This window comes from Adiantum capillus-veneris, chromosome 19 (genome assembly GCF_014529385.1).
Source record: "Adiantum capillus-veneris isolate H3 chromosome 19, ASM1452938v2, whole genome shotgun sequence".
Taxonomy (NCBI): Eukaryota; Viridiplantae; Streptophyta; class Polypodiopsida; order Polypodiales; family Pteridaceae; genus Adiantum; species Adiantum capillus-veneris.
The window spans coordinates 85,309,164-85,453,342 of NC_140949.1; the positions used below are offsets into that span (position 1 = coordinate 85,309,164).

The following is a 144,179-nucleotide window of genomic DNA, read 5'->3' on the forward strand; positions in this document are numbered from 1 at the left end:
CATAATGCATCAAACTTGACAACTTCTGGATTTCCTTGGGTCATAAGTCTCCAAGTACTAGCAAAAGTCTGGTAAGAATCTGGTAAGGCATCAAGAACAGTCTGCACAAGGGAACTGTCTGAAATAACTTCACCTGCAGAAATAAGTTGCTCATTGATATCCTTGATACTAGCAAGGAAAGTGTCCATACCATCTTCCTCATGCATAATCTTAGGATCCAGCTCTTTACGCAGCAAAGCAATTTTAGCCTCATTGCGGCTTGCATAAAGGCCTGCTAGAATATCCCAAGCCTGTTTTGCAAATTTTGCTGAACCGATGTGAGGAACAATGGTGCGCTTCACAGACAACGCAATCAATGCATGAGTCTGCGCATCCTTAACATCCCAACGAGCTTGTTCTGTCGTAGGCAAAACAACTCTAACAGCTGCAATCCTTGTAGTAAGACCTGCAACATCCTCAACATCGCCTACATCCTCAGAACCAGGACGTACATCAATGCCCTTCACAATGTTCCAGACACTCTTTGACACAAGAACATGTTGCATCATATAAGCCCACATAGGGTAGTTGTCCCCATCCAACCTGTCCTCGGCAACAAACATCTTGAACACATATGTGTTGTTGTTGTCAGCCATGGTAAATGTTGCACCTGATGTGAAAACTGCCCGAAAATAAGAGAAACGAAGCGGGAACAACCTGTGCTATATAGCACAAACCTTAGAAGCCTATAAGGCACCTGTTATGCAGACGACACTGACAGAAATTCTGCACAAAATGACGAAATAGCCTGTGCAGTACTGCCTGTAGTGGAAACGGATGCTGAAATGAGCTTTCCCAAAATATTTGTCGACCTACGAACGCTTGCCAAAGCTCACTGAAATCGGAGAAAGTGAGCAGGCGTGTGCTGGAGCAGCTGGCAACTAAGCCCGGGAGGACGTGACCTGCTCTGATACCAATTGTTGGAATTAGGGTTGCAGAGAAACACACACAGCTTGGAGAAGACGGAGGAAGCTCAAGGCACACAATAATGAGTGTGTTACTTAGTGTGCAATGGAAAGATAGATAGCCCTAGAGTGATGGACGTATATACAATGCACGGGGGAAAAAACCTCCTAAAGAGGAAAAAAATGCCCCGGCGGTCCTAGTGTGTTCACACACATCACTACCACATGTATATGGTAACACTTTTCATTGCGAAATTTAAAAAAAAAACACATGTCAGTCACAAGAGACCCTAAGCAAAATAAGTTTTCAGAATGGTATAGACAAAATACTAAAGGGCACACTAGGTATGGGAACACTAATTAAAGGTATAACAACTGCACAATAACACTTGCTTGCTTACAATACATAATTTGGGCAGAATAGGAAAGGTTTAACATAGTTTTTTGCAAGCTCTTGAGCGGTGGCTTTCTTTTCACCTTTGGTGCTATCGGCTTTGTCATCGATCTTCTTTCGGGAGCCACAAATGTTGCTTGCAGTTTCTTCAGGTATCTCTTTAGGGCAACCTCTTCTCTTTAGCTTAGATTTTCAACAAAAAAAAAAAACTACTATCACCAACTTCCTGTGTGCCCTCTATGCTCTCAGTCTCTTCAGCGTTTCCCTTGAGGCACAAGTCACTGTCTGTTGAGAAGTTTTTATTGTTTCATTTAGAGTAGGTATCGAAAAAAACTCATCATCCTCTACCATTTTGCTGCTCGCATCACCACCTTCCTCTATTTTCATGCTTATGCACCAAAAACATTTTGCACTTGATGGGAGCCCACATCCACTCCTTCATTCACTGTATCCAGCTGACCACCCTTCTTAGCTGAAGAGTTCTCATTTTTAGCTTTTCCCTTTCCTTTGGTGTCATGCATGCTGCCCACATCATGACAAAGCTTTGAGAGGTCTGCAACAAAAAACTTGATTACAACCTATGTAATGCCAAACAGCTTCAAAAAACAACGAACCTCGTTATTCAATATGCCACAACATTCGATGATGGTGTCAAAAAGATTTTATTGTACTTTTCGCTTTAGCGGAATATAAATATAATTGCTACAATAGTGATTGACATGCCAAAACTTATGTTAACAAGATATGCTTGTTGGCACGTGTGAACTAGCATAAAACGTATATAGCACGTTAACATGCTTCTACCCTTAGGTTCCTATTTGAATTATGAAGCATTGCCATAGTTGTTACCATGGTATGGTAGTAGGTGTGTGTGAACACACTGAGGACAATTAGGGTACTTTTTTTCCTCTTTTGGAGGTTTTTCCTCTTAGCTTCTATATATGCCCATCACTCTAGGGAAAGCCTTTTGTATCAGCATAGTTAGTAATATTGCTTCCTATGTTGTGTGCTCTTGAACGTCTCCTTCATCTTCTCCATCTTCCATGCATTCATGCGGTTATATTTCCATCAATTGGTATCAAAGCGGGCTTTGACATCTAAGGCAACATTGCAAACAACCATCCAGCTCACATTCTAAGATTGAGGTGATTTTTGGTCAGCATTCACAAGGTGACATAACCTTCAGAATAATATATGATCCTAGGGCTATTAGAATTTTGACTCGGGCTCATTTTGACCTTTGTTTTCACTATTGGCAATACTTCACATGCAATTTCTATCCTTTTGTGCAATTCAATAATGCATATTTATGTAAAATAGGCACTTTGTAGTCTATTGTGGGTTGTGTTATATAGCACAAATTGGTTTTTGGTGGTTTTTCTTTGATATAGGTAGTTCTTGCATCAGGTGCAATCACCAACCATGGTTGATAAGAATGATTTTTTCCACATGTTTTTTGCTAAGGGAAAACTAGATGAGGACAACCCCACTTTGGAACATTGTGCAGGGTTATGATGTAAGACTTTTTTGTGCATACATGTTCCGCAGATGATGGTGTGTGTTCTCCTCATGCTACCCCTCTTCCCTTTATCTCTCTCTCTCCCTCGTGATCGCCCCCCCTCCCTCTCGCTATCACTCAGTTCATGGTATTTTAGGCATTACTTTCCAGGGAAAGTTAACAAAACCAAGGGGATGAGGATGACAAACTTGCAGTAGTGTTATATTCAACATGCCAAAATCTTATAACATTCAAGGAGCAAAAGAGTGACAAGCTCTAGCTCTTTTGCACATTGCCTTCTACAAAACCTAGTTTTCTAGGGTAATATTGCATCCTCCACATGTTTTTCTAGGAGCCTTTTTTCGTTGAAAATACCCTATTAGCAATTACCTTATGACTTATAGCTAAAGGATGTACCTAGTTTGCTTCGTCTTATTTTTTGTTAAGCCACAATCTTCTAATAGGAATGGACACCTCCTACTGCTATTTCATACCATTATTTGAAGTGCCTTAACATCTACTCTTGGCTTGGCGATATCGCTTTAAACAAGGTGAACATTCACAATGGCCCACATAAGAGGATGCCAAAGAGATAGGAAATGAATGTCAACTTTCTCTCTCATTGACCTGGTCTCATATACATATAAGACGATGCTTAGTTAATGTCCCTCTTAGAAGAGAGAGGAACAAAAAGGGTTTTCCATTGTTGACTTGCCATGTAGCACTAATCGACATGCTTTATCCAACGGTCCATAAAAGTTCCATGCTTTACTAAGGCCTTATGTAGGCCAAAAACTATTGACTCTGTTCTTATTATAAGATCAACCAATGCCTGTCAAGGGGAGTTGGCCTAGCGGTAAAGGCGAGAAATGCGCCCGCTATGGTTCAAACCCTGCGACATGCGGGTGTGGGTGCAATACCGTAAAACTGCATCAAATTGTAGTAGGAAGGGGGGGATTCAAGCAATGCTTGACAATAATTACTATTTGAAAATACTCTATTAATCATAATATATTGTAGTTTTCTTTGTACATGTTTACAAGGATGATTGTGGAAAATGAAGGGCAACAAAGCCTTCACCAGAATTGATTCAATTCAATCAAGACTCATTGTAAAAATGTTTTAAATTCCATGATTGATCTTTGTGCATCGGCCCAAAATGAGCTGAGGCTGGATAGAAGAAAATGTATAAGAGTTCAAGTCTCATGAGACTCAGATGCTGCCTCTCATGTGTGGTGAACCTGTAGGTCCTCACCTCCACTCGCAACGCATTTCCTCAGGCCTTGAGACGAAGTTTTGCATTGTGCCAAGCCAATTTAATGATTGCTTTTCATCTCTGCACTTTTTGTCAGTTATTGGCAGAAGCTACTATGAGATCCTTCTCACCAGGCATATTGCCTACATTACGATTTGCATAAGAGTCGGGTGAGGATGCCATCTCCAGTAAGGACTCCTTTACTTGCTCTGCTTGCATAAGATCCTTGTCCCTTGTCTACAAAGCCCATAAATAAAGGTGGTCACTGCTTGCTTTTTTCCTTTATATTCAGACCGTAAAAACGCACCTTAAGTGCCCCAAATGAAATTACAGAAAGAAATAAAAGCAATGACATGGGTTGTTATATACAGAAGTGTCTCACTTAACAAATTGGAGCCTTACATAAGGAGCTTTATGCAAAAATGGACATTGGATATTAATAATTGACTAGCTAGGGTAGAGTTTTCTGATGGCCAAATATTGGAAGAATTCATGTTCTTGGTCCAAAACTTGGGATCTGGAGAGCTAGATGCCTTATTTCCAATGTCAGTTTTGTCCTCCTGTATTACAGGGATAACCCAGGAAAGGTCCACCCCGAAGAGGAAGAGAGCCTGAGCCCACTAAGACCCAGAATAGCCTCTGGGTCTCTTCTTTCCCAAAGGGGCTTTGGGATTGAAGCACCAGAGTTTTCACTACCAAAAATGTTAACCTCGAAAAGAAGCCTGCAACATCTTCGTTTCAGATGACTTCCACTATGGAGGGCACACTAGTAAGTACTTGTGGAAGGGAAAAACAATTTTTGCCCATTCCCTTCTTTACAAACTGATAATACGATATCAGTACTATCTCAAAGTCCTTCAAGTTTGATCAGCGGATTGTCGAGGCACAGGCATCATCACCATGGGAGGAGGCAGGCCTCATGTGTAGTTGTTGCAAGGCACCTCCATGTTTGAAACTGCAACACACCTAATTCTGAGTTGGGAGAGGATTACCAAACATACGGGTTTAATCTTCCACAGATCTTTAATGGACAAATGAGAATTATAATATGCAAAAGACTCTTGCCTCGCCACTTAAAGAAAGAGATGTAGTCTTCCCGCACTGTGCCATAGCTGCTATCTACATCACATTGTTGTTGATTTTTGTAGGATAGCTGCCTGCATTACGTTATTGCTGACCCTTGTGGGATACCAAGACTTGGAGGACAGATTTTGAGGCACTTAGTAAAGCCTTGAGGAGTAACCCAGTTTCAGAGTACTTTAATTAACATGCCTGATGGGCTATTCTTATATTTGTGGTTGTTTACCTGGAGGGATGATAAGACAGTTCTCTCTTTCAAGAATATCAGGCTTTGGGAGATATGCTACTAGATGGCTCTACTGGTTCACTTATTTTTATTTTGTATTGTGGACGTTTGGACCATACGACGGTGATGTAATCTCTTGTCTCATAGGGCTTTTGGGCTTTTTGCAGATGTAAATAAGCATTCCATTTCTTTTTCAGCAGTCATAGTGTGAGACTTTTCCCAAACTTGAACTACCCATGTTGTTTAAGAAGCCTGACAACTTGTTCATGCATCGGTGAGTTATGTTTATTGTAAACAAGTTTTCTAATACTCCAAGTTCCTATGTACGTCCGAGTTCTAGAAACTGTGATTCATGATGATTGAAGGACTTTCTTTATTGGTTTTATAGTGAATACTTAACATCACTTTGAGCTTAAACAAGCTTAATGGAAACATTACCTCCGCATTAAAGACGTTCAAGACAAGGCCTCGAAAAGTGGTTATGTTGGCATGCAGGACATCCAGGCCAAGAACATCAAGAGCCTGCATCAGCTTTACAAAAACTCCAGGCCTCTTCTCACAAAATATTCTCAGGCTAAACAGCTGTCCATCAAGTTTACTTACTTCTACCTGGAAAAAGGAAAACCATGTGTTCAGTCAACCAAATCTACAATTTCCTTGGGACAGGATCAAGAAATGAAACATTTCATCGATGATGGTGGCTTAAATGTGATGTTAATTCTTCGATTAGAGAAAAAAATTGCTTGATTGAAACTCCGTTGGTTTGAAGGAAAACTCAGCTTTGTACATCCATAGATGCTTGATGGTAACTATTAGCGAGAGTTCAGGTACCTGCATAGGCTGGCTTAAATCCTCAAGCCTCTTCTCATTGCTATCACTTGGGATTTTGATGTGATCTGTTTTCAATGAGTATTGACCCTCATCAGGTCTAATATCATTTCCATTTTCGTCAATAAGGTGACCACCTTCTGGTTGTATGAAGGAGGCAGGATTATGCTCAATATCCTCCTCCTTTGTTTCCAGCAACTCTTCTTGTAGCACTTTGACTTGGTTTTGAAGTTCTTTCACATACTCAATCGCATCTCCAAGAATAGATGCCCTGTCCATCTGCTCAAACGTCCACAAGTAAACACAAGCAATAACTGTGCTTGGGCCAACAATAGAGATGATAGTAACGCAAAAATGCATTCATAATGTTCCAATGCAATTCAGCACAGAGTTTCTTTGTAAGCCCACTAACATAATGTTTTCTATATACAGACAGAACAACATTTTTAAAACGCAGGTTCGCTAGGCAAATTTGAAGATAGTATTATGGTTCTTCTTTTTCCTTGCATGACTTATCGTGTATAAACAAAGCATGTTCATCTCTGCAAGGATGATTGGAATGGACTCAATAGCTATATCTTCATAAGGCCAGATTGATATGAACTTACAGGACATAACAACAAATGTTTGTATGATATATCTTCAATTTTTTCTCATCAATGAAGATTGACACCACCATATACACAGTAATCATTTAGTGTGCGCCCTTGAGTTGAATTCAAAGCACTTGACTGACATTTCTGTAGCGTGTGGAGTTACCTCATGGATTTAGCACAATGCTTTTTAAATAAAAAAACTTGCCTTTGTGATTTTAGGCACCAGTGCACGCAAAGAATAAAGACGCTCATTCAGTTTTTTCCTCCGTTTGCGTTCTGCAACTAGGTTCTTAGACAAATGTCTTCTTCCTGATCTTGTCACTCCCTTTTCTTCATCATCCTCCATCTGATCACTACAATCAGACGACTCTGCACGCATCTCTGGCTTGGCATCCTTGTCAGAAACCTCTTTTGACAAGCCACTTGCACGTGGAGAGTCACTCAAAGGGGCCTTCTGATGCGGATAGTGTGTCATGGGAGGTAAAATTACATCAGAAAAATTGTGATCTGCTGGAAGCATGGATCTGTCCTGATGGGGGGAGTCCCCAATTCTTTCAAAAAGGTCACCTCGTTGCTTTCGGCTTGTGAAGGACAAGGTCTGACCTGCCTCTGGCGGATAATGAAGTTGTGATCCCAATGGAAAAGAGAGATGGGTTTCATTCAACTGAACCTCATGACCCCATCCACCCAAGTCTGCTGATGGTGTCCAAGGAAGCTGAAGCTGACTATTGGCCGCAGCATACATACTGTGGTGATACCCTCTTGGATCTCCAGTCTCACCACACACAGTCAAGTTTGTCTGGTATTTTTTCATAAGATTGTCGTCAATCATTCCTTGTAGACTCTGCATCTCTCTTGCAAATCCATTGGTTAGAGGGGGATCTGGCATGTTAACTACCATTGACGCTGTGTTTGTTTGGAATTGCTGCCCTTGTAAAGCAACTCTTTCAGTTTCAGTGAACATACCTGTGCTGCTTCCCATCCATATCTCGCCACACTTATCCATCACTGACTGTAAAAGTGAAGGATTCTCTATAGCCTGTCATTATTACTTGATTGATTTCAGACTCACAAATGAGTGATTGTCACTTTGGTTTAAAAAGTTGATGTAAAAATCCATTGGTCACACATACTTAAAACTTTCCTTCTTTTACAAGAATATTGATGAATAGACACATGAACCATGATTAGAAAACATGAGAAAATAGAAACTTTAGAGTCATTTGAAGCTCAAATTTGTTCCGCAAATAGCTGTAATCCTAATGTAAATCTCAAACGCATCCGATTATGTGAACCAGGTAGCCCTCAGGAGAAGGAGAAATGAAATGAAATCTAATAATTAATTAATGTCTTCAAAAGGCCAAAATGACCTATGAGACCAATCCGTTACAAACTTGTGAATCTGGTATCGTGTCTCTGTAACAAGCTGCTGAAGTGTCGACCTACTGAAGAACGGAGCTACCGGCCGAGAGGCCTAAACCCTAGAAGAAGCAGAAGCAGCAACAGATTTCCGAAAATTGCGTAGCTGCTGATGACGTGGCAGATTTCCAAAAATTGCGATGGCATGATGATGTGGCAGGCTGTACGGATTTCCACGTTTTGCACTGGCTGATGATGTGGCAGCTGTACAGATTTCCGTAAATTACGTTAATAGCTTTTTGGCATTGCTGTATGGGGAGCGTTTGGTTGTACAGTCCTCTGAGCTCATGGCCCGAACCTTTTTAGGTTATTTGCACGTTGAGTAGCTTCATACCGCAGACCGTTTGTCTCAAGGGAGTGCTCAGCGGCACTGTTTGTTCTGTCATGTACCATGCATATGTAAGCATTTGTGTTGCATTGTGATGTGCCAACTATTGAATATTCCTAATTGGATGAGATTGCCTGGATATGTAATTTTAGTGCATCAAGACACCCATGGCAGATCAGTACGGTCTGGGTGTGATGGCTAATTTTACTATGCCGGAATATCAAGAGTTCCGATCTAGACAAAAGGAGAAGCTAACTCCTTGATCAAAAGAGCCGAAAGGAGAAGCTAACTCCTTAACAAAAAGAGCAAATTGATTGTCCCTCGGAATGACCCTTGGAAATTTTTGAGCTGACTTTAGTTGTTTTGCAGATATGTTGTAATCGCGGACGATTACTCTCTTTCAAGAAGGGGAGATGTAACAAACTACAGACGTGTCGACCTACTGAAGAACGGAGCTACCGGCCAAGGGGCCTAAACCTAGAAGAAGCAAAAGAAGCAACAGATTTTCGAAAATTGCGTAGCTGCTGATGACGTGGCAGATTTTCGAAAATTGCGTTGGTATGATGACGTGGCAGGCTGTACGGATTTCTACGTTTTGCGTTGGCTGATGACGTGGCAGCTGTACAGATTTCCATAAATTACGCTGACAGCTTTTTGGCATTGCTTTTGGACCAGGAGCTTTTGAGTTTGAAGGCTTTTCATGTAAACTGCTTTTCATAGGCCAAGGGCTTTTAAATATGTGCTAAGGGCTGATTCTCTATCATGCTTCCTGAAGATGCAGAAATTGGAGTACCGGTTTTTATTGTGTTGATGGAATATAAAGAAATACCGAAAGAGGGCACCAAGGTTTGGGGCCAATACTCTCTGGGGTGGAATTCCGCCACTCCGTGCCGCGTGTCGTCTCTCTCTCTCTCTCTCTCTCTCTCTCTCTCTCTCAGTTCAATTGTTATTGAAGTGCTAAAAGTCTGTTCAGTCTGTTCTTTTCTATTGGCACGTGGTGTCCGTCTTGTGACAGTCCAAAAAAAAAAAAAACTCAAATGAATATAGAAGTGCTACTAGCTCAAACTGTGTGGGGTATGTGCTATTCCTGATACAATGGGTGCCAAATACAAGAGAAAGATACAATGGGTGATGGATCCATCCTCATCTATACTCTGGATATTGAGATAGTATGGCTCGAATCCTCTGTTGTAGTCTTCGTCGATGTTGTGAAGCTCCTCTGCTAGCAGTTGATATCCCTCTGAATCTACCAATCTCAATCTCAAGCTGGTGTGAAGATGTCCTTATCTGACCAATGGCACACCGTAACCCATGAGATAGATGTGTATCCATATAGCTGGGACGAATCACAAACCCATCCCCTGTGAGTTGAAGAAGATGCTTTCTATAGAAAACCATCTTCATGCGCAACTCCTGTGTCGGCTCTATCCATGTCCTCTTGGTGTCCAACTGGGTCAGGTCCTTGCGAATGAATCTAGTAATCTCCACCCGTGTAAGAGACAACGATGGTGCATCAAGGGAGTACTGGAAGGGAGGCAAGTTGTCCATACTAAAGCCATGTATGTGGAACCATGATGACATCTGTGCATACCAGCATGATGTGTCCCCCTGTAAAGCTAATTGTCTGGAAGACTCAAGGGCCAATCTGGCATATCTGTCTCTGGTAGTATCAGTTTTTCATAAAGGAGACTAATCTGGTAAGCGCCTCTATCTCCATAGGGGGGCCGCTAACTCCGCTCTAATGATCTCATGTGGAACGGAGGCCTTGGCTCTAATCAGCCAAGAGATCATAGATACCAAGGCCTCTCCATACCTCTCCACCCATCCTCGCCCATAGAGGGTCCCCAAACCTGAACCCCATCGAGCATAGCTAAAGCGACCAAGGTATCAAAGAGCCAGACCTTTATTCGGGGTTCCTAGAATTGAGAAGCTGGGGAGGGGGTCTCCGGGCAAGGCTTTATGGTTTGAGCATCAGATAAGTGAACACCAAATGGCTAAGTACCAAAGTGGAAGAAAAAAAAAGGCTTTTTTGAAAGTTTTTGGTAGAGTTTGGGTACCCCAAAGGTTTGCCAATGACAAGTGTAATGGATATGTCCCTTCCGGGTGCCGCTAGAACTGCCTCTGCTTGTGGTCCCATCCGATTGGGTGTAATCTCAAGCTGCGCCGCCAATTCAAGTGAAATGAAGTTGGCCTTGGCTCCTCCATCAAAGAAAATCAGGGCTTCTTGATCTTTCACTTTGCCCCAAGCTCGGCAAAGTTTTGTACTTTCATCAATCGTGCTTGGGTCAGTATCCATGCAGTCTGGAACCATTCCTTTCATCTTGCCTTTTCTGCCACGTTCCTCTGCTGCCTCAAACTCTCTGTCCTGTCTTCATTATGTTCTTGTTGTGCCTTTTTAGGGCACTTCGCGGACACGTGCCCATGTTCCCCGCATCCAAAACACTTCCCCTCTTTGATGTAGTTGGCCCTCTCTTGAAGAGTGAGCCGGGGTCATGAATCCTTGTCTTTCTTTTCTTGGGAACTCTTTCTCTTTCTACTTTCATTGTTAGAAGTCTGTTGGGTTCTCTGAGTCAAGATCTCATCAGTGAGGTCAGTCAAATTTCCCGAACGTATCACGAAACCCTGTTTCGCATGACCCATCAATTCTTGAATAGAATTTGACTTTTCTTCCAAGCAGTAGTCTCGGATCTCTGTAGGAAGTCCGCAGCAAAACCGCTCAACCTGTTCTTTAAAAGTGACCTTCTTTAAATGAAGAGGCTGGTAGAAAAGAGTTCCAAAATCTCTAGCAATAAGCGTCCAGAGAATCTCCCTTGGTCATCCGAAGATGATTCCAATTTCCAAGCACTCCCGAGTCGGCCAAGAAGAAATAAAAAGCCTTTTGAATTTCAACGATTTAAATGGAGCTTCCTTTCTCAGAAGAAGGGTGGACCACCACGTTCGAGCATTTCCCTTGAAGAAAGATGTAGCCCTCCTAATCTTGGAGAGCTCTAAATAATGCCCTCTAGAGAAAGCTATGTCAAACTGCTATATAAAGGCCAAAGCCCTCGCAGCATCTCGAAATCCAGAAAAAGAGTCAAACTTAATAGATTGTCCACCTTAAAGCTTTAAATTCTTTTTCTTTCTTGCTTTTATCTTCGAGGAAGTCATATTGGTTGACTTTGTAAAAATGCTTCTTCTTTGCATGAAACTTGTGATCGTCGGAGTCCGAATTGTCTGAGGATGACACCTCTATAGAACTGTCAGAAACCGGGCGAAATTTAGGCGGCTTTGCCTTTTTCTTGCCCTTTCCGAAGCTTTGCTTTTTGCTTCGCTTTTTTCCTTTTCTGTCTTCTTCGCTCAAGTCAAAAGAGCTAGAAGGACTGTCAGAAGAAAAAGAAGAAGAACTGGGTAGTCCTTCAAATCGTACACGCTTCTTCTTTCTTGCCGATGCAAAAGAAGATTGACGACCCAAATAACCCGGGAAGTAAGTTTCTGTCACAAGGGGGGCACCACGTGCCAATAGAAAAAGAACAGACTGAACAGCTTTAAGCACTTCAAATAACAACTGAACTGAAATAGAGAGAGACGACACGCAAGACGGAGTGGCGGAATTCCACCCCAGAGAGTATTGGCCCTAAACCTTGGCGCCCCTTTCGGTATTTCTTTATATTACTGCTGATTCGCAAAGTACAACAGCCGGGTAGCACCTCCTCTGCAATCTGCGCTAAAGAATGCCAGAGAGGGCCCCCAAGAGAGGGCCCCCAAGGCTCATATTTAAAGGCCCAAAGCCTAAAAGCATCAAATATGAAAAGCTGACCCCAAAAAGTCACTTTCCTAAAATTTCAGGATTTTTCTAAAAATCCACCACGAATTGCGAAACATCCGTACAGGTGCCACGTCATCATATTTTGATGTGCAAAGTCCTTTGAGTGTATTCTGCTTTATTTTTAATGCCTTTATGTCACTTGGGCCCCATCCGACGGGGTCCCGTAAGTTGGTGGGAACTCTTCTTTAAAAATAGGCCACTCGTCAAAACTTTGTAAGTCTGTAAAACTTCTTCTTCTTCTTCTGTTGCTTCTTCTTAGGGTTTGGGTTAGGGGTTTTGCAATTTTAGGGTTAAGGGTTCCAAAATTAGGGTTTGCAATTTTAGGGTTAGGGCTCCCAGAATTAGGGTTTGCAGGTTTTAGGGTTAGGATTTCAGCAGTTAGGGTTTTTGGTAGAAATTAGGGTTAGGGTTTTTGCTCTCGGGCAGCCATGTCATCACTTTGTGACAGTTTAGGCACCTCGGCCATATCTGTAAGTTGGCTCCATTCTTTAGGCTTTGACACGTCAGCAGTTTGTTACATCTCCCCTTCTTGAAAGAGAGTAATCGTCCGCGATTACAGCATGTCTGCAACACAACTCAAGTTAGCTCAAAAATTTCCGAGGGTCATTCCGAGGGACAATCAATTTGCTCTTTTTATTAAGGAGTTAGCTTCTCCTTTCTGCTCTTTTGATCAAGGAGTTCGCTTCTCCTTTCGGCTGTTTTAATCAAGGAGGTGGCTTCTCCTTTTTGCTCTTTTGATCAAGGAGTTCGCTTCTCCTTTCGGCTGTTTTAATCACGGAGGTGTCTTCTCCTTTCTGCTCTTTTGATCAAGGAGTTAGCTTCTCCTTTCTACTGTTTTGATCAAGGAGTTAGCTTCTCCTTTTTGCTCTTTTGATCAAGGAGTTAGCTTCTCCTTTCGTCCAGATCGGAACTCTTGATATTCCGGTGTAGTAAAATTAGCCATCACACCCAGACCGTACTGATCTTCCACGAGTGTCTTGATGCACTAAAATTACATACCAATGCAATCTCATCCAATTAGGAATATTCAGTAATTGGCACATCACAATGCAACACAAATGCTTACATATGCATGTTACAAGCCACAACAAACAGCGCCGCTGAGCACTCCCCCGAGACAAACGGTCTGCAATATGAAGCTACTCAACGACTACCTTGTCACTCCCCCCGCAAATAACCTAAAAAGGTCGGGGCCATGAGCTCAGAAGACTGTACAACCAAACGCTCCCCGGACCGCAGTCTGCGTCACTTGGAGGTTCAAGCATACAACCAAACGCTCCCCAAGCATCACCCTCCGTCGTTCGGAGGTTTTCAAACATACAATGAAACGCTCCTCAGGCATCGGCGTGCGTCGTTCCGAGGTTCAAACAATACCAAAACAGTATTTCTCACTTCTCCACATGGGAGTAAAATCACCAATCATTGAAACCGGTATCAAACCAGAGTCAAACAATTCAAAACGGCACCAAAACAGGTTCAAAACAGATGCCATCCATTTCAAACAAATTCCAAACAGGATCACAAAACAAGATCAAACAGAACTCAAACGTAAAAAGAAATCTCGACATCAGTCGAGCTCGAAAAGCCGACTGACTCTCCATCTTGAAACCTGCACCAAAAATTAGGGTTAGGTTCCTTCCATAAGGTTGTAGACAACCAAAGCATGGTCCATCAACTCCTGGATAGACAGTGTTCGTCCGGCGGCGATGGTAGTCCTAAGACATAACAATTGTACCGGACCTCCAAGGTCGTCTGCTCGTGAAGAGACATCTACTGAGAGATGTGGAGAAATTTCAAGTTATAATCTACTAGGGTTTCCATGGCAAGCATTTCAGGATACCCCACTCTGCCAAAAGTTGCACTCCGAAGAAAGATGTCAGAAACCATTAACTTCGGGCAAAAAAAAAATTCCTGAAAGCTTGCGAAGTACTTGGAGTATACTGCTTGGTAGCTATAGACATCAACATCTGCATGGCACTGCTTCTGAGAAAAACAGTGACTTGAAACAAATCTGGATCCTTCTCTTGCAAGTGATCTTAATTGGCTTATGCCTTGTAAGACATGAGCGGTGAAGACGGGAGCGCGCCCGATGCACGATGAAGTAAGGGTGGGAGTCGGTAATAGGTCCAGGTTGGAGGGCGAAGATCTCTCAAATAAAATTCCATCAATAGCTCTGTCTGCTCTTTTGTAGGATCCGTATGCTTTCGGAAAAGCACACGGCTGATGCTCTGATACCACTGTCACAAGGCAGGCACCAAGTGCCAATAGAAAAGAACAGACTGAACAACTTTAAGCACTTCAAATAACAACTGAACTGAAATAGAGAGAGAGAGACAACACGCGACACGGAGTGGCGGAATTCCACCCCAGAGAGTATTGGCCCCAAACCTTGGCGCCCCTTTCGGTATTTCTTTATATTACTGCTACCTCCTCTGCAATCTGCGCGCTAAAGAGTGCCAGAGAGGGCCCCCAAGGCTCAGATTTAAAGGCCCAAAGCCTAAAAGCATCAAATATGAAAAGCTGATCCCATAAGTCACTTTCCTAAAATTTCGGGATTTTTCTAAAAATCCGCCGCGAATTTGGAACGTCCGTACAGGTGTCACGTCATCATATATTGATGTGCAAAGTCCTTTGAGTGTATTCTGCTTTATTTTTTATGCCTTTATGTCACTTAGGGCCCCATCTGACGAGGTCTCGTAAGTTGGTGGGAACTCTTCTTTAAAAATAGACCACTCGTCAAGACTTTGTAAGTCTGTAAAACTTCTTCTTCTTCTTCTGCTGCTTCTTCTTAGGGTTTGGGTCAGGGTTTTTGCAATTTTAGGGTTAGGGTTTTCAGAATTAGGGTTTGCAGGTTTTAGGGTGAGGGTTTCTAGAATAATGGTTTCAACAGTTAGGGTTTCTGGCAAAAATTAAGGTTAGGGTTTCTGCTCTCGGGCAGCCACGTCATCACTTTGTGACAGTTTAGGCACCTCGGCCATATCTGTAAGTTGGCTCCGTTCTTTAGGCTTTGACACGTCAACAGTTTGTTACATCTCCCCTTCTTGAAAGAGAGTAATCGTCCGCGATTACAGCATGTCTGCAAAACAACTCAAGTTAGCTCAAAAATTTCCGAGGGACATTCTGAGGGACAATCAATTTGCTCTTTTTATTAAGCAGTTAGCTTCTCCTTTCTGCTCTTTTGATCAAGGAGTTCGCTTCTCCTTTCGGCTATTTTGATCAAGGAGGTGGCTTCTCCTTTCTGCTCTTTTGATCAAGGAGTTAGCTTCTCCTTTCGTCCAGATCGGAACTCTTGATATTCCGGTGTAGTAAAATTAGCCATCACACCCAGACCGTACTGATCTTCCACGAGTGTCTTGATGCACTAAAATTACATACCAATGCAATCTCATCCAATTAGGAATATTCAGTAATTGGCACATCACAATGCAACACAAATGCTTACATATGCATGTTACAAGACACAACAAACAGCGCCGCTAAGCACTCCCCCCGACAAACGGTCTGCGGTATGAAGCTACTCAACGACTACCTTGTCAGTCTCCCCGCAAATAACCTAAAAAGGTCCGGGCCATGAGTTCAGAAGACTGTACAACCAAACGTTCCCAGACCACAGTCTGCGTCGTTTGGAGGTTCAAGCATTCAACCAAACGCTCCCCAGGCATCAGCCTACGTCGTTCGGAGGTTTTCAAACATACAACGAAACGCTCCCGAGGCATCGGCCTGCGTCGTTCCGAGGTTCAAACAATACCAAAACAGTATTTCTCACTTCTCCACCTGGGAGTAAAATCACCAATCATTGAAACCGGTATCAAACCAGAGTCAAACAATTCAAAACGGCACCAAAACAGGTTCAAAACAGATACCATCCATTTCAAACAAATTCCAAACAGGATCACCAAACAAGATCAAATAGAACTCAAACTTAAAAAGAAATCTCCACATTAGTCGAGCTCGAAAAGTCGACCGACTTTCCATCTTGAAACCTACACCAAAAATTCGGGTTAGGTTTCCTTCCATAAGGTCGTAGACAACAACAGCATGGTCCATCAACTCTTGGACAGACACTGTTCGTCTGGCGGCGATGGTAGTCTCAAGACGTAACAATCGTACCGGACCTCCAAGGTCGTCTGCTCGTGAAGAGACATATACTGAGAGATGTCGAGAAATTTCAAGTTATAATCTACTAGGGTTTCCATGGCAAGCATTTCAAGATACCCCACTCTCCCATATAACTTCGGGCAAAACAAAACAAATTTCTTGAAAGCTTGCCAAGTACTTGGAGTATGCTGCTTGGTAGTTGTAGACATCAACATCTGCATGGCACTGCTTCTGAGAAAAACACTGACTTGAAACAAATCTGGATCCTTCTCTTGCAAGTGATCTTAATTGGCTTATGCCTTGTAAGACATGAGCGGTGAAGACAGGAGTGCGCCCGACGTGCGATGAAGGGTGGGAGTCGGTAATAGGTCCGGGTTGGAGGGCGAAGATCTCTCAAATAAAATTCCATCAATAGCTCTGTCTGCTCTTTTGTAGGACCGGTATGCTTTCGGAAAAGCAAACGGCTGATGCTCTGATACCACTACCACAAGGCGGACACCACGTGCCAATAGAAAAGAACAGATTGAACAGCTTTAAGCACTTCAAATAACAATTGAACTGAAATAGAGAGAGACGACACGCGACCAGAGTGGCGGAATTGCACCCCAGAGAGTATTGGCCCCAAACCTTAGCGCCCCTTTCGGTATTTCTTTATATTACTGCTTGTTCGCAAAGTACAACAGCCGGGGAGCACCTCCTCTGCAATCTCTGCGCTAAAGAGTGCCAGAGAGGGCCCCCAAGGCTCATATTTAAAGGCCCAAAGCCTAAAAGCATCAAATATGAAAAGCTGACCCCAAAAAGTCACTTTCCTAAAATTTCGGGATTTTTCTAAAAATCCGCCACGAATTTCGGTACGTCCGTACAAGTGCCATGTCATCATATATTGATGTGCAAAGTCCTTTGAGTGTATTCTGCTTTATTTTTAATGCCTTTATGTCACTTGGGCCCCATCTGACGAGGTCCCATAAGTTGGTGGGAACTCTTCTTTAAAAATAGGCCACTCGTCAAGACTTTGTAAGTCTGTAAAACTTCTTCTTCTTCTTCTATTGCTTCTTCTTAGGGTTTGGGTTAGGGTTTCTGCAGTTTTAGGGTTAGGGTTTCCAAAATTAGGGTTTACAAGTTTTAGGGTTAGGGTTCCCAAAATTAGGGTTTTCAGGTTTTAGGGTAAGGGTTTCCAGAATTAGGGTTTGCAGGTTTTAGGGTTAGGGTTTCTAGAATTAGGGTTCAACAGTTAGGGTTTCTGGTAGAAATTAGGGTTGGGGTTTCTGCTCTCGGGCAGCCACGTCATCACTTTGTGACAGTTTAGGCACCTCGGCTATATCTGTAAGTTGGCTCCATTCTTTAGGCTTTGACACGTCAACAGTTTGTTACAGTTTCTTTCGTGTGCTTTTTCTCATGCTTTTTGGATTAGTTGTTTGCATCGAAAAGCCGGCTGATCTGTGTCTGAACCACCTCTTCTAATTTTTGTTCTGTAAACATCCTCGGAGAAGGAGGTTTCTTGATTGCCAGTTTGATGGGTGGTTCTGTGGCCTTCTGCCACTGGGTGTGTACTTCTGCGAGGGATTGCTGAGACAAAAAAATTGCAAATTTTGGATCCTTCACAATTTTAATCATGTGCTTTGTTGCCTCGTCAACCAATTGTCGGTGTTCCATCTCTTCAATCTCGAACTGAGTAGGCCGAGGTGGGCCGTACTCTTCCTCTGATTGCTCATGAGAATCTTCTTCCTGATCTCCTCCCGCATTCGCAGATGCAGAAGAAGTCGACTATTTCTTGTTGGATTCCATAAGTGTCGCGAGAAAAGGATCGGATTTTTCGGTAGAAGAGAAATCGGCCGCGCTCTTATACCACTATAACAAACTTGGACACCCCAAGTCAAGATTCTACCGGGACACAACAGAGATTCACTTCAAAACAGTTCACAAAATTGACAGGGCCCGAGTTCCATGCCCAGAGGTATTGGCCCCAAAGACTGGCGCCCCTTTCGGTATTTCTTTTTGTATTAATCTGTGTTCAAAGTACGAGAGAGAGAAGGCAAGTGCTCACTCTCAGACTCTCCGTCCAGATGCTCTAAGAAGTGAAGCTTTATCCACTTATTTATAAGTACAAGGGATGCCCAAAAAGCAGAGCCCCAAAATCTCTAAATTCAAAAGCTTATAATCTCAAAAGCAACTGTCCCAAAAGTTGCCCACTAAATCAGCCTGCACAATTTACGGAAATCTGTATGGAATGCCACGTCAGCACATCAGTGTAGAAAGCAGGTCCGTATAGCTGCCATGTGTCAAGTTGTCAGCGCAAATCGCGGCACAATTTTTGGGACTGTCCGTACAATGCCACATGTCAGCCTGTTGGCGCATAATCCGAGCAGTGTCTGTGTGTGTCCGAGGTTAGCCACGTCACTAGTTTGTGACAAAGAGTCAAATTCTATTCAAGAATTAATGGGTCATGCGAAACGGGGTTTCTCGATACATTCGGAAAATTTGACTTACCCCACTGATGAGATCTTGACTTAGAGAACCCAACAAACCTCCAATAATGAAAGTAGAAAGAGAAAATTCCCAAGAAAAGAAGGATAAGGATACACGACCCCGGCTCACTCTTCGAGAGAGGGCCAACTATATCAGAGAGGGGAAGTGTTTTGGTTGTAGGGAACATGTGCACATCTCCGCAAAGTGCCCCAAAAAGGAACAGCAAGAACAGACTGAAGACAAGCTAGAGAGTTCAAGAGCAGCAGAGGAACGTGGCAAAAAAGACAAGATGAAAGCAGGACTGGTACCAGATTGCATGGGTACTGACCCAAGCCTGATTGATGAAAGTACAGAACTTTGCCGAGCCTAGGGCAACTTCATTTCACCTGAATTGGGGGCGCGGCTCGAGACTACACCCGACAGGATGGGACCAACAGACGGGACATAGCCATTACACCTGTCATTGGCAAACTTCGGTTGCATTGTCAGGGGTATTTAGGGCATGAGGACTTCTACATCATGCCTTTGGCAGGCTGCGACGTCCTCCTAGGAGTCCCTTGGTACCATAAGAACAACGCTGTGGTCGATTATCGGGCGAAGAAAGCAACCTTGACGAATGAAAAGGGCCGAAAAATTGTACTTGATATAAAATTGAAGGGCAAGTCTGTCCCTATTGTATCGGCTTCGGATATTTCCAAATTAATGAATCCAATCTCTTTAATTACTCGATCTACTTGAAAGAGTTAAATGATGAACACAGAATGAACATGTCTGAACTTGATAGAGAACGCCAAGATTAAAGAAAGACGGATCTTGGAGAATGTGCATTGATTACAAAGCTCTCAATAAAATCACCATCAAGAACAGATTTCCGATTCCAAGAATCGATGATATTCTTGACAGACTTCAGAGATCCTCTTGTTTCAGCAGGAGTAATTTGAAAAGCGGATATCATCATATCGGAATTGCTCCGGGAGATGTCTACAAGACAGCCTTTCGGACAAGCTTTGGTTTGTATGAATTTTTGGTGATGCCTTTTGGCCTTACCAATGCTCCAGCGACTTTCAACCGAATGATTGAAAAGATTTTCCGAGAGCTTAAATCATTTGTCGGCACTTTCTTTGATTACATTATAGTCTTCTCCAAGGATGAAGCAGAACATCGACACCATCTGCTACTGCGTGATCACAAATTAGTTATCAATGCCAAAAAGAGTGAACTTTTCTTGCCGGAGATACACTTTTTGGGACACATCATCTCAGCAGAGCAAGAGTACAGATGGACCCGGCCAAGATTGACACTATACGTGATTGGCCAGATTTGAAGAACGTTCATGAAGTTAGAAGTTTCTTGGGCTTGTGTTCTTACTACCGGCGGTTCATTCGAAAGTTTGGAAAGATAGCTTCCCCTTTGCACATTTTGACACACAAAGGGATTTCATTTTTTATCTTCCGAAGACATAGAGTGGGCATAATGGCATTTGGATTGTCATCGACAGATTTAGCAAGCAAGCTTACTTCATTCCAATGAAGAAAATAGTCAAGCCGGATCATTTAGCGAGATTGTTCATTGCATAGATTTTCAGACTACATGGCATGCCTGAGACAATAGTCTCTAACAAAGATCCCCAATTCACCAGTTTGTTTTGGAAGTCTATTTGGGAGAACATTGGCACACAGTTGCAGTTCTTGTCATCTTTCCACCCGCAGATAGATGGGCAATCTGAGATTGCAAATTCAGTTGTACTGGATTTATTGAAGTCTTACATTTCTGATCAGAAGACTCAATGGGAAAAACATTTGCCCTTGGTGAAATTTGCCTACAATAACACGATCCACTTTTCGACGGGGAAGGCGCCATTTGAGATCATTGAAGGTGCTCCAAAGGTTCCACCCTTCCTTAGCATGAAAGATAAGATTTTTGATGCCGACCAGTACACGAGGGACTTGGACACTGCATTTGCCAAGGTCCAGGAGGCTTTAGCGAAATCTCAAGAATGACACAAGAAGGAAGCAGATCGACACCATCGCGATTTGTAATTAAAGGAAGACGATTGGGTGCTCTTACATTTTGAGAAGGCAGGCCTAAGAAAACGAAAAGGAAAGGAGCGGCTTTTTCCAAAGCTTAGCATGAGGTATTATGGCCCTTTCCAGCTAAAATAAAAGATAAACGATGTCTCCTTTAGACTGAAGCTGCCCGATACTTGGAAGATTCACAATGCTTTTCATGTGAGTCTATTGAAGCCTTTTAAGGCGATGTGCTCGATGACGGGGAGCCTGATGAGCAACCCGAAGTGGAGGAAAATGAGGAGATACTCATTCCAGAACAGATTTTGGCACACAAGGACAAAAAGATAAAAGGTAAAGCGATTAGGCGGTTCTTTGTTAAATTCAAGAACTATCCTGCATTGGATGCGAAGTGGATGGAGGAGGAGGACCTAGCAAATACTGGAACTTTACCTTGAATCATTTGGTTTAGCATAGTCTACTCCGATAGAACCCCGACTTCAACGAGGGTGAATCTAGTGCAGCGGGTTTGCACAAGAGGGGAGTCACTCCGCTCCTTTGTCAACAGATTACCCCGATTTTGAATAGAGTCATTGATGTCCCCTTTGGGTTTCAAGGATACTAAAGGGCTGAGTAGTATTCTGTTGTATGACTTTATAGCTGGAATTCCCAAAAATGAATATGATTGATTTGTACTCGACTTGTTTGAGTGCAGGAACTGAAAGACGAAATGACTACAGCATTTCGGTCTCATAAACCTCTATAGACATGATTGCAATAAGGACTAGTTAATCACGCATCCGTGACGTCCGGAATGGATCTAGATGCGATTACTAAATACGTTGCCGATTAGTCATGGTCTGAGATTTGGAATGAATATGTATGTGATTTGTCATGTGATGTCCTGTGATGTCAAGCGATGTCTTGTGATGTCCGGTGATGTGACTGTCGTTTTAGACAAAGTGCTAGATATGTTGTGTCTAGTGCGTCCGTACTAACAGTCAGTGTCTACTAAGACAGTTTATGGCCTCTGTCTATTTTCCAAGCGTAATCGAGGGCGATTACAATTCTTTCAAGAGGAAAGTATGTCACCAATTGGTGATGTGGCAGGCTCCCGGACACACACACACTGCTGTCCGTACAGATTCCCGTAAAATGTGCTAACAGGCTAACGTGGCAGACCTCCGCGATTTGCACTGACTGCTGACGTGAACATTTTTTGCAAACGCGCTGATTTGCTGATGTGGCAGTACGTACAGATTTTCAAAAATTACGCTGGCTGCTTTAGCAGCTTTTGGAAGATCAGTTGCTTTTGGGAACTTTACTTTTGAGTTTAACTTTTGGGGCTCTGCTATTGGGCATCCCTTGTAAGAATAAATAAGTCCTTAGGGACTCACTCCTCGGAGCATCTGGACGCAGATTCTGAGAGTGAGTACCCACGGACTCTCTTGTACTTTGCACACAAATTAATATAAAAAGAAATACCAAAAGGGGCGTAGTTCCGTGCCAAGAGGTATTGGCCCCAAAATACCAAAAGAGGTCTTTGGGGCCAATACCTCTTGGCACGGAACTACGCCGGGCCGTGACGTCTTTGTGAACTATTTTGAAGTGAATCTCTGCTTTGTCGCGGTAGAATCTTCACTTCGGGTGTCCAAGTTTGTTACAACGGAGGTATGGGGTCAGTATGCATCATCTCTCTACATCGTCTCGAGGCAGCCACCTCTTCCAAATCCGCCAGAGCCATCCCCACACACATATGCTTTCTTTACCTCCAAGATGGTAAAGAAAGCCATTGACAGGATGAAGACTAAGAGAGCATAAAATCACGATGGCCTGGTAGCAAAGCATTTTACACATGCCAAGGATTTGAGCTTCTAGCAGTGATGTTCAACCGTGCCATGTGCGAGGGCCTACCTGATACTTGGAGTTTGTCCACGATTGTACCTATCTTCAAGTCAGGGGACCCTATGGAGCCTTGGAACTACTGCACTATCATGATTGGACACACATTAGCACCGTTGTACGCATCCATCCTTGAGCAACAGTTGAGTAGATGGGCAAAGAGAGAGGGTGTACACGCACCAGGACAGGCGGAGAGGTTTCTCCACTCTTGAGCATATTCTAGGCCATTATTGAGGAGGGGAGATCACGTGGGAGACGGCTCTATTGTTGATTTGTGGACTTCCGCAAAGCCTTCGATACAGAGCCCAACGCTAGATTGACGCGCAGACTGCAAGAGATAGGGGGTTCCCAAAAGAGTTTATTTGGGGGATCATGGCTCTATACAAGTCAGTAATGGGGCATGTACGCACTCTCGAGGGGATTTCTGATTTGGTTCACTCCACTATTGGGCTGAAACAAGGTTGCCCGCTATCTCCTACACTATTTGGAATGTATGTGGATGAGGTTGCTAACTACATTGAGAGGGATGGTGATAGAGGAGCACAGTTGGCAGGGACATGGATCTCACTACTGTTATATGCTGATGATATTGTGCTGATTTCTGAATCCCCGGAGGGGATGCAACGTCATTTAGATGCTTTGTACACATTTGCCCACGATAGTGGATTGTCGGTTAACCTGAAGAAAACCAAGGTTATGGCGTTTAACACCACACCACAGTGGGTCACGTGGTCAACACCTACTTTTACATATGGCCAGGAGACGGTGGAGTATACAGATGCATACACCTATCTTGTGGTAGTCTTCAATGGAACGATGTTTTCATTGAGGAGAGCAGCAGAGATTAGATTGACGAGAGCTTATGCAGTTTGGGAGGTTTGGAGAAGATGTGTTCGCAGGTTCGGTTTCAAGAACCTCTAACAAAGCTGTAGCTTTTTGACACTCTAGTGGCTTCAGCTATGCTTTATGGGGTTCAGATTTGGGGACCCTCAGTGGAGCACCATGGTAGAGCTGGTAGCACTGATGGATGGAGATGTATGGAGAGGCCTCTAGTCTCTATGATCTCTCAGCTGATTGGGGCTAAGGCCTCAGTTCCACATGAGATTATTCGAGCTGAGCTAGTTGCGCCCCCCCCCCCCCCCCCCCCCCCCCCCCCCACATCATAGTTGAGGCCCTTACCAGACTAATTTCCTTCATGCATAATTTATGGGCCCTCCCCTAAGACAGATATGCTCGGCTAGCCCTTGAGTCATCCCGACAACTAGCACTACAGGGAGACACATCATGCTGGTATGGGCAGATGACATCATGGTTCAGTCACATGGCTTCAGCATGGATAGACTGCCTCCATTCCAGTCCTCCTTGGATGCACCCTCCCTTTCTCTCACACGGGCAGAGACCACTAGACTTATACGTCAGGATTTGATTCAACTACATACCAGAAGCACATGGATACAGCCGGTACAAGAGTTGGGCATGAAAATGGCTTTCTATAGAGAGAATCTCCTCCAACTAACAGAGGATGGATATGTGATCAGATCGGCCTATATGGACACTCATTTATCCTATGGGATACGATGTGCTATTGGTCAGATGCACACATCATGTCATCATCGCATCAGCTAGACGTTGAGACCGGCAGATTTAAAAGAGTACCAGCAGAAGCCAGGTTATGCCAATTATGACATACAGAGCCAGAGACAGAGTTACATCACATTTATCATTGTCGGGTATACTGTGAGATACGAGACCGCTTCCATTGTCTATTCAGAGAGGGCTTTAACTAGAGTTATGAGATATCAGGATCAGAGATGCCTCAGGTTGTTTTTGCCAGAGTTGCACAAACAGAGGGAAAGTCTCTTGAGGAGACCAGGTACTGGTAGACATTCACAGAGGGAGATCACTGACTTCTTTAGAGTAGGGACTCAATAGTAGTCGGATGAGCATGCTTCACAGCAGACTTCAGAGCCCACCTCTACCAGAGGTATATTAGTGGACAGAGCCACTGAGCTCGGGAGAGCTAGACGCCCACGTCTACGGGAGCGACCACGACATCGACGGAGGCATTTCATTTCAAGTACAGATGAGGATGAATCTCTACCATATCGCCCCCCCCCCTTTCTCTCATTGTACTACACATTGTACTGGGAACCTTTTGTATTAGCTGGCACATCCATACAGTCCCAGCTTGTAGTAGTTGTATTTTTGTTTCAATTCTTTTTGATTCCAGACATGGTATCAGATTCACTATGTTGTAACAGATTGGTCTCATAGGTCATTTTGGCCTTTTGAAGACGTTAATATATCATTTCATTTCATTTCTCTCTCTTTTTTGTGATGTCAGATTGAATTGCAAAGGGGAAACCTCAAGGCGAGGAAAACCCATAGAAAGTATTACAAACTGTAACTCAGAAACAGTCAAAGTAGAGCTGGTAATGGGTAAAAGGGAGCTCGTCCAAGTCATGGGCAACTTGAAGGGACTGTCTAAGAGATATCTTGAAGAAAGAAACATAGTCCACTTGAATCTGCTGAAACATGAGAAAATTCCGTGCTCTCCACACTGTCCATAGCACCCAGAATCTAACCCAGCCGAAAAAGTATGCATACGACCGAAGCAAAGGTGGAAGCACTCCAAAGATCCACTCACACACACACACACACACACAAATCGTAAGATCACTGGTGTGTACATGCTATCTTGTTTTGTTGCTAGGCTACTGCCATTATCACACACTACACAAAGTTGTAATAGCAGCCTCAAGAGTCAAGGCAATGTCAACATAATATCTATTCAGCATGAGTAGCTTATTTAAATGATGAGAAACAATGCAATTACCTGATTTGACAGGCCAAGCTCGAGTAGTCCAGTCGGAATTGGGACATATACTTTAGCCTGCGACACTTCCTGAAATCCCAGCTCGCTAAAATTCATGTGTGCTATTGAACAAATTAGAACTTCTTTTGTCTAAACAAGAAAGCACAAGGGAAAAGAAAAAAACGTACATTTAAACCACATGCAGCATCGGAATCGGTCATATTGATCCATTGTGGCTGTCCTGTGCACAACACCTGACCATGCAATCTGCAAAGTTGATGTTTAGACATAAATTACAGCCTTTTCACTTAACCCACCTATACATGCCCGCAGATATAAACATAAACACACACAATTACAAGTGTGTATTTCATGGAGAGCATAAATTGCACTATCTTTTAATAAAGCTATACCCAAATTCCAAGGGGACCGATAATGGCATTTGTATTAAATATTCACAGACTTTTGTCTTCAAATGTTGTATTGCAATGTCTGGGCATTTAGGTCCTTCCATAAAAGGAGCAGAAGAATTGAAGTTGGTTCCAAGGGCATTTTGAGCAATTGTGCCGCTGCAGCAACACCCTGTTACCTCAATAGATCTGAGACATACGATGCATTTGTGAGAATGTATGTACAACGTCTTACTACGTGTTTTTTGAGATAATACAAAGACTTTTTGAAAATTCTTTAAAGAACACACACAAGTTTTGGGCCATCATGATTTGAAGGAGCATATCACAAATCCTTGCTGCAATGAAGGTAACATATTGTTTCGAGAAATTGGAACCTGTATAAAGATCATTATTTTACCTTTGATCTTCAGTAAGTCTCCAGTAGAGAACATAATCTACACCCTTCCCCCCAACCAGGTATCGCAGCTGCTCATGCGGACCCATACTGTTGGCATGCTTTTAGAAACACCTGATAAAGGAATAAATTTCGGTTACCCACAAGCAATGCATTGGTGAGAATATACATTGTGGCAAGCAGCTTTTTCTTTCATCAAAATATGACTTTAACATTGAGAAACTATTTTGCTATTTTTCATAATCTCTTACACAATTGCAGTTTTAACGTGCACTATTCAACCTTCATTACTTCAAGGCGGCTCATCCTTATATTGTTGTATGGATACCACCGGAGTCTAGGATATGTCAACTATGCGGTAGAGAACCGGAGACAGAGCTACACTACATATGCCATTGCACTGTGTATTATGAGATACGAGGGCGCTTCCATTGCTTATTCAGGGAGGGTTTTGGACCCCTAGATAGAGTCATGAGGTATCAGGACCAGAGATGCCTTGGCTTATATCTGCTTGAGCTACACCGACATAGAGATATTCTGTTGGGGAGACATGGAGTACGACACTCGCAGAGACAGATCACAGACTTCTTTGGATCGAGGGAGCCAAGAGACCAATCAACAACACAGGGTTGTACCCGCATTCATACCAGAGGCACCCTCATTGACAGGGCGACTGAGCTCGGGAGATTGAGACGACCACGACAGAGACACAGGAGCACACTACATCGACGGAGACTCCAGCAGAGGATCAGAGGCATTCTAGCACGACACCCAGATTGTCATTGAGGGCCTATTCTACAGTTTCACATTACACATTTCACATTTCACACTTCATTTTCAGTTTTCATTTTTTGTACTCAGTACTTTTTGTACTTGAATTTCAGACATTGTACTAGATTCACCACTTTGTATCTGATGGTCTCATAGGTCATTTTGGCCTTTTGAAGACGTTAATATATCATTTCATTTCATTTCTCTCTCTCTCTCTCTCTCTCTCTCTCTCTCTCTCTCTCTCTCTCTCTCTCTCTCTCTCTCTCTCTTTGTATCTGATGGTCTCATAGGTCATTTTGGCCTTTTGAAGACGTTAATATATCATTTCATTTCATTTCTCTCTCTCTCTCTCTCTCTCTCTCTCTCTCTCTCTCTCTCTCTCTCTCTCTCTCTCTCTCTCTCTCTCTCTCTCAAGGGTTGCCGAATTTCGGCGCCACCATAGCTGCAGAATGGCACTGCCTTTGCCGAAGATTCCATAGGTAGCAGGGGTCGCCACATTTGTGGCTCGGGTTCGATACATTTGTGGCTCGGGTTCGATGGATCCGCCTACCGAAGGGGAAGGGCCGGGTGTAGATAGCTACACCACCCCAGAAAAAACAACAGCTACATTTAAACGGAGAAACAGAGATACTGTACTATCACCAGGATCCTTACGAGTTAGGAAAACCTCCAGGATATATGATGAGCTAATGATGGAGAAGGTCCAGGTGATGCTCAAATCAGAGCTAAACTATATGAGGGATGACATCAGGAAGAAAATGCACGCGAGCGCTGAGAGCTACAGGAACTCCATGTATGGAGACATGATGAGAGAACTAGGGAGAGAGATCCGGGGGATACAGAATGAGGAAATTCAAATCTTGAAAACGGAATTACAAAACCTAATCAAGGCCAAAGTAAATGTAACAGAATGCGTTATGCAAAAGAAACTCGATGAGGCAGTAGCAAGTTTTGAAGCATGGAGAACAAATATGGAAAAGCGCATGGGGGAAAAAGATGCAATAATCGAGGAGCTAAAAGGAGAACTTGCGGCTTGCAAATCGGCAACTAAGGAGAAGGGAGACGACCAACCTTCGGTGCTGAAGGAGCTCGAGGACATGAAGGATCAGATGAAAGCTCTACGGGAAGGAGATGAACAGAAATCAAAAACAGCATCTTCATGGGCGGAACGTCTTTTTAAGACGCAAGAAAAGGTTGATGAAGCAGAGAAATGGATTGAGGATGCGAAGAAAGGGAAGGCACAGATGCCCGAGACCACACCTACCTCCACCATTATTAATATGACCATTGATGAAGAGCAGAAAAGGAAGAATCGGGCTCTGCATGTGCGGGTCACAGGAGTCAAAGACAAAGAGAATGTAGATGAAGAAGTGAAGGAACTGCTACAACGCATGGGCATCACAGAGCCTACTCACACAAGTGCATGGAGAGTGGGCAAGAAAGGAATCAATGAGAAGGGAAACGTAAAGGATTAGGGCACTTATTCTCCGCTTCCCGAATATAGAAATAAGGAAAGAATTTCTAAAGAAGAGGCCAACTCTTAAGAAAACCGGTATTATTTTCCTGGGAGATGACCTTACATTGGCACAAGTGGCACACATGCAAGAGTTGATGCCAGAGATCAGGGCAGCAAGAGAAAAGGGGAAAATCGCCTTTTATAGAGGAGGGAAAGTAGTGGTTCTGGAAAAGCACTCATCATGACGGTGCGAGACCTATGGGGCGACGCTCCAGATAGCGGTGTGGAATTGTAATGGATCATATAGGCTAGATGTAGGTGCCTTTGAAGACAGCTTTAGGGACAGAGAAATAATTTTCTACTCAGAGACACACCAGATACCGGGATAGCTTATGCCACATGTGAAGGGTTATTTATGGGAAACAGCTGGTCGACCAGACAAGGGATCTCTACGGGGTAGCCGGGTTCAGGAGGAGTAGCAGTCTTATTTAAAGAGGAGCTGAAACCACTACTACAGATTATCAGGAAAGATGAGCAAGCAAGGTATATGTGGGTGAGAATGAGAGCCGAGACAGGTAGATTTCTATATATCTCTATATGCTACTTCCCTCCAAGTACATCAATCTACTCCTCACCTAAAGGGCAGTCCCCTTTCTCCATATTGAATAATGACATATGCGAGTTCTCTAGAGATGGAGACATCGTTCTCTTAGGAGACTTTAATGCCAGAACGGCCAACTCTCAAGCAGTATTCTATGATACTTCTAAGGAAATGCTCAGAGAAGTGGATTTATCACAGAGGGGGCTTACTAGAAACTCACAGGATAAAGAACACACTGAATATGGGAGACATCTCATGGAGATGGCAACTATACATGGTTTGGCCATACTTAATGGTCTAGAGAATTTCCCTTTATCTGGGGGATTCACATGCTTCCCGCACAGGCATGGGGCCAGTACAGTGGATTATGTCATGACTTCACCAAGCTTTATTTCTAGTATCGAGGACTTTAACGTGGGACCCAGACCGGTTGGTTGGGATTGCAGTGGATCATGCTCTCTTGACCTTATCAATCTCCTTCCAATACAATGCCTCTCAAGTATAAAGGAAGAAGACACACACAAGATATACTTTCACGCCAGAGACTGATTCAGTCTATGTGGAAAAGTTCTATAATAGGATGTGGGCAGCCGAGCCAGTATATACTATAGAGGAGATTACTTCTCAGTTAACAGAGATACTACATGGAGCAGCACAAGAGGCATACCCACATACTCAACCTGATCAGAAGAGAGGATCTGGGAACATGCCTCAAAACAGTTGGTATGACGAGGAATGCAGACAGACGAGAACCCAAGTCCAGAAAGAGCTTACACTTGGGATCATCACATATAAGCAGTCTCGGATTGCTCTTCAGCATATAGAACGTCGCAAGAAAAGGCATTTTTAGCCAAACTGGAGAAGGATTTATATCAGCTCTTCTTGAGTCAGGACTCACATGAGGCCTGGCGTTTATTTCACGAGCACTCACCGCCTCCGACGATTACTTCTCCTGAGATTTGGGGTCAATATGTAACATCATTACATATGGTATCTGGACAGCCTCCATTACCAGATCCGCTAGAGCCATGCCCTGCTACTAGTACTTTCTTTACTACGGAAATGGTGAAAAAATCCATTGATAAGATGAAGACAAGAAGATCATATGATCATGATGGTTTAGTAGCAGAACATCTGATCCATGCCAGGGATCTACTTTCAAAAGTCCTTGCTCGTCTGTTTAATCGGGTCATGTGTGAAGGATTACCTGAATCTTGGAAATTATCTACTATAGTACCTATTTTCAAGTCAAGGGATCCTATGTACCCGGGAACTACCGTACCATTATGGTAGGTCACACATTGACCCGACTGTAAGCATCCATTCTTGAACAAAAATTGAGTAGATGGGCGGAGAATGAGGGCATAAGGGCAACAGGACAAGCTGGATTCAGGAGGGGTTATTCCACTTTAGATCATATTCTTACGCTCAGAGCCATTATTGAGGAAGGAAGAGCAAGCGGGAGAAAGATGTATTGTTGCTTTGTGGATTTTCGGAAAGCTTTTGATACAGTACCAAGGGCCAGATTGATGCGCAGGATGCAAGAGTTAGGGGTCCCCAAAGAGATTATTTGGGGGATCATGACCTTATACGGGTCAGCAACTGGTTATGTACGTACTCCATAAGGGGATTCCGACATTGTTCATTCCACCGTTGGAGTAAAGCAGGGATGCCCACTGTCCCCTACTTTATTTGGTATGTACATGATGAGGTATCAGATTACATTGATAGAGAGGGTGACAGAGATGCTCAACTTGCAGGGTCATGGATCCCCTTGTTGTTGTATGCAGATGATATTGTATTAATAGCAGAATCACCAGATGGAATGCAGAGGCAGCTAGATGCATTACATAAATTCGCTGAGGACAGTGGACTGTTGGTAAACTTGGGTAAAACCAAAGTTATGGTGTTTAACACCACACCGCAGTGGGTTAGGAGATCGGCACCTACATTTTCATATGGCTAGGATACAGTAGAGTACACGGATGCATACACATACCTTGGTGTGGTTTTTGCAGGACCGAAGTTTACTTTTAAGAAAGCAGCGGATGCTAGATTGTCCAGAGCCTCTGCGGCCTTGGGAGGGTTGCAGAGGATGTGTTCACAAGTGCAGTTTCAGAAACCACGAACAAAACTTTGGCTCTTTGATACTGTGGTGGCTTCGGCTGTGCTTTATGGGGTCCAGATTTGGGGACCAACTGTGGATCAGGATAATTGGAAGTCAATGGAGAGACCTTTGGTATCTATGATTTCCCGAATGATTAGAGCCAAGGCCTCCGTACCACACGCGATTACCCGAGCGGAACTAGCTGCCCCTCCGATAGATATTGAAGCTCTTACCAGATCAGTGTCCTTTATACATGGTTTGTGGGATACAAATAATTGGCGATATACTCGACTGGCCCTCGAATCCTCTCGACAAATAGCAATGAAAGGGGATACATCATGCTGGTATGCGCAACTGTCCTCGTGGTTTCAGAGACACGGGTTCAGTATGGAAAGATTACCCCCCTTCCAATACTCTCTTGAGGCTCCATCACTGGCAATTACACGAACGGAGATTAATAAAATCATCCGTCAGGATCTTATACAGTTGGATACTAAGAGGACATGGGTAGACCCTACACAAGAATTGGGCAAGAAGATGGCCGACTACAAAGAAAACTTCCTACAGCTATCTGAAGATGGATTTGTGATTCGCCCGAGCTACATGGATACCCACCTGTCTCATGGTTTGAGATGTGCTATTGGTCAGATTCGTACATCCTCACACCAGCTGGAAATTGAATTTGGCAGATTTAGGGAATCCCACCTGAGAGCAGAATTTGCAAGTTATGCGGAATGGAGCCGGAGACAGAATTACACTACATATGCCATTGCACCGTATACTATGAGATGCGTGGGCGTTTCCATTGCCTATTTAAAGAAGGCTTTGGACCTCTAGATAGAGTCATGCAATACCAAGATAAAAAATGCTTAGGCTTGTACCTACTGGAACTACATCGGCACAGGGATAATCTAATGAGAAGACAAAGAGCACTACAGCCTCAGAGGCAGATCACAGATTTCTTCGGATCGAGAGAAGCAGGAGTGGAAGGAGAAGCAAGAGGCCAGCAGCCAGCACAAAGGAGTACCCACATTCATACCAAAGGCACCCTCATTGATAGGGCGATTGAGCTTAGAAAATCAAGACGACCATGACCGAGATGCAGAAGCACACTTCACCGGAGGAGACTACAACAAAGGATTAGAAGCATTCTAGCCAGACACCTTGAATGCTCCTAAGAAGTTTATTTAATACTTTGTATTTAGTTTTTCACATTTATTTTCACACTTTCACACTTTTCACACTTAGTACTTCAGTACTAAGGTACCCAGTCATTGTAACAGATTCACCACTTTTGTATCAGTTTGGTCTCGTAGGTCATTCTGGCCTTTTGAAGACGTTAATATAACATTTCATTTCATTTCATTTTCTCTCTCTCTCTCTCTCTCTCTCTCTCTCTCTCTCTCTCTCTCTCTCTCTCTCACACACACACACACACACACACACAGGTCACTTCGGCCTTTTGAAGGCATTAATATATCATTTCATTTCATTTGCATCATGTGCAAGGTTCATTGGCACGCTTACTGGCCCACATGTTTAATAGAGCTGTTTGTGAAGGCTTCCCGGAAAGTTGGAGCACCAACATCATTGTGCCAATATTTAAAGCAAGGGATCCTATGTCACCTGGTAATTATCATGCCATCATGATATGTCACACATTGGCAAAGCTTTATGCTTCTGTGCTTGAGAAGGAGCTTAGTTGCTGGGCAAAGAGAGTGTGTAAGAGCATGTGGGCAGGCAGGATTTAGAAGAGGATTCTCTACTCTTGACTACATATTTACTCTTCAAGCTATCATTGAGGAGGGTCGCGCAGATGGGCAGCGTATTTACTGTTGCTTTGTCGATTTCCGCAAAGCATCTGACACAATGCCTTGAGCGAGATTGATGCACGATCTGGGGGGTTCCAAGTGAGATTACATGGGGTATCCTTGCACTTTATGAAACAGTCACAGGTAAAGTGCGTACCTCAGAAGGCGTTTCAGAGATTGTTGATTCTACCATTGGAGTGAAACAGGTTTGTCCACTCTCTCCTTCTCTGTTCGGTATGTGCATTCATGAGGTTTCAGACTATATTGACAGAGATGGAGATAGGGATGCACAACTACCAGACACGTGGATACCTTTGTTTCTTTATGCGGATAATCCCATGCTCATTACTAAATCTCCAGAAGGACTGAGAAGCCAGTTCGATACATTGCACAGATATGCACATGATAGGGATTTGTCTGTGAACCTTAGCAAGACCAAGGTGATGATTTTTAACACCACTCCTCAATGGGTGAGGGCATCAGCAGCAACTTTTCTTTATGGACAGGAAGTGGTTACACAGAACTACACATACCTTGGAGTTCTGTGACCCCCTTTCTCTATGAGAGAGACGACAAAACTCCAGACTTACACGAGGGTATGCAGCCCTTGCAGGCTTGGAGCAGATGTGTTTGTTGGTACAATTTCAAGAGCCCCGCACTAAGTTACGGTTGTTTTATACCCTAGTGACATCCACATCATTGTATGGGGCATAGATTTGGGGACCTAGTCTTGATCATCGCATGAAGTTTGGTGGAATGTCTGATGGGTGGAGAGTGATGGAGATACCTCTCGTCACTATGATCTCCAAGTTGATATGATGTAAGGCCGCAGTACTACATGAGATTGTTAGAGCAGAGTTGGCAGCTAGCCCACTTGTGATTGAGGCGCTTACAGGATCAGTAACCTTTATAAATGGCTTGTGGGATCTCCCATGTCATCATTATGCTGGACTGGCTCTCGAGTCATCTCGCCAACTAGCTATGGGGGGAGACTCCAGATGTTGGTATGCAAGGCTTGACAATGGATAGACTGCCACCCTTTCAGTACTCCTTGGAGCCACCATCGCTTGCATTGACTCGCTCAGAGATCAGCAGGATAGTCAGACAGGATCTTACATAGATTGATACATAAAGGACATGGCTGAGTCCCCTCATGAGTTGGGAAAGAATATGATTTTGTACAAAGAGCATTTTCTTAACACCACTGAGGATGGATTCATTGTACAATCAAAATATATGGATTCACACCTCTCGCATGGCCTTCAATGTGCAATAGGTCAGCTTCGTACCTCCTCCCATCAATTGCAGAGAGACAAGGAAATACATTTCGACACCTTTGGAGGAGACGACATGTGAGCCATGTGACTTAGAACCAGAGACAAGGGAGCACTATTTATATCGGTGCCCAATGTATTATGAGATCTAGGGATGATTTCATTGTCTCTTCAGAGATGACTTCGGACCTTTGTTTAGGGTGATGGATTACATTGATTAGAGATGCCTTGGGATATAGTCCACGTCAGTGCATCTACCCCACTTTTCAGCTCCAGGGACTATCCACTGAAGTTCAATTGTTATTTGAAGTGCTTAAAGATATTCAATCTACTCTTTCCCTCTTGGCACATGGTGCCCTCCCGTTACACCTAACCCTAAAAACTCAGAAGCTTGATCTCTTGCTGGGATTTTTGTAAAACGCGTTAAGCTGCCACGTGTCACTACTGTAAGGATTTCCACAATTTGTGTTGGCTGAGTTGGCAGTTTCGGCGCAAGGCTTTTGGGTCAGAGTTTTTGGGAGTTTGCGTTTTTGGATCAAATGCTTTTGGGGCTTTGCTTTTTGGCATCCCTTGTAAGTTTAAAAGAGCCTAGAGGCCCACTCTTCTGGAGAGTATATGGACACAGAGTCTCGGAGAGAGTTGGACCCTTGGAAGTTGTACTTTGCCAAGAGAAATACCGAAGGGGCGCTAGTGTTTGAGGCCACTGCATCTTGGCTCGAAACTCCGCCATGACATGTCAACGCCTCTCTCTCTATATTCAAATTCAGTTTAGTTATTTGCAATTTCTGTTCATGTGTTTCTATTGATTTCTCGCTTGGAGTTCCCAAGTCTATAACAATCAACAACTCAACTAGTTGGCGCTTTAGCTCCTCTTCATTAGCCTTGTTCAAACGATATGGAAACTTACTGGAGAATGTGCATCGAATATAGAGCTCTCAACAAAATCACCATCAAGAACAAATTTCCGATTCCTAGAATCGATGATATACTTGACCGACTTCAAGGATCCTCGTGCTTTAGCAGGATCGACTTGAAAAGTGGATATCATCAGATCCGAATCGTGCCGGGAGATGTCTACAAGACAGCCTTTCGGACGACTTTTGGGTTATTTGAGTTTTTGGTGATGCCTTTTGGCCTAACCAATGCTCGTGCGACATTTAACCGGATCATGGACAAGATTTTTCGAGAGTACAGGCTATTTGGTGGCACTTTCTTTGACGACATCATTGTTTTCTCCAAGGATGAGGCAGAACATAGAGATCATTTGCTTCAAGTCTTTCAGGCATTACGAGATCCCAAGTTAGTGATTAAAGCAAAGAAAAGTGAATTTTTCCTACCAGAGATACACATTTTGGGACACATTGTGTCACCAGTAGGAGTGCAGATGGATCCGGCCAAGATAGAGACTATCCGTGATTGGCCCGATTTGAAGAATGTCCATAAAGTTAGAAGCTTCTTGGGATTGTGTTCGTACTGTAGGCGGTTCATTCTAAAGTTTGTAGAGGTTGCTGCCCCTTTGCATATCTTGACACAGAAAGGAGTCCCTTTCTCGTGGGGACCCAAGAGAAAAGGACCCACAGAGGTGACTGCCTTTCAGACTTTGAAAGAGAAATTTGACTACAGGACCAGTGTTGACTTTGCCCGACTTGCAGAAGTCATTTGAAGTATATTGTGATGCTTGTGGTCGTAGTCTGGGTGCAGTCTTAATGCAAGAAGGCCATGTCATTGCTTACGAGAGCCGATTGTTCTCAAGGTCGGAATTGACAACACAGATTTATGAGGAAGAGCTTTTGGCGATTATCCATGCTTTTACTCAGTGGCGACACTACCTACTTGGAGCGGATTTTACTGTCTTTACAGACCATCGTAGTTTACGCTACTCCTTGTCACAGAAGCAGCTATCGGAAAAGCAGATGCGGTGGGCGAACATCTTGTCACAGTTTCACTTTCAAATTGTCCATGTTCAAGGATAGAAGAATTTGGTGGCGGATGCTTTGTCTCAAAAGCCATTGGTTCTGGCTATTTCTGCGATACATCATAGGAGCTTCGAGGATATGGTCGACCAATATGCCACAGATACGGATTTTCCAGATATTTTCACATGGATACGGGATGGGGAGACAGTAGCGGGATATTCCATTCGGGATGGATACTTGATGAGGAAAACCATGTTGTGCATTACACAACCGTTGAAGGAAAAGGTTACGACTGAATGCCACTATCCAACTTTTACAAGTCACCGCGGCATTGCTATCACCATGAAAGGGGTAGATAGATATTTCTTTTGAACGAGACTCAATAAGGATGTGGGCGAGTTTGTGCGCAGGTGCTTGGTATGCCAGAAGGTCAAGTTTGACAGGCATAAAGCACAGGGATTGTTACAGCCTTTGCCCATACCCACCCGTCCCTGGGAAAGTATTGCAATGGATTTCATTTTTGATCTCCCGAGAACATAGAGTGGTCATGATGGTATCTGGACTGTTATTGACAGATTTAGCAAACGGGCTCATTTCATTCCAGTGAAGAAAACAGTCAAGCCGGATCACTTAGCGAGACAGTTTGTGGCCCAAATTTTTAGATTACATGGCATGCCTGAGACGATTGTCTCTAACAGGGACCCCAGATTCACGAGTTTGTTTTGGAAGGCAATTTGGGAGAACATTGGCACGCGATTGCAATTCTCGTCATCTTTCCACCCGCAGACTGACGGGCAATCTGAGATTGCCAATTCAGTGGTTTTAGATTTATTGAAGTCTTATATCTCGAATCAGAAGACTCAATGGGAAAAGTATCTACCTTTGGTGGAATTTGCCTACAACAACACGATACACTCTTCGACGGGGAAGGTGCCATTTGAGATTATTGAAGGTGTTGTGAAGGTTCCACCCTTCTTAAGCACAAAAGATAAGAATTTTTGAAGCAGATGAGTACACGCGCGACTTAGACATGGCGTTTGCCAAGGTCCGAGAGGCTTTGCAGAAATCTCAGGAAAGACACAAAAAGGCAACGGATCGCCATCGTCGTGATTTGAAATTAAAGGAGGATGATTGGGTGCTCTTACATTTTGAGAAGGCACGCCTGAGAAAGAAAAAGGAAAAGGAGAGGCTTTTTCCAAAGCTTAGTATGAGATACTACGGACCTTTCCAGATCTCCGAAAAGATCAATGATGTCTCCTTTCGATTGAAACTGTCTGACACTTGGAGGATTCACAATGCTTTTCATGTGAGTCTCTTGAAACCTTTTAAAGGTGATGTGCCCGAAGATGGGGAGCCTGTTGTGAAACCTGAAGTGGAGGAAAACGAGGAGACCCTTGTTCCTGAACAGATTTTGGCACATAAGGACAGAAAGATTAAGGGTAAACTACGAAGGCGGTTCTTGGTTAAATTCAAGAACTATCCTGCATTGGATGCGAAGTGGATGGAAGAGGAGGACCTAGCAGATACTCCTCAGATTGTGAAGCTTTACCTTGAAGCTTTTGGTTTAGCATAGTCTACTCCAAATGGAACCTCGGATTCAACTTGGCCGGAGATATGGTGCAGTGGGTTGCACAAGAGGGGAGTTACTCCGCTCCTTTGTCAACAGATGCCTTGGTTTTTAGAATACTAGAGTCACTGATGTCTCTTTGAGCTTCAGGGATACTAAGAGCTGACAGTATTCTGTTGTATGACTTTATGAAATGGAATTCTCGAATATGAAACTGATTTGTTCTTGACTTGTTTTTAAGTGCAGGAACTAATAGACGAAATGACTACAGCATTTTGGTCTGAATGATCTCGAATAGACATGGTTGCAATAGGGATTAGTCAATCGGGCATCTATGAGGTCCTGAGTGGATCCAGATGCGATTGCTAACTGCATTGCCGATAACTCATGGTCTAAGATCTGAATGAATGTTGAATTCATGTGATGTCCTGTGATGTCTAGTGATGTCTTGTGGTGTCATGTGATGTGACTATCGATTGGTACATGTGCTAGATGTGTGTTCCTAGTGCGTCGGTACTAACAGTCAGTGTCTGCTAAGACAGTTTATGGCTTCTGTCTGTTTTGCAGGCGTAATCGAAGGCGATTACAATCCTTTCAAGAGCGGGGTATGTCACAAAATGATGACGTGGTTGCCCAGTGCATGCTCACAAACACCCTCCCTTGGCCAAATGCTGGCGTGGCAGATTCGACAGAACGATGACGTGGCTGCAGGGTACGGACAGGCCCGCAAACTGCGGAAAACCTAACACGTGGCAGGTTGTACGGATTTCGCCATTTACGGCGCTGCTTTTTGGGGTAGTTTAGCATGGAAAATCTCTGCTTTATTCTACGCAAGCAGTTGAGAGAGAGAAAGAAAGCAAGTTGCTTTATTTTCTACCAAGCCCTATGAGAGGGAAAATTAAAGTTGCTTTGTTTTTAATGCTTTTGATTTTCAGCTTTTGGGCTTTGCTTTTAGCATCCCTTTGTAACCTTTAAATACGTGGGTTGGCCTCTCACAACTCAGAGCATCTGGACGCAGAGTCTGCGTGTGAGCGCCTGCCCACACTCTTGTACTTTGAACACAGATTAATACAAAAAGAAATACAAAAAGGGGCGTCAGTCTTTGGGGCCAATATCTCTAGGCACGGAACTCCGCCGGGGACCAGTGTCGAATCAATTGTGAACTATGAACTGTTTGAAGTGATTATTTGTGGTGTCGTGGTAGATTCTCGACTTGGAGTGTCCAAGTCTGTTACAGAACGGCTCGCCACTCCTCCATGGTGTCTACATTGTTGAAATCATGGCCAACAATCCACAATAGGCAATATATTTACAATCTACTGCCAAAAGTAAGCTCTCTCCCAAGCTGAAGTGGAGACATAGATGGACATCACACCAACCAGAGAATCATCAATCTCTAGAGTGATCCACATGGCTCTACCATGTACCAAAGTACCATGGTCACGTACACAATGGCGCCAACGAGATCCATAGAAATGCATACACCACTGCTAGACTATTATTGTCGAATTGCAATTTCTCAAAATGTATGAGAATCCCCAGGTACCAACTTGCCAAATCTATGATAATTGTCTATACATAACTGGTGCTCCTGCACAAGAAGTATATCCACATCTCAATCTGCATGAGAGTGCAAATCTCTATGAAGCAAATTCTGTCCGGGACCACTGATACTAGTGTGATTCAAGCCATTGACATTCCAAGCGACAATATGTAAATCCATGTGTCAACCAATGATGAATCTGAAACCTCAAAGGCATACATCAACCATGTCAACGGCTACAACAGTAATGATCAATGCTGATCCCTTGTTAAAGCTGTGGAACAAGAGCTTATGGAAGCGCATCCTCATCATGTGGCAGTGGTTGTAGGTGTAACGAGAGGGCACCACGTTCCAACGAAAAAGAACGGACTTTAGACGCTTCAAAACAACTGAACTGAAAGAGATGCACGGCACATGAGGCACGGAGTGGCGGAGTTCCACCCCAACAGAGCACTGGCCCCAAATGATGGCGCCCCTTTCGGTATTTCTTTATATTGTGTCAACACAGTACAAGTGCTATGACTCTTGCTCTACTCTGACTCCCGCTAGAATGCCAAGGAAGTGACCCACAATCTGTATTTAAAGACGCATGGCCAATAAAAGACAATCACATGAAAAGCCACAAATTTAAAAGCATCTCGTACCCCAAAAGCTGGCGTGCTAAAAGCTGCCACTGCAAAATACAAAAATCCGTAGAGAGGCCACGTTAGCAGCATATAACACGGTCATCCATACAGTATGCAATGTCAGCATGTCAGTGCAATGTCCAATGGGACGGGGCCTTGCAAGTGAGTTGCAAGTTAGGTTGGAAATCCTAACCTCTTGTGACTTTCAGGCCCTTCCACAAGGACCTAGAAATTGGTGGGAACCTCTTCTTTTGCTGTTGTTTCTAGGGTATAGGCCCCTCGGCCGGGATCTGCAAGTTGGCTCGGGGAGCCCTAACCGTTAGGTATTCAATAGCCTGGTACATTAGCAGTTTGGAGTTGTCCTAAGGCAAAGGAACAAGGAGTTGTAAACCAAGAACCAAAGTAGTCAGAAGAGCAGCCTAGTGTGGAAACCACTGCCAACTCCGACCATACTCGCAAGGGATCGGGTAGTATGTTCCACAGGAAAAACCAATGGCAGACAGTAATAGTCCACTGTATGTAGCCCCTTTATAGCTCCTATACTATGTGACATTCTGTCTGTAGCAATGCATGATTAAATGCAGCCTGCCCACGTCGGGATAGCGTGCAAGGTGTGGCGAAGAACAAAATCTATCACTAAAACCTCCATTCATGTCTCTGTGCCATCAAAAGGTAGGGAGGAGAGTGTCACAAGACGGGCACCACGCGCCAATAGAAAAGAGCAAACCGAACAGACTTTTAGCATTTCAATAACAACTGAACTGAAAGAGACAGACGACACGCGACACAGAGTGGCGAAATTCCACCCCAGAGTATTGACCCCAAACCTTGGCGCCCCTTTCGGTATTTCTTTATATTGCATCATCAAAGTACAAGCCAGTACTCCCGACTTTGCACCTTCTCCAGGAAGCATGCCAAAGAATGAGCCCCAACCTCATATTTAAAGGCCCTTGGCCTAAAAAGCAATTACAGTGAAAAGCCTTCAAACTCAAAAGCATCTGATCCAAAAGCAAAGCCAAAAAGCTGCCAGCGTAAATCACGGAAATCCGTACAGATTGCCACATCATCAGCCAGCACAAAATGCGGAAATCCGTACAGCCTGCCACGTCATCATGCCAACGCAATTTTCGGAAATCTGCCACGTCATCAGTTTTTGCGTGTGTGCAAGTCTTGCTTTATTTTAATCCTTTATGTCACTTGGGGCCCCATCGGATGGGATCCCCATAAGTTGAGAGGACTTCTTCTGTTACTTGTTCTTCTTAGGGTTTAGGCCCCTCGGCCAGCATCTGCAAGTTGGGTCCATTCTTTAGGCTCTGACACGTCAGCAGTTTGTTACATCTCCCCTTCTTGAAAGAGAGTAATCGTCCGCGATTACAGCATATCTGCAAAACAACTCAAGTTAGCTCAAAAATTTCCGAGGGTCATTCCGAGGGACAATCAATTTGCTCTTTTTATTAAGGAGTTAGCTTCTCCTTTCTGCTCTTTTGATCAAGGAGTTAACTTCTCCTTTCGTCCAGATCGGAACTCTTGATATTGCGGCATAGTAAAATTAGCCATCACACCCAGACCGCACACCCAGACCATACTGATCTTCTACGGGTGTCTTGATGCACTAAAATTACATATCCAGGCAATCTCATCCAATTAGGAATATTTAGTGGTTGGCACATCACAACGCAACACAAATGCTCACATATGCATGTTACAAGACAAAGAAACATAAAGCCGCCGATGAACACTCCTCCCACATAACCTAACAAGGTCCGGGCTGGAAGATATTCAAAGACTCCCTCATCACTCCTCCCGCATAACCTAAATAGGTCCGGGCCGGGAGATAGAGGCCTCTTACAACCAAACGCCCCCCAGACCGCAGCCTGCGTCGTTTGGAGGTGCTGAGAATAACCACTGCTCAGACTTCTTAATACTCCTCCTGCATAACCATCCAGGTCCCCAGGGCCAGGAGTCACAACAACAATTATTTTACAAGCATACAACCAAACGCTCCCCAGGCATCGGCCTACGTCGTTCCGAGGTTCAAACCAAAACAGTATTTCTCACTTCTCCACCTGGGAGTGAAATCACCAATCATTGAAATCGGTATCAAACTAGAGTCAAACAATTCAAATCGGCACCAAAACAGGTTCAAAACAGATACCATCCATTTCAAACAAATTCCAAACAGGATCACCAAACAAGTTCAAACAGAACTCAAACTTAAAAAGCAATCTCGACATCAGTCGAGCTCGAAAAGTCGTCTGACTTTCCATCCTGAAACATGCACCAAAAATTAGGGTTAGGTTCATTCCGTAAGGTCGTAGCCGAGCACAGCATGGTCCATCAGCTCTTGGACAAACAGTGTTTCTTTGGCGGTGATGGTAGTCCCAAGACTAGAGTCAAACAATTCAAATCGGCACCAAAACAGGTTCAAAACAGATACCATCCATTTCAAACAAATTCCAAACAGGATCACCAAACAAGTTCAAACAGAACTCAAACTTAAAAAGCAATCTCGACATCAGTCGAGCTCAAAAAGTCGCCTGACTTTCCATCCTGAAACCTGCACCAAAAATTAGGGTTAGGTTCATTCCGTAAGGTCATAGCCGAGCACAGCATGGTCCATCAGCTCCTGGACAAACAGTGTTTCTTTGGCGGTGATGGTAGTCCCAAGATAGCAATCGCACTGGACCTCCAAGGTCATCTAATCATGAAGAGACATCTACTGGGAGATGTCGAGAAACTTCAAGTTATAATCTGCTAGGGTTTCCATGGCAAGCATTTCAAAATACCCCACTCTGCAAGAAGTTGCACTCCGAAGGAAGATGTCAGAAACCATATAACTTCGAGCAAATTTTTTTTCTTGAAAGCTTGCCAAGTACTTGGAGTATGCTGCTTGGTAGCTATCAACATCTACATGGCACTGCCTCTAAGAAAAACAGCAGCTCGAAACAAATCTTGGATCCTTCTCTTGCAAGTGATCTTTATGGGTGAAGATGGGAGCGCGCCTGATGCGCAATGAAATAAGGGTGGGAGTGGCTAATAAGCCCGGGTTGGAGGGCGAAGATACCTCGAATAAAATCTGTTTGCTCTTTTGTAGGACCGGTATGCTTTCAGAAAAGCACACGCCTGATGCTCTGATACCACTGTCACAAGACGGGCACCACGTGCCAATAGAAAAGAGCAGACTGAACAGACTTTTAGCACTTCAATAACAGTTGAACTGAAAGAGAGAGACGACACGCGACACGGAGTGGCGAAATTTCACCCCAAAGAGTATTGTCCCCAAACCTTGGCGCTCCTTTCGGTATTTCTTTATATTGCATCATCAAAGTACAAGCCGATACTCCAGACTCTGCACCTTCTCCAGGAAGCATGCCAAAGAATGAGCCCTAACCTTATATTTAAAGGCCCTTGGCCTAAAAAGCAATTACTGTCACATGACACATCCAACCCTATGTGTCCGTGGACAAGCTACAGCATGATCAGGGTTCAGTTCAGTCAAGTCAGTCTAGATTAGAAGTGATCTGACACTTTTGTGAGTCTATTCGTAGACCGTGCATGCCCAGCCACTTAGTATAGATGCATATCCTCTAGTTGCACACAGCATGATCATCAGAATTCCCAACAGAATCCATTAGAATCAGTTAGAGGAATTTTCCAGTGATTTTAGCCTATTTTCCCTATTTTTGGTATTTTTCACTTATTATTTTTAAGTGACTTTCCAACAAAAGTAGGTAGGGCAATTTTGCTAAGTTTGTATATAAGCAAACCCAAGTTAGCACTAAATGGCAGAAGAGGCAGCAGGAGCACATGCTCAATAGGCACCTTCTCAACAGAACCCTAGCAGAACCCAAGGACTCTAGCGTTTTTGCTCCTCAGAAGTTTGGCTAGCGTTTTTGGATCAGACGCAGCAGATCAGCCTAGCGTTTTTGCATCTGCAGAATCCCAGAGACAAAACACAAATTTTCAGCCCTACCATTTTTGCATCTGCCAGCAACCTCAGCGTTTTGCAGATCTATCGCGACAAAATCAGCCCTAGGACCAGTGTTTTCAGTTTTCAGCAGTCAGACATCGCAAATCAAGTCCCGAACCTCGCAGATCTCACCTTCCCACAGCAGTTCCTCGCCGCACGGTCAGTTTCCGCAAGGTTTACAGTTTCAGCCCGGAAAATGCAGATTTCAGCATCTGCGTTTTCAGCACATCGTCGTCGCATCGTCGTCATCGACATAGAGTCATAATTCAGCAGATAGAAGACTAGCAGATTTCAGCCCATAGCGTTTTTGGACAGCAGTAGAAAGATTGCAGATTTCAGCCCTTGGGTCGACTTCGTCATCACCGTCGTCATCGACATAGCCCAGACTTGCATCAGTCTCATCTATCACCATTGTACCAGATTGTGCAATCAATAGTAGACCACTCTCGCCAACGAGAGTGGGGCCTTTGGAGGAGGGTTTTACAACGTCTCTGGTGTCGTATCTCTCTTCTCTCTCTATCTCTCAGTCTCATTCACTTGCACGCACAGTGTCCATTCACTTTGTTTTTTATCATAACATTTTCTCAATAAGATTGGAAGGCTCTCCCTTCCATAAGAACAAAAGGAACCTTGAGCACAGTTCGGAGCACTCATCTTAAGCAAAGCGCAAACATTTATTCCGCTGCACCTAACAATTACAGTGAAAAGCCTTCAAACTCAAAAGCATCTGGTCCAAAAGCAAAGCCAAAAAGCTGCAAGCGTAAATCACGGAAATCCGTACAGCCTGCCACGTCATCAACCAATGCAAAACGCGGAAATCCGTACAGCCTGCCACATCATCATGCCAACACAATTTTCGAAAATTTGCCATGTCATCAGTTTTTGCGTGTGCGGGTCCTGCTTTATTTTAATCCTTTATGTCACTTGGGGCCCCATCAGATGGGGTCCCCATAAGTTGGGAGGACTTCTTTTGTTACTTGTTCTATTGGGTAGGGAAATTTACTGGGATTGCTATATAAGCAACCCCTTGCCTCCATTGTATACACATTCAGTTATTTATTGCCAAGGTTGATTGGTTTAAGAGACTCTCTCTCTCTTTTTCAGTATAGTACAACCCAGACATCAGGAGGCAGGTCACACACCCGCTATACATTCACACCAGAGACTGATTTCGTTTATTCAGAGGAGATCTCGGACCGTCTATTGGAAGGCACAGCTGGCACAAATGGTACATGCCTCTCACTGGAGGAGTGCACCACTCTATTGACTGAGACACTGCATGGGGCTGCATCAGTGGCGTACCCACACACTCAGCCGGGCAAGAGACGACATTCTGGGAGCATGCCCCAGAATAGTTGGTATGATGAGGAGTGCAGAGAGATGAGAGCCCAGCTTCAGAAGGATCTTCTTTTAGGAGTCATCACTTACAGACAGTCTCGGATTGCTTTCCGACGCCTTATGCGACGGAAGAAGCGAGCTTACCTAGCTCAGATGGAGCGAGACTTGTATCAGATGTTCTTGAGTAGGGACTCAGGAGAGGCATGGTGACTCTTCCATGAACACTCCCCTCCCCCAGTGATTACTTCACCTGAAGTGTGGGGCCAATATGCGACATCATTATATACGGTTCCTGGACAGGAACCCCTTCCAGACCCTACCAAGCCTTGCCCAGCTACAAGCACTTTCTTTACACCTGAGATGGTACAAAGGGCCATTGACAGGATGAAGACCGGGAAGGCATATGATCATGACGGTCTAGTAGCGGAGCACTTTATACATGACAGGGATATGCTGATGGAGGTTCTCGCAGTGTTGTTCAATCGTGCCATGTGTGAGGGATTACCTGAGACTTGGAGGCTGTCTAATATTGTGCCTATCTTCAAGGCTGGTGACCCTACAGAGCCTCGGAACTACCGCACTATTATGGTTGGACACACATTGGCACGGTTGTATGCATCTATCCTGGAGCAACACTTGAGTAATTGGGCAGAGGGCGAGGGTGTACGAGCGAAGGGTCAAGCTGGCTTCAGGAGGGGTTTCTCCACTCTTGATCATATTCTGACACTCAGGGCCATCATTGAGGAGGGCAGAGCACATGGGAGACGGATCTATTGTAGCTTTGTGGATTTTCGTAAAGTATTTGACATGGTACCAAGAGCTCGATTGATGCGCAGATTACAGGAGATGGGGGTGCCCATAGAGGTGATTTGGGGGATTATGGCTTTGTACAGATCAGTGATGGGGCATGTACGCACTCCGGAAGGGGTATCTGATTTAATTCACTCTACTATTGGAGTGAAACAGGGCTGCCCATTGTCTCCTATGCTATTTGGTATGTATGTTGATGAGGTGTCTGATTACATCGACAGAGAGGGTGACAAAGGTGCACAGCTGGCAGGGACGTGGATCCCATTGTTGCTTTATGCTGATGATATTGTGCTGATATCTGATTCACCAAAAGGTATGCAACGACAGTTGGATGCACTACGCAGTTTTGCACAGGATAGTGGATTGTGTGTAAACCTAGGTAAAACCAAGGTTATGGTGTTTAACACCACACCGCAATGGGTCAGGAGATAAGTACCTACTTTCAAGTATGGTCAAGAGACTCTGGAGTATACAGATGCATACACTTACCTGGGGGTAGTCTTTACTGGGCCGCTCTTTTCCTTGAAAAGAGCGGCAGAGACTAGACTAACCAGAGCTGCACCAGCTCTGGGAGGAATGGAGAGGATGTGTTCGCAAGTTCAGTTCCAGGAACCCAGGACAAAGTTATGGCTCTTTGATACTCTGGTTGCCTCTACTATGTTATATGAGGTGCAGGTTTGGGGACCTTCTGTAGGCCAGGAGGGTTGGAGGCGTATGGAGAAGCCCCTGGTATCTATGATCTCTCGGCTGATTAGAGCCAAGGCTTCCGTACTGCATGATAGCATTCGAGCGGAATTAGCTGCTCCCCCTATGGTGATTGAGGCACTTACTAGATCAGTCTCCTTTGCTCACAGTCTGTGGGATACTACCAGAGACAGATATGCCAGGGTGGCTCTAGAGTCCTCCAGACAATTAGCTCTTAATGGGGATACATCATGCTGGTATGCACAGATGGCATCATGGTTTCAGACACATGGTTTCACCATGGACAAGTTGCCTCCTTTTCAATACTCTCTACAGGCACCCTTGAGGTCTTTGACGCGGGTAGAGATTAATAGACTCATTCGTCAGGATCTGATTCAGCTGGACACGAGGAGGACATGGATAGAGCCGATACAGGAGTTGGACACAAAGACGGCTTTCTATAGAGAGCATTTTCTCCACCTCACGGATAGGCATCTTTCTCATGGTATCCGATGTGCCATTGGCCAGATACGAGCTCAGCAGCTCGTCCTCGCCTCAGACCAGCTCACCACAGAGAGAGAGAGAGAGAGAGAGAGAGAGAGAGAGAGAGAGAGAGAGAGAGAGAGAGAGAGAGAGAGAGAGAGAGAGAGAGAGAGAGAGAGAGAGAGAAATGAAATGAAATGAAATGTTATATTAACGTCTTCAAAAGGCCAAAGTGACCTATGAGACCAGGAAGTTACAATGCGGTGTATCTGATATCAAGTCAGATTAACAAAATAAATTAAACTAGGGATAACAAGATACAAATACTGCGGAATCCTAAACTAAGCGGATAGGTGTGAAAGGCGAAAGGCGTGAATCGTGTGAACTGAGCTATACAATGTGTAGACAATTTGGGAGGGAAGTAGAAATCTATCTGCATAGAGATCCATCTTCATCTGCACTCTGGACGACGAAAAAGTATGGCTCGAATCCTTTGCTGTCGCCTCCTTCGAAACTGTGTAGCTCCTCTTCTCCATCGGGGTCGTCTAGATCTCCCTAGCTCCAATGCACGGTCTATTAGAATGCCCGTAGTGTGGGTAGACCTCTCCACTGTTGGTTGCTCCTCTGTCTTTTCTTCTGGGTGTACAGTATCTAGTGTAAAGAAATCTGTGATCTGTCTTTGGGTTTGTCTCTCTTCAGCTCTCCTCAGTAAAGTTTCTCTATGCCTGTGTAGCTCAAGTAGATATAGCCCAAGACATCTCTGATCCTCATAACTCATGACCCTAGATAGTGGCCCGAAACCTTCTCTGAATAGACAATGAAAACGGCCTCGTATCTCATAGTACACTGTGCAATGACATATGTAGTGTACCTTTGTCTCTGGCTCTAGATGGCATAAGCGGCATATCCTGCTATCTGCTGGTGCCCCTCTGAATCTTCCAGTCTCAATCTCGAGTTGATGTGAGTCTGAGGTGAGGGCAAGCTACTGAGCTGGCTGAGGAGAGGGTGAGCAGGTTCTTGGCGAGGGCGAGCTGGCTGAGGCGAGGGCGAGCTGTCGCGCTGCCAACCTGCTGGACGAGGGACGAGGGGCGAGATCTCTCTCTGCTGGACGAGGGTCTTGGGCAAGGGCGAGCTGCTGATCTTGGACAAGAGACGAGCTAGACTGGGCGAGGGGCGAGCTACTGGTCGAAAGGCGAGGGGCGAGCGAGGTACCTGGTCAAGGGCGAGCTGGTCTAGTGTCAAGAGGGCGAGCTCCTAGGTCGAGGGCGAGGAGCCTACCAAGGGCGAGGACGAGTTGCCTGACAAGGGCGAGGGCGAGGGTCCAGACCGCTGAAGGACGAGGGCGAGCTGCCTGCCAAGGGCGAGAGCGAGCTGCCTACCAAGCGCGAGGGCGAGGAGAGCCAAGGGCGACGAGACGAGACCTACCAGGGCTAGGACGAGGAGTCAGCCAGGACGAGGGCGAGGACTTGGTGACGAGGGTGAGGCCAACCAGGGCGGGTGCTTGCTTTGTTCTTCTCTCTCTCAGATGGACCAACCAGCCGAGGATGGTGATGCAAGTGGCTTCACCACCCCACAAAAAATGAAAGCGACTTTCAAGCGAAGGAACAGAGATAGTATACTCTCGCCAAGCTCACTGCGGGCAGGGAAAGATGACATCAGGAAAGAGATGTACGCAAACGCAGATAGTTATAAGAATTCTATGTACAGATATGAGGAAAGACTTAGATAAAGCGATGCTTGGTAGGCATGATGAGATGTATCTATCTGTGAAAGGGGAGATGCAGGCAGAAGTGAATGTAATGGAATGTATTATGCAGAAAAAGTTGGATGAGGCAATTGTAAGATTTGAATCTTGGAAAACCAATGTGGACAAATGCATGAAGGAAAAAGATGCAGTGATTGAAGAGCTTAAAGGGGAACTTGCAGCTTGCAAAATTATGCCCAAAACGGAAGGGGGAAATCAGCCCTCGATGTTAAAGGAGCTCGAAGATATTAAGGAGCAGGTGAAGACTCTGCACGAAGGGGAAGAACAAAACTCGAAAGAGGCTTCCTCATGGGCAGAGCGCCTTTTTAAAACACAGGAGAAGGTTGACGAAGCTGAAAAATGGATTGAAGGTGCAAAGAAAGGGAAGGCCCGGATGCCAGAAGCCGCACAGACTTCTACCATCATCAATATGACCATTGAGGAGGAACAGAAGAGGAGGACTAGAGCCCTCCATGTGCGTATTACTGGTATCAAAGACACCGAAAATGTAGAAGACGAAGTGAAGGAACTCTTGCAGCGAATGGGCCGGAAGAGTCGGAAAGAAGGGAGTGGATGAGAAGGGAAACGTCAAAGAGAAAGCACTTATTTTGCAGATGCTTAGAGAGATGGATATATCGGAGATGGGGCTTGACAGACACTCACAGGATAGAGAGCACACAGAGTATGGGAGATATCTCATGGAGATGACGACTACGCATGGTCTGGCCATACTTAATGGTCTAGAGACTTTTTCTTCGTCTGGGGGATTCACATGCTTTCCACACAGACATGGGGCCAGTACAGTGGACTATGTCATGACTTCACCGAGCTTCATCTCTAATATTCAGGATTTCAGTGTGGCCCCTAGGCCTGTTGGAGTAGCAGTGGACCATGCTCTCCTGACTTTTCCAGTCTCTTTCCAATATAGTGTCTCTCAGACACCGTGGAGGATTGCACACACACGGTATACTTTTACACCAGAGACGGATTCAGTTTATGTGGAAGAGATTTACAGACGGATGTGGGAAGCCGAGCCTGTATATACAGTGGAGGAGATCACCACTTTATTGACGGAGATCTTGCATGGGGCAGCAGCAGAGGCATACCCACACACTCAACCAGATCAGAGAAGAAGTTCTGGGAACATGCCTCAGAATAGTTGGTATGATGAGGAGTGCAGAGAGATGAGCGTTCAGATTCAGAGCGAGCTTATACTTGGAGTCATTACATATAGACAGTCTCGGATTGCCCTTCGGCGTTTAGTACGACGGAAGAAGCGGGCCTTTTTAGCCCAGATGGAACATGATTTGTATCAGCTCTTTTTGAGTCGAGATTCAGGTGAGGCCTGGCATCTCTTCCATGAGCATTCACCTCCTCCAGTGATTACCTCTCCCGAGACTTGGGGTCAGTATGCAGTATCATTATATACAGTACCCGGGCAACCACCATTACCAGACCTCTAGAGCCATGTCCAGCCACTAGTACCTTCTTTACCACTGAGATGGTGAAGAACGCCATTGACAGGATGAGGACTAGGAGAGCATATGATCATGATGGTCTGGGAGAGCACTTGATACATGCTAGAGATTTACTGTCAGAGGTTCTTGCGCGGTTGTTTAACCGTGTCATGTGTGAGGGACTACCCGAGTCATGGAGATTATCTACTATTGTACCTCTCTTCAAGGCAGGGGACCCCACAGTGCCAGGGAACTACCGTACTATTATGATAGGGCACACATTGGCACGGTTGTATGCATCCATTCTTGAACAACAACTGAGTAAATGGGCAGAAAATGAGGGCATACGAGCAGCAGGACAGGCTGTATTCAGGAGGGGTTTCTCCACTTTGGACCATATTCTTACACTCAGAGCCCTTATTGAGGAGGGTCGGGCACATGGGAGACGGATGTATTGCTGCTTTGTGGACTTCCGCAAAGCATTTGACACAGTGTCGAGGGCTAGATTGATGCACAGGCTACTGAAGTTGGGAGTACCCACAGAGATCATATGGGGGATCCTGGCTTTATACGGTTCAGTGAGACTGGCCAGGTACGCACTTTTGAGGGGATTTCTGGCATTGCTCATTCCACTTTTGGAGTGAAACAGGGGTGTCCTTTGTCCCCTACACTTTTTGGTATGTATGTAGATGAGGTCTCTGACTACATTGACAGAGCGGGTGACATAGGCACTCAGCCTAGCAGGGACATGGATCCCTTTATTATTATATGCTGATGACATTGTGCTGATATCAGAGTCGCCAGAGGGCATGCAGAGACATTTGGATGCATTGCACAACTTTGTAGAGGACAGTGGACTGTTTGTAAACCTTGGTAAAACCAAGGTTATGGTGTTTAACACCACACCACAGTGGGTCAAGAGATCGGCACCTACACTCGAATATACATATCTGGGGGTGGTATTCACGGGACTGAGGTTTACTCTGAAGAGAGCAGCAGAGACTAGACTGTCCAGAGCCTATGCGGCATTGGGAGGGCTAGAGAGAATGTGTTCGCAGGTTCAGTTTCAAGAACCACGAACAAAGTTATGGCTCTTTGATACTTTGGTTGCTTCAGCTATGCTTTATGGGGTCCAAGTGTGGGGACCGTCTATGAATCATGACAATTGGAGGAACATGGAGAGACCCTTGGTATTTATGATATCCCGGATGATTAGAGCCAAGGCCTCCGTACCACATGCGATTATTCGAGCGGAGGAAGCCGCCCCTCCTATAGAGATTGAGGCTCTTACCTGATCAGTGTCCTTTATGCACAGTCTATGGGATACACATAGAGGCAGATATACTAGATTGGCTCTTGAGTCCTCTAGACAGTTAGCGATGCAAGGAGATGCATCATGTTGGTATGCGCAGATGACCTCATGGTTTCAGAGGCATGGTCTCAGCATGGATAGATTGCCTCCCTTTCAGTATTCCCTTGATGCACCCTCCCTGCCAGTCACACGGACGGAGATCACTAGACTCATTCTCAGGATCTTATACAGTTGGACACCAGGAGGACATGGGTAGAGCCGATGCAGGAGTTGGGCACGAAGATGGCTTTCTACAAAGAGCACCTTCTCCAACTTTCGGGAGATGGGTTTGTGACTCGTCCGAGCTACATGGACACTCATTTATCTCATGGTCTGCAATGTGCTATTGGTCAGATTCGCACATCCTCACACCAGTTGGAGATTGAGACGGGTAGATTCCGAGGGATACCACCGGAGTCTAGGATATGTCAACTATGCGGTAGAGAACCAGAGATAGAGCTACACTACAGATGCCACTGCACTGTGTATTATGAGATACGAGGGCGCTTCCATTGCTTATTCAGGGAGGGTTTTGGACCCCTGGATAGAGTCATGAGGTATCAGGACCACAGATGCCTTGGCTTATATCTACTTGAGCTACACCGACATAGAGATAGTCTGTTGGGGAGACATGGAGTATGGCAGTCGCAGAGACAGATCACAGACTTCTTTGGATCGAGGGAGCCAAGAGACCAATCAACAACACAGGGTTGTACCCGCATTCATACCAGAGGCACCCTCACTGACAGGGCGACTGAGCTCGGGAGATCGAGACGACCACGACGGAGACACAGGAGCACACTACATCGACGGAGACTCCAGCAAAGGATCAGAGGCATTCTAGCACGACACCCAGATTGTCATTGAGGGCCTATTCTACATTTTCACAATACACATTTCACACTTCATTTTCAGTTTTCATTTTTTGTACTTTCAGTACTTTTTGTACTTGAATTTCAGACATTGTACTAGATTCACCACTTTGTATCTGATGGTCTCATAGGTCATTTTGGCCTTTTGAAGACGTTAATATATCATTTCATTTCATTTCTCTCTCTCTCTCTCTCTCTCTCTCTCTCTCTCTCTCTCTCTCTCTCTCTCTCTCTCTCTCTCTCTCTCTCTCTCTCTCTCTCTCTCTCTCTCTCTCTCTCTCTCTCTCTCTCTCTCTCTCTCTCTCTGGTCTCTACGCTTCCGCATCGCCAACTTTGACATGGTATCAGAGCGTACGGCTTGAAGCCCTTGGAGTGGAGGAGCAATTCGGAAGAGGAGGAGAACCCGGAGACCCTTGCGTTTTAAAACGCAGCCCAGAAGGAGGCCTCCCACACTCCCCCCTCTGCAGTGGCACATTGTGCGTTTCAAAACGCTGACAGCGTTACCCGCTTCCACCTCCCCTCCCAACAGCGTTTTAAAACGCCGCGCCCAGCAGTGCCTTCCCTCCTCTGCGCGTTTGAAACGCCAGCCCACCTGCGATAGCTAGTCCCGCTCCTCATGTCCCCAGCGTATTGAAACGTTGTTGTAAGCAGTGCCCAGCCCCCCCTCCCAACTTGCGTTTTGAAACGCCGACTGGCGGCCCATCCTCCCCTCCATTCACTCATTGTACACCCCCCCTTCTCCTTGGTGAGGCAGCGTTTCAAAACGTTGTCCCCTAGAAGTCTCTCAGGGCTTTTGAGTAGCAGTGACAGTTCAAATGATTGCTCTCCTGGACGACTGGAGCGAGGAGATTGGAGCCCAAAGAAGAGTCAACCGAGCCTTCAGAGGAGCTTGGTGGAGAGATTTATCACACGGCTTGGAGGAGTGCAGAGTGCTAGGCTTTGATTGGCCGATTGGTGGGAGTTTCGAGCGGTTTCGAGTTTCAGAGAGGGATAGCAGAGGGTGTGGAACGGCTTGGCAGAGGCGAGGAAATTGGAGATCTAGCGGCTTGGTTCGTGCGGCCACACTTTGGAGTGCGAGAAGGTTCCTGGAGTTCTAGATCTCGCAACTTCACCATGGCCCCGCCTTGCTCAAGCTCAAGCGACAAATTGAACGGGAATAACTACGCTCATTGGAATTTGATTATGCAACTCTGGTTCTCGTGGAAGGTTTATGGGATGTTGTCGATGGCTCGGAGCCTCGTCCCACACGGGATTCCCACAACAGGTACACCTGCCTTCAAGATGACGAATATCTCAAATCGTGTGTCGATTGGGATGCGGCTAATGCGAAGGCAATGTCAGCCATTGCGGAATCTCTTACAAAGGACCTTTCTCCAAATATTCAGATCTTGAAGACTGCCAACGAAATGTGGTTCAAGCTCGTAGGTATGTTTGATCGGGATTCTACGATGCGAGCAGTCACCCTTCTTGGACAGTTGTTTGCCATCCACTTTCCCCGAGGAAGTTCCATGCAATCATTTCTTATGAAGACTAAAGTTATTCATGATCAACTATCAGCTATGAAGAGTGCACTAACGAGTACCCAATTAGTTGCTTTGGTTCTCACGAAGTTGCCTCAAGAGTATGAAACAATGGCTAGGACACTACGGCTACAAGTCACGAAGGAAAAGCTGGAATTTGATGATCTCAGCTCTTTTCTCATTGAGGAGGAAGCCGTGGTGGTAACTCAAGGCAAAATTCAGATTTCGGAGACAGTGGAAGCACATGGTGAAGCACTTGCTGCTTCGGATTCCAGAAAGAGGACAAAGTACCATTGTTACAAATGTGGAAAGCGAGGTCATTTGGCCAAGGATTGCAAATCCAAAGGCAAATACAAAGATTCTACAAAGGACAAAGGTAAAAGCAAGCAACATGAGGAAAGCAGTGATAGTGACTCACGGAAAGACAGCAAGGAGGCTGCTGGTGTGGTGGTGACCACACTGGCATGGACTCCCACCTTCTAGTCACATGAAGATCGGTGTCACCACTAGCTTCAGCTAGAGAGAGGCTTGTGAGTGGCAGAGAGGGGCCAGCAATGCTCCCTATAATTAATTTGGACCCTTGTGTAGGAGTTCAAATTATTGGTGTTTGGACCCATAGGTCGGAGTTCAATGCACATGCATCTCGCAGGGAACCAATCAGACGTCTAAAACACTATGGGCTAGCCAATTCATTGTTGTTGGTCATATTATGGACAGGATGTGTTCCAACAGTTCATTATCTTGGAGTTTTATATTTTGGACGTGATGTGTTCATAGTTCACGAATGGGGATTATTGGACGTAGTATGGTCTACAGTTCAAAGTTCCTACAAAGGCAACCGATGCTCAAGATGGCATTACTTTCGGGTACAAAGTTGAGGAGAGCAACACCGAGGTGTATCCAGTAGTCCAAGGCCTTCTATTGGGGTGTCCATGGTAGCTTCTTCATTGACTTGGTCTCACTATTGATGTCCACTATGAGCTGCAGAGAGGGTGTTAAAAGTTTAGGCATCTCAAGTGAATTGGCCAATGTGTTCCCATTATTTAGTTTGGCTTTTAGGTATTATTTTACTTACTTGTCAAAGTCTTGGATAGGGCAATTTAATGGGATTGCTATAGAAGCAACCCCTTGCCTCCATTGCGGCTCGAACTCCGACCCATGGGTTCAAAGTTCAAAAAGTGGTAACTTGAACTCCAACACAAGAGTCCAAATTATTTATAGGGAGCACTACTTGCCCCTATTTGCCACTCACAAGCCTCTCCCTGGTTGAAGCTAGTTGCGGCAACTGCCAATTGATTAGAAATTTGCATTGTGACTGTCACAAGATGGGCACCATGTGCCAATAGAAATGAACAGATTGAACAGACTTTTAGCACTTCAATAGCAACTAAACTAAAAGAGAGAGAGCACACGCGACACAAAGTGGCGGAATTCCACCCCAGAGAGTATTGGCCCCAAACCTTGGTGCCCCTTTCGGTATTTCGTTATATTACTTGAACTCAGTACAATGCCGGTACTCCACCCTCTGCGCCTTCGTATTAAAGCATACCAGAGAATTAGCCCTTGGCTCATATATAAAGGCCCTTGGCCATAAAAAGCAGTTGCATGAAAATCTTTTAAACTCAAAAGCAATTGGTCCAAAAGCATCTTGTCCAAACTGCCAGTGCAAATTACAATTATCCATACAGGTATGCCACGTCAGCACCCATCAGCGCAAAAAGGGGAAATCTGTACAATCTGCCACGTCAGTAATTAGCGTGAAATCCGGAAGTCTGTACAATTCGGCCACGTCATCAAGCTACTCGCTTTGCGCATGCGTGTGTGGGTTTGTCCTGCTTTATTTTAATATCTTTGGGTCATTAGGGCCCCATCAAACGGGGTCCCATAAGTTGGCGGAAACTTCTCTTAAAGAACAGGCCTCTCGGCAAGACTTTGCAAGTTGGTAAAACTTCTTATGCTGCTTCTGCTTCTTCACCTAGGGTTTAGGCCCCTTGGTTGGGATCTACAAGTCGGCTCCGTTCTTCAGTGGCTTAACACGCCAGCAATTTATGACATCCCCCCTTCTTGAAAGAAAGTAATCGTCCACGATTATAGCACACCTGCAAAACAACTCAAGTTAGCTCAAAAATTTGAGAGGGTCATTCCGAGGGACAATCCGAGGGACAATCAGTTTTCTCATTCCAAATCCGAGCTCTTGATTTCATGGGTCATTGACTTCCCAGAAGTATCTCTGTCACGTGCATAGCTAACCCTATGTGCATGTGGACAAGCTATCTCAGGTCTAGGGTTCAGGTCAGCTTAGGAAGTGTTCTGGTACCTTCGTGAGCCTGTGAGCAGGCCGTGCATGTCCAGGCACTTAGATTAGTTTCATATCCTCTGGTTGCACACAGTATGATCATCAGCATGACATTCAGCACCCATCATGAGCATTTTACGGTGCATAGAACCCTTTTGCCAAAATACACATTTTCACTTATTTATTGATAAGTGACTTTTGTTGGAAAATTGAGTAGGGCAAATTTGCGAAGGCACTATAAGAGAAACCTAACGCTAGCACTTTTTAGCAGAAGAGGTAGAAGAAGTTCCAACAACTTGCAGTGCACCTTCTCAGCAAGACCGGTAGGAGGCCCTAGCGTTTCCAGCCAACAGAAGCAGATAGCAATTTTAGGATTCCCTCCCTTGGCGTTTCCAGTACCAAATTCAGCCTAGTGTTTTCATCAACAGCAAATCCAGCCTCGCGTTTTCTAGTTTGTAGACCTAACCTAGCGTTTGAAGATTCCGGCGTTAGATCAGCCCAGCACATCAGCGTTTGCAGTTTTCAGCACTCAGCCACAGTAGATTCAGCCCCTAGCCTCGCAGATCTCATCTACCCGCAGCAGATCCTCGCCGTACTGATGACTCAACCAGTGTTTACAGTTTCAGCCGGCTGTTTTCAGTTTTCAGCATCTACGTTTTCAGCGCATTATCGTCGAGTCATCGTCATGGCCATCCTCGCCGACACAGTGTCAAAGATCAGCAGAAAGTCAGAAGTTTGCAGATTTCAGCATTTCAGCCCTAGGTTTTCAGCTTTCAGCCCGTCCTCGTCGTCGCCATCATTGTCGTCAACATCATCGGCAAGTCCATTGCATCTAGACCACTGTATCAGATTTGTGCAATCTATACCATAGACCTCTCTCACCATAGAGAGGGGGGCCCTTGGAGGAGGCTTTGAGAACCGTCTGGTGTCGTATTCTTTTCTCTCTTCTCTCAGTCTCAGTACCTTCATTCACAGTAGCATTCACTTTGTTTGTGATCATTTCACTCTCTCACTAAAGGAACGGAAGGCTCTCCCTTCCGTAAGTAAAAGGAACCCCTGAGCACAGTTCGGAGCACTCATCTTGAGCAAGATCAACATTCACTTCCGCTGCACCTTACAATCTCATCCAATAAGGAATATCCAATGGTTGGCACATCACAATGCAACACAAATGTTCACATATGCATGTTACAAGACACAATGAATAGCGCCGCTTAGCACTCCCCCGAGACAAACGGTCTGCGGCATGAAGCTACTCAACAACTACCTCATCACTCCCCCCGCAAAGAACCTAAAAAGGTCGGGGCCATGAGTTCAGAGGACTGGTACAACCAAAGGCTCCCCAGACCGCAGTCTGTGTCGCTTGGAGGTTCAATGCGTTGTTCCGAGGTTTTCAAGCTTACAACAAAACACTTCCAAGACATCCCGTCTACGTCGTTCCGAGGTTCAAACAATCCAAAACAACATTTCTCACTACGCCACCCGGGAGTAAAATCACTAATCATTGAAACCAGTATTAAAATTAGAGTCAAACATTTCAAATCGGCACCAAGACACGTTCAAAACAAATACCATCCATTTCAAAAACATTCCAAACAGGATCACCAAACAAGTTCAAACAGAACTCAAACTTAAAAAGCTCGACTCATTTCTTATCGAGCTCGACTGATGGTTAGATTTCTTCCATAAGGTTGTAGCCGACCGCACCATGGTCCATAAGCTCTTGGACAGACAGTGTTTCTGTGGCGGTGATAGTAGTCCCAAGACATAGAAGTCACACCAAACCTCCAAGGTTATCAGCTCGAAAAGAGACACCTATTGAGAGATGTCGAGAAATTTCAAGTTATCATCCGCTAGGGTTTCCATGGCAAGCATTTTAAGATATTTCACTCTGTCAAAAGCTGCCGAAAATCATATAACTTCAGGCAAAAATTTTCTTGAAAGCTTGCCAAGTTCTTGGAGCATGCGGCTTGGTAACTATAGACTTCCACCACTGCATGGCACTGCATCTGAGAAAAACAGCAGCTCGAAAAGAATCCCTGATCCTTCTTTGCAAGTGATCCTTATGGCTTATGCCCTATAGGATAGAGCGATGAAGACAGCAGCGCGCCTGATGCGCGATGAAGTAAGGGTGGGAGTGGCTAATAAGTCCGGGGTTGGAGCAAGAAGATTCTTCAAATAAAATTCTAGTAGCCTTTGGAAGCGCCGGTTTGCTCTGTCTGCTCTTTTGTAGGACCGGTATGCTTTCAGAAAAGCGCACGCCTGATGCTCTGATACCGCTGCCACAAGAAGGGCACCACATGCCAATAGAAAAGAACAGACTGAACAGACTTTTAGCACTTCAATAACAACTAAACTAAAAGAGAGAGAGCACACGCGACACGGAGTAGCGGAATTCCACCCCAGAGAGTATTGGCCCCAAACCTTGCCGCCCCTTTCGGTATTTCTTATATTACTTGAACTCAGTACAATGTCGGTACTCCACCCTCTGCACCTTCGTACTAAAGCATGCTAGAGAATAAGCCCTTGGCTCATATTTAAAGACCCTTGGCCATAAAAAGCAGTTACATGAAAATCCTTTAAACTCAAAAGAAATTGGTCCGAAAGCATCTTGCACAAATTACAATTATCCGTACAGGTCTACCACTATCAGCGCAAAAAGCGGAAATCCGTACAATCTGCCACATCAACAGTCAACGTTGAAATCCGAAAATCCGTACAGTTCTGCCACATCATCAAGCTACTCGCTTTGCGCGTGTGTGTTTGTCCTGCTTTATTTTAATATCTTTGGGTCACTGGGTCCCATAAGTTGGCGCAAACTTCTCTTAAAGAATAAGCCTCTCGGCCGGACTTTGCAAGTTGGTAAAACTTCTTATGCTGCTTCTGCTTCTTCACTTAAGGTTTAGGCCCCTCGGCTGGGATCTGCAAGTCGGCTTCGTTCTTCAATGGCTTGACACGTCGGTAATTTGTGACAAAGACCATTGTGGCCATTGCCACGTGCGCCATCTCGATCTCCTCTATCAATTCTTTATCACCGTTATCTCTGTCCACTTTGCCTTTGCCTTTGTTCTTTTGTGAGTTCCTGCTTTTGTCTTTGGCTTCAAACTCCCGAGACAAACAAAGCGTCAGTCACATTTGTAACAATGGTTGTCGAACCTCGAAGGTACCGAGGCAGCTAACTAAGTCCTTGTTCTGCCGTCCTTGTCAAGCTTGCCTTTGCCTTTGTCCTCTAGCGAACTCGTGCATTTGCTTTTGGCTTCACAATCCTGAGCCAAACAAATTGACGGCTTCCTTGAGAACTTGGCCCATGCATAGGCAGCTAACTATGTAACAAACTTGGACACCCCAAGTCTAGATTCTGTCGCGACACAACTGAGATTCACTTCAAAACAATTCACAATTCAAGAGAGTCAACACGGCTGCCAAGAGAGATTGGCCCCAAAGAATGGTGCCCCTTTCGGTATTTCTTTATATTAATCTTTGAGCAAAGTACAACTCCTGCGGGTGCTCGCTCTCAGACTCTTCGTCTAGATGCTCTAAGAAGTGAGCCCCCTTGGGTCACTTATAAACATTACAAGGGGTGCTAAAAGCAGAGCCCCAAAAGCAAGTAATCTCAAAAGCAAAAGGCCCAAAAAGCAGCCAGCGCTGACGGAAATCCGTACAGTCCTGTCAGTGCTTTTTGATCGCAAATTGCAAAGATTTCGTACGACAGCCATGTCAGTAGTGTGAATTGTGTGCGTCCGTACAACAGCCACGTCAGCAGTGCTTGCACGTTATTTTCATGCCTAGTTGTCCCTTTTGGCCCCTCGGCAGTTGTCCATAAGTTGGCACAACTTATTATTGGCCATGCTACGTCATCAGTTTGTGACATACCCCCCTCTTGAAAGAATTGTAATCACCATCGATTACGACTGGACACAGACAGAGGCCATAAACCAATTCAGTAGACACTGACTCTAAGTACCGCACACTAGACACGGCATCTAGCACTTGTACTAAGACAACAATCACATCATTGCACATAACATCACAGGACATCAGTGGACAAATCAATCACAGAAATTCATTCCAAATCTCAGACCATGACTGCCAGCAACGTATTTAGTAACCGCATCTAGATCCATCCCAGACCTCACTGATGCCGGATTAACTAATCCTTATTGCGATCATGCCTATAGAGATTTCTGAGACCGAAATGCTGCAATCATTTCGTCTTTCAGTTTTTGCACTCAAACAAGTCAAATGAGAGAGTACAAATCAATCATATTGAATTTCGAGAATTCCGTTTCATAAAGAATACAGTAGAATAATGTCAGCCCAGCAGTATCCCTCAAACCCAAAGGGGACATCAGTGACTGTAACAAATTGTTGATGTGTTGACCTACTGAAGAACGGAGCTACCGGCCGAGGGGCCTAAACCCTAAGAAGAACAAGCAACAGAAGAAGAAGTCCTACCGACTTATGGGGACCCCGTTCGATAGGGCCCCAAGTCACAAAGAATTAAAATAAAGCAGGACCTGCACACACACACGCAAAAATTGATGACGTGGTAGATTTCCGAAAATTGCGCTGGCATGATGACATGGCAAGCTGGATTTCCGCGTTTTGTGATGATTGATGACGTGGCAGGCTTTACGGATTTCCGTGATTTACACTGGCAGCCTTTTGAATTTGTTTTTGGACCAGATGCTTTTGAGTTTGAAGGCTTTTTACTGTAAACTGCTTTTGGGTCCTAGGGCCTTTAAATATGAGGTTAGGGCTCATTCTCTAGCATGCTTCCTGAAGAAGGTGCAAAGTCTGGAGTACTGGCTTGTACTGTGTTGATGCAATATAAAGAAATACCGAAAGGGACGCCAAGGTTTGGGGCCAACACTCTCTGGAGTGGACTCCTTGTCGCGTGTCGTCTCTCTCTTTCAGTTCGGTTGTTATTGAAGTGCTAAAACTCTGTGCAGTCTGCTCTTTTCTATTGGAACGTGGTGTCCGTCTTGTGACAGTGACTCTATTCAATCGAGGTAATCTGTCACAGACGGGAGCGCATAACAATATAAAATACATTCAGATAAATAGGATTTATCACTTATTACTGAAGCTAGAGGATATAGAGAGAAATAGATAAAAAGAGAGATAGAGAGTGAGAAGATCGACACAGTACTGGGGACCAAAAGATGGGTTGGTCCCCCCCCGTAATAGTATCTTTATTACTGAGGAGAAGTCTATACAAGCACTTGAACCGAACGTATTACCACATTCGTTCTAGAATAAGACTTGATGGTTCCCGGAAGCCTCAGCTTTCGATTCCTAGGGCAAAACCCTATTCCAAGGAACTTCCGTTTCTTATTCCAAATCCTTGAGAACCAAGGTTCTTGCCTCTGGATCTCACCTTCCAGACTCAGGACATGACATCCCTGCAACTCTCTTTCCAACTCTGTTTCCAGAGTCCTCTTCTCGTAGAACAACTCTGCTTTCCAAGACACGAAGTCCTTACTTGGGAATCCCAACTTCCAGATCACAAACTTGAGAGACTCCCTCTCTCCGATCCGTGGATCTACATCCCAAACTTAGGTACGAAACCCTTGGGCTGATTTGGCTTTAGTTGCTTAGAGCGCTTTCTCCTGCAGAGGCTCATGCCTTCCTCTGCTCCTACTCCCTCAAGAAGAGGAAGTACGCCTGCAATCAAATACTTAGAGATCATAACATTACCTTCAAAGTCTCGACGCTCGAAACGCAACTCGGTTCTCGAAAAAAGAAGTTCCCCGAAAGAGATCTCTACATAGAAAATCCTCTCTTCCAATCCTACAAACAAAAGAGGTGTGTTCTCGGTTCCTTCTCATAAAGCAGCCCCGTCTACGACGTTTATGGGCTGAAAACAGAGAAAAACAGCAGCTTGTCGCGATGGAAACATGATCCGTAGGCACTTCTTCGCGAGGGAACTCGCGCACTGGGTCTTGGCAACATCGGGTACACTTGGGACAGTCATGGGAATTACCGGCAAACGTCTTCTTTGTGAGTGGACTCTGCAGCAGCATCTCCTTCTTGCAAAAACTGATCCTCCCCTCTGAGTGAGGGCATGTCATGCTTTTATAGCTACTGGCCACAGGCACATATAGCTGCTCGCGTAGAGATCGCGGCCTTTTTTTCTTCTTTTTTTTCTGCTAGAAAAAGAGAGAGAGAAAACGCTGGCTGATCTCTTGCCTTATTTATCAGATGGCCGGCGTATTTTAAAAATAGTCTGAATCTGCCCAAAAACTCAATAAAATTTTATAAGTTAAAAACAATGCTTTCACAGCACTTCCCACGCATCCCTGGATGCAATCACATGCACAGTTGCAATGCAAACATAGACTTCCTCGCGGGGAAGCATCTGCTTTCCCGAAGGGCAATCCCGCTTTCTCAAAAAGCATCTGTTTTTCCTCAAAGTTTCCTCTGAACCCATCTTCATTCAAGTGCTTGCTTTTTTTTTTTCCGAGAAAAAGATCCTTCTATTAGTTAATGAAAACTGCCCATAGGGCTACATCCACCTCTGCAAGAGAGGGCTACAACAAGCATGATGGGGAGACTCTCCCAATGAAAAAACAGCATATATACAATGAGGCTAAATCAAGAGATGGGAGGAGGGAAGAGCCACACAGGTGGACAGTAATGCCATCTGAGCACCCCCTGGACTATGGTGTAGAAAGGCCCAGGGCGCCAGAGTCGAAGGAAAGCCTCGCGGCGCTCCCGCATGCGGTCGAAGCTGCCCTGTAGTCCCTCAAGCTGTCCTCTGAGAGTATGGATCAGCTCTAGCCAAAAGTCACGAACAGTCTCTGCTGGTGGCACAGGGCAAGCCTCAAAGATGCGGAAACAGCGGGCCCGCCAGATGAACCAGAGAGCCAGGCCGCTGATGAGCTCCCAACACTCCTCTCTCTCACTGCACCACTCCTGTGGAGTAAGCTCTGTAGCAGGCTGGAGTGTAGGTCGCCCTCCCCTGCATCACTATCATCCTGCTGGTGGAAGATAGCTCAAACTAAAGTGCCGGGCCCGTGAGGGTGGACCAAGCCGCTGCCCCCCAAGTGTACCGTCGAGCCGTGGAGAGGGCAGGCATCAGCCGAAGAACTCATAGCCACACCTGCTGGGCCGAGGGACAGTCCCAAAGACAGAGACGCTGACTCTCCACCAACTGGTCACAGGCTGCACATGCGGCCAAGAGACCACAGTGCACAAGCCAGCTCCCTACTGCTGTGGCTCTGTGTGCAACCAGCCACTGGAACAAAGTGACGCGCCTCGGCTGTCTGGAGTCCCACAGCCTCTACCAAAAAACTGCCAAGAACTCGACTGTGAGGCTCTCCTCCTGCCAATAACGTGCTGCAGCGGGGCGGGCCTCTCTCTGTACTGCAAGTATATGACGTCCAAGCCGAACAGTGTACTGAAAGAAGGGGACTCCTGGGCGGTCTACAGAAGAGAAGGGGTCCCTCCATAGCCACTCACCAGGATCCCACTGTACTCGTGCCAATGGACAACACTCCCAAGCCCATAGCCTCCAGTGTCCAGTCTCAAGAGCTGCTGGGTCAGGGTCTATGACGCAAGTCCTCCCACAGATGCCCACAACTCGGATCCTCTGGAAACAGCACTCTGCTACCTGCGGGGCCTCTACTGCAACTCGCTGTAATTGTCCCCCGCCCTGAAGCTCGAAGAACAGGGCTGGGACAGTCTCTGAGCAAGCCCTGACTGAAATGAGAACCTCCAGTCGTGTGAAGGCTCCCATCCACCGGGGTGCTACTGGCTCGAGAGGCGTGAGCCACTCACCTAGAACTGACTCTGAGATGTCCTGACACATGCTCTGCACCCCTCTCATGCCCTGTATAGCTGGACAGCCTGCACCTCCTCTGACAAACCTGTGAACTCTAGCAAGTCACCTAGAGAGCGCGCTGGACCTGCTGCCAGGGACCCCAAGAAACATGAGACCGACTCCCAACCAAGTGGCCTCTCTGAGTGCTAACCATGGGGTTCTAGACGAGGGGTTGCCGTAGGTGCTCCTCCGTGCACGTCGGCTGTCTCTGCTCTAGGCCATGCCGTAAGAGCTCCCAAGATCGAAGCAAACTCACAGTGAATCGGTCCTCCAGTCTCCTGCTCAAACCAACTCGGTGCAACTCTGTAAAGATCCATCTGGTCGAAGGTTTCCAAGGGCCTCCTGACTGAGGCACCCTGGAACGAAGCCTCTCCAGCAAGAACTCCTTCCAGGGCTCCTCACCTGGAAGAAGTCCTCTGACGACAAACTTCCCAAGAAGGGCTTTGCTCTGCTGTGCTGGATCAATGATCCCAAGCCCTCCCTGAGAACAAGGAAGTGTGATGACCGACCAAGCCACCTTGGCTCGGGCAATCTGAGTGTCGCGACCTGACCAAAGGAAGTTCCTGATCAGCCTCTCTACCTGGCTGATACAAGAACTCGAGAAGATCCAGCAAGAAGTGATGTACCACATAGTCGCCAGCAGCACCTGGTTGGCAACTACTACTCTACCAGCCAGCGAAAGTCGTGCTGAGCTCCAATGTAACAACTTTCTCCTGATGGACAGGAGAAGAGGAGTAATCTACTGCTCGGGGGACAAGTCCAAACCAACCTGACAACCCAAGTACCGAACTGCAGTCCCTGGAGGAATCCACCTGAAACCCTCTCCTGGCATCCAATCTGGCATAGGAGCACTGCAAACCGAGAAAGCCACTGTCTTTCTCCAGTTGATCAGTGCGCCCGATGCACAGCAGAAGGTCTCCAATGCCTGCTCACATCTGTGTAGATTGGCCTCCTGGCCCTCTAAGTACAAGGCTGAGTCGTCGGCAAACTCAGCGTCCAGAAGCTCATCTCCCCGTATAGGGAGTGCTAAGCCCCTCAGACCAACCTGCTGTGACACCAAAAATCTGCTCATCGCCTCCGCATAGAACAGAAAGAGAAAGGGGGCAAGAGGGCAACCCTGTCTGACCGATCGTGTGAGCATGAAGCGCTCACCTCTACCTCCTGCCAAAAGCACCTAACTGTGAGCCTGTCTGTACAAAGTTGACACCCCTCTGATCCAAGCATCTGAGAAGCCCATCCTGCGTAGCATGCCCTCTAGAAAGTCCCAGTAAACTCTGTCGTATGCCTTCTCAAAATCGAGAAGAAGAATCACAAGGTCCTCCCCACGGAGCCGTGCCAGGGCAGAAGCCTCCTAGAAAGTGAAGATGTTGTCAAGGATACTGCATTCTTGACAAAACCTGTCTGAGTCCCATGTATAAGACTCTCCAAAAGTGGCTGAATCCTCAAACTCAAAGCCTTGGCAAGAATTTTGTAGGCTGAGTTGAGGATGGTGATGGGGCGCCACTATCGAATCTCATCCAAGGAGCCACCCTCCTTTGGAATGAGGTAAATCAGGCCCTCACTCATGCTATCCGGAATCACTCCTGTGTGCAGAATGTACTAAAAGGCACTACAAAGATCTGGGCCAAGCAGGTCCCAGTACTCCAAGAAGAAGCTGGGAGTCAGCCCATCCTCACCTGGACAGCTACCACGAGGGAGGGCCCTAAGAGCCGTGTGCAGCTCCTCAAGCTGAAGAGACATCTCTAGCCTCTGGCACATCTCCTCAGTCACAAGACAAGGCATCTGTGCCCAAACCTACTCCTTGCATGCATCCTATCGCTCTGACTGGGGCTCAGCCGACAGTTACTCACGGTAAAAGTCAGTAGCAACTACACGCATATCCTCGGGCTCACAAACAACTAACCCATCGGTTCTCCTCAACTGATTGACCTTGGCATGCGAGTGCCGAGGTCCCATTGTCTCAAAAAAAACACCTGTCACTCTGTCACCCACCTGAGTCCAGTGAGATGCCTGTCGGTGAAAGGCAAACTCATGACGCCTCTCCTCTGTGCAAGCAAGCTCCTGTCGAGCCTGCTGTAACTGCTCCTCCAACCATGGACTGTCTGGATGCTGCTCCTGCATCCTCTGCAGTGAAGCAATGCCTCGTCTGAGACGTTGCTCCTCCTCTCTCGCTGCAGCCCGTCGAGCCAGAGACTCTGGGAGAGGACTATGGCAGGAACCTTGGTTAGAAGAGGACTCTGGGAGAAAAAAGTGGCGAAGTTGAGCTAGGCCTAAGGCCACTCTGTCTGCACGTAGAGCCTGGCTGTCCATGCCCTCAGTCCAGAGAGCCTCTACCCTCTCTCTGAGTGCTAAGTCCAACAAGACCCGCTCTGGGATGCGAAGCATCGTGCTCCCACTCCTCTGCCTGTCTGCCACTGTGAGGATCACTGGTGCATGGTCCGAGAAGGATGTCCCTGCCAGGATGCCCACTGATCCCCCCAAGTCACTGAAGTGGTCACTAGTGTCGAAGCGATCTATCCGCGATAGATTCACTCCTCCCACTCTACGGTCCGATCTAGAGAAAGCAAGACTCTCTGGAGGTCTCACAAAGCCAGAATGCTGCCATGTATTCGAGACCCTCAAAGTCATACACAACCTCTCCCAAGCTGCTAACTCGACTCCATGCACAGTAGCATGGCTGCCTCCGATCCTGTCAGAAGGGTCCTCCAACATGTTGAAGTCCCCTCCTACACACCAATGGTCAACCTGTGGCAAAGACTCAACAATCTGTGACCAAAACTCTGCACGAGCACTCATCACATTGGACGCATAGATGTTCAGGAAGCCCACAAGGCCACCCTGAACCTGCATAGTAATCCACTGAGCCCTGCCTGGCACAATAACCCCTCTTCCCACAATGGCCTGCTACAATGAGTCCGCAATAGTCATACATACCCCACCCTGGATGCCTCCAGGTCCAAAAGCAGCTGACCAAAAGGTATCATAACGTCCACGCAAAATCTGACCACATCGCCGAATGCGGCTCTCAGAAAAATGGTGCTCCTGAAGCATAAGGAGATCAATCTCTCCTCCCACAAGGCAACGCTGAAGCTCCTGACGCAATCGGCCCCGCTATCACTGAAACTGGGCCCACCTAATCCCTGCACGTTCCACGACACGATCCTCATGGGGAGCGAGAGAGAACAGATGTTGCCACAGCAGCAAGACGGGCTATCTTCGACGCTGGCTTGGATGGGGAGTAATCCGCATCCGAGCGTCCTCTAGATAGGCGAGACTGCAGTGAGTGCCTGGCCCAAGCCCAAGCAGAGCGAGCCGTGCGTAAAGCAACCTCCTCTCTCGAGGAGTCCTCATGAATGTATACATAGCAAGGCAAACACTGCGTATCAGCACAAAAATACACCACAATGTGCCTACATCCTGCTGAGTCTGGGGGTGTCACCGCAAACTTGGCCAGTGCCCACAAAGTCTGCAGCAAATCTGTAACTCTAAGTTCTCCCATGTGGTGAGAGAACTCGAGAACCTGTGTATGCAACCATCCCACCACTGAGTCGAGGGACCACTCTGTCTCGGTCCTACCACAGAGGGGGAAGGAGAAACCAACTGCTGAGTCCAAGGCCTCTGTCCCCCTCGCGGCGAGGAACAAAGCATGGACGCTGAAGAAGGCTGCCTCGTGGTCTGCTGCGGAATCGCAGAGAAAGCGAGTGAACCCGTAATCGAAGAAATCCCACCGGCGTCGGAGGTCAATGCTCGTCAAACCACGAGGGATAGCTGTAAGGGAAGATGTCTGAATCTGCAGAGGGGGCCGCAAGAAGGGCTGACCCTCTCTCGCTAGGCGACTCGTGGCAAAGGTGCTGCCAAGAGATCTCCTAGCCGCCGGCGAGGGACCAGTCTCTTGAGTCGACTGTGGTACTGAAGCAGGAGGAGGGGGAGAAGGAGATGGGGGGGGGGGGGGGGGGGGGGGGGGGGGGGGGGGGAGGGGGGGGGACAGAGGCGGGGGGGCGAGGTGGGGAGTGGATGGGAGCAAAGGGCGGGGGGGGGGGGGGGGGGGGGATGAGGAGGAGGAAGGGAACTCTGAAGATGGGGCGGCTGGCGAGGGTGAAGCAGAGGTGGAGGCTGGCGTAGGGGGCTCCTCCTGCTCAAGAGGACCAAAGCGCTTCCCCGTGGGAACCCACCGATGCTAAGTAGGCACCTGAGGACCACTCTGCGTGCCAGGATGTCGCTGTGACCCCTGGCGTCGACGGCCACGGGCCTGCTGCCACCCCTCCTCCGCTGGAGCCCTAGCCTCGGAGGGTGGCTCTGAATCTGTGCGCTGTGCCGCTGGCTGTGGCTGCGGCCTTGGCAAGCTGGGGCTGAGGCTGAGGTGCAGGTCGTGGCCTCCTCTGTGGACAGGCCTTCGCTAGGTGACCCATCTGTCTGCAAATGAAGCTTTGGTTCGGGAGACCCGAGTACTCCACACTCTGTCTAAACCAACCCCCACTCACCCGAGGCAAAAGGATGACCTTCCAGAGTGTGTGGGTATCTCTGACCAAAACTCGAATTGAAGGGATGCCAGCCGCCTTGGCAGCTACTGATGCTGCCGTACGAGGTGTCTCCAGGACAGTCCCGATGGCGGAGCCAATCCTGGAGAGAAGTGGAAGGTACTCCCTCCGTAACTCATAGCTATGACCTTGGAGGCCATCTCGGAAGTCTTGAACTCGATCTGGTAGTACCCCCGTCCGAGAATCTGGACATCCAAGATCTTGCCCACCTCTGCGAGAAGGCGGGCGGGCCTGGAGAAGGTCTCGCAGCTCTCCTCTGCTAGGTCGGGTGCCGAGAACCTTGCAGATGACCGAAGTCGCCTGCAAACGCTCTACCTCTGTGGCAAGGCTCGCTTGCTCTGTCGGCGAAAGAGCAAGTCGAATGGTGGGCTCAGCGGGGTCGGGCGAGGGGGCTTCAGGCGAGTCCCTCTGTGGCAAAGCTGGAGCCTCCATCTATGTCTACTGCTGTGGCGTAAGAAGACGATGGCGGGCGGAATCTGCAACTTGGCACGCAAAGCACTGCCCCAAAAAGGAGTTAATGCTGAATGTACCGATATGCAGGATACAACTGTGAGGAAAAAGAGCAGGCGGGCCGGTGGGGGGGTTGCAATGGGTGGGGACGGCTAATGCGGGAGCGCTAGCAGCAGCGGGCGGGGGCAATGGTGGGGGCGGCTGCAACAGGGGGTCGGCAGGGGATGGCAGCGGCGGCAGGGGCAGCAGTGGTGGCGGGCGGGGCTGCAGCAGCGGCAGTGTCGCGAGCTACTACAGCAAGGGTGGGGAAGCGCGCGGACAAGCAGGGCAGCAAGGGGGAAAGCGAGGGCTGGCGGGGGGGCAGAGAGGGCAGGCGGGCAGCGTTGGGGGGGGGGGGGGGGGGGGGGCGATGGCGCAACGTAGGGGGGACAGCAGGAGCGAGCCAATGGTATCAAGTGCTTGCTTTTCCTTGTGCACAATTCCAACACAGCTCGGAATTTCCTCTCAACTATGGATATCCCCTTTCCGATGCACCCGCCACCCACCTTATGACGCATCAGGAATACCCATCACCTAGTCCTTTCTACCGAACTTACGGTACAATCTCCTTCACGATGCTCTATGTCGCCCATCCTATGACGCATCAGAGATGTTCGTTCCCGGATGGTCGGATACTTCTTTTCGATGCTCCTTGTGACGCATCAGAAGTACTCATTCCTGGTGGCCTTACAGATATCCCCGTTCTCAGTGCTCCCGTCATTACTTTGAACGACACACTAAAAATACTACGCCAAAGCAGTAGACACAGATGGAGACTCCAGCTTCGCCACAGAGAGACTCGCCAGAAGCCCCCTCGCCCGACCCCGCTGAGTCCACCATTCGACTTGCTCTCTCGCCTACAGAGCAAGCGAGCCTTGCCGCAGAGGTAGAGCGATTGCAGGCGACCTCGGTCATCTACAAGATTCTCGGCACCTGACCTAGGAGAGGAGAGCTGCGAGGCCTTCTCCAGGCCCGCCTTCTCGCAGAGGTGGGCAAGATCTTGGATGTCCAGATTCTCGGACGGGGTTACTATCAGATCGAGTTTGAGTCCTCCGAGATGGCGTCCAAGGTCATTGCTATGAGTCCATTGACCATCCGAGCATCACGTGCCCACTTTCGACAGTGGCGACATGGTTTTGACCCAGCTTCGGATGTACTAGTAGAGGAGGTAGACATCCCCATCTCAGTCTGCTTTCCGGGTTTACGGAGGGAGTACATACCACTTCTTTCCAGGATCGGTTCCGCCATTGGGACTGTCCTGGAGACACCTCGTACGGCAGCATCAGTAGCTGCCAAGGCGGCTGGCATTCCCTCAGTTCGAGTTTTGGTCAGAGATACCCACACGCTCCCGAAGGTTATCCTTTTACCTCGGGTGAGTGGGGGTTGGTTTCGACAGAGTGTGGAGTACTCGGGCCTCCCGAACCAGTGCTTCATTTGCCGACAGATGGGCCATCTAGCGAAGGCCTGTCCACGGAGGAGGCCGCGACTTGCACCACAGCCTCAGCCCCAGCCTGCCAGGGCTGGCCCGCAGCCAGGCCCGCAGCCACAGCCAGCGGCACAGCGCACAGATGCAGAGCCACCCTCCAAGCCTGGGGCTCCAGCGGAGGAGGGGTGGCAGCAGGTCCGTGGCCGACGACGCCAGCAGCCACAGCGTCAGCCTGGCACTCAGAGTGGCCCTCAGGTGCCTACTCAGCAGCAGTGGGTTCCCATGGGGAACCGTTTTGGTCCTCTTGAGAAGGAGGAGATCCCTGCGCCAGCCCCCACCTCCGCTTCTCCCTCGACAGCCGCTCCCCCCCCCAGAGTTCCCCCCCTCTTCCTCATCCTCCCCGCCTTCTGTTCCCGTCGCCTCTCCACCTCGCCCCTCTACCTCTGTCGCCCCATCTCACCCCTCTTCTCCTCCACTCTCCCCAGCTCCTTCTCCCCCCCCTCCTACTCCAGTTTCACAGTCGGCTCAGGAGACTGGTCCTTCTCCGGCGGCTAGGAGGTCTCTTGGCAGCGCCTTTGCCGCGAGTCGCCTAACGAGAGAGGGTCAGCCTTTCTTGCGGCCCCCTTTGCAGATTCAGACATCCTCCCTTGCAGCTATCCCTCGTGGGCTGACGAGCATTGACATCCAACGCGGCTGGGACTTCTTCAACTACGGGTTCACTCGTTTTCTCGGCGATTCCGCAGCAAACCATGAGGCAGCCTGCTTCAAGGTCCATGTTTTGTTCCTCGCCGCTAGGGGGACAGAGACCTTGGACTCAGCAGTTGGTTTCTTCTTCCCCCTCTGTGGTAGGGCCGACACAGAGTGGTCCCTCGACTCAGTGGTGGGATGGTTGCATACACAGGTCTTAGAGTTCTCTCACCACATGGGAGAACTTGGAGTTACAGATATGCTGCAGACTTGTGGCAATTCGCCAAGTTTGTGGTGACACCCCCAGACTCAGCAGGATGTAGGCACATTGTGGTGTACTTCTTTGCTGATACGCAGTGTTTGCCTTGCTATGTATACATTCATGAGGACTCCTGGACAGAGGAGGTTGCTTTACGCACGGCTCGCTCTGCTTGGGCTTGGGCTAGGCACTCACTACAGTCACGCCTATCTAGAGGACGCTCGGATGCGGATTACTCCCCATCCAAGCTTGCCTCGAAGATAGCCCGTCTTGCTGCTGCGGCAACATCTGTTCTCTCTCACTCCCCATGAGGATCGTCTCATGGAACGTGCAGGGACTAGGTGGGCCCCAGTTTCAGCGACAACGGGGCCGATTGCGTCAGGAGCTTCAGCGTTGCCTTGTGGGAGGAGAGATTGATCTCCCTATGCTTCAGGAGCACCATTTGAGTGAGAGCCGCATTCGGCGATGTGGTCAGATTTTGCGTGAACGATATGATACCTTTTGGTCAGCTGCTTTTGGACTTGGAGGCATCCAGGGTGGGGTATGTATGACTATTGCGGACTCATTGCAACAGGCCATTGTGGGCAGAGGGATTATTATGCCAGGCAGGGCTCAGTGGATTACTATGCAGGTTCAGGGTGGCCTTGTGGGCTTCCTGAACATCTATGCGCCCAATGTGGCGAGTGCTCGTGCAGAGTTTTGGTCACAGATTGTTGAGTCTTTGCCGTAGGCCGATCATTGGTGCATAGGAGGGGACTTCAACATGTTGGAGGACCCTTCTGACAGGATTGGTGGCAGCCATGCTACTGTGCATGGAGTCGAGTTGGCAGCTTGGGAGAGGTTGTGTATGACTCTGAGGGTCTCGGGTACATGGCAGCACTCTGGTTTTGAGAGGCCCCCACACAGTCTTGCCTTCTCTAGATCGAACCGCAGAGTGGGAGAAGTGAATCTATCGCGGATAGATCGCTTCTACACTAGTGACCACTTCAGTGACTTTAGGGGTTCAGTGGGCATCCTTGCAGGGACTTCCTTCTCGGACCATGCACTAGTGATCCTCACGGTGACAGACAGGCAGACGAGTGGGAGCACGATGCTCCGCATCCCAGAGAGGGTCTTGTTGGACTCAGCACTCAGAGAGAGGGTAGAGGCTCTCTGGACAGAGGGCATGGACAGCCAGGTTTCACCTGCAGACAGAGTGGCCTCAGGCCTAGCTCAGCTTAGCCACTTTTTTCTTCAGGAGTCTCTGGCTCGCCGAGCTGCAGCGAGACAAGCGGAGCAGCGTCTCAGACGAGGCATTGCTTCACTACAGAGGATGCAGGAGCAGCATCCAAACAGTCCATGGTTGGAGGAGCAGTTACAGCAGGCTCGACAGGAGCTAGCTAGCACAGAGGAGAGGCGTCATGAGTTTGCCTTTCACCGACAGGCATCTCAGTGGAGTCAGGTGGGTGACAGAGTGACTGGTGCTTTTTTGAGACAGTGGGACCTCGGCACTCGCATGCCAAGTTCATTCAGTTGAGGAGGCCCCATGAGTCAGTTGCTTGTGAGCCCAAGGATATGCGTGCAGTTGCTACTGACTTTTACCGTGAGTTATTGTCGGCTGAGCTTCAGTCAGAGCAGCAGGATGCATGTAGGGAGCAAGTTTGGGCACAGATGCCATGTCTTGTGACAGAGGAGATGCGCCAGAGGCTAGAGATGCCACTTCAGCTTGAGGAGCTGCACACGGCTCTTAGGGCCGTCCCTCGTGGTAGCTGTCCAGGTGAGGATGGGTTGACTCCCAGCTTTTTCTTGGAGTATTGAGACCTGCTTGGCCCTGATCTTTGTAGTGCTTTTCAGTACATTTTGCACACAGGAGTGATGCCTGACAGCATGAGTGAGGGCCTGATCTACCTCATTTCCAAGGAGGGTGGCTCCTTGGATGAGATTCGACAGTGGCGTCCTATCACCATCCTCAACTCAGCCTACAAAATTCTTGCCAAGGCTCTGAGTTTGAGGATTCAACCACTTTTAGAGAGCCTTATACATGGGACTCAGACAGGTTTTGTCAAGGAACGCAGTATCCTTGACAATATCTTTACTTTCTGGGAGGCTTCTGCCCTGGCACGGCTCCGTGGTGAGGACCTTGTGATTCTTCTCCTCAATTTTGAGAAGGCCTACGACCGAGTTGACTGGGACTTTCTAGAGGGCACTCTCCGCAAGATGGGCTTCTCAGATGCTTGGATCAGAGGGGTGTCAACTTTGTACAGACGGGCTCACAGTCAGGTGCTTTTGGCACGAGGGAGAGGTGAGCGCTTCATGCTCACACGCTCGGTCAGACAAGGTTGTCCTCTTGCCCCCTTTCTCTTTCTGTTCTATGCGGAGGCGATGAGCAGATTTTTGGTGTCACAGCAGGTTGGTCTCCGGGGCTTAGCACTCCCTATTCGGGGAGATGAGCTACTAGACGCTGAGTTTGCCGATGACTCACCCTTGTACTTAGATGGCCACGAGGCCAAACTTCACAGCTGTGAGCAGGCTTTGGAGACCTTCTGTTGTGCATCGGGCGCACTGATCAACTGGAGAAAGACAGTGGCTTTCTCGGTTGGTAGTGCTCCTGTGCCAGATTGGATGCCAGGAGAGGGTTTCAAGTGGATTCCCCCAGGGACTGCAGTTCGATACTTGGGTTGTCAGGTTGGTTTGGACTTGTCTTCCGAGCAGTAGATTGCTCCTCTTCTCCTATCCATCAGAAGAAACCTGTTACATTGGAGCTCAGCACGACTTTCGCTGGCTGGTAGAGTAGTAGTTGCCAACCAGGTGCTGTTGGCGACTATGTGGTACATCACTTCCTACTGGATCTTCTCGAGTTCTTGTATCAGCCACATAGAGAGGCTGATCAGGAACTTCCTTTGGTCAGTACGTTAATAAATCACTTTTTGCATGTACAAAGTAGCATTTATATACATGATCATATGTTCAAAAAGATGTAAATACATGCATTTGGGAGCTTTGCAAATTGGTTTCAAGTTCGAAAAAAGATGCAAAGTGTACACATTGTGAATAGTCAGGTTCGCGCGCTAGCAGTCGGACAGATGTACATGCCCGTATATGGTATCGGGGCCTTGGATATGGTTTTAGGTGGCTTATTTTGGTTCTATAGAATGTGTTTGAGCTTTTTAGAATGTAAATAATTCAAGTGACAAGTATAGGTACTCTCATCCCGCTCGAGAAGTTTGGGACATGCAGTAACTGTCTATTTACGGTGCCTGATCTGCAACGATACGTGCACTGCCCTACAAGTGGTCAAAAATAGAATTTGGGGATGTGGCAAAGTGCTTTGGGTATCGAGGATCAAGCGTACAAAATATGGTGAATTTTGGAGTCCGTTTGGGGTTTTTCCTACAAAAAATGCCCGCCAAGGGTCAAAATTGGCCAAAACTAGGCCAAAAAAGGTCAAAAAATGGTCAAAAAAGGTGTGAAATGGCTTCAAATTGACATATCACTCACGGTGCCGTGAGTGTTGAGGCTGAGGGAGAACTTTTGAGGTACAATATCAGCACTTTCACCTCTCTATGTGTGGGAGGAAGCAGGGTTCCTACAGGTGGTCTAGTGCAGTCCCGTCGCGTTCGCGTCCTGTTTTCGAGTGTGTGGAGGAGTGAATGAGAGCTTTCTCTCTTCAATTTTTCACTTGGGAGAGTCTATGGAAGTTCTGAGGTTTCCATGGATGTGTGTGTGCAAGGAATTGAGGGAAGAAGGTGCGGCTTTCTGCAAGACTATGTGACCCTGTGTCGGTACCATTAGGATTGGCGCTACTCCAAAGAGTCCAACAGAGTGGAGTTTGGTGAAGCTTTTGCAATGTTTTGAGAGTGGTCATTTGTGGCTGGAGTTTTTGGGTTTTTTACGGTTTTTCTTGTATATTTTGGTCACCATCAAGTGTGATTTCAAGTGTTGATCACCTCGACTCACCTTGTAGTGTCTACGGGCAGGCAAGGGCATGTAGGTCAAGACGTTTGGAGTTTGAATTGAGCTTGTGGGTAGAGTTTTCAGGGAGATTTTGAGTGGTGGTGTGTGTGGGTTGGAATTCAAGCAAATTCCTTATGTGGTGTTGAGTTGTCATAAAATCTAATATCTAACTAACCCAAATGATTTTCTCATATTAAATTGATCACTTAATGTGGGAGAATAAACGGGAACAAGTGTTAAGATATAGGTATGTGCTTATAGATCTATCTCAACACGGGGCCAATGGTAAAGGGGCCCAAAAGGGAGATGGTCTATCAAAGAGCAAGGACAACCAATGGAGCATAAGACCTTAGGGTTAGCTTCATTGAAGACCTCCAATAAATGTGTGTAAAAGTCCTTTGACCTTAAGTAAGCTAGGGCTGAGCTTGAGGTGGGAACCCGGCCCAAGCTCGAGGTGCTTGTCCTGCTTGAGGTGCTTGTCATGCTTGAGGCGTTTTTCATGCTTGAGGTGCTTGATTAAGATGCTTGAGGTGCTTGACTGGCTCCATGCTTGAGGTGCTTGACTTGCTGCATGATTAAAGTACTTGAGGTGCCTTGAGAAGCTTGCCTGAGATGCTTGTGGGAACACCCCCTAGTTCAAGTGCTTTGTCATGCTTGGTGAGTAAGGTGCTTGATCACCTAAAAGTCAAAAGCATTCCTACAAGAGGGGGGGCGAGCCCTTTTCCTAGGGGCTAGAGAGAGAACACCCACTCACACACACAAGGGAAGCCCAACTTGAAGAGGCAGCAAGGACACATGTCAGGCCCCTACCCATGTTACCTTCATGTGTTGCTTGAAGCCTATTGGCTAGGCTTCAAAGGGGTCCAATGATAAATTACATGAATTATCTAATTGTTTTAACATTTATCAAGTCCTCTCTCTCAAAGGGGAAAGGGGGACACTTGTCCCAAGGCTACCCATGTTGCTTGTAATGGCTCCTGCTTGTGATTGGCTAGGCCTCGAGGGGTCCAATGAGCTTCAGGCATGAGCTACAAGGGGGGGTCGACCCAAGCAAGCTAGGGGGGTGCCTAGGGGGTATACTCACCCACACACACTCACAAACACTCTCATTGTGTGATATGCAAAGTGCAAGAGCTCCCTCTCCAAGCAAGTAGAGGTTGAGAGCCTACACCAACACTCTTGGCTATGGAGTGCAAATCCAACCAAGAGCCATGCTTCAATGCTTAAGCTTGCCATCTCCTTCTTCTTCATTACTATGCTATTATGTATGCTAGCAACAAGAGTATGATAAGTGAGGAACTAATTCTTTCTCCTACGAAATGTTTCTTCTTCCTCTTCCCTACCCTCATTCCCTGCTAGCTCTCTCCACCTTCGAAGGTGTTTGAGGTCTTGGGACTGAGGCTTGGGATAGTTAAAGCTTTCATCAAGTTTATGTTATGTTTGTGGTGCATAAAGCCTTCCATCTTCATGGCATCACCTAGGTCACAAGGAACACAAAGACTGTATTGTAACAAGTCTCTCTTTAAGGGAGAAATCATAATACAAATGCCTATTGGAGGGGGGACCGGCTCCACATAAATCCGGTCCTCAATTGTTGTCATGTTCTCTAAACTCTCTCTCTTGCAAAAGTATTGTCTATGCCAAGTTAACTAATTGCTATGATTATGTTGCTATCTTCAATTATGTCTACCCGCTATGCTCACAAAATCATTTCTTGAAAGTACTCTCATTAAATTCCGCTATTCTCAAATTGAATAGGCAAATTCCATTACATGAGTTGTCTGGGTTTGTGAGTGTGCGCAGGGCGTCTTTTGCTCCATCATCCTTTGGCGATCCCGCTAGGCAGCGAAAATTGCCGGTTGTGCACCTAGAATTTGGATTTTGAGCAGTGATGTACACAAATTTTGGATGTTGAAGGCAGTTTCATGATGGTGGTGCCATTCCAACCATCAATTTTCACAGGTTCTAAGGATGCAGACTATTGGCTTGCATCATATGAGTTCGACTTGACATGTTTATGCTGTGCAGTTCCAAGTGAGGCGCAAAAGCTTGCAGGTATCAATCTGGTGGTCAGAGGTAATGCAAGAGAATGGTTTGAGAGATTGTCACAGGATGACAAAGTGAATTGGGACAGCTTTAAGATATGCTTTTTGAAGCGGTTTAAAAAGGTGATTCCTCACCAAGATGCATGGAAACAGGTCACTAGTTTGTTTATGCAAGAGCACGAGTCTGTTGCAGATTTTTGGTCAAGATTTGATGATGCTTTGAGAGTGTGGAAAGATGCTCTATTGCATGTGGAAGCCATGTCTAAAGAGGAATTTTATTCCACATTTACAAATAGCCAAAGAATACAGGTATTCGCGAGTTTGTTACGACCAATCCTTAAAGTGAAAGTGCAAGAGAAAGAGCCGAATTCCATGCGTGAAGCATTGAAGATAGCACTGCAAAAAGAAAGAAAGCTATGTGTTGCCACAGGCATGAAGTTCCCTTTTTCAATACATGGTATGGATAGTGTAGATGACCTTTATGTGCATAAAGTCACAGTTGCAGGTGCTCATGCTAGCAAGGATAATAGCTTGGATACAGGTGTGGATTCCCATATGCGCAAAGTCGATGCAAATGAAATATGTGAAGCAATTTTGGAGAGCATACACGTGCCAATGGTGCAAAATGGCAAGGACGCAGTAGACAAATGTGAAAGTTTGAGCACTAGCACGGAAAGTGAAGATGATGAAACTAAAATTGACAAGGATGAGGCAACCTATGATGGTGACACATCTGATGTTTGTGAGAGTTGGTGCGATGATGTATGTGATGATGACATAGAGTCACTAGATCCATTGAAGGATATGGTAGCCTTTCACAAAGAGCAACGTATCTTTTGGGAAGCAGCTTTGCAGCAACATGGCATGGATGCTTGCATTGATGATGAGATGATGGGCTATGGTCAGGGAGTCTCCACATCAAGCAAAGATGACGTAGGAGATAATGATGCTATGATGGTTGATGTGACCTTGGGTCCATGTGCTTTACCAGAGCTAGGGGTTGGGCAACCCTATAGTGGTTGTGATGCAAAGACATTGGGTCATGAAGGTTATATGGATGAGTTCTATGTGTGCAAGGATTTGATGCTAGTGCCATCTCCAAGGGATGTCCATGAGAATATGCGACCTACGGTTGTTAAGTATAAACTTCTTCACGATGGGGTAGACAAGGAGGTTAAAGTGACCTTTTGCTTGCATGATGATTTGATGGATGCATTTCACAAACTTCAATGTATGTTTCGGACATATCCCTTTATCTGTGAAGATCCTAATTGGCAGTTAGCGAGTCTTGGGGCTAGTTGGCATGATGAAGACTTGATTATAAGGTGCTATGTGGCTTTGTATGCATGTTTCCAACTTTTCAAGTGGAAAATGTCTTATGTGGAAGAAGAAGAATCTGCTAGTGATAGCATTTTTGGAGAGAGTTTTCAATTTCGGAGTGGATTTGTTAATGCTTGGAGTGATGATCTCTTAGCCATAAGAAATGAAGAGCAGCTGATGCGTCAGGAAGATGATGTGCAATTTATGGTTGTCAATCGAATGGGATCTAATTATGAGATGCATTTTGAGGTATATATGGTTCTGAATGATTGTGATAGCTTCTGGTGTGAGATGGTGTGTAGCAACCTTCGAGGTGATTTATATCGTGCTTGGGATCCAGGTGGACAATGGCATTTTGGCAAGAAAAAGGATGTTTTTTTCTTTGATAGGGGTAGCCTGCTTGAGCATGTAGTTGGTTCTATGCGGATGTGTAAGTTTCCCTATGATCCTCGAGGAAGTTTGCAATCATTTCTATAAGTTTTTTTTGTCATAGTTTGATGCAAGTGTTGAGCATAAATGCTCAACTAGGGGTTGGGCAATGATGATAAATCACTTTTGGCATGTACAAAGTAGCATTTATATGCATGGTCATATGTTCAAAAAGATGTAAATACATGCATTTGGGAGCTTTGCAAATTGGTTTCAAGTTCGAAAAAAGATGCAACGTGTACACATTGTGAATAGTCAGGTTTGCGCGCTAGCAGTCGGACAGATGTACATGCCCGTATAGGGTATCGGGGCCTTGGATATGGTTTTAGGTGGCTTATTTTGGTTCTACAGAATGTGTTTGAGCTTTTTAGAATGTAAATAATTCAAGTGACAAGTATGGGTACTCTCATCCCGCTCGAGAAGTTTGGGACGTGCAGTAACTATCTATTTACGGTGCCTGATCTGCGGCAATGCGTGCACTACCCTAGAAGTGGTCAAAAATAGAATTTGGGGATGTGGCAAAGTGCTTTGGGTATCGAGGATCATGCGTACAAAATATGGTGAATTTTGGAGTCCGTTTGGGGTTTTTCCTGCAACAAATGCCCGCCAGGGGTCAAAATTGGCCAAAACTAGGCCAAAAAATGGTAAAAAAGGTGTGAAATGGCTTCAAATTGACACATCACTCACAGTGCCGTGAGTGTTGAGACTGAGGGAGAACTTTTGAGGTACGATATCAGCACTTTCACCTCTCTGTGTGTGGGAGGAAGCAGGGTTCCTACAGGTGGTCTAGTGCAGTCCCGTCGCATTCGCGTCCTGTTTTCGAGTGTGTGGAGGAGTGAATGAGAGCTTTCTCTCTTCAATTTTTCACTTGGGAGAGTCTATGGAAGTTCTGAGGTTTCCATGGATGTGTGTGCAAGGAATTGAGGGAAGAAGGTGCGGCTTTCTGCAAGACTATGTGACCCTGTATCGGTGCCATTAGGGTTGGAGCTACTCCAAAGAGTCCAACAGAGTTGAGTTTGGTGAAGCTTTTGCAATCGTTTGAGAGTGGTCATTTGTGGCTGGAGTTTTTGGGTATTTTATGGTTTTTCTTGTATATTTTGGTCACCATCAAGCGTGATTTCAAGTGTTGATCACCTCGACTCACCTTGTAGTGTCTACGGGCAGGCAAGGGCTTGTAGGTCGAGGCGTTTGGAGTTTGAATTGAGCTTGTGGGTAGAGTTTTCAGGGAGATTTTGAGTGGTGGTGTGTGTGGGTTGGAATTCAAGTGAATTCCTTGTGTGGTGTTGAGTTGTCTGGGTGTGTGTGTGTGCGCAGGGCGTCTTTTGCTCCATCAACGTGACACTCAGATGGCCCGAGCCAAGGTGGCTTGGTCGGTCATCACGCTTCCTTGTTCTCGGGGAGTGCTTGGGATCATTGATCCAGCACAGCAGAGCAAAGCCCTTCTTGGGAAGTTCATAGTCAGAGGACTTCTTCCAGGTGAGGAGCCCTGGAAGGAGTTCTTGTTGCAGAGGCTTCGTGCCAGGGTGCCTCAGTAAGGAGGCCCTTGGCAACCTTCGACCAGATGGATCTTTACAGAGACGCGACGAGTTGGTTTGAGCAGGAGACTGGAGGACCGCTTTGCTGTGAGTTTGCTTCGTTCTTGGGAGCTCTTAGTGTGTGGCCTGGAGCAGCGACAGCCGATGCGCACGGAGGAGCGCCTACGGCAACCCCTCGTCTGGAACCCCATGGTTAGCACTCAGAGAGGCCACTTGGTTGGTAGTCGGCCTCATGTTTCCTGGGGTCCCATGGCAGCAGGCCCATCGCGCTCTCTAGGTGACTGGCTAGAGTTCACAGGTTTGTCAGAGGAGGTGCAGGGTTTCCAGCTGCAGGGCATGAGAGGGGTGCAAAGCATGTGTAAGGACATCTAAGAGTCGGTTCCAACTGAGTGGCTCATGCCTCTCGAGCCAGTAGCACCCCGGTGGATGGGAGCCTTCACACGACTCGAGGTTCTCATTTCAGCAAGGGCCTGCTCAAAGACTGTCCCAGCCCTATTCTTCGAGCTTCAGGGTGGGTGTCACCAGCATGTGACTACTATCTATCCTTTTTGTTGATTTCTTACTTATTATCTATTTACTTTCACTTTTTGGAAACACCCCTAGGGAAATCTAACTACCCTGCATTGCATAGCTAGTGTGGAACTGTCCAGAGGGAGTCCAGGCCTGAGGGCAAGAGAGCACTAAGGTTGGACAAAGACTATGGTTAGCCAAAGTGGGGTCATTGACTAGCCAAAGTGGAATCCTTTGCTACAGAGGCTATATTTCAGTTCTGGATGTGGCCGCAGTGTACAAAGAGGGTCGGATGACCTAGAAAGATACAATGGCAGCATCTCCTAAAATTTAGGGAACTGCTATTTTGGGACCTGAAAATGTGTTTGCGTCATTACCTCCGGAATGACAAGGGGAACATTTTCTTACTCTGCCATCAAGTCAACTGGGCAACCGGTTCGGATATTTTTAGGCGGCAACCCCGAAACGGGAAAATGCTTATAAATGTGCCAAGTGGCACCTTCTGGTGCACTTTCCTCATGCAAGAGAAGGGGACGCTGAATTTTAAGCTGGGAGAGGCTCATTTTCAGATTTTGTCACAGGTTAAGAGCTATGGAGTGCTTGCTTTCCCTCTTATGCACAGTGCGGTGCCAGGAGTGATGCCCTGCACGCTACGCACTGCCCTCTCTCTCCCCTATGGCAGTATGTTATGCCCCACTAGTGGGCTTTTCATTTGACCAATGTACAGTTGTGTGGGTTCATGCGCGATTGCCGAGGCAAGAGCCTCTTGCACACGTACTGGATTAGCTAGCGGCTAATCCCCCGCAGGTACAGGTGCCTGATGACTTTGAAGCAGATGTCATGACAGAATGGCACCAGCTTAATGCTGCCACTTGCAAAAATCTGGATGATTACAATCGGAAGTTTTGGAAAGCTCTACTTCCAGTAACTTCTTATAGGTTTGTGCCATTGACAGAACAGATTGAAAAATATTGTTGTGGCCTACCTAAAGGATTGAGAAAGTACTGTACGAAGACCAAAGTCACTACTTTGACGCAGCTCATCGAGGTAGCAAACACTGGCAATGGTTTGCTCAAGGGAGAAGATTGTGAATTCAATACTGGCGTCAAGGAAGGATCAGCCAAGAAAAATTCAGCGAAGAAGTATGTTTCCAAGGAGGTTCCTAAAGTGACTCAGGAGCTAGCCAACGCAGGGAAAGGCAAAGCTTCGGCTGAATTAGAAAAGGGACCAGCGAAGAAATGGAAAAGACGTTTTTCTCACAAGTCGGAAGAGCAAAAGAAGGTCCTGAGGTCAGAGAACAAATGCTTCATATATGAGCAGCCTGGCCACATTGCTTACAATTGTCCTACAAAGAAAAGGCCAGCTGATTCTGAAGATAAGGAAGACAAGAAAGGAAAGAAGCCCATGGCTGGTCTAGTGCCAGATATGGTGGGCGACAAGCCAAATTCAGATGCAAGTGAGCTTTGCAGAGCATGGGGAAAGGTCAGGGATCAAACAGTGCTTATCTTCTTTGATCCAGGTGCCAAAGCCAACTTCATTTCCCCAGAATTGGCTTCAAAGTTGGGAATCAGACCTGAAGAGATGGGGTATACAGCAGAGGCAGGTTTGGCATGTCCTGGCCATACAGAGGCTGTGACACCCATCATCGGAAAGTTGCGCCTACATATCCAGTCCTATGTAGATGCTGAAGAATTTTACATCATGCCACTGGACGGATGTGATGTGTTGTTAGGTATTCCTTGGTTATTTCGTGTACACGGAATCATGGATGCCTACAACAAAAAGATCATTGTACAGAGCAGGGGAAAGACTCACATTCTGGATGTAAAGCTTAAAGGGGAGTCTATTCCCACTGTATCAGCTTCTGCTATTACTTCTGTAATGAAAAAGCATCTTTCTGCATACTTGGTTTTTGCACGTGAAGTGTCAGATTGTGATGAATCAAATTTATCTGTGCTAGATAAAGAAAGGTCAATGTTTTTACAACAGTTGAGTGACTGTTTTTCCGATTCATTACCGTCTCAATTACCGCCAGAGAGATCGGAGGACCATGCGATAGATTTTGTGCCAGGCAGTAGCCCACCAAATAAGCCTCCGTACAAGGTTAGTGCGGCTCAGCAGAAAGAGATAATGGGCCAAGTACAGGAGCTGTTAGAAAAGGGGCTGATTCAGCCCAGTTCATCTCCATTCTGTTCTCGAGTGTTGTTGGTGCAGAAAAAGGATGGCTCATGGCGTATGTGCATCGACTACCATGCACTGAACAAGAATACCATCAAGAATAGGTTCCCTATACCTAGAATTGATGATATTCTAGACAAATTAGAAGGAGCAGCTATGTTTAGCAGGATAGATCTAAAGAGTGGGTACCATCGAATTCGCATTAGATCAGAGGATGTGCACAAGACTGCTTTTAGAACGACGTTTGGCCTTTACGAATTTTTAGTGATGCCCTTTGGTCTCACAAATGCTCTTGCTACGTTCAATAGGATGATGGACAGAATTTTCCCTCCACACCAGCAGTTTGTTGGTACATTCTTTGATGACATGATAGTCTACTCAAAGAATGAAGAGGAGCATAGGCATCACTTGGCCATTGTGTTCGAAGAGTTACGCAGTCATAGGTTGCTCATCAATGCAAAGAAAAGTGAATTTTTTCTGGAAGAGATTCACTTTCTGGGACACATTGTCTCAAAGGATGGTGTCAGAATGGATCTTGCAAAAGTTGAAGCGATCAAGTCATGGCCAGATTTAAAGACGGTGCACGATGTCCGAAGTTTCTTGGGACCATGCTCCTATTACAGAAGGTTTATCCGAAATTTTGTTGAGATTGCTTCACCTTTACATGCTCTTCAAAAGAAGGCAGTCACCTTTAGATGGACACAGAAAGAGATTTCAGCTTTTAATCTCTTAAAGGAAAAGATGACTTCAGATCCAGTCATTGTGTTGCCAGATCTTAGGAAGTCATTTGTGGTCCAGTGTGACGCCTGTGGTAGTAGCATTGGTGCAGTGCTAATGCAAGATGGAAGGGTAGTAGCCTATGAGAGCAAAATTTTGCAAGGGCCAAAGATGACCATGCAGGTCTATGAGAAAGAGTTACTGGTTGTGATTCATGCGCTCTTAAGTTGGAAACACTACCTGCTAGGTGCAGACTTCGTTGTCCAAACGGACCATCAGACCTTGCGATACTTCTTAACACAGACAAAGTTATCTGAGAAGCATATGCGATGGGCAAATATCTTGTCCATGTTCCATTTTCAGATTGTGCATGTGGAAGGCAAGAAGAACGTTGTGGCTGATGCCTTGTCAAGGAAGCCACAAATTTCAGCTGTGTCAATTCCTTATCATCATGAACTTGATGATATGAGAGAACAGTATGCAAATGATGAAGATTTTGCAAGGGTCTTCGAGCAGCTAATGCATGGACAACGTCATGAACACTATCTTCTCAAAGATGGGTTCATGATGATGCATGGCAGATTGTGTGTCACAAAGCCATTGCGACGCAAAGTTATGGAAGAGAGTTAAGTCCCACCGTATGCAGGGCATCGTGGTATCGATGCTACAGTTAAAGCGGTTGAGACATTCTTCTACTGGTCTACATTGAGAAGAGATGTGGATGCCTTTGTGCGAGAATGCCTAATTTGCCAGAAGGTCAAGTTTGACAGGCAAAAAGCACCAAGGTTATTGCAACCACTACCTATTCCAGATAAACCATGGGAAAGTTTTGCTATGGATTTTATCTTTGATCTTCCAAGAACGCAAACAGGAAACGATGGTATTTGGACCATCATTTGCAGATTCAGCAAGCAGGCTCATTTTATTCCTGTCAGGAAGAAGATAAAGCCAGATCAGATGGCACGCTTGTTTATGAGCAATATTTTCAAGTATCATGGCATGCCACAGTCGATTGTTAGCGACCGTGATACACGCATGACAAGTTTGTTCTGGAGAGGCTTGTTTGAGAATATGGGCACAACGCTCAAATTCTCTTCGTCATTTCATCCTCAAATAGATGGGCAGTCAGAAGAGGCAAATTCTACTGTCCTAGATCTGCTGAACTGTTATGTGTCAGAGCATAAAGGAAAGTGGGAGCAATATTTGCCATTGGTGGAGTATGCATACAATAATACAGTGCATTCATCAACTGGCAAGGCACCTTTTGAGATAGTTGAAGGTAGCAAGAAAGTTACTCCCATATTGCATACACAGGACAAGATATTTAAAGCAGATAAGTATGTTCAGGACATGGATGAAATGTACAAGAAGGTCAAAGTGGCCTTAGAAAGGACTCAGGCAAAGCAAAAGAAAGCAACTGATCGTCACCGTCGTGAAGTGGTATATTCACTTGGTGATGGGGTGCTTTTACGCTTTGAAAAGGCAAGGTTAAAGAAGATGAAGGGCAAGGAAAGACTGTTTCCAAAGCTCAGCATGCGTTACTATGGGCCTTTTCAAGTGTGCGACATAATCAGTGATGTTGCATATAGGCTGAAATTGCCTGACAGTTGGAAGATCACAATGCGTTTCATGTGAGTCTTCTCAGACCCTATGTGGGTGATGTGCCACAAGATATGCCAGCTGAAGAACAGTCGGAAGTCGAGGAACTTGACGAGATCTTGGTCCCTGAACAGATTTTGGCACACAAAGAAAGAAAAGTGAAAGGCAAGGTTGCTAGGCGTTACTTGGTAAAGTTCAGAAACTATCCACCAATGGATGCTAAGTGGATGGAAGAAGGTGAACTTGCAGAGTCACCAACTATGTTATCACTTTACCTTGAAGCCTTTGATTTGCAACCTACCTTGACCCCTTGAGTTTCAAAGCTACATGGATTGTCAGTGTGACAATGGCTTCTGAAAGAAATGATGTACATGGTATTTAAAGTGAGCTCAAATGAAATACCTATTACATGAATGTTAAAGAGCTGTACAGATTGTCAGTTTGGCAATTGCTCTTATGGAATGTCCAAAAGTGTGCTTAGTGCTATAGAAGTGAGTATTTCTTGTCAGTTTGTCAAGAATACAGTAATTGCTTCTATTGAAGAGTACATGTGTAACTGCATTCTTAAACTCTCGGTTTGGGTATGCTCGACAGTGTTACGGGATCCAACGTGTACTATGAGACAGTGGCAAAATGTGTAGCTACCATTTTGTCATTGGAAAGTTAGTGACTCAAAGCAATGGCAGAGTGCGAAGCTCCCACTATGTCATTGGGACAGGGTTCACACGCAGACAATACATGTGTCGACGAGGTGTTGAATACACCAGGGTTGACAATGAGCATGTATGTGTTGCACATGTATCGACAGGTGTTGAATACATCAGTGTTGACTGGAAGCATGTACGACATAGATGCAAACGAGGACGTTTGAGATTTCAAGAGGGGGGTATGTCACCAGCGTGTGACTACTATCTATCCTTTTTGTTGATTTCTTTCTTATTATCTATTTACTTTCACTTTTTGGAAACACCCCTCGGGAAATCTAACTGCCCTGCATTGCATAGCTAGTGTGGAACTGTCCAGAGGGAGTCCAGGCCTGAGGGCAAGAGAGCACTAAGGTTGGACAAAGACTATGGCTAGCCAAAGTGGGGTCATTGACTAGCCAAAGTGGAATCCTTTGCTACAGAGGCCACATTTCAGTTCTGGATGTGGCCGCAGTGTACAAAGAGGGTCGGATGACCTAGAAAGATACAACGGCAGCATCTCCTAAAATTTAGGGAACTGCTATTTTGGGACCTGAAAATGTGTTTGCGTCATTACCTCCGGAATGACAAGGGGAACATTTTCTTACTCTGCCATCAAGTCAACTGGGCAACCGGTTCGGATATTTTTAGGCGGCAACCCCGAAACGGGAAAATGCTTATAAATGTGCCAAGTGGCACCTTCTGGTGCACTTTCCTCATGCAAGAGAAGGGGGCGGTGAATTTTAAGCTGGGAGAGGCTCATTTTCAGATTTTGTCACAGGTTAAGAGCTATGGAGTGCTTGCTTTCCCTCTTATGCACAGTGCAGTGCCAGGAGTGATGCCCTGCACGCTACGCACTGCCCTCTCTCTCCCCTATGGCAGTATGTTATGCCCCACTAGTGGGCTTTTCATTTGACCAATGTACAGTTGTGTGGGTTCATGCGCGATTGCCGAGGCAAGAGCCTCTTGCACAGGTACTGGATTAGCTAGCGGCTAATCCCCCGCAGGTACAGGTGATTCGGAGAGGTTTCACGCTCGAAATCTCGTCCGATTCAAAGGGCAAGTAGCCCTACAGGTGCGGGAGCTCGAGGACTTGCTACGGATGCGACCGGCACGCGAAACGGAGCCCGAAACAGTAAATTACAGCCTGCTGTGTATTTTTGCAGGTTTAGGGTTTTGGCCCTAAACGGATCCTAATACCCCCACGAGGTTCGGGGACGCAAGGGGACCGCTGTTCAGGCGATCTGGCGCATTTTCAGGGCTGAAAACAGAAAATTCAGAGTGCTGCAGATTCTCGCCAGGTTTTGCAAAGTGCCCGTATGCGTCGGGAAAGTCATTTAATGCGTGGGAATACTGACTGTGTAGGGTTCTAGTACAGTTATGCTGCCGAAATCAAGCCAGAACAGTCAAAATTCAGCCAAGGTTGTGCGGGGCAGCTTGGAAAGAACCACAGCGTTTATTCCCTCTTTTAAACAATAAAGAAATACCGAAAGGGGCGCCTAAGTTAGGGGCCAATCTGGAGTCGGTCTACTCATGCAGGTGCAATCTAGCAGCCTGTATCCCTCTCCCCTTTGTTGTGTCTTGAAAGTACAGGTAAAATAGATGACTAATAATGGGTGAAAGCTAAATCAAGGTTTAAAGTAAAGTCTACGACCCTTTTTGGATTGAACAGGCCGGTTTCAGTGGGGGACGATTACAGCAAGTTGCAGTAGAGGCCTCGCAGGTAGCAGAGTGCTGTTTTCAGAGGATTCGAGTTGTGGGCATCTGTGGGAGGACTTGCGTCATAGACCCTGACCCAGCCGCTTTGGAGACTCGACACTGGAGGCTATGGGCTTGGGAGTGTTGTCCACTGGCATGAGTACAGTGGGATCCTGGTGAGTGGCTATGGAGGGACCCCTTCTCTTCTGCAGACCACCCAGAAGTCCCCTTCTTTCAGTACACTGTTCGACTTGGACGTCATATACTTGCAGCATAGACAGAGGCCCGCCCTGCTGCAGCACGTCATTGGCAGGAGGAGGGCCTCACAGTCGAGTTCTTGACAGCCTTTTTGCAGAGGCTGTGGGACTCCAAACAGCCGAGGCGCGTCACTTTGTTTCAGTGGCTGGTTGCACACAGAGCTACAGCAGTAGGGAGCGGGCTTGTGCATAGTGGTCTCTCGGCCGCATGTGCAGCCTGTGACCAGTTGGTGGAGAGTCAGCGTCATTGTCTTTGGGACTGTCCCTCGGCCCAGCAGGTGTGGCTACGAGTTCTTTGGCTGATGCCTACTCTCTCCACGGCTAGACAATACACTTGGGGGGCAACAGCTTGGTCCACTCTCACGCACCCGGCACTTTAGTTTGAGCTATCTTCCACCAGCAGGATGATAGTGATACAAGGGGGGTGTCCTACACTCCATCCTGCTACAGAGCTGACTCCACAGGAGTGGTGCAGTGAGAGAGAGGAGTGTTGGGAGCTCATCAGTGGCCTCACAATTTGGTTCATCTGGCGGGCCCGCTGTTTCCGCATTTTTGAGGCCCGCTCTGTGCCGCCAGTAGAGACTATTCGTGACTTTCGGCTAGAGCTGATCCATACTCTCAGAGGACAGCTTGAGGGACTACAGGGCAGCTCCAACCGCATGTGGGAGCGCCGCGAGGCTTTCCTTCAACTATGGCACCCTGGGCCTTTCTACACCATTGTCCAGGGTGTGCTCAGATGGCACTACCGACCACCTGTGTGGCTCTTCCCTCCTCCCATCCCTTGATTTAGCCTCATTGTATATATGTTGTTCTTTCATTGGGAGAGTCTCCCCATCATGTTTGTTGTAGCCCTCTCTGGCAGAGGTGGTTGTAGCCCTACAGGCAGCTTTCATTACTAATAGAAGGATCTTTTTCTGGGGAAAAAAAAAAATACTCTGTACTCGGATGTCTCCAGTAAGAAAAACCCTCTCACTTAGAATTCCAATAATTCATTTAGGATTATTTTCCAATTGAACTGCCGGGGAAAAACCGGAAAGATTCCAAATCTTGCTCAATGGTGAGTTGAGCTAGTCCTTTCTCAAAACCGAACTTAAAAATTAAATTAAACAAAAATTCAATAATTCAATACTTACCTTACCGGTTCATGTCTTTCCTCTAGTACCTCGAGGATATCCTTCACCTTTCATTAAAGTAACGAGCCATGTAAGAACTCGTCATTCGCCTCTTTCCAACAGATTTTAAATTTTCTCATCCGAGAATCTGTCAACTCAATTCCACCTTCTCAATTCCGAGAAGAATAATCCTCCTAGAAATCAATCTAGGTCTATGTCCTTGCGCATAACCTTGCGCTATTAATCTTGAGGATATTAAACCTCTTGTGTCCTCCCGCATAAGGCATGTCGAGAGCATTAAGCTCAATGTCTTTCTTTCACAATTTGCGATCACCTTAAAGAAGGTTCTTGTTCCGGGCCATCGCTCAACGTAGGCGGACGGTTCCAATCCGAAGATTCCTTGTGCACCGCAGCACTTCCTTCCAATTTTCCCGTCCTGCGAGTTATTACCACCAGCAGTGTTTTCCAGACGCCCATTAGTGTCTTCTTCCTTACAGAATCATAAAAAATGATTCACCTTGCGAGCATCGATAACGCCTTGCAAAATCTCAAGCAAATAGGATTCTAGCCATAGCATTTTCTGAACGTACATTCATACCCGGTTCACAATAGAGCGAACCCTCTTTGATTCTCAGGGATGTTCTCCCATATGTAATTCTTACCATTTTGAAACGGTTGGCGAACTATATTCTTACGAACATAATAGTTCGAATGTATTCCAGCAACGTGTAAATGCTACTTGACCTGCTCATGGAGAAACATATACCGCAACCAAAAGTTGCTACTCTAAAGGTAAAGGCACATAGCGTACTCCATGATCAACGACCATCAGAAAACCTCTTCTCCGTAGAGACTCAAACTCCTTCTACCGAACACATCTCAAATAGAGATTCTCGTGTAGGAATATCCTTGCGCTCAAAAAGGCGCTCAAGAGAGTATAACAAACTCCCGTCCAGTTCCTAAAAAGGAAGTTGGTCCTTCTCATTCCGTTCAATAGAAAAAAATTCGATTGGTAGGTGACCCACCTTAGCATAGGTCTGCATCTTCGTGTGTTATCCATGTACCCAAAGGTGTACCTAAGTTTCAGTGAGCCTGGGAAATTACCTTCCCTTCATAAGATCCTTAGAGCGAAGACGCTCAACCTGATGATCCCTTGGCTCAATCTTAGAGCAAAACCCACTCATCAAATAAACTAGGAATTTAATCCTTGGATTCCTCGATCACAGGCCGTAGTCATCGCTTGTTCCTTCCCTCGTAAAGAGAGTATTCCTTCACTTGTGCGAAAAGCACTACCATATCTTCCCTTACCGGGTAGGGGGTGTGGGCTTAAAGAGTACTCAAGCTTCATGAAATCTTTTCTTTGCTTGAAAGCTCAGAATGGTTCTTTCATAATTTCCTACCCGCAATAGCAAGTAATTTGTTGAAGAACTACCGGATACCACATCAATCATGGAACTTCTGGATGGTTAAGCAAAGCAGTTCATCGTATAAAACAATGTTCTGACTCAACCTTACTCTCATAAACACTCGAGAGTGATTGTCCTGGTTAGACACGCGCATATTTCGTGCATAAAAGCAATACGCAATTGATGAGTTCCTCAAAGACTTAACTTTGATCAAAGACCTGCCCTCTCACTTAAAGTTTGATCTATTCAAAAACTCAGGAGTTAGATTGAATTCCCTTACTCCAAACTTTCTCCGGATAGCAATGTATCCTTCGAGGAGAGGTAATAAAAATTTGTTGTTTCTGTGTTCAATGGTTCTCGTCCCACTGCAGGGATTGTATTCTATCTACACTAAGGTGTACATAGAATACAAGGTGTAAAGTATCTGCTGCTGCCATCTACTGCAAAGTATCTTGCAGATGGGTTTACAAAAGTCGGGCAAAAGTCCTTCGTTAAACTTCTTTACCGTTTCCTCCTCAAAGAGGTTCAAGAATGGAGCCACCTTGGAAAGAGTGAACAAATACTCATTCACATAATCCATGACTCGCTCATGCTCCTATTGGGCAAACCGATCCCAATCTTCTTGGATGCCTTCCTCAAAGCGTAGAGGAAAATTAATTTGTCGAAAAATTCAACCTTGAATTGAATTCAAGTCTTGTTGTAAGTTCCTTGCAGAGCTTTGGTATACCACCAAGTACTTGCAATCCCCTTGAGGTGTTTGGTAGCATGCCTCACCTTCGACGCTTTTTCAGAAATTGCCCTTTGCAAAGGCAACTTCAAACTTGTCGAATGAAAGCGGTAGCTTTCGGGGCATCTTCCCTTTCGTCAAAACTATCAAACTTGACCGAAGTATTCTGAGGTCTAGAGACCTTCATATCCTTCCCTGAATGACCGAATTTCTTGGCTATGGTTCTGGATTGATGTTCATGGATATCTTCCAGGTTCTGAAGGATCTTGAGCATTCAGCTCCTTGAATTCTCTAAGTTCTTGAGCATCATGCTCTGGTCGCCTTCTCAGAGAATCCCAAGTCTTGTGTCCACTTCTTGAAGAGAGAAAAAGAAAAATTTCTAACTCTGCGAGCTTTCCTTGCAGGACTTAGGGTTCCGCCTGCTTACTTCTCTCTTGGCTTGTCATGGCTTCTTCCCATATCTCCCCAGAGTCGTCTTCCTTTACAAAGAAAGAGAGGAGACCATGCTCTGTTACCACTGTCACAAACGGGAGCACACAACAATATAAAATACATTCAAATAAACAGGATTTATCACTTATTACTGAAGCCAGAGGATATAGAGAGAAATAGATAGAGAGAGAGAGAGATAGAGAGTGAGAAGATCGACACAGTACTGGGACCAGAAGATGGGCTGGTCCCCCCCGTCATAGTATCTTTATTACTGAGGAGGAGTCTATACAAGCACTTGAACCGAACGTATTACCACGTTCGTTCTAGAATAAGACTTGATGGTTCCCGGAAGCCTCAGCTTCCGATTCCTAGGGCAAAACCCTATTCCAAGGAAATTCCATTCCTTATTCCAAATCCTTGAGAACCAAGGTTCTCACCTCTGGATCTCACCTTCGAGACTCAGGACATGACATCCCTGCAACTCTCTTTTCCAACTCTGTTGCCAGAGTCCTTTCTTCCTGCAGAACAACTCTGCTTTCCCGGACACGAAGTCCTTACTTGGGAATCCCAAATTTCGGATCACAAACTTGAGAGACTCCCTCTCTCCGATCCGTGGATCTACTTCCCAACCTTAGGTACAAAACCCTTGGGCTGATTTGGCTCTAGTTGCTTAGGGCGCTTTCTCCTGCAGAGGCTCATGCCTTCCTCTGCTCCTACTCCCTCACGAAGAGGAAGTACACCTGCAATCAAATACTTAGAGATCATAACATAAAAATTGTTACCTTCAAAGTCTCGACGCTCGAAACGCAACTCCGTTCTCGAAAAAAGCAATTCCCCGGAAGATATCTCTACATAGAAAATCCTCACTTCCAATCCTACAAACAAAAGAGATGTGTTCTCGGGTTCCTTCTCGTAAATCAGCCCCGTCTACGACGTTTATGGGCTGAAAACAGAGAAAAACAGCAGCTTGTCGCGATGGAAACATGCTCCGTAGGCACTTCTTCGCGAGGGAACTCGCGCACTAGGTCTTGGCGACATCAGGTACACTTGGGACAGTCATGGGCATCACCGGCAAACGTCCTCTTTGCGAGTGAACTCTGCAGTAGCATCTCCTTCTTGCAAAAACTGATCCTCCACTCTGAGTGTAAGGTGCAACGGAATGAATGTTTGAACTTTGCTCAAGATGAGTGCTCCATAATGTGCTCAAGGTTCCTTTTTGTTCTTATGGAAGTAAGAGCCTTCCGTTCTTAATGAGAGAGTGCTATGATCACAAACAAAGTGAATGGACACTGTGCGTGCAAGTCTATGAGACTGAAAGATAGAGAGAGAAGAGAAATACGACACCAGAGACGTTGTAAAACCCTCCTCTGAACAAACTACTTATGATTGCACAAACTGGTACAAACTGAATGCATGTGACTGATGCAAGTCTACGCTATGTCGGTGTTGACGATGGTGATGGCGAGACCAACCTAAGCGCTGAAATTTGCAACCTTTTATCTGCTGTCCAAAAACGCTATGGGCTAAAATCTGCTGTTGTCGAAAACGTTGATTTTGCTGGTCCTTATGGCTGAAAATCTGCATCTACTGTGCGGCTGAATGGCTATGGAAACTTGCTAAAAATGACCGGCTGAAAATCTGCAAACGCTAGAACTCTCCAAAAACGCTAGGGCTGTAGATCTTCAAAAACGCTAGATGCTGGGGTCTGCTGGCGAAGACTTCTGGCTGAGGAAACGCTATCCAAGAGCAATCTGTGGCGATGAAGCTTGAGAAAAAAACGCTAGGTGTAGGGACGTCTTTGCTTGGAGGAAAGTCCACCAAGGGTCTTGCTGAGAAGTTGCTTGTTGAGCTTGGGCTCCTGCTGCCTCTTCTGCCAATTAGTGCTAGTCTAGGTTTGCTTATATACAAACTTACTCAATTTGCCCTACTTACTTTCCAACAAAAGTCACTTAAAAATAATAAGTGAAAAATGTCAAAAATAGGTAAAATAGGCTAAATGCACTGGTAAATTCCCCTGAAGTATTCTGATGGATTCTGATGGGAATGCTTATGATCATGCTGTGTGCAACCAGAGGATATGCATCTACACTAAGTGACTGGGCATGCACGGTCTACGAATAGACTCACAAAAGTGCACAAACACTTCTAAATCTAGACTGACTGGACTGACTGAACTCTTGTCGTGTTGTAGCTTGTCCACGGACACATAGGGTTGGATGTGTCACGTGACATCCCCTCCTTTTCAAAGTGAGGTACTGGTACCGAACTGTATGGCGTCGAGGGAGATCGCCAATAGCATCCGAAATCCTGGAAGGGACTCTTCGCCAGCCCACTCTGATGTGTGTGTCGTGCGGTACTTGAACTTCATAAAGGTCTGCAACGCTTGCTTCTTTGGGCCGCGCCGAAAGCGACAAAGTCTTTTGTGGCTCCTTCGATGCTTCAACTTTTTCTAGAGTCATGCTTGTTTCTTCTTCAAGAATCTCCATGGCTGAAAATTCCTGAAACCACTTCCAACACAAAAACATAAACATACCCATTCCATGTAAAGTGATTGGAAAAAATCTTGTCTTCTCTAAAGATTGTGCATGCAATGTAGATGAACATAGAAATGGAGTGCCAAACGTTCATCAAACACATGCAAACAATGAGATCGAATCTTTTCTTTCTGATCTAGATCAATCAACTGTGGCAATTCACAACGGAAATGCCCATGCTTGGTGCTCATACTGTCTTGTGCTCTTTCTACAACTATGTCGTGCCAAGGAAGAGACATTGAAATGTGACTTTCTTAAATGCATACTTTTCAGCTTTCCATGAACAATCCGCATACATTCGTGCTCATTCATGAGTGAAACGTGCTCAACGTACAATATGTCATGCCTAGGAAAAGGGATCACATAAAGACGCTGACTAAAATACAGGAAACGATCACGAATGAAACACTCGTACAATGCGTGCGTACTAATCATGTGAACACATAATACTTCCTGTAAGGATTCTTTGGATCTACGCTCGAGAGTCAAGATCGGTTCTTCCTGAAGGGGTTCTGTGGACCTAGGCTCGAGAGCCAAGATCGATCCTTCGTGATTGATCGAATCTGCAACGAAGTTAGCTTCGCTAGAAAAAGTATCAACTAACACATCATCCTTGTGAACAATCACATCTTCATGAAAATCATCATGCTTGTGAGAAATCACATCTTGATCATCATGGAAATCATCATGCTTGTCATTGTCAACCAAATCATCATGCAAATCATTGGCCTTCGAATCATCATGCTCATCATTATCATGCAAATCATTGTCGTTTAATTCATCATGCTTCTCATAATCATGCAAATCCTGAATGTCATGCTTGGGAGAAGAAGAGACTGACAGAGTCTCCTTTCCCCAAATCTCTTGCATTTCTGCCTGAACTTGAGAAAAGAGTCGTAAGAACTCTTTCATGTGTTGGTTGCTCTTTCCTTTGACGGTGACTGCCATTCTTTCTTGGTGTTTGCGCTCAATTTCTGCTCTTCTTTCTGCGTGTCGCGCGATACATTTCTGCCATTCTTTCTACATTTCTTGCTTCGCGTTCTAACTTCCTTTCCATAAACATCTGCTCCAACTCCTCCATAGGAGTTAGTGCAATCCTTGGCGTAGATGTGGAAGGCGGAGGGTCGAAAAAACCTCCTGGTGGGGAAAATTCTTCGCCTCTCTCATGCTCATCACCTCTAAGCGAAGTATCCATTCCGCTTCGAGTGATGACCATTCTCAAGTCATGGGTTCTTGTGGGTTCTTGTGGTCTTGGGTTCTTAAGTTCACGAGGAACTTGGGTTCTTGGGGTTCTTGGGTTCTTGAGGGTCTTGAGGTTTTCTTTCGCTTACAATCTGTGTTTAAGAAGGATCTTCTCTTCACCCGAGTTCTACTCTTTTCCGCGGGCACACCCCCTGGCAGCCTTGCGCTCACACCAAGCTTGCTTTTTCCCACCTCACGTCGATTGGCCAACCGCTAAGTGCATGATCCGCTCTCAATGAGTGAAAAGAGACACAAGAGGAGGCTAGACAAGCCCTTCTTTCTTGGGATTCCTGTCACTCTTCAAAAACACGACTGGGAATCGACACGCCCAAGCGAACTTGGGTTCGTGCGACCGCAACAAGCAGAAAATTCTTGTGGTTCTTTCCTTGAGTGATACAGAACACTGCCAAAGATTTGATACCAATGTAAGGTGCAGCGGAATGAATGTTTGAACTTTGCTCAAGATGAGTACTCCATAATGTACTCAAGGTTCCTTTTTGTTCTTATGGAAGGGAGAGCCTTCCGTTCTTAATGAGAGAGTGCTATGATCACAAACAAAGTGAATGAACACTGTGCGTGCAAGTGTATGAGACTGAAAGATAGAGAGAGAAGAGAAATACGACACCAGAGACGTTGTAAAACCCTCCTTTGAAGGCCCCACTCTCATCGGCGAGAGTGGTCTACTTATGATTGCACAAACTGGTACAAACTGAATGCATGTGACTGATGCAAGTCTAGGCTATGTCGATGTCGACGACGGTGATGGCAAGACCGACCTAACGACTGAAATTTGTAACCTTTTATCTGCTGTCCAAAAACGCTATGGGCTAAAATCTGTTGTTGCCGAAAACGCTATGGAAAACGCTGATTTTGCTGGTCCTTATGGCTGAAAATCTGCATCTACTGTGCGGCTGAATGGCTATGGAAACTTGGTGAAAATGACCGGCTGAAAATCTGCAAACGCTAGAACTCTCCAAAAACGCTAGGGCTGCAGATCTTCAAAAATGCTAGATGCTGGGGTGGTCTGTTGGCGATGACTTCTGGCTGAGGAAACGCTAGCCAAGAGCAATCTGTGGCGATGAAGCTTGAGAAAAAACGCTAGGTGTGGGGATGTCTTTGCTTGGAGGAAAGTCCACCAAGGGTCTTGCTGAGAAGTTGCTTGTTGAGCTTGGGCTCCTGCTGCCTCTTCTGCCAATTAGTGCTAGTCTAGGTTTGCTTATATACAAACTTACTCAATTTGCCCTACCTACTTTCCAACAAAAGTCACTTAAAAATAATAAGTGAAAAATGTCAAAAATAGGTAAAATAGGCTAAATGCACTGGAAAATTCCCCTGAAGGATTCTGATGGGAATGCTTATGATCATGCTATGTACATCCAGAGAATATGCATCTACACTAAGTGACTGGGCATGCACGGTCTACGAATAGACTCACAAAAGTACGAGATCACTTCTAAATCTAGAGTTTGATTGAACTGACTAAACCCTTGTCATGTTGTAGCTTTGTCCACGGACAAGGTTGGATGTGTCACGTGACACTAAGTGAGGGCATGTGATGCTTTTATAGCTCCTAGCCACGGGCACAAATAGCTGCTCACGTAAAGATCACGGCCTTTTTTTTTTTTTTTTTTTTTGCGAGAAAAAGAGAGAGAAAACACTGGCTAATCTCCTGCCTTATTTATCAGATGGCTACCCACTTATTAATTGGACGGCCGGCGTATTTTAAAAATAGTCTGAATCTGCCCAAAAACTCAATAAAACCTTATAAGTTAAAAACAATGCTTTCACAGTACTTCCCAGGCGTCCCTGGATGCAATCACATGCACAGTTGCAATGCAGACGTGGACTTCCTCACGGGGAAGCATCTGCTTTCCCGAAAGGCAATCCCGCTTTCTCAAAAAACATTTGTTTTCCTCAAAGTTTCCTCTGAACCCATCTTCATTCAAGTGCTTTTTTTTCCTTGTGCACAATTCCAACACAGTTCGGAATTTCCTCTCGACTATGGATATCCCCTTTCCGATGCACCCGTCACCCACCTTGTGACACATCAGGAATACCCATCACCTAGCCCTTTCCTACCGAACTTCCGGTACAATCTCCTTCATGATGCTCTATGTCACCCATCCTATGACGCATCAGAGATGTCCGTTCGCAGATGGTCGGATACTTCTTTCCGATGCTCCTTGTCACCCATCCAATGTGACGCATCAGAAGTACCCGTTCCTGATGGCCTCACAGATATTCCCGTTTTCAGTGCTCCCGTCATTACTTTGAATGACGCACTAGGAATGCTATGTACTCGGATGTCTCCAGTGAGAAAACAACACTCTCACTTAAAATTCCAATAATTCATTTAGAATTATTTGTCCTTGGTGTTCCAAGCGAGAAAACCCTCTCACTTATAAATCCAATAATTCATTTACAATTATTTTTCTGTAAGATAAAGCCAATTTAGTAACATCCCTTTCACTTATAAACAGTTGTCCTCAACTGTAGAGGTCCAATTGAACTGCCGGGGAGAAACCGGAAAGGTTACAAATCTTGTTCAATGGTGAGTTGAGCTACTCCTTTCTCAAAAGAGAACTTAAAAATAAAATTAAACAAAAAATCAAAATTCAATGATTTAATACTTACCTTACCGGTTCATGTCTTTCCTCTAGTACCTCGAGGATATCCTTCACCTTTCATTATAGTTACAAGCCATGTAAGAATCGTCATTCGCGTCTTTTCAACAGATTGGAAGTTTTCTCATCCGAGAATCTGTCAACTCACTTCCACCTTCTCAATTCTGAGAAGAATAATTCTCCTAGAAATCAATCTAGGTCTATGTCCTTGTGCATAACCTTGCGCTATTAGTCTTGAGGATATTAAACCTCTTGTGTCCTCCCGCATAAGGCATGTCGAGATCATTAAGCTCAATGTCTTTCTTTCACAATTTGCGATCACCTTAAAGAAGGTTCTTGTTCCGAGCCGTTGGTCAACGTAGGCGGACGGTTCCAATCCAAAGATTCCTTGTGCACGGCGGCACTTCCTTCCAATTTTTCCGTCCTGCGAGTTATTACCACGAGCAGTGTTTTCCAGACGCCCATTAGAGTCTTCTTCCTTACGGAATCATAAAAAATGATTCACCTTGAGAGCATCGAGGACGCCTTGCAAAATCTTAGGCAAATAGGATTCTAGCCATAGCATTTTCTGAACGTACATTCAAACTCGGTTCACAATAGAGCGAACCCTATTTGATTCTCAGGGATGTTCTCCCATATGTAATTCTTACCATTTTGAAACGGTTGACGAACTATATTCTCACGACCATAATACTTCGAATTTATTCCAGTAGCGTGTAAATGCTACTTGACCTGCTCATGTACAAACATATACCGCAACCAAAATTTGCTACTATAATGGTAAAGACACATAGCGTACTCGATGATCAACGACCATTAGAAAACCTCTTCTCCATAGAGACTCAAACTCCTTCTACCAAACACACCTCAAATAGAGATTCTCATGTCGGAATATCCTTGCGCTCAAAAAGGCGCTCAAAGAGAGTATAACAAACTCCCGTCCAGTTCCTGAAAAGGAAGTTGGTTCATCTCATTCTGTTCAGCAAAAAAAAATTCGATCGGTAGATGACCCACCTTAGCATAGGTCTGCATCTTCATGTGTTATCCATGTAACCAAAGGTGTACCTAAGTTTCAGTGAGCCTGGGAAATTACCTTCCCTTCGTAAGATCCTTAGAGCGAAGACACTCAACCTGACGATCCCTTGGCTCAATCTTAGAGCAAAACCCGCTCATCAAATAAACTAGGATTTTAATCCTTGGATGCCTCGATCACAGACCGTAGTCATCGCTTGTCCCTTCCCTTGTAAAGAGAGTATTCCTTCACTTCTGCAATAAGCACTACCATATCTCCCTTACCGCGTAGGAGGTGTGGGCTTAAAGAGTACTCAAGCCTCATGAAAGCTTTTCTTTGCTTGAAAGCTCAGAATGGTTCTTTCATAATTTCCTACCCGCAATAGCAGGTAATTTGTTGGAGAACTATCGGATACCAGATCAATCATGGACTGTTGGAATTAGGGTTGCAGAGAAACGCACACAGCTTAGAGAAGACGAAGGAAACTCAAGGCACACAATAGAGAGTGTATTACTAGTGTGAAATGGAAACATAGATAGCCCTAGAGTGATGGGCGTATATACAATGCATGGGGAAAAAACCTCCTAAAGAGGAAAAAAATGCCCCGGCGGTCCTAGTGTGTTCACACGCATCACTACCACATGTATATGGTAACAAATCCCCCCTGGAGTGATGCGGTGAACGAGAGATGGCACATTAGTAAAGGGAAGTGCCATGCCCTGAGGACATGATCAGTCCACAAAGGGGAGCAAGCCCAAAGCTTTGCGGACAGCTTGTCCTGTGTTGGCACATAAGCCAAGCTTATCTCTCCTGCTGAGAGCCTCTCCCTAACATAGTGGTAATGCACCTCAATGTGCTTTGTGAGAGCATGAAAAACTGGGTTCCTCGCAACTGCCAATGCTCTCTGACTGTCAATGTAGATAGTGTTGGCAGTGTCCTGTCCGACACCCAAATCAGCCATAAGGCGTCTGAGCCATACACACTCAACCGTAGCTGTGAAGACTGCCCTATACTCAGCCTCACAACTCGAAGTGGCCTCAATAGGTTTCTGCTTGCTCAACCATGATATACATGAACTGCCAAGCATGAAACAAAAACCACTTGTGGACACTCGCGTGTCAAAACAACCAGCCCATTCGAAGTCCGAAAAAGCATGTAAGTCTGGCGGGAATGATCCCCCCTTGGGATAAAACAAGCCAAAATGTAAAGTGCCACTAAGGTAGCGGAAAATCCTCTTGACAGCCTGCCAATGCTTAGACCCTGGGCTATGCATAAATCTGCTGACCTGTGAGACTGCAAACTGAATATCTGGCCTCGTGTTGCATACATAAATGAGGCAGCCAACAGCAATTTGGTAAAGAGTGACATCAGCAGGATCGCCAGCATCATGTAGACTCAACTTCAAACCTGTTTCCATGGGAGTGGCAATAGGTTTGCAATCCTCAAGTCCAAACTTACATAGCAATGTCTCTATGTAACTTTTCTGACACAAGGCAATACCACCATCACACTACTTAAACTGTATACCCAAGTAATGATGCAACAGCCCCAAATCTTTCATCTTGAAAGTAGCATTCAAATCAGCCTTAAATTCAGCAATATGTCTCTCATTTGGTCCAGTGATCAGCAAATCATCGACATAAAGAACCACAATGAGAAGTACATCACCCTCACGCTTTACATACAATGTGCTTTCTGTTGGACTATTACGAAAGCCTCGTTTGACCAAATAAGTGTCAGCTTTCTCATACCAAGCACGAGGAGATTGCTTCAACCCATACAAAGCCTTCTTATATCTGCACACTTTGTCGTCTTGTCCTTTATGACAAAACCGCGAGGCTACGTTACATAAACTCCTCAAATATGTCAACATTCAAGAAAGCGATAACAATGTCTGATTGATGTACATCCCAACCAAAATGAGCTGCCAATGCACATTGAAAACGCACAGTAGTCATACGACAAGTGGGAGCAAAAGTCTCTTTATAATCTGTCTTTTTGCTATGCATAACCCTTTGCAACAAGTCGAGCCTTATGGCGATCGATCTCACCGTCCGGCTTGCGTTTCAACTTGTAAACCCACTTCGTACCAATGGCCTTTTTGCCAGGAGGCAAATCACATAAAGTCTATGTGTCATTTTCTATAAGTGCATCATATTCTGATTGCATGGCAGCCATCCAATTTTCTGAATTCTGTGCTTCATCAAAAGACAGAGGCTCCTCAACATCATGTAAGCTAGACACAGCCAAAGCATAACAATCTGATGCATAAGATGCATAGCGAGAGCCTGAACGCATACGACTAGACAAAGGTGCATCCAATTTTCTGTCACACAAAGTGTGCACCAGTCATTTTGGCATACCTCTAGCCTGCTCATTTTCAGCCCTTTCCTCATAAAGTACATCATGTACATCTGCATCAGAAATAGGCTGATCTGTAACATTTTCAGAAACCCCCATAGGCTGTACAATTGCCTCATTGGAAATTACATTCGTATTTCCACCACTGAAAAGAGGCAACAAAGTGTCATAAATGTCATGTGAGCTTACATTACTGTCTCTAGTACATGAAAGCAAGGGCTGAACAGAATCTTCCACAAACACTACATCCCGCGAAACCCGAATACGCTTTGTTTGCGGATGATATAACCTATAACCTTTGCTTTCAGCACTATAACCAACAAAAATACATTTGACAGCCTTATCATCCAATTTTCTGCGCTGTGTTTCTGGCACCAAAGCATATGCCAAACAGCCAAAAACACACATGTGCTCAATAGAAGGCTTTCTATCATGCCATGCTTCATATGGAGTAATAGACTGCAAAGCTTTCGTAGGACACCTGTTAAGTACATAAGTGGCACATATGATGGCCTCAAGCCAAAAGGAATGCGGCAAAGCCTGATTTTTGACCATAAATCGTGCCATTTCCGTCACTGACCTGTTTTTCCTCTCAACAACACCATTTTGCTGAGAGGTGTATAAGGCACTGTACATTGGTGTTTTATCCCACGACTAGCCAGAAATGCATTAAACTCATGAGACATATACTCCCCCCCTCGATCGGAACGGAGGGTGCCCATAGTACATTTGGAGACATTTTCAGCCATAGCCAGAAATTGTTTGAAGCACATCAAAACTTCGAACTTCGCTTTAAGCGGAAATACCCATGCATGCCTGGAGTAATCATCAATGAAAGTCACGAAATACAGGTAATTGCCCAAAGACGGAGTTTGCATGGACCCACAAACATCACTATGCACAAGCTGTAACCTGCATGTGGCCCGAAATGAACCATCCTTTGGAAACTTAGAACGCTGCATCTTACCCAAAATACAGCCTTCACAAACATGTTTGACACGTGCTTCAAGAGGCGGCAAAGAAGCAACCATATCAGATTTCTGCAAACTCAGCAAACTGGAAAAATTCAGATGACCAAAACGTGCATGCCAAAGTTTTGCATCTGAAATAGCCCTTGAATCTACAACAGCATTTACAAAAATTTTTCCACACTTGTCATACAAAGTGATCTTATATAGCCCACGGCACAAGGGCCAGATGCAATAATTTCATCACCAAAACTGAGATCATCCACAAATTTGACTACAAGTCCAAGTCTAGCAAGTGCGGATACAGACAAGAGATTCTTCTTGATCCTAGGTACATAAAGTGCATCAACAAGTGTGAAGGAACTGCCATTAGCAGCAGTAAGCACAATCTTTCCAACTCCATAAACCAGATAAGAGGCATTGTTGGCACAAGTGACAGAATTCCCATGAGGGACAGACTCGAGAGAGGTAAACAATTCATGATGTGAGGTAATGTGCTTTGTAGCACCACTGTCGAAATACCACACATGTGAATCTGCAGCAACTGACAAGCATGCATCATGGATAGCAGGATTGTAAGTGCACTCTGCACGAAAATCCCATTCTGCATCGACATCAGCATCACAGTCTCCTTTCACAGAAGACGCAACAATGGCTGCATTTGTAGTGAAACCAGCATTTGCAGTGGAACCACCCTCTTTCTTCTTAGCCTCTTTGGCCTTCAACTTAGGACATTGCTTGATCAAGTGATCGTTAGCTTTACAATAATGGCAACGCAGCTTCTTTTTGCCCTTATCACCAGAATTGCCAGACGAAGTGCTACCAGCAGAAGCATTAGGAACAGAAGTTTTGCCACTCGCAGCAGAACCATAAGTAGTGGCTACATTGTTGTTACCACCCTTTCTTTGAGAAGCAATAAAAGGTTGTTCAACTGCACGCTGTCTAGTCCTCTTTTTTCTACAAAGTGACTCTTGCAACAGCAATGTGCATAATGCATCAAACTTGACAACTTCTAGATTTCCTTGGGTCATAAGTCTCCAAGTACTAGCAAAGGTCTGGTAAGAATCTGGTAAGGCATCAAGAACAATTTGCACAAGGGAACTGTCTGAAATGACTTCACCTGCAGAAATGAGTTGCTCATTGATATCCTTGACACTAGCAAGGAAAGTGTCCATATCATCTTCCTCATGCATAATCTTCGACTCCAGCTCTTTACGCAGCAAAGCAATTTTAGCCTCATTGCAGCTTGCATAAAGACCAGCCAAAATATCCAAAGCCTGTTTTACAGATTTTGCTGAACGAATGTGAGGAACAATGGTGCGCTTCACAGACAATGCGATCAATGCATGAGCCTGCGCATCCTTTACATCCCAACGAGCTTGTTCTACCATAGGCAAAACAACTCTAATAGAAGCAATCCTTGCAGCAAGACCTGCAACATCCTCAACATCGCCTACATCCTCAGAACCAGGACGTACATCAATGCCCTGCACAATATTCCAGACGTCCTTTGACACAAGAACGTGTTGCATCATATAAGCCCACATAGGGTAATTGTTCCCATCCAACCTGTCCTCAGCAGCAAACATCTTGAACACATATGTGTTGTTGTTGTCAGCCATGGTAAATGTTGCACCTGATGTGAAAACTGCCTGAAAATAGGAGAAACGAAGCGGGAACAACATGTACTATATAGCACAAACCGTAGAAGACTGTAAGGCACCTATTATTGAGAAATCTGCACTGACAGAAATTCTCCACAAAATGACGAAATAGCTTGTGCAGTACTTCCTGTAGTGGAAACGGAGGCGGAAATGAGCCCGAATCAGAAATCTGAGCAAACCACGCTCTACGAGCACTCCCGAAATACTTGTCGACCTGCGAACGCTCGCCAAAGCTCACTGAAATCGGAGAAAGTGACCAGGCGTGTACTGGAGCTGCTGACGACTAAGCCCGGGAGGACGCAACCTGCTCTGATATCAATTGTTGGAATTAGGGTTGCAGAGAATCGCACACAGCTTGGAGAAGACGAAGGAAACTCAAGGCACACAATAGAGTGTATTACTTAGTGTGCAATGGAAAGATAGATAGCCCTAGAGTGATGGGCGTATATACAATGCACGGGGGGAAAACCTCCTAGAGAGGGAAAAAATGCCCCGGCGGTCCTATTGTATTCACACACATCACTACCACATGTATATGGTAACAAGGACCTTCCGGATGGTTAAGCAAAGCAGTTCATCGTATAAAACAACGTTCTAACTCAACCTTACTCTCATAAACACTCGAGAGTGATTGTCCTGGTTAGACACGTACATATCTAGTACATAAAAGCAATACGCAGTTGATGAGTTCCTCAAAGTTTAACTTTGATCAAAGACCTAGGGTCTTCTATTCAAAAACTCAAGAGTTAGATTGAATTCCCTTACTCCAAACTTTCTCCGGATAGCAATGTATCCTTCGAGGAGAGGTAACAAAAATTCGTTGTTTCTGTGTTCAATGGTTCTCGTCCCACTGCAGGGATTGTATTCTATGTACACTAAGGTGTGAACTTTCAGCTTTTATTGCTGGCTCCACCATCTGCTACAAAGTATCATGCAGATGGGTTTACTGTCGCAAGGCGGGCACCATGTGCCAATAGAAAAGAACAGACTGAACAGACTTTTAGCACTTCAATAACAATTGAATTGAGAGAGAGAGAGAGAGAGAGAGACGACACGCGACAGGGAGTGGCGGAATTCCACCCCAAAGAGTATTGGCCCCAAACCTTGGCACCCCTTTCGGTATTTCTTTATATTGCATCAACACAGTACAAGCCGGTACTCGAGACTCTGCACCTTCTCCAAGAAGCATGCCAGAGAAGGAGCCCTAACCTCATATTTAAAGGCCCTTGGCTTCAAAAGCAGTTACAATAAAAAGCCTTTAAAACTCAGCTTCTGGTCCAAAAGCAAAGCCAAAAAACTGCCAACGTAAATCACGAAAATCCGTACAGCCTGCCACGTCATCAGCCAGCGCAAAACGCGGAAATTTTTGTTCTGCCCTTAGGATTAGGGTTAGGGTTTTTGCAATTTTAGGGTTTCTGGCAGCAGAATTAGGGTTTTCAGGTTTTAGGGTTAGGGTTTCCAGAATTAGGGTTTTCAGGTTTTAGGGTTAGGGTTTCCAGAATTAGGATTTGCAAGTTTTAGGGTTAGGGTTTCCAGAATTAGAGTTTGCAAGTTTTAGGGTTAGGGTTTCCAAAATTAGGGTTTCAGCAACTAGGGTTTTGGCAAAAATTAGGGTTAGGGTTTCTGCTCTCGGACAGCCACGTCATCACTTTGTGACAGTTTAGGCCCCTCGGCCACATCTGTAAGTTGGCTCCATTCTTTAGGCTTTGACACGTCAGCAATTTGTTACATCTCCCCTTCTTGAAAGAGAGTAATCATCCGCGATTACAGCATATCTGCAAAACAACTCAAGTTAGCTCAAAAATTTCCGAGGGACAATCACTTCACTCTTTTTATTAAAGAGTTAGCTACTCCTTTCTGCTTTTTTGATCAAGGAGTTAGCTTCTCCTTTCGGCTGTTTTGATCAAGGAGTTAGCTTCTCCTTTCTACTCTTTTGATCAAGGAGTTAGCTTCTCCTTTCGTCCAGATCGAAACTCTTGATATTCCGGCGTAGTAAAATTAGCCATCACACCCAGACCGTACTGATCTTCCACGGGTGTCTTGATGCACTGACCTAGGCAATCTCATCCAATTAGGAATATTCAACGGTTGGCACATCACAATGCAACACAAATGCTCACATATGCATGTAACAAGACATAGAAACATAAACTCGCCAATGAACACTCCCCCCGCAAATAACCATCTAGGTCCGGGCCATGAGCTGTTCAATGACTCCCTCATCACTCCTCCCGCAAATAACCTAAAAAGGTCCGGGCCATGAGATATAGAGGCCTTTTACAACCAAACGCCCCCAAGACCACAGTTTGCGTCATTTGGAGGTGCTGAGAGTAACCACTACTCAGGAGTTCTTAATACTCCTCCTGCATAACCATCTAGGATCCGGGCCATGAGTAAAAACAGCACTTTTCAATCATTCAATACTCCCCCGCAAATAACCACAAGGGTCCGGGCCATGAGTAAAAACAACACTTTTCAAACATTCAATACTCCCCCCGCAAATAACCACAAGGGTCCGGGCCATGAGTATAAACAAGCATTCTCAAACCTCATTTCTCACTTCTCCACCTGGGAGTAAAATCACCAATCATTGAAACCAGTATCAAACCAGAGTCAAACAATTAAAATCGACACCAAAACAGGTTCAAAACAGATACCATCCATTTCAAACAAATTCCAAACAGGATCACCAAACAAGATCAAACAGAACTCAAACTTATAAAGTAATCTCGACATTAGTCGAGCTCGAAAAGTCGACTGACTTTCTATCTTGAAACCTGCACCACAAATTAGGGTTATGTACCTTCCATGAGGTCGTAGCCGAGCACAGCATGGTTCATCAGCTCTTGGACAGACAATGTTTCTTTGGCAGCGATGGTAGTCCCAAGAGATAGCAATCACACAGAACCTCCAAGGTCATCTGCTCGTGAAGGGACATCTACTGAGAGATGTCGAGAAATTTCAAGTTATAATCAGCTAGGGTTTCCATGGCAAGCATTTTAGGATACCCCACTCTGCCAGAAGTTACACTCCGAAGGAAGATGTCAGAAACCATATAACTTCGGACAAATTTTTTTCTTGAAAGCTTGCCAAGTCCTTGGAAGTGTGTTGCTTGGTAGTTGTAGACATCAACATCTGCATGGCACTACTTTTGAGAAAAACAGTGACTCGAAACAAATATCGGATCCCTCTTTGCAAGTCATCTTAATGGCTTATGCCATGTAAGACATGAGCGGTGAAGACGGGAGCGCGCCCGATGCGCGATGCAGTAAGGGTGGGAGTGGCTCTGTCTGCTCTTTTGTAGGACCGGTATGCTTTCAGAAAAGCACACGCCTGATGCTCTGATACCACTGTCACAAGGCGAGCACCACGTGCCAATAGAAAGGAACAGACTGAACAGACTTTTACCACTTACAATAACAATTGAATTGAGAGAGAGAAACGACACGCAACACGGAGTGGCGGAATTCCACCCCAAAGAGTATTGGCCTCAAACCTTGGCGTCCCTTTCGGTATTTCTTTATATTACATCAACACAGTACAAGCCGGTACTCGAGACTCTGCACCTTCTCCTAGAAGCATGCCAGAGAATGAGCCGTAACCTCATATTTAAAGGCCCTTGGCCTGAAAAGCAGTTGTAGTAAAAAGCCTTGAAAACTCAAAAGCTTCAGGTCCAAAAGCAAAGCCAAAAAAACTGCCAGCGTAAATCACGAAAATCCGTACAGCCTGCACGTCATCAGCCAGCGCAAAACACAGAAATCTCCTTGTTGCCCTTAGGGTTAGGGTTAGGGTTTTTGCAGTTTTAGGGTTTCTGGCAGCAGAATAGGGTTTGCAAGTTTTAGGGTTAGCGTTTTCCGAATTAGGGTTTGCAAGTTTTAGGGTTAGGGTTTCCAAAATTAGGGTTTCAACAATTAGGGTTTTTGGTAGAAATTAGGGTTAGGGTTTTTGCTCTAGGGCAGCCACGTCATCACTTTGTGACAGTTTAGGCCTCTCGGCCACATCTGTAAATTGGCTCCATTCTTCAGGCTTTGACATGTAAGCAGTTTGTTACATTTACAAAATTCGGGCAAAAGTCCTTCGTTAAACTTCTGTATTGTTTCTTCCTCAAAGAGGTTCAAGAATGGAGCCACCTTCGAAAGAGTGAACAAATACTCATTCACATAATCCATCACTCGCTCGTGCTCCTATTGGGCAAACCAATCCCAATCTTCTTGGATGCCTTCCTCAAACCGTAGAGCAAAAATAATTTGTCGGAAAATTCAGCCTTGAATTGAATTCAAGTCTTGTTGTAAGTTCCTTGCATAGCTTTGGTATACCACCAAGTACTTGCAATCCCCTTGAGGTGTTTGGTCACATGCCTCACCTTCGACGCTTTTTCAGAAATTGCCGTTTGCAAAGGCAGGGTCAAACTTGTCGAATGAAAGCGGTAGCTTTCGGGACATCTTCCCTTCCGTCAAAAATATCAAACCTGACCAGAGTATTCTGAGGTCTAGAGACCTTCTTCATATCCTTCCCGGAATGACCGGATTTCTTGGCTATGGTTTTGGATTGATGTTCATGGATATCTTCGAGGTTCTGAAGGATCTTGAGCATTCCGCTCCTTGGATTCTCTAGGTTCTTGAGCATCATGCTCTAGTCGCCTTCTCAGAGAATCCCAAGTCTTGTGTCGACTTCTTGCAGAAAGAAAAAAAAAAATTCTAACTCTGCAAGCTTTTCCTTGCAGGACTTAGGGTTCCCCCTGCTTACTTCTCTCTTGGCTTCTTCCCGTATCTCCCCAGAGTCGTCCTCCTTTATAGAGAAAGAGAAGAGCCCATGCTCTGATACCACTGTCACAAACGGGAGCGCATAACAATATAAAATACATTCAGATAAATAGGATTTATCACTTATTACTGAAGCCAGAGGATATAGAGAGAAATAGATAGAGAGAGGGAAGATCGACACAGTACTGGGGACCAGAAGATGGGCTGGTCCCCCCCCCCGTAATAGTATCTTTATTACTGAGGAGAAGTCTATACAAGCACTTGAACCGAACGTATTACCACATTCGTTCTAGAATAAGACTTGATGGTTCCCGGAAGCCTCAGCTTCCGATTCCTAGGGCAAAACCCTATTCCAAGGAACTTCCGTTTCTTATTCCAAATCCTTGAGAACCAAGGTTCTCGCCTCTGGATCTCACCTTCCAGACTCAGGGCTGACATCCCTGCAACTCTCTTTTTCAACTTTGTTTCCAGAGTCCTCTTCCCGCTGAACAACTCTGCTTTCCCGGACACGAAGTCCTTACTTGGGAATCCCAACTTCCCGATCACAAACTTGAGAGACTCCCTCTCTCCGATCCGTGGGTCTACTTCCCAAACTTAGGTACGAAACCCTTGGGCTGATTTGGCTCTAGTTGCTTAGAGCAGTTTCTCCTGCAAAGGCTCATGCCTTCCTCTGCTCCTACTCCCTCACGAAGATGAAGTACACCTGCAATCAAATACTTAGAGATCATAACATGAAAATCGTTACCTTCAAAGTCTCGACGCTCGTTACAGATATTCCCGTTCTCAGTGCTCCCGTCATTACTTTGAATGACGCACTAGGAATACTCTGTACTCGGATGTCTCTAGTGAGAAAAACCCGCTCACTTAAAATTCCAATAATTCATTTAGAATTATTTTTCCTTGGTGTTCCAAGCGAAAAAACCCTCACTTATAAATCCAATAATTCATTTAAAATTATTTTTCTGTAAGATAAAGCCAATTTAGCAACATAATCTGTGACAAAGGAGCGGAGTGAGTCCCCTCTTGTGCAATCCCTCTGCACCAGATTCAACCTTGCTGATCTGTGGGATCTATCGGAGTAGACAATGCTAAACTGAATGCTTCAAGGTAAAGTTCCAAAATCTGAGTATCTGTTAGGTCCTGCTCCTCCATCCACTTTGCATCTAATGCCAGATAGTTCTTGAATTTAACCAAGATTCGCTGAATCACTTTACTCTTTCCTTGTCTGGCAAAATCTATTTAGGAACGAGTATCTCCTCGCTCTCTCCCAATTCGGGTTGCTCATCAGGCTCCCCATCAACTGGCACCTCACCTTTAAAAGGTTTCAAGAGACTCATATGGAATGCACTGTGAATCTTCCAAGTATCGGGCAGCTTCAATCGAAAGGAGACATTATTTATCTTTTCTTTAATCTGGAAAGGGCCATAATACCTCATGCCAAGCTTTGGAAAAAACCGCTCCTTTCCCTTTCGTTTCCTTGGGCGTGGCTTCTCGAAACGTAAGAGCACCCAACCGTCTTCCTTTAGTTTCAAGTCTCGTCGATGTTGTACTACTGCCTTCTTATGTCGTTCTTGAGACTTCTCTAAAGCCTCACGAACCTTGGCAAAAGCAGTGTCCATGTCCCTCGTGTACTGGCCGGCTTCAAAAATCTTATCTTTAGTGCTGAGAAAGGGTGGAACCTTCTTAGAACCTTCAATTATCTCAAATGGCGCCTTCCCCATCGAAGAGTGAACCGTGTTGTTGTAGGCAAATTCCACCAAAGGCAAAAAAAAAACCCATTGAGTCTCCTGATCAGAGATGTAAGACTTCTGTAAATCCAGAATAGCTGAATTTGCAATCTCAAATTGCCCATCTGTCTACGGGTGGAATGATGACAAGAACTCTAACCGCATGCCAATGTTCTCCCAAATAGCCCTCCAAAACAAACTCGTGAATCGGGGATCTTTGTCCGAGACTATTGTCTCAGGCAACCACGTCAATAGAGTGAATCGTGGGCGTACGTACAGCAGCCACATCAACACTGCCTGCGCATTATTGTAATGCCTAGTTGTCCCTTTTGGCCCCTCGGCAGTTGTCCATAAGTTGGCATAACTTATTATTGGTCATGCCACGTTATCAGTTTGTGACAAACTAGGAACTCGTTGATCCGCTTTCCATAGCCGATAGTCAATATTGGTTATTCGAGTCATTGGTGGTTCAGCATGGGTAGTCCATCCCATAGGTACTACATCTTGAAACTTTGCCTTCCTTTCATACTCCAAATGGCCTCAAAAATTTCCCAAGCCGCAACAAAAACAAAATTTCCGTTGCCCTTACAAGCCGCCTTCTCACTTCCCCAAGACACACAAAAGGAATCTCCTCCAATGCTTCAATGTTCGTCCTCTAGCCGTGCCGAAATACGAGATTCTCGAGGGCCTTCACATGCTAGGGCACCAAGGTCCTAAAACGCTGTCGCAAGGAGCCTTGCCACCAGCGCTCTGCTCACCAAGAGGAAGCCCTCCAAAACTGCCAATCCCAAGCGTTTTAAAATGCTGGAACATCCAGTGGCACCCAAAAACGCCGCAAGCAAGGACAAAAATGCCGATGAGCGAGCTCTCTCGGATTCCTCTTCTCCATGACGATCTCTCCCGCGATCAAGGAGCACGAGACTTTGATACCATGTCAAAGTCAACGATGTGGAAGCGTCTAGACCAAGGGGAGAATGCGAGAGAGAGAGAGAGAGAGAGACTTCTAGCCACCTCAAGAAATTGCCCTACCAAGACTTTGACAAATAAGTAAAATAAATACCTAAAAGCCAAAATAAATATCAGGATCACATGGGCAGTTCGCTTGAGATGCCATAACTTTAACACTTACAAGGGCAGTCCACTGAGGAGATTAGGATTTTTAGCAGATAGGTCACCAGCTCACTCAATTGGTTCACTTGACGGTTCACTTTTAGCCTTTGTTACATTAGTCTTTTGTATTTTCTTTACTAGACATTTGGATCATATGACAACGTAAATAAACATTTCATTCCATCGTGTGTGTGTGTGTGTGTGTGTGTGTGTGTGTGTCCCCATAGTTGAGCATGATTGTACATCTCTTATTTGCTAGGGTTTGGAAGCATGGAACTTGGGACTGAGCTCCAGAGCAATTGGATATGGTAAACGCTTAGTATGTGATTTTCTTGTTTCATCCATAGCAGATACAAGCATGGAAACTGCCATACATCGTTTTGTTGGCACTGCCGGAGGAACTTGCTAATGCATCATTTCGATGTTTTACTACAAAATTGTGGCCTTGAATCTTGGGCCATAAGTAGAATTTTTCTATTACGAGAATCCTCTAGTCTTTCTGGGTTTTGTGTGCTTCCACGTTTGTGTGCTTGTTGTCTGCGCGCGATAGAGAAAGAAAGAGAGACAGAGAGGGCTTTTCTATTACAATGCAAGGCGGCAGGTGTAGCTGAGGAGGCCACGAATTCTTTCTCTCTCTCTCTCTCTCTCTCTCTCTCTCTCTCTCTCTCTCTGGCAGTGCCACCTTGTTTCATAGAATTAAACTCTTGTACCCATCAATTTCATCCCATTGAGAATACTACCATTTCTGTACATTGACAGTGTCCATCAGGCTCACAGCCCTGTACATGGAATTTTCTTATGGGCCAGCTCTCTCTCTCTCTCTCTCTCTCTCTCTCTCTCTCTCTCTCTCTCTCTCTGTGGCATAACGAAACAGCCCACGATATAGCATTGCTTTATAAATCTAAGAAGGCAAAACTAAAACATGCAGAATGTCTGGCGAAAATATTTCATGCACATGAAATGGTGCAGCTCAGAAATGCATGGACCTAGCGACTCACCTGCAGCAGCTCCTCTGTCGAGAGAGAGAGAGAGAGAGAGAGAGAGAGAGAGAGTGTCTGTCTCTCCGCCCAGCATGCAAAAATGCACCTGGAAGGTGGCGCATTTCACACAAAAGTGTCTTGTATTTTATTATGTAAATATAAATATGGTAAACAACGGGTAGGAACCGGGTGGTCGATGGCAACAGGTACCCACCACACTCGCATCACTTTTCTCATGATCCGTTCGCTTGTACAATCTATGAAACTCGTGTGTGAAAATCTTTTCCACGTGCATGTTTGTGTGTGGGTGAGAGAGAGAGAGAGAGAGAGAGAGAGATGTTTCCATAGTTGTTGTCCCATGTGACGCAAAGACAGAGAGAGCTTTGTGTGTGTATTCGCGTTGGACTCGGCCTGCTGTGTTTAATTGGTGGCTGCTTTATTAGTGATGGATTTTGTATGCAAAGCACATGCGCTGATCCTCAGAGAGAGAGAGAGAGAGAGAGAGGCAAAACCATGTTACCCAATGAATACTAGAGCGCTAAAAGAGTCCGATGGGTGCGGGGAGAGAGAGAGAGAGAGAGAGAGAGCAGGTGAGACTCATAATAGAGAGCGCCTCTTTGGTCGGAAGATCCTTATCATCAATTCAATGGTAGAATTTCGGGCAAATTATACACTTGAGGTAATAAGTGAACCACATTGATAAATCATTTTTCCAAACATTCAAAATTCACCCTTTTTGAGTGAGAGAGAGAGATACGGAGGGAGAGAGACCTGTCACCTTAGGTCCAATTAGTGTTCGGGAAAAATCATTTCTCCAAACATTCAAAATACCCTTTCTTGAGTTTTCCAAGAGGGTTTTTACACCAATTTCTTCTAGTTTGGGGCGGAATTTCTCCTTTTCCCCTTGCCTTTAACCGGCATTTTTGAAATTGAAAATGGCGCAATATTAATTTGAGACGCATTTTTCCTAAACATTGAGTCCAATCAAAGCATAAGCTCCAACTTTGCGGTCAAGATTTTAGTGCAGTTCCTCTCTCTCTCTCTCTCTCTCTCTCTCTCTCTCTCTCTCTCTCTCTCTCTCTCTCTCTCTCTCTCTCTCTCTCCACAGTCGGCTACCACCACAGTATTTTCGAGACCCAACTGCTCACACACAGACACAGATAGAGAGAGAGAGAGAGAGAGATGTGGCCACGTGTTATGCTGGCCCTATCCTTTTCACCTTCATCACCTTGGACTCTCTCTCTCTCTCTCTCTCTCCCTCTCTCTCTCTCTCTCTCTTCATTGATGTTGAGGTCCACATAAAGCCTCTTGGCTATGGCAGCACGAAGGGGTTTCTCCCCCTGCTCAACACCATATCCACTATATCCTTCATGAGTAGACAAGGCTTTGGCTTTGGCTTCCATGGATGAGGATATGGGCAAAGGGATGGGCTATGTGGTATCGCCAATACCCAAGCTAATGACTTTTGGAGTTTCACACTTTTTTCTCTATTTTGGGCCGGAATTTCTCCTTTTCCCCTTGCCTTCAGCCAGCTATGTTCCCTGCAGCCCCGATGACCTAGGTGGATACTGCGGAGAGAGAGAGAGAGAGAGAGAGAGAGAGAGAGAGAGAGAGAGAGAGAGAGAGAGAGAGAGAGAGAGAGACGGTCATCTATACTATATATGAAAGAGGAATTCAAGCAGCCACATGGTTGAAAATGGTTTCATCTGGCCATACTTGCCTGAGTGAGGTGATACCAATAGAACCGGCGAGTGTGCTCTGAGTTGGCCCGACCAAACAACGAGCGCGACACACACACGCACACAAAGTTTGCGCAATTGAACGCAACGTGACACGTCGTCTTGCTCTGCAATGTTATTTGAAGAGAATACATAGGTGCACGAGTGATTTAACACTGGCATCTGGATACTTCTGCAATATATGCGCATTATGTCGCCTTGCAATTTTAGGGAAGAGATAGCCAGCCTGCAACTTAGCCATATTAGAGTTTCGAGCTACCTTTGTAGTCATTGCAACTTTCTCCATCGGCTCAGCAAGACACGATATTTTGAGGATGGTGCCCTTGCTTTTGCCTTCGATGCGTCCTTACTTACTTCTCCCTTAGATTAGGAACATAAATACAAGGGTATTTTGGTAACTTTTGAAATTTGGGAGATATTTTGGGAATTTCCACAAATTAGAGGGGTATTTTGGTTTGGTAATTTTACCAAAAAAAAAATCAATCAGACGTTTGCTTTGGGGTAGTTTCAGAGAGAATTTTTTTCAAGATAGATGATTTTTTTTGCAATTTAACTCTATTTTCTTGAATTTTCCAAGCAGAATTTCTCCTTCTCCCCCTCCCTTCAACCGGGTGTTTTGATTGTTCAATTCGATTGGTCAAAGCTTAGTTGACGCACTTTTCTTAAACACTGATGCACAGAGAGAGAGAGAGAGAGAGAGAGAGAGAGAGTTTAAGCACCTACTCCCTGTGTTTGAGAAAAATCATTTTTCCACACATACAAAATTCATTTCCTTGATTTTTTCAAGAGGAAGTTTTAGAAAATTATGCTTTTTTTCTGGAGTTTCACACTTTTTTCTCTATTTTGGGCCGAAATTTCTCCTTTTCCCCTTGCCTTCAGCCAGCTATGTTCCCTGCAGCCCCGACGACCTATGTGAATAGTGCGTAGGTAGAGAGAGAGAGAGAGAGAGATGGTCATCTATACTATATATGAAAGAGGAATTCAGGCGGCCACGTGGTTGAAAATGGTTTCGTCTGGCCATACTAGTCTGAGTGAGGTGATACCAATAGAACTGGCGAGTGTGCTCTGAGCCGGACCAAACAACGAGCGTGACACACACACGCGCACAAAGTTTGCACAATTAAACGCGACGTGACACGTCTTCTTGCTCTGCAATGTTAATTGAAGAGAGTACATAGGCGCACGAGTGATTTAACACTGGCATCTGGATACTTCTGCAATATATGCGCATTGTGTCGCCTTGCAATTTTAGGGAAGAGATAGCCAGCTTGCAACTTAGCCATATTAGAGTTTCCAGGTACCTTTGTAGTCACTGCAACTTTCTCCATCAGCTCAGCAAGACACGATATTTTGAGGATGGTGCCCTTGCTTCTGCCTTCGATGCGTCCTTGCTTACTTCTGCCTTAGATTAGGAACATAAATATAAGGGTGTTTTGGTAACTTTTGAAATTTGGGAGATATTTTGGGAATTTCCACAAATTAGAGGGGTATTTTCGTTTGGTAATTTTACCAAAAAAAAATCAATCAGACGTTTGCTTTGGGGGAGAATTTTTTTCAAGATAGATGATTTTTTTGCAATTTAACTCTATTTTCTTGAATTTTCCAAGCGGACTTTCTCCTTCTCCCCGTCCCTTCAATTGGCTGTTTTGATTGTTCAATTCGATTGGTCAAAGCTTAGTTGACGCACTTTTCTCGAACACTGATGCACAGAGAGAGAGAGAGAGAGAGAGAGAGAGAGAGTTTAAGCATCTACTCCCTGTGTTTGAGAAAAATCATTTTTTCACACATACAAAATTCATTTCCTTGATTTTGTCAAGAGGAAGTTTTAGAAAATTATGCTTTTTTTCTGGAGTTTCACACTTTTCTCTCTATTTTGGGCCGGAATTTCTCCTTTTCCCCTTGCCTTCAGCCAGTTATGTTCCCTGCAGCCCCGACGACCTAGGTGAATAGTGCGTAGAGAGAGAGAGAGAGAGAGAGAGAGAGAGAGAGAGAGAGAGAGAGAGACGGTCATCTATACTATATATGAAAGAGGAATTCAGGCGGCCACGTGGTTGAAAATGGTTTCGTCTAGCCATACTTGGCTGAGTGAGGTGATACCAATAGAACTGGCGAGTGTGCTTTGAGTTGGCCTGACCAAACAACGAGTGCGACACACACACACGCACAAAGTTTGCGCAACTGAACGCGACATGACACGTCGTTTTGCTCTGCAATGTTATTTGAAGAGAGTACATAGACGCACGAGTGATTTAAACACTGGAGAGAGAGAGAGAGAGAGAGAGAGAGAGAGAGAGAGAGAGAGAGAGAGGACCACCTATGAGAACTGGATACAAGACTTTGTGTGTGTGTGTGTGTGTGTGACAACACCCATCCAAAGAAAGAGCCGCTCAAAGTTCTAGCATTTGTGTCATTAAGTTAATTTGTGTCATAGTAAGAGTCGGCGAGGCCCGCCCTCACTCTTTGTAGACAGCTAATGTTGTTTTTGTTGCTAGGCGCGGTTCTCTCCACTGGCAGCAGGCGGTGCTGAATCTTCCTCGGCAGCAGGCGGTGTTGAATCTTCCTTAGCAGCCAGCTGAAGCTGTCCTCTTCGTAGCTGCCCAGGTTCTCTCTCTCTCTCTCTCTCTCTCTCTCTCTCCAATTGAGGGCGAGGCTGTGTACTGAGCGAGTGTAACCACCTGCCTCCTGATCGCCATGCCGTTAAGCCACCTAGCTCCTGCAACTCAGACCCGCCACCCGCCATGCATAAAAAAACTCCAGCTGCCCGCCACCCGCCATGCATAGAAACTTCAGCTGCCTCCTGAGCACCAGCTACCCAACTGACCAACCTGCCTCACCTCCTCCATTCCACGCATGTGCCATCGACTCTCTCCTCCTGCTCTCATGCTGCCTCAGCAATACACAGGGACGGAAGCAATGTCGACCAAGCTAAACAAATCTCTACAATTCCAGTCCGCCACCCTCTCTACAGTTCGAGTCCGCCACCCTCTCTACAAGCCAAGGAGGTCAAAGTGTGGGCTCTCCCTCGTCCTGATCCACCTCCATCTGCACCATTCCAGGCCTCTTGCTAACGTAATTCCATTTATGGTTTGCATGCACCAACCCTCCTACTGCATTCGAGGCTTCCAAGCCTCCTGCGCCATCTCCCCCCTCTTGCCCACGACCGGCTAGCCGCTGGTACACCAAAGCAAGGGTTCTCCCTCATGTTGACCCACCTCCATATTCGCTGTCCCAGGTATCTCAGCTTGCCGACCACCTCTATTTTTCGCTGGCGTACACCAACCCTGCACCATTCACTTTGTTTTTTTTTCTGGTGAAACCAACGTATAAAAGAAGAAAGCGCACCTTGCCCTTGCCCTTAATTAACATATGTAGATTTTTCAAGTTAAAGAAGATTCATATGTTCTCAAGGACATTTTGCAGACCGCTTAGAAATTGTGGTCTTTATGTTTAGAATTTTGAAAGTAGTTGGATTACATTATGTTGGCTTTCTTAAGTTTTGACAATGGGGTAGTCAAACTTAGCAAAGGAGGGCCATAAACATGCTATATGTTGTTTATGTGATTTTTTGAGTGTGGGCCAGCTTTTCCTCATCCATTCAAAGAAACCTACACTAGCAATCGTCAAGATGCATAACGTGCAATGTTAGCAGAAAGAGATTCTTTTTCTCATGCCCCACATACCTGCAAAAATGGTGCTCCATCTATTGAACTATGTGCTCTTAGATGCACATTGCTCATTGCAGGCATGCAGATAAAAATACATTTCAGGGCATTTCGAGTAGAACTCGAAGATGTCAATGGTCATGGTGGAATGCATTTTGAGACGTCGGCAAGGTAATGATGGTGCTCCATCTATTGAACTATGTGCTCTTAGATGCACATTGCTCATTGCAGGCATGCAGATAAAAATAAATTTCAGAGCATTTCGAGTAGAACTCGAAGATGTCAATGGTCATGGTGGAATGCATTTTGAGACGTCGGAAAGGTAATAATGACTATATATACTTATGGGATAGGTTCAACACTTTGTATATATGGCATTCATGACTGAACACAATGCCATGAAACCAAAAATTAGTTAGTAGGTCATAAAAGTAGACACCATATAATGGCTTGCCCATGAGAAATACTGCATTTAATGGCTTGCAATGACAAGTTTGTCCCTCCCTCTCTTTCTCTCCTCTCCCTAGAAAATGACAAATCTCTTTCTCTCTCTCTCTCTCTCTCGGTGTGGCAACGGCTACCAGCTCCACTCCTTGCCTCTTCACCTTCCCTCCACTCCCTGCGAGTTGCGACCCATCAACTCCCCGTCGGCTGTGCAGCCTGAATATGAAGACATGTACCAGCTGCAAGGTTTACGCATACGCAAGGTTTACGGAGCTGCTGGGCAGCCGATTGGCACTAACTGGGAACCGGCTCGGTTGGCTTCTTCGCGCAAGCTTTCGAGCCTATAGCTTTGTTGTAAGGGCATCGTACAACATGCTCTTAGAGTAGGTGCAACACTGATCCTCGCACGCACGCGCGCGCGCGCGAGAGAGAGAGAGAGAGAGAGAGAGAGAGAGAGAGAGAGAGAGAGAGAGAGAGAGAGAGAGAGAGAGAGAGAGACCTTAGGTCCAACCAGTGTTCGGAAAAAATCATTTTTCCAAACATTCAAATCATTTTTCGAAATAAATATAGCGTCCACGATTTCAGTTTGTGCATGATCAAGGGAATGAATGAATGGAGAGAGAGAGAGAGAGAGAGAGAGAGAGAGACCTTAGGTCCAACCAGTGTTCGGGAAAATTCATTTTTTCAAACATTCAAAATCATTTTTGGAAATAAATATAGCATCCAAGATTTCAGTTTGTGCATGATCACTTGCAATGAATTTATGCATCTATTCTCTTTCATTGATGGATAGCCCTTCTTTTGACTTTGGGAACGTTTCTCAAGGAGATCATGATGTAAATGAAGTCATCATGCCTACACCTCCAGGGCGCAATAGCGTGCGAGCCGCATATTGCCAACAATAGATAGGGCTAGGGCCATAAAGCTGTGGCCTATTTTTAGTGGATGTGAAGTGGAGACGTCTCTCTAGATGAAAGATTGATGCTTGGCCGAATGTAGTCTCCCCCCCTCTCCCCCCCCCCTTTATCTATCTTTCTATCTCCATCTCTATATATATCCATGTTATATGAATCTCATGACTAGGTTTATAATTAATTATAATTTGCCACATGGCGGGCTCTTTTAGGTGCAGTTGTTGCCAAAGAGCATGGACTAGCTATCTATCTATCTATCTCCCTCTATATATATATTCATGCTATATGCACCTCCATGACTAAAGCAGTGACAAGTGTAGACCTAAGTTGTTCCACTTTATCATAATTTGTTTCTACTTAACCATACAAGTTGTTACCAACATACATTTTAATGATCACTTGCAATTAATCGATGCATCTTTCTCTTTTAGTGATGGATAGCCCTTCCTCCGACTCTGGGAATGTTTCTCAAGGAGATCATGATGTAAATGAAGTCATCATGCCTACACCTCCAAAGTGCAATAGCGTGCGAGCCGCAAAGCAGTTGGCCAAATCAGGGGGGCAATTGAATTGTGAGGGTCCTTCAAAGCGTTTACAAATCATTCATGGACTTTGTGAACGCAACAAAGCTGTCCAACAAGAGTGCAAAAACTACTTACAAAAGGTTTGCAAACAAGTTCAAGATGAAGAAGACCACATCACCTTTCGAGAGGAGGTGATTTTGGCATTGCAGGGTATCAAGGACGAAACTGCACGTTTAGAAATCAATCAACATGAAATCTATACATTCATGGAAAATTTCCAAAATGAGGTTGTGCAACAATTGTCTTTGTGCTTCAAAGAACACAAGGACCAAGTTGAAGCCTTGAAAGCATATGTAGAAGGTTTGGGGTTTGAGATTAGGACCTTCAAAGAACACAAGGAGCAAGTTGAAGCTCTGAAAGCGCATGTAGCAGATTTAGGGTCTGAGATGAAAACCTTAAAAATTGCAATTAATCGCTTCAATGCCATCGATAGGAGACTTAATCGTGTTGTCATGCCTAACGCACAGGGGGGTGTTACTACATCCTATCCTAAAATGTAATCTTTTTTGAACTAATGGTGTTGCAAAACTTCAAATTATCATTGTAGTCTCTCTCTCTCTCTCTCTCTCTCTCTCTCTCTCTCTCTCTCTCTCTCTCTCTCTCTCCCCCCGCCCCACGAACACATGCATGAAATGCTCTGTGTGTGTGTGTGTGTGTGTGTGTGTGTGTGTGATGTAGCAATACTTCAATTTATCATTGTAGTCTCTCTCTCTCTCCTCTCTTCTCTCTCTCTCTCTCTCTCTCTCTCTCTCTCTCTCTCTCTCTCTCTCTCTCACACACACACACACACACACACACATACACACACAGACACACATGCAGGGAAAGAAGGTTTTAAGGGTAGGGAATAAACAAAAAGGAAAACATAAAAAGATATAGGGAGGGGTAGAAAGACAAACGGAGAGGTAGCGAAAGGGGGAGGAAAGGAGATATGGAATGACAAGTTATTCATGCCAAACTTATGGTCAAGGACAAGTAGATTGGTAGCTCATATTAGATAGATGCAAATATTTCTATTTAGAAGACTCAAATTTATTGACAACCTTTTGATTGGTGTTAAACCAGTCACCCAAAGTGATTACTCTTTTAAAAAAATTATTTAACACAGATGGTGTCTAGACCACGGATTTTGTCCCCAGGACACACACATCGAGCTAGATTGTGCAACATTTCTCGAAAAGCTAGGCGAGAAACAGCACGGGCTAGGGCTCAACGATCTTTGCAGCAAATCCCATTGGGTATTTTAGGAGATTGTGTGAATATCATGCATTTAAGCCATGGCGGTCAACAAATGGATGCAATGGCTATGCATATTGAAAATTGTACTACAAATGCTCAAAGCACTAGACCTTTAGAAGTACCTTCCGTTATTGGAGTTGCCAACAATTGGGAGGGTCAACAACATCCTTGCATTAATTTTGAAGAAGGAGGATTCTCCAAAATTGAGCATTATTGTCTATCTATTCGTTGCCTTTATCCAAATGCAACAATCTTGAAGCATGACTCTATGCTTGCCCTCTACCATGGAAAATGCTTGGTCCACAACTTGGGTGGCTTAAATTTTGTGTGCTCCTTTTGTGGTGCATGTGCTTGGAAGGTTGAAGGTAGGTCTATACGCACATTTGTAGGTAAGTATTGTTGCTTATCAGGAAAAGTCAAATTACTTCCTTTGAGTGATCCGCCAATGGAGCTCAAAGAATTGATGCAAGGTGCTACTACCAAGAGCAAAAAATTTCTTAAACACATCAGAGCATATAATAATATGTTGGCTTTTGCTTCTTTGGGTGCTCATGTTGATGAGCAACTTACGCGAGGGAGAGGTGTGTACACTTTTAAAGTTCACAGTGCCATCTACCATAATATTGGGCCCATGACACCGTGCGAAAGAGTGGATCGAATCCCTCGCTTTTCACAATTGTACTTTTTTGATACAGAGAATGAGCTCAACAATAGATTGCATCATGTGCCAGATTTAGATAGAGATTCCTTGCATAGTTTGCAGGCTATGATGCATCGTGTTAACCCATATGCAAATGCCTTTCGGTTTGCTGCTACAACAATGGGGAATGAAGGAATCCCAAACATGAAGATGGTCATTACTGAAAAGCGTACAAATGGTTGGCAATATTTAGCTCCACGTGGATCTGAGGTTGCAGCAATTATGCCAGGGCAAGGAGATGAGAGCAACATCGGCCATCGTGATATTGTATTGCAGTATTGTGATGGGGGGCTTAAAAGGATCTCAAACCTACATCGATCATATATGCCTTTACTATATGTTCTATTATTTCCTAATGGAGAGGATGGGTGGCATCCATATATACCACAAACTCCCAATGAGCAGCAATTTATTACACAAAAACAATACTACACTTTTAGGTTACAGATTAGGAGTGACACCACAGAATGCCTTTTACGTGGAGGACGATTGTTGCAGCAATACATTGTTGATGCCTACAGTACTATGGAGAAGTCAAGGTTATTATGGTTTAGAAACAATCAAAGATCAATTCGTGCAGAAGTGTATCAAGGCCTTGCAGACATGCTTGCTTCCAGTGACAATGCGCATGGGGTCATGGGTGTTAATGTTGAAAGAAGAATTGTATTGCCTTCATCTTTTGTGGGGGGGCCTCGATACATGCAGCAACTCTATCAAGATTCTATGGCAATTGTACGTAAGAGAGGAAAGCCTGATCTATTTATAACTTTCACATGCAACCCAAGGTGGAAGGAAATAGAAGATGCGTTATTGCCAGGTCAGACTGCTTCTGATCGTCCTGACTTGACTACACGTGTCTTTCATCATAAATTCAAAGATTTTATGGACTTGCTTATTAAAAGGTTTATCTTTGGAAAGGTTGTTGGACATGTTTGTGTGATAGAATTTCAGAAGAGAGGTCTTCCCCATGCTCATATCTTATTGATTCTTGCATCCGAATATAAGCCGACAGAGATGTGGCATTACGATAGAATGGTTTGTGCTGAACTTCCAGATAAAAATTTATTTCCTGATTTGTATGATGTTGTGAGTCGTTGCAATGTTCATGGTCAGTGTGGCGCATTGGATCCAAATGCTCCATGCATGGTAGATCGAAGATGTAGATTCAAATACCCACGCGAGTTTTGTGAATCTACTTCTGTTGATGGTGATGGATATCCAAGGTATATGCGGCGAGATGATGGTCAATATGTGGTTCAAAAGCAAGAGAGGCTTGATAACAGATGGATTGTTCCCTATAATCCATTGTTGTCTCTAAGATATAAAGCTCACATCAATGTAGAGATATGCTCAACCATATCAGCAATGAAGTATCTCTATAAGTATGTGTACAAAGGACATGATAGGGCCACGGTTGTGCTCCAAGATGGAGAAGGTGTTCTTGATCAAATCAAGAGTTATTTAGATGCACGCTATGTATCCGCATCAGAGGCAATTTGGAGAATTTTTGGGTTCTCATTGCATGAGGAAAAGCTTGATATACTGCGTTTGCAAGTGCATCTTCCACAACAGAATATGGTTTCTTTTGGAGACTCTACTGACATATCCGATTTGGTGAATAATGATGATAATAGGAAGACAACACTTACAGAGTGGTTTGTAGCGAATCAACAATATCCAGAAGCAAATGATTTATTATATATAGATTTTCCCTCTGAATCGGTTTGGAACCCCACTAATAAAGTATGGTCGCATAGGCAAAGAGGTGATACTATCGAGAGAATGTACAATGTTGTTCCCAATGCAGGCGATCTTTATTATTTGCGTATGCTGCTTACTATATGCAAGGGTTGTAAATCATTTGAGGAGCTTCGCACTTTCAGCGGATCAAACCTATGCCACTTTCAAGGAAGCTTGCAGTGCCAGGGGGTTGCTACAAAATGATGATGAATGGTTTATGTGTTTGCAAGAGGCATCATGTACAAGTACCGGCTTGCAACTACGACAACTATTTGTTATGATCTTGGTATTTTGTGAGCCATTATGTCCAGGTACAATGTGTCACCGATTCTCCTTGGAGCTTTCTGAGGATTATGTTTATGATTTGCATGAATGTACAAGTGATGAGGGTGTATGTCATGAGATAGCTAAGAATCAAGCATTATGTAGCTTGGAGTCTCTGCTTCAATCATATGGGAAACGACTTTGTGACTACTCTGGGATGCCCAAAGTAGACCGTTATGTATTATCCGGATGTGGGAGTGGTTTGATAGCAGAAGAAAGGATGTTCAATGCAAACGAGCAGATGACACTAGCCATTCGTATGGAAGCATCTTTGAATTGTGGACAAAGAGCTGCTTATAATGAAATCATGCAAGCAGTTGACTCATCAAATGGGACAGTTTTTTTCTTGGATGGACCCGGTGGGACTGGGAAGACTTATCTCTATAATGCAATACTTTGTCGTGTACGTTGTCAACAGAATGTCTCTTTAGCATGTGCATCCTCGGGAATTGCAGCTTTACTTCTTAGCAATGGACGTACAGCAAACTCTAGATTTAAGATACCAATAGAAGTCCATTCTGAATCAACATGCAACATCAAAGTAAATAGTCAACTTGTAGAGCTTTTGAGATTAGCATCATTGATCATCTGGGATGAGGCTCCCATGGTCCATCGTTATGCTTTTGAGGCCTTAGACAGGACACTGAGAGATGTTATGCAAAGTGATGCATTGTTTGGGGGAAAGGTGTTTCTCCTTGGGGGTGATTTTAGACAAATTTTACCAGTTGTGCCCAAAGGAAGTCGAGCAGATATTGTTGATGCCTCTTTGTGCCGATCTTATGTATGGAAACATGTGAAGACTTTGAAGCTAATAGAGAATATGCGTGTACTTCATTGTTCCAATGACTTGGTTGAGAGAGACTTTGCAAAATGGGTACTAGACATTGGCAATGGGAATGTATGTCATGGGGATTTACTTGATACTGTAGCATTTCCAAGTAGTATGATACTCGAAGATAACAATGTTCAAGGCCTAATTCACAGTATATATGGTGACTTACAAAATGTCCAAAGACATGCAAGCTTCTTTCGGGACAGAGGTATTCTTGCACCACGACATAAGGATGTTTCCATAATCAATGACTTGGCTATGCATAAAATGAGAGGACTTGACAAAAAATACTTGAGTGCAGATTCTCTTTGTACATCAGATTGTAATGGTGGGTTATATCCAATAGAGTTTTTAAACTCATTGGATCTTGGTGGTGGCTTCCCACCACACTGCTTGCACCTGAAAGAGAATGCTCCAATCATGCTCCTTTGCAACCTGGATCCAAGGCGTGGTTTATGCAATGGGACAAGATTGATATGTAAGCATTTTTATCACAGGGTCATTGAGGCGGAAGTAATCACAGGTTCTCATGTTGGAGACAATGTGTTCATACCAAGGATCAACTTTATCATAGGAGGTTCTCAAGGATTACCTTTTGAAATGAAGCGTAGACAATTTCCTGTGAGACTTGCATTTGGAATGACCATCAACAAGGCACAAGGTCAAACACTTGGATTTTTAGGTTTGTACCTTGCTACACCTGTTTTTACTCATGGTCAGCTCTATGTAGCAATGTCTCGCGTGCGCTCTTCTACTACCATAAAGATTTTGATAGATGGTAGTCAAACATCGATAGAAAATTCAAATGCAAATCCAATGGCTTGCAGCCCAAACATTGTTTACAAAGAAGTGCTAGAGGTCGGAAATGTTTAAGGTATCATACTATCTTTCATCCATGCATTACTCTTTGTCATTAACTTATTGTTAAATGAAGTTTTATATTAATCCTAATTTCTGTTGTTGTTTATAGATGGCCAGCCGATCTACAGTCAAATACACAATGGATAGGGTATCTGAATATATTCGAGGTAATTTGTTAAAACTTTACAAAAAATTGAGCCTCACTTTAAAGTTTAAATGATTAAAGCATACTAATCGTGTCGTATAAAGCATAGATCCACTTTTTTGGAGGGGACCCATACCTGCAAATGATGTTGTCCATATCTTAGAAGACTTTGATGTCATAAGGTATGGCTTTTTAATTATTATTATTTATGTCTTGCAATAGGTTGGATTTTTCTTAACATACTCTTTCTTTTTTGTAGGAAACACTATTATCCAGCCCATCTAATGGTAGGTCTATATGAGTCCACGTGCTATTTAGGACTCATAGGATACTATCATGTTGCCTTAGAGCTAGATGAGGCAGCAGGACGGGGTCATGTCTCTCTTAGAGAGATAGGGTATCAACGGCCCAGAAATGCACTACCTTCCTTTGGATTTGAAGCAGAGAATTGGAAAGTGAGAATGTATGTTGTCGATGATACTCCAAGGCCGCTTGGACGAAGTGTGCGATACATTGGGCCCTGGGTGTTCCGAGTGCAAACCCGTGTCTATCTCAACCTTCGCTTTCAACCTAAATGATGCCTTCTACAATGGGTTTGGTTTGATGGTGATCTCTTTTTGGGGTAAATGATGCCTTCTACAATGGGTTTGGTTTGATGGTGATCTCTTTTTGAGGTTGGGATTCCTTATGTTTTATCCCTTATGTTTCTGATGATTACTCTCGATGATTCCTTATGTTTTATCCCTTATGTTGTCGATGATACTCCAAGGCGGCTTGGACGAAGTGTGCGATACATTGGGCCCAGGGTGTTCCGAGTGCGAACCCGTGTCTATCGCAAGCTTCGCTTTCAACCTAAATGATGCCTTCTACAATGCGTTTGGTTTGATGGTGATCTCTTTTTGGGGTAAATGATGCCTTCTACAATGGGTTTGGTTTGATGGTGATCTCTTTTTGAGGTTGGGATTCTTTATGTTTTATCCCTTATGTTTGGGGCGGAATTTCTCCTTTTCCCCTTGCCTTTAACCGGCATTTTTGAAATTGAAAATGGCGCAATATTAATTTGAGACGCATTTTTCCTAAACATTGAGTCAAATCAAAGCATAAGCTCCAACTTTGCGGTCAAGATTTTAGTGCAGTTCCTCTCTCTCTCTCTCTCTCTCTCTCTCTCTCTCTCTCTCTCTCTCTCTCTCTCTCTCTCTCTCTTCATTGATGTTGAGGTCCACATAAAGCCTCATGGCTATGGCAGCACCAAGGGGTTTCTCCCCCTGCTCAACACCATATCCACTATATCCTTCATGAGTAGACAAGGCTTTGGCTTTGGCTTCCATGGATGAGGATATGGGCAAAGGGAGGGGCTCTGTGGTATCGCCAATACCCAAGATAATGACTTTTGGAATTTCACACTTTTTTCTCTATTTTGGGCCAGAATTTCTCCTTTTCCCCTTGCCTTCAGCCAGCTATGTTCCCTGCAGCCCCGATGACCTAGGTGAATACTGCGTAGAGAGAGAGAGAGAGAGAGAGACGGTCATCTATACTATATATGAAAGAGGAATTCAGGCGGCCACATGGTTGAAAATGGGTTCATCTGGCCATACTTGCTTGAGTGAGGTGATACCAATAGAACCGGCGAGTGTGCTCTGAGTCGGCCCGACCAAACAACGAGCGCGACACACACACGCGCACAAAGTTTGCGCAACTGAACGTGACGTGACACATCCTCTTGCTCTGCAATGTTATTTGAAGAGAATACATAGGTGCACGAGTGATTTAACACTGGCATCTGGATACTTCTGCAATATATGCGCATTATGTCGCCTTGCAATTTTAGGGAAGAGATAGCCAGCTTGCAACTTAGCCATATTAGAGTTTCCAGCTACCTTTGTAGTCATTGCAACTTTCTCCATGGCTCAGCAAGACATGATATTTTGAGGATGGTGCCCTTGCTTCTGCCTTCGATGCGTCCTTACTTACTTCTGCCTTAGATTAGGAACATAAATACAAGGGTATTTTGGTAACTTTTGAAATTTGGGAGATATTTTGGGAATTTCTACAAATTGGAGGGGTATTTTGGTTTGGTAATTTTACCAAAAAAAAATCAATCAGACGTTTGCTTTGGGGTAGTTTCAGAGAGAATTATTTTCCAGATAGATGATTTTTTTGCAATTTAACTCTATTTTCTTGAATTTTCCAAGGAGAATTTCTCCTTCTCCCCGTCCCTTCAACTGGTTGTTTTGATTGTTCAATTCGATTGGTCAAAGCTTAGTTGACACACTTTTCTTGAACACTGATGCACAGAGAGAGAGAGAGAGAGAGAGAGAGAGAGAGAGAGAGAGAGAGAGAGAGAGAGAGAGAGAGAGAGAGAGAGAGAGAGAGAGAGAGAGAGAGAGAGAGTTAAGCACCTACTCCCTGTGTTTGAGAAAAATCATTTTTCCACACACATTACAAAATTCATTTCTTTTTTTTGTTTAATTTTTTTTTTTTTTTTTTTTTTTTTTTTTTTTTTTTTTTTTTTTTTTTTTTTTTTTTTTTTTTTTTTTTTTTTTTTTTTCCCTTGCCTTCACACCAGCTATGTTCCCGCAGCCCCGACGACCTAGTGAGTAGTGAGAGAGAGAGAGAGAGAGAGAGAGAGAGAGAGAGAGAGAGAGAGAGAGAGAGAGAGAGAGAGAGAGATGGTCATCTATACTATATATGAAAGAGGAATTCAGGCGGCCACGTGGTTGAAAATGGTTTCGTCTGGCCATACTTGCCTGAGTGAGGTGATACCAATAGAACCGGCGAGTGTGCTCTGAGTCGGACCAAACAACGAGCGTGACACACACACGCACACAAAGTTTGCGCAATTAAACGCGACGTGACACGTCTTCTTGCTCTGCAATGTTAATTGAAGAGAGTACATAGGCGCACGAGTGATTTAACAATGGCATCTGAATACTTCTGCAATATATGCGCATTGTGTCGCCTTGCAATTTTATGGAAGAGATAACCAGCCTGCAACTTAGCCATATTAGAGTTTCCAGGTACCTTTGTAGTCACTGCAACTTTCTCCATCGGCTCAGCAAGACACGATATTTTGAGGATGGTGCCCTTGCTTCTGCCTTCGATGTGTCCTTGCTTACTTCTGCCTTAGATTAGGAACATAAATACAAGGGTATTTTGGTAACTTTTGAAATTTGGGAGATATTTTGGGAATTTCCACAAATTAGAGGGGTATTTTGGTTTGGTAATTTTACCAAAAAAAAATTAATCAGACATGTGCTTTGGGGGAGAATTTTTTTCAAGATAGATGATTGTTTTGCAATTTAACTCTATTTTCTTGAATTTTCCAAGCGGACTTTCTCCTTCTCCCCGTCCCTTCAATCGGCTGTTTTGATTGTTCACTTCGATTGGTCAAAGCTTAGTTGACGCACTTTTCTCGAACACTGATGCACACACACACACACACACACACACACACACACACACACAAACAGAGAGAGTGTTTAAGCATCTACTCCCTGTGTTTGAGAAAAATCATTTTTCCACACATACAAAATTCATGTCCTTGATTTTGTCAAGAGGAAGTTTTAGAAAATTATGCTTTTTTTCTGGAGTTTCACACTTTTGTCTCTATTTTGGGCCGGAATTTCTCCTTTTCCCCTTGCCTTCAGCCAGCTATGTTCCCTGCAGCCCCGACGACCTAGGTGAATAGTGCGTAGAGAGAGAGAGAGAGAGAGAGAGAGAGAGAGAGAGAGAGAGAGAGAGAGAGAGAGAGAGAGAGAGAGAGAGAGAGAGAGAGAGAGAGAGAGACGGTCATCTATACTATATATGAAAGAGGAATTCAGGCGGCCACGTGGTTGAAAATGGTTTCGTCTGGCCATACTTGCCTGAGTGAGGTGATACCAATAGAACTGGCGAGTGTGCTCTGAGTTGGCCTGACCAAACAACGAGCGCGACACACACGCGCACAAAGTTTGCGCAACTGAACGCGACATGACATGTCGTCTTGCTCTGCAATGTTATTTGAAGAGAGTACATAGGCGCACGAGTGATTTAAACACTGGAGAGAGAGAGAGAGAGAGAGAGAGAGAGAGAGAGAGAGAGAGAGAGAGAGAGAGAGAGAGAGAGAGAGAGAGAGAGAGAGAGGGAGAGAGGACCACCTATGAGAACTGGATACAAGACTTTGTGTGTGTGTGTGTGTGTGTGTGTGTGTGTGTGTGACAACACCCATCCAAAGAGAGAGCCGCTCAAAGTTCTTGCATTTGTGTCATTAATTGAATTTGTGTCATAGTAAGAGCGAGCGAGACCCGCCGGTAGGCGGGTCGCGCAAGCTAGTATGGTTAAAAAAGGTGTGAGTGTTTGGGACGGTCGTGCGTGCATAGGAAAGAGGCAAAACGAATTTTTATGCTTGTCAAACAAGTAGGAGGGCCCCAATCCATTTAATTGCTATAGTCAGAATCACGAAAGATCCTACCTTGGGGGTCAAAGACGAACACGGAGCCGTTGTTCCAGATGGTGGTTGTCAAAGAGGACAAGCTTAAGTAGTTGGAGGCTGAGAGGGCACCAAGCAAGAGGTGGCATGCTATGCAGGTGACGGCACAAGGAGACACCAGCAACGAGAAGCTGCGTGTGCATAGAGATAATCATGGTGAAATATTTTTTGAAGTTTGCAAGCTCATGCATTGTGCACTGAAGTAAGGTCAATGATGACAAAGCTACAGCCTGTAAGCCATGCGTGTTCGAATCTTGACGGCTGCATTGTCTTTTGATGCTTGCTCGCAATGAAAGCCAACTTGCAGAGAAAGGAATTTGGAGAGATTCCATGCAATAAAATATCAAAGGAGGTGTGGTCGTTTTTGAGTTGTTCCAAACAAAGGGAGTAGTAGGGGGTTACCCATTTTGAGTTATCACCCAATAAATAAAAGAAATCAATCTGAATTCTCTCTCTCTCTCTCTCTCATCTCTCTCTCTCTCTCTCTCTCTCTCTCTCTCTCTCTCTCAGTGCACATTTGCATGCAACTACCTATTTTCTCTCTCTTTCTCAGGAAGTTCCTACAATGTTAAAACTCCATTACTCCTTGAAGTGAACTACTTCTCGCCTTTTATCCATGCCCTACGTGTAAGTCTTGGAACATGTTCCTGGCATCGTGCAGCCACGCGCTTGTGAGAACGTTGCTCTGTATGCCCAATTTACAACTGTGCCTCTTTGAGCAAACCTTGCGGCGTTGTTCCATCCCTGTTGTGGCGCCTCTGTCGAGGTTGTTGCTGCCCAAGAGCACCTCTCGACCCCTTTTCCATCCTAGATATGCCCTTCGAGACCATATTAGAACTTTTGAAAATACATGTACACGAAGAATCTCTTGGGAAAGTAATGGGTGTATGCATGATAAGGTGAAACCACTTTCAGTCGTTGTCCCCACCAAGATTGTCAAAAAATAATCTGTTTTTTGACACTCCTGTGTACATTTGACTTGCTTGCACTTACTTTGAAGAGGCAAGATTTGGTGGCCACACAGCACATAAAGTTACAAACACAATGAAAAGTTCTAATCTTCAATTTTCCACATCAAAATGGTAATTTCTGTGTGCAAGGACTACTCTGGTTCAGTCTGTCACGTCCTCTCAAAACATTGTGGATCTCTATGTAATTATTATTTATTTTCTTTGTTGGAATTTTTGTTTATAAAAATCAGATATTTGATTAGGTAGAGATTATTTGCAAGATGGTGACCTAAAGAATGTGACCATGCAAAAAAATTTAAAACTTCAACGGTTCTTTTTTAATGTAGCTCAGAAAATATCAAACATTGCTTAGAGGATTTTGATAGAGTTTTTAGAAAAATTCTAATAAATAATGTACATTGCCACTCATTTTGCTTTTCATGTATGTTATGACCCTTACTTGTAAGGTTCTCATAGAAAACATTTGAGTCAATTTGAGTTGCGGAAAGACACTTTTCCACTATTTTAATTTTTTCCACTTCCACCATATTTCACTTGAAGTGTGTCTCCTTAGGTTTGGTAAAGTGCCAAGCTCAGAATTTTGACACTTTTCTATCTTCCATTGTTTGGTCCTACTCTCTCAATCCTAGTTGGCTAGTCCACCTCATACAAGGGGGCCGCCACATCATCAAAAGTCCATATCATCACCTCATCTCACCTTCCACATCACTACAGTCAATGATTTGGCCTCCACACTTGGCTTTCCTTGTCACCCTAATTGCCAACTCACCCACCACACTCAAGCACCACCTTGCATGCCACCTCACTGTAAATGCCATGTCATCCGCCACCTCATTGTGCCACTTGTCAGTGGTGCTTACATGCCTTGCCACGTCACTCACCACCAAGCATTCCATATCACCACCTCTCCAACTCATCATCTCTCTTTATCAATCCATGTCACCATTTTGACATGCAATCATATCACATGGCAGATGAAGGGATCCCATCTGTCATCCATGCAAGGCCACCACAACAACCACGTCATTTATTTTTAACTTCAAAAAAAAAATAAAAAAAATCAAGACAATCTAACATAATTATTTAATTTTTACTAAAATTAAATTAATCATATTTCTATTTAACTATTTAATAAAACATTAAAAACTATGTTTTTGGTAGAGCTATGTCGTTGCCCTAGCCGATGTTAGAATTTATTATGACATGGCTTTAAAGTCTACTTTAGCATAATGGCCTTCTTCCCCGCAATTCTAACATCGGCTAGGCAACTGCCTAGCTCTACCAAAAAACATAGTTTTTTAAGTTTTATTAAATAGTTAAATAGAAATATAATTAATTTAACTCTGCCAGCCCTTGGGTGCCCCTTGTCCATTACACTCAAACAAAGCTATTGCATTTTCTCATATCAATCATGAATAGTATGTACCCAATGTTGAGGAAAGATTGCCATACCTTGATTTGCTTGGTTCTCTGCTTGGACTTCATCCCTGATCCGACTTTGGAGTGGACTCTGAGACATTGCTTCATATCCCAGCGTGCCTTGCTCTATCTTCTTCTTGATTTTTCTACTCTTTGCCCGTGCAATGGCCACAGAGCCGTTGTCATTCTCCGAACTCTCAAAATCTACTTTTTCTCGCTCTTTAGGATGCAAAGACACCATGAATTTGTCCAATTTGAAAAGCTCTCCGTTGGCCAATTGCATAGTGGTTTCTAGTTATGTCCAACATTCTTCAAAACGATTAACCAAAATATTGCTTTTTTTTAAGATCAAAGAGGAAGTACTGGTTATCCAAATTGACTATAAAATCAGGAAACAATGGAAGTCACTATCAGGGGTGGTACTAGACGGCTATGCTGGTGTCAACATTTTTGGGGGGCATGTTAGAGAAGGAGTGGGAATTTAAGAAATGAAACTAGGGCCTTTTAGAATTCAAATGGCAGACCTATAGATAGTCCAAGCCATTGGTCTGATTGGAAAACTTCACATCAAAGTAGGCTCTTAGAATTTCAAAACCAATTTCTCAGTATTCTACGTGTAAGGGGCATATAGTATGCTTTTGGAAAGTCCATGGCTCAAGAGTGCAAAAGCCATACAGGACTATGCAAGCCAAACACTAACAATCCAAGGACCTAATACAATAATTCAGATAAAGACAAAAAATACCAAAAGTTTGAAAAGGGAAATGAGTCCGTAAGTGCTATGTAAAAAATATGGAATAAAAAATATCGAAAGAAATGTTGGCATCCATGAATATATTTTCCATAGCTGAAATAGATTCAAATGAAGCGCTTCTAGATCACGATAGGGCAAAGTGGCAAAGGCAAAAATATCCCAAAAAATTCAAAGCCGAATCTAGGTGAAAGGCGAGTAAATCTAGATGATGGGGCCTCTAAAGATTAAGAAAATGAGAAAACGAGGGGAGAGAAGAGCACAGGGAAAATTGACAACAAAATACAAATATACCCAGCTATAATAGGATACAATCTGATCAAGATGCAGATTCAGGTAATATGAAGATTTCTTTCAACGAATATGCAGTGGACATACATATGGAGAAGGAAGTTATGTCATTAGCAAAACAAAAAGTAGGTGGACCAAATTGGTTACTATCAGATGACCAAGAAACAGAGGAATGGAATCATGGTTTAGAAGAATATCTTAAGATGGTAAAAATCAACAAGAGTTTGAAATCAAAGATAAAGAAAAATACCAGGCAATCGTTTTTGACGGATCAAGATGTATTCACGTGGGAGAATACAAATTGAAGGGTGTAGATCAAAAGGTATGCCATCATCCAATACTGCTAAAACTAGATGCACGACCAATATGGATTCCAAGGTACAGAATGAATCCAAACTATACCAACAAGTTTAAGGATGAAATTGAGAATTTAGTGAAGGCATGATTCATTGATGAAGTGGCAAGTAGTGACTAGTTGTTTCCTATAGTGGTAGTTTTCAAAAAAGAATGCAAAATTGAGCGTCATAAGACTATAGAAATTTGAATGCTTGGACCATCAAAGACCTACTTCCTTTGCCATTCAAAGATATAATGTTAGATGAGATAGCATCCCATGAAATATACAACTTCACAAATGGGTACAGTGAGACAATCAATTCAAGATATAACTCAAAAATTGGGTGAAAATGACATTCATCATTAAATGGGGAGCTCAATCTTGAATTCAAACTCCAACTCTTACAATTCCAACACCCACCTCCTGAGATGTCTCCCTTGCTTTAGATGAAGCACCACTTCAGGCAACAAACTGGTAGGTGTCAACACATAAAACTTCTGAATAATCAAATCAAACAAAGCCAAACTTGTCACATTGGTTGGAGGTTCCACCAAAACCAAAGCCTTTACCTTTCCTGGAGTAGGCTCTTTTCCATTCTGTGAGACCACATGACCCAACAAATGAGCCCGTGGTTGAGCCAACTTGTACTTCTTGGGGTTCAACTATCCACCCTCTTCATCCTGCCTTTGAAAGAATAACTTTAACTTCAACAAATGATCAACCTTTGCACTATAGCACCCAATATCATCCATAAGAACTCTAAAAAACCAACCCAAGTAAGGCCCAAATACCAATACGTGTTGTAAGTGCCGACATTTTGTAGCTCAGTGATTGCATAATAGTAAAGTTGAAAAGGCTGAAGGTAAGATAAAAACCCAATTCCTATGCAAGTGACACCAAGAGTGTTGGGTTTGTCACATTGAGGAGCTACCAGATAAGTTGATCAATCAAATGAAGCAGATTAAAAAGGCTAGAAAGTAGGAGAAACAAAGAGCCATCTGGAAGGCTAAGGAAAAGGCCAAGAAGGTGGATGAATGGCAATAGTAGAGGACAATTGCAAGCAAGATGACTGAGGATCTAGCAAAGAAGATGCAGGAGAGGCCAAAACCATTCAAGTATTTTGTCAAGGGCTCCAAAGGCTCTAGAAAAAGGAACTCCCAAAGAAAGAATCTGGTAAGAGAGATGCTCGAAAAGAAGATTAAGAACCAGAAAAGGTCTCAAAGGAGCACATGGAGAAGGATGTCCCGCAAGTCAAGATAGACTTGGATGAGGCTAATCAATTGGATTTGGGGATGGAAAATATTCAAAAGCAACAAACCGATTCCCCAATAAAGTATTCATCTACTAAAACACGCAAGAGGAAGAGTCATGGTAGTGCGAGGACAATTATTCAAAAGAGAGATCATCAAGTTTAGATAGTAGCTCGAAAAATGAACGAGTTGAGATTTATGTTAAGGTCTTTGATTAAATTTAGAGGCTAACTATTGAACTAGATAACATTAGAAGAATCTTCCCAGAGGGTGCCAAATTTATCAAGAAGCAAAGAAACAAAGATTCAGATACGTGATCGACTATAAAATCAGGAACAATGGGAGCACTAGATGGAGGAGGAAGACCTCGAGAGAAGAGTTCATAGTGGCATCAAGTGTGGGTGCTTGAGTGTACGCATATGGTCGCGCTTCTCCCCATCAGTGTCTTCTTGGCCTTTTGAATGCCCAAATGGGTCCAAATTTCATAAATTTAGGTATGTGACCTAATAGGCATGCTTTAGTAGTTTGTAAGACTCACGTCAAATTGTGGAAATCGGTGGATTTTGATTCATGCACCCTCTTATATCTATAATGCAAGACGTTCCAAGTTTCCTCTCCAATGCCTAATGAAGCCACTTTCAAATTTTTCATGCAAGAAAAATGACATTTAGCACTTTATTTTGCAAATTTTTCCAAAATTTTAGAGTTATGGTCTTCCCAAAGACAAGAGGTAGAGAGTATACTCTAATATAGTGATCATAGTGTCAAGTTTGTTGTTGTGTTAAAAACATGGATGCTCTCTCCAAAATGAAGCATGCATCACGTGGTTGACACTGTCAACTTTCCGGTCCTTTCCGAACATTTTCAACTAGATTCAAATTTCCTTAATCACAATAATATCAACAAACAAATGATTCTATAATAAGATTAAGCACCATACATGAAAGAAACGACTAAAATAACATGAAACATATTTGCAACCCGGCACATGACCGAGTATCAACCATCCCCCTCACTTAATCAGTTGTGTATTTTCCTTTCACCTCTTATTATGATCAATTGTTTTGGCTTTTCAAGAATATATAAGATTATAAGTAGATAAATAAGAAATCTACAGAAGATGAGAGAGTACAAATGAAGATTTGATAGAAGTAGAGCGAAATCAACGAGACAAAAGTGTAACTTTTGAGTTGTTTCTTTAGTGGAGCTTTTGAGGGCTTTGTTGGCTTTGAAAGGGGTGTTAAACACCAAGTCGCCTATTTAGCATGCTCCAAGATTTCTTATCTTGCTTGTGAAGTTTGTTTGAGGGTGATTTCTATCAAAAACGTTGTGCTCACAATGTGTGATTTTGAGAGTGTCTTATCTTGTGTGTTTGGTTTTAAGGTAGAAATAGTAACTTTTTATTAAGGTGCAGGCCAACTAATAAAAAGTGCAGGCCAACTGGTTGTACACCCATCACACTGGCCATACTAACCTTATCTATTTTTTTTATCATACAAAACAAGGACTAGTGAGGTATTATTCCAATTCTCATTGAGAGCTCCACCAACACTCTGTGTCTTCTCTTCTTCCCCCTCACTCCGCATGCACCATGCACACTTCAAGTGGTGGCAAAGCCGAAGGTTGTGGTGCTACTCCTCTCCCAGTATTTCCTTCTTCCTAGGGGCAAGCTTTACATCGGCAACCGATCAAGAAAGCTTGAAGCTTTAATGACTATGGAGACATTGTGAGCTCAACACATAGAGCTCACATATCAAGGTGGCAAGGGAAAAAACTCCACAAGCCACAAGAGGAGAGAGATTGATCTTTATGTGAGCTCAAATAGAGGAGAGAGAGAGAGAGAGAGAGAGAGAGGAATAAGGTTGCTCAATTTAGGAGAGATTGACAACAAGTCACTATTTTGCTCATAACTTGAGCTACAAAACTTGAACTCGTTTTTTTCTTAATCAAAACATAGATTTCTTTGAGCTCTACAATTTGCAGAAGAACTTTTCAGCTAACTCAAAGTATAGGTGTTTCTTAAATCAAAAGCACAAAATTTGTTTTTTTAGGAGATATTGTGCATTCAAGTTGAATTAGAGAGAAATAAATAGCTTAATCTCAACTTCAACATTGAAGGCCTCGAGGACACACACAGTCTCTCGGCATTGGCATGTTCTCCCCTCAACATTCGGTGAGTTCTCCTCTTGGTATTGGATACAGACACTCCAACAACGATGACACCAACAACCCATTTTTCATCGACACTCACATCAGCATCGGCATCAGGTTGACTTTGATGACACCGATTACACGTTTGAAGAAGCTCTTTGGCATTGTAGAGAGCAACACAAGAAGAAAGTTCAAAGCTTGCCATTAGCAATAGTTCTATGTATTTCTAAGAGAAAATTTGGATTTCCATATGCGTTCTTGGCATTGATGTATCTTCTCTTTGGTATTGATCATGCATAGCATTTATGGGTTCTCAGAGATAGCTCTTAGATACAGTTTTTACATGCACAAGGATAGTCACAGGTTCTTTGGACACATAGATCTACTAGCATCTTTGGTAGTGACAACCATAACAATTCTAGTGGGAGTTTTGGATGCACTTGAGAGTGCTTGTGCTCTATTGAGAGCATATTACTCCCCACAATGAGCTGGATCTGTGATTTTTGCTTGCATCTCATTAGCACCTATTTATGCTCTTATCTTGCGGTTTTGCAATGACAATTTTATGTTTTGGATGTACCTTGTATTGCGAATATTGCCATTGTACCTCGTTGTGGAGCCGATTTTGGCAATCATGGTCATTTTTGAGGCTCCGTTCAAAAGAGCCCTATTTAAGACTATGGCTAATCATGTCTACATAGCCTTTGTGAGGGTCATTGCATGAGGTTTTTTGAAGGCAATCATTTGGGGTCTGTAGTGAGGAAAAGGTATCGTGCTCTCTAGAGTGGGTGCTCCTTGGTGCAGTATGCATGAAACCTCACTCCAACAGAAGAAACATCACACAGGAATGTGACTCAAACACTGAAGCGAAATATGACTCAAAACACAACTGCAGACTCAACATAATGGAACTCGAAAGCTCAAAGAACCATACAACTCTGGTTGGCAACACACACAGGTCCAAGCTCGATACTCTAAGGTACAATGGGGGTGTCGAGGCTCCAATGTGCAGGGAGAGTGCCAGGGCATGAGAGCTTTAGACTCAAGGCCCAAGACTCGATGCTAAACCATACAAATGTGGATAATGATGCGTATCCACGATTGGAACCATCCACTCATATGTATCTCCTAAAGAGCCACCAACGGTTGGCAGGTATTCCAATCCAGCTAAGCCTATCTCCTAGTTGAGGTGGTGTGATATGGCCACGGTGTCCACTTGACCACCATCCGTAACACTTGCCATGTGTCACTGCCCAAGCGAGAGTCCGCCCAATGTGAACTCAAGCCCAACTGCACTAACTGTATGTCCAATGCATGTGACAATGTAGCCCTGCTACGCCACAAGACCACTCACCGTCCCGGTGAGAGAGAACAGTGAAATTGGTGATGCGCGCTTTTCACCCCCCCCCCCCCCCCCCCCCCCCCCCCACCCCCCCCCCCCCCCCCCCCCCCCCCCACCCCAAAAAAAAAAAAGCCCTTGTACATAGCTAAGTTTGATCCATGCAACCCCAAGCATGCTTTCAAACACGACCATCACCACACCTTGGGGCAATGCATGGATACCGGTACGGTGCACCCACCACAAGGAGCTCGATCGTGTTCCCGGTTTGAAGGTCACCACGGATGCAGGGGAGATAACAACTCTGGAAGGAGGATGGGTTCAGATGACCTCCTTAGGTCTTGAATTGTTGTGATATGGTAGCCAATGGTGTTGATGTAGATGATTGGAAACTGTACTCGCGCTTTGGAGTTTATATAGATGTAAGGAGTATCCTAGCTATACGTGATTTGGTGCACCAGTATGTGAAAGCAGCAGCTATTGCCAGGGGTTTGGTATGGAGCACTTGAAGGGGGTTCTCAACTTGGGCAAGAACACATGCTTGATAAGGGCAAGCCTTATAAAAATAAACAAATAAAAAATGTTTTTTACAGGAACGTGGCCGCCACCACCACCACCCCTTTCTCTCACGCTATGGAGCACTCTCTCAGACTCTCTCTCTCTCCCTCTTGCTTGGCACCACCATTCTCCCTCGCTCCGTCCATTATCAGAATCAAACGATGCTCTTCTCTCTCTCTCTCTCTCTCTCTCTCTCTCTCTCTTCTCTCTCTCTCTCTCTCTCTCTTCTCTCTCTCTCTCTCTCTCCCCCTCCCCCCCCCCCCCCCCCCCCCCCCCCCCCCCCCAGCCGACCCTTAGGTTTTTGTTTGTTTTCTCCTCTTTTCCTACCCTACCCTCTTGATGGACCCTCAGTCCTTAACTGATATGTATCAGCCCACACCGAGAATGAATTGTTGTAATGTTGTGCTTTTGGTCCCATAGGTCATATATGACCTCCGTGGATGATAATACAATCTCTCTCTCTCTCTCTCTCTCTCTCTCTCTCTCTCTCTCTCTCTCTCTCTCTCTCTCTCTCTCTCTCTCTCTACAGTCCAGCAAGGCGACAACCCTCTCTCTCTCCCTCCCTTGGATGAGTTCAATGGCCAGAGCAAGCTCACACTCCCACCACTCAGCCCCTTGCCTCTCCTCCCTCATTCTCCCTCATACATTATTGGCCACAAATCTCTCTCTCTCTCTCTCTCTCTCTCTCTCTCTCTCTCTCTCTCTTTCCATACACACACAGACACTCATGGACACACACTCGCCCATACTCTACTCTCCTGTTCTCTAGCTCTCTCTCAGACTCAAAACAAGGGAAAATTTAGTTCTTTGTTTTTTTGTTGTTGACATACACACACAAACATATACATGTGCACACACATATTTACACTACACGCATAACCACGCATACATAATCACATACGCACCAACAACACACACACACATGGCAAGCACAAGAAGAAACAAAAACAAAGAGGATTGACATCGATGCATCGACAGACGAAGAAGGATGACACCAAAAACATGTGATGTCGAGCAAATCAAAGAATGACGCCGAAGGCATGCCCCATCCGGCACCGAAATTGACGAGCGCACTACACCAATGCACTAGTGAAGCCTTCGATTCACCGGCATCTCATCCACAACGCACTTCCTTAACGCACTTCCTCAATAACAGTCGTAGAGTAATTCATTTTCTGTTTTCCAAGCCAAACTTGTAAAACCATTTGTATATTCCACCTCTTTGTAGGTGATGGTCACAAAGGCCCACCTAGGAGAATATCATTGTCTTATTTCTCACACAACAAAGCACCGGTCAACCATCCGGGACCCGGCTGCTTGCTTTGTCTCTCCTGCTTAGGGCCCTAAATCTAATTAGTTTATACTAAACTAAGTTGTCTGCACCTATAAAAGAGCATTGAGAGGTCACTGTCAGGGGACATTCAGCACTTGAAAGAGAAGTAATGCACACACATTGACTTCAAGGGTCACTAGACACAGGAGTAGGATCTCCGCACACATGAACTTTTTCTAGAGAACGCACTATAGTCTCTCTCTCTCTCTCTCTCTCTCTCTCTCTCTCTCTCTCTCTCTCTCTCTCTCTCTCTCTCTCTCTCTCTCTCTCTCTCTCTCTCTCTCTCTCTCACAACACACACACACACACACACACACCGCGGTTTCCACCTTTTTCTAGAGAACGCACTATCGTCTCTCTCTCTCTCTCTCTCTCTCTCTCTCTCTCTCTCTCTCTCTCTCTCTCTCTCTCTCTCTCTCTCACACACACACAACACACACACACACACACACCACACACACACCGTGGTTTCCACCTTGCCAAAAGGAAGGGTTTTGTAAATACCATCTTGATTCAAGCTTGCCCTCACATTCCGAAGGGTTTTCATCTCCTCCGTCTACATCTCCATCTCTATCTCTCTCCCTCTCCCTCTCTGTCTCCCCCTACGGTGTGATGTGTAAGTGTTATTTGAATCATTGTTGTCTGCGTCCTAGCCACTCAAAGCTAGGTGGTCCCCCCCTGTTTACTCCCCGTGACAAGTTCTGTGTGCATGGGCCTGGCGTAGAGACTGTTGCGGTCCATTTTGCACTTGCGCTTGTCAGAAGGAAGGAAAAAATGTAGCCAACTTGGCCGGAGAAGCTGATGTAAGTATTATTTCTAGTAGATGATGAAGAAGGAGGAGAAACTCCGCCAAAATTAGATAATCAGTTCAGAAAGTTAAGAACTGAAGAAGACCCAAGCATGAACCAAACGCCGAAAGTCACAAGGCATCAAAATATCCAAAGCAAAGAATAGGGCTGATGGAGAGGGGCAAGCTAGAAAATGGTATTTCTCCTATCCGAAGAAAATAATAGCAATCTTCAAATCATTTGCAGTATTTGGTCAAGATTTAAAGCCATTGTAGGTAACTTTCCAAACTCAAAGCTTTTGAAATTACTCGACCGAGGAGGGAAGGTTGATGAGCTGGATAGAGAGGTTGAGGAGGGTAGGGGCGAGTGGGGTGGGGAGGGACAAGTGACAGAGGAGTGGGGTGGGGAGGGACGAGTGAGAGAGAGGGAGAGGGTAGGGGCTAGCTGGGTCGGGTAGGGGCAAGTAGGGAGTGGGTGGGGGGGGGGGGGCGGGGGGGTGGGAGGAGGTGGGGTAGGGGAGTCAGGGTGGTAGGTAGGAGGCTAGGGGCAGGTGGGGGGGGGGGGGGGGGGGGGGGGGGGGGGGGGGGGGGGGGGGGGGGGGGTAGGGGGGGGGGGTGGGGCGAGTGAGAGTGGGGGGGGGGGTAGGGGCGAGTAGGGGGAGGGTAGATAGGGGGAGGGTGGGTAGGGGCGATGAGGTGAGAGTAGGGGCGAGGTAGGAGTAATGAGTGGCGAGAGTTGAGGGTGTGTGGTTAGTGCAAGGAGGGGATAGGGTCTACGAGGGGTTGGTGAAGGGGTGGGTTCACATCCACATGCACAGACAGCCTCCTATCAAAGCTGAATTTTGTGGTAGTTTGATCCCGGACAGAAGGTCCACATAGCCGTATACCCATTGGTCTTCCCAATAGTTTTACAAACCAGTCTCTTTCAAAATCAACATTGTTTGATGCTTCTGTATTCTTTAATGAAGCTAACCTTATCTTCTCTGACACGAACCATAGAAATTTGCTCTGCATCTTGTCTAGCAGCGCGGGGTGGGTACCAAAGTCGCAGAAGTGTCGTGCTTTTACTCGGTCTGGAGATGGAAATGCTAAAGAATTCCCTATATGTAAAGAGGTTGCCGCGTCAAAAAGCAGAAAGACATCATGAGCCGGGAGCGCATCAAGCTCGAAATCATGTTTTTTTTGTTGTATCCCCCCTTGAGGAAGCTCAGTGAAGGGGAGCTTGCTAGACACAAAGGAGAGCTTATTCTTGGTCAGAGAAGTAGCGACCAATGGCGTTGATGATTTGGGGGGGGGGGGAACTCTTGTAGAAGAGATTTGTTTCGGCTACTATGAATCTTTGTAGGCTCACCCAATCCAAAGGCTTCCACCAAGGGCGCATGGTGAGTAGGTGTTATGACCTCCACCCTTTGAGCTGACTCAGAAGGCTCGTTGAGTTTAGTTACTATGGAAACATTGGAAGAGAGTGTACCCTCATGCAAGGCATAGATTTGGTAGCATCCAACCACTCTAGTAGATCTTCATCTGACCTGTCAGGTGGAGTAGGCTGTTCCAATTCAAGGCTGGTTTCTAGGTACGACGGCATCCATGCCTCCTTCTAGGCGAATGGGTTGCATTGGGGAGCCAAGAGTATGTATCCACATGGCGTTGTTTCCTCAATCATGAAGTGCTTTAGTGTGTCGCAGCCATGGTCTAGCAACCATGGTCTACCGATGAGCAAGGGAAATCCAACCTCAACTTGGGGAAGATGAACCACAACAAAATCCAAATTAAAGGTGAACTATTGTACCTGCAGAGGCACTTTGTCCACTTAACCCACTCGGTAAACTGTTCATTGGTTGGCCAATGTAACTGTGAAGGCCGTAGACCTAGAGCTAACATAGTGA

At 45.1% G+C, this 144,179-nt stretch overlaps 4 protein-coding genes across 6 annotated transcripts; 3 read left to right on the plus strand and 1 right to left on the minus strand.

Annotated features, from left to right (window-relative positions):
* Nucleotides 1-1,298: 1,298 nt before the first annotated feature.
* Nucleotides 1,299-113,622, minus strand: LOC147434396 (transcription factor ABORTED MICROSPORES-like). Of its 3 annotated transcripts, XM_086490872.1 has the most exons (11): nt 113,473-113,622; nt 26,471-26,581; nt 26,074-26,259; nt 25,849-25,927; nt 25,682-25,750; nt 7,788-7,860; nt 7,027-7,703; nt 6,229-6,504; nt 5,836-6,006; nt 4,206-4,328; nt 1,299-1,916 (listed from the first exon to the last, which is right to left on the minus strand). In XM_086490872.1, the coding sequence occupies exons 2-11, from the start codon at nt 26,554-26,556 to the stop codon at nt 1,728-1,730; spliced, it is 1,929 nt and encodes a 642-aa protein (XP_086346998.1). In that variant the 5' UTR covers nt 26,557-26,581; nt 113,473-113,622; the 3' UTR covers nt 1,299-1,727. The 3 variants fall into 3 exon arrangements, with proteins under 3 accessions (XP_086346998.1, XP_086346995.1, XP_086346996.1); XM_086490869.1 differs by lacking the exon at nt 4,206-4,328 and having other exon boundaries at nt 1,302-1,891; nt 7,027-7,860; nt 113,473-113,621; XM_086490870.1 differs by lacking the exons at nt 1,299-1,916; nt 4,206-4,328 and adding an exon at nt 4,366-5,046 and having other exon boundaries at nt 7,027-7,860; nt 113,473-113,621.
* An 8,859-nt stretch (nt 113,623-122,481) lies between these two features.
* Nucleotides 122,482-124,680, plus strand: LOC147434397 (uncharacterized). Its single transcript, XM_086489625.1, has one exon. It carries the CDS (start codon nt 122,482-122,484, stop codon nt 124,678-124,680), a length of 2,199 nt encoding a protein of 732 aa, XP_086345751.1.
* Nucleotides 124,681-124,792: 112 nt separating this feature from the next.
* On the plus strand, nt 124,793-126,505 carry LOC147434398 (uncharacterized). The gene has a single exon (XM_086489626.1). The coding sequence runs from the start codon at nt 124,793-124,795 to the stop codon at nt 126,503-126,505; it is 1,713 nt and encodes a 570-aa protein (XP_086345752.1).
* A 97-nt stretch (nt 126,506-126,602) lies between these two features.
* Nucleotides 126,603-127,216, plus strand: LOC147434399 (uncharacterized). The gene is made up of 3 exons (XM_086489938.1): nt 126,603-126,660; nt 126,748-126,820; nt 126,898-127,216. The coding sequence occupies exons 1-3, from the start codon at nt 126,603-126,605 to the stop codon at nt 127,214-127,216; spliced, it is 450 nt and encodes a 149-aa protein (XP_086346064.1).
* Nucleotides 127,217-144,179: the final 16,963 nt, after the last annotated feature.

What these genes read in the sequence shown, in the direction of transcription:
- LOC147434396 (XM_086490872.1), bottom strand. Translation starts at nt 26,556, where the DNA reads ATGGGTCCGCATGAGCAGCTGCGATACCTGGTTGGGGGGAAGGGTGTA. An exon ending in ATGCTGCATGTGGTTTAAAT is followed by an intron (nt 25,751 to 25,848) that starts GTACGTTTTTTT and finishes CTGGGATTTCAG; the next exon opens with GAAGTGTCGCAGGCTAAAGT. An exon ending in AGCTTGGCCTGTCAAATCAG is followed by an intron (nt 7,861 to 25,681) that starts GTAATTGCATTG and finishes TAATAATGACAG; the next exon opens with GCTATAGAGAATCCTTCACT.
- LOC147434397 (XM_086489625.1), top strand. Translation starts at nt 122,482, where the DNA reads ATGGAGCTCAAAGAATTGATGCAAGGTGCTACTACCAAGAGCAAAAAA.
- LOC147434398 (XM_086489626.1), top strand. Translation starts at nt 124,793, where the DNA reads ATGTGTCACCGATTCTCCTTGGAGCTTTCTGAGGATTATGTTTATGAT.
- LOC147434399 (XM_086489938.1), top strand. Translation starts at nt 126,603, where the DNA reads ATGGCCAGCCGATCTACAGTCAAATACACAATGGATAGGGTATCTGAA. An exon ending in GGTATCTGAATATATTCGAG is followed by an intron (nt 126,661 to 126,747) that starts GTAATTTGTTAA and finishes TATAAAGCATAG; the next exon opens with ATCCACTTTTTTGGAGGGGA. An exon ending in GAAGACTTTGATGTCATAAG is followed by an intron (nt 126,821 to 126,897) that starts GTATGGCTTTTT and finishes TCTTTTTTGTAG; the next exon opens with GAAACACTATTATCCAGCCC.